The sequence below is a fragment of the Ictalurus furcatus genome, chromosome 21, assembly GCF_023375685.1.
Source record: "Ictalurus furcatus strain D&B chromosome 21, Billie_1.0, whole genome shotgun sequence".
NCBI lineage: Eukaryota > Metazoa > Chordata > Actinopteri > Siluriformes > Ictaluridae > Ictalurus > Ictalurus furcatus.
In genome coordinates this window covers 5619586-5763764 of record NC_071275.1, presented here as the reverse complement: position 1 = coordinate 5763764, position 144179 = coordinate 5619586, and the positions used below count along the sequence as shown (strand labels likewise).

The 144179-nt window shown below is 37.8% G+C and overlaps 3 protein-coding genes across 9 annotated transcripts in view; all 3 read right to left on the bottom strand.

The window, feature by feature from the left end:
* The window catches only part of dock3 (dedicator of cytokinesis 3), a 235807-nt gene extending 189457 nt beyond the window's left edge, over nt 1–46350 (bottom strand). For all 4 annotated transcript variants that reach the window (XM_053652788.1, XM_053652791.1, XM_053652790.1 and 1 more), the window contains exon 1: nt 44826–46350. In XM_053652788.1, coding sequence (XP_053508763.1) covers nt 44826–44862 — 37 coding nt within the window. In that variant the 5' untranslated portion in view covers nt 44863–46350. The remainder of the gene's footprint in view (nt 1–44825) is intronic.
* Nucleotides 46351–58528: 12178 nt separating this feature from the next.
* Nucleotides 58529–121741, bottom strand: si:dkey-49n23.1 (semaphorin-3D). 3 transcript variants are annotated; one of them, XM_053652793.1, is made up of 18 exons: nt 121613–121741; nt 97326–97520; nt 81112–81278; nt 79039–79101; nt 78562–78681; nt 78154–78247; nt 75934–76062; nt 74540–74682; nt 72647–72761; nt 72075–72144; nt 70988–71132; nt 69027–69249; nt 67151–67239; nt 65557–65592; nt 64343–64500; nt 63390–63454; nt 63124–63257; nt 58529–62568 (listed from the first exon to the last, which is right to left on the bottom strand). In XM_053652793.1, exons 2-18 carry the CDS (start codon nt 97459–97461, stop codon nt 62161–62163), a joined length of 2295 nt encoding a protein of 764 aa, XP_053508768.1. In that variant the 5' UTR covers nt 97462–97520; nt 121613–121741; the 3' UTR covers nt 58529–62160. The 3 variants fall into 3 exon arrangements, with proteins under 3 accessions (XP_053508768.1, XP_053508769.1, XP_053508770.1); XM_053652794.1 differs by having other exon boundaries at nt 97326–97517; XM_053652795.1 differs by lacking the exon at nt 121613–121741 and adding an exon at nt 118402–118644.
* A 2096-nt stretch (nt 121742–123837) lies between these two features.
* ssuh2.1 (ssu-2 homolog, tandem duplicate 1) lies at nt 123838–142003 on the bottom strand. 2 transcript variants are annotated; one of them, XM_053653295.1, is made up of 12 exons: nt 141736–142001; nt 135587–135682; nt 135008–135092; nt 133384–133513; nt 133189–133249; nt 130856–130980; nt 129960–130022; nt 129256–129335; nt 128495–128587; nt 126704–126809; nt 126272–126379; nt 123840–124514 (listed from the first exon to the last, which is right to left on the bottom strand). In XM_053653295.1, the coding sequence occupies exons 1-12, from the start codon at nt 141758–141760 to the stop codon at nt 124380–124382; spliced, it is 1107 nt and encodes a 368-aa protein (XP_053509270.1). In that variant the 5' UTR covers nt 141761–142001; the 3' UTR covers nt 123840–124379. The 2 variants fall into 2 exon arrangements, with proteins under 2 accessions (XP_053509271.1, XP_053509270.1); XM_053653296.1 differs by lacking the exon at nt 128495–128587 and having other exon boundaries at nt 123838–124514; nt 141736–142003.
* Between the last annotated feature and the right edge of the window lie 2176 nt (nt 142004–144179).

Here is a 144179-nt window from a genome sequence, read left to right as displayed (position 1 = left end):
ACAGAAACATCACAGCAGGTGAGGTATTTTGCTAATACTTTTGAAGAGCAAAGGAAAAAGCTAATGTAAGCTGACAGATACTAAACATAGACTTAATGAATCCACTGCCATAAATAGAGACCAACGCTCCACAATTACCCCTGCTTACAAGCCGGCTTAACTGACTACTAGTCACAAGAAAACATCCTTGATGCTTACCACTCTACAACATTGCCAAAATTCACCATTATTTGAGTCATTATGGATGGTGGTCTGTGATGGATGGAAGAGCTAGAACGATTAGCAACGTGCGCCGATGTAGTTTCTCCAAGGAACCAGAGGTTTCTATAAGGAAACTCAAACATGAAAGGGCTATAATCTCTGAACCTGTATTTATCTGGATTGCCTGCTTTCAGAAACCTGTATTCAGAAAGATACCCATGTAGCTGCCCGTAGCTGAAAGCATTGCACCAGAGCAAAGTGATAATATCTGTCTAGTCATGGGCCAAATGCCAACCTCTGGCCTAAGCAAGACTGTCATGACTGAGGGATTTTAAAGTGTATTCGTGGCTTGTTGTTGGTTGATTTTGAAAAAAAAAAAGAAAAAGAAACTTGTTTCAGCTATATTCTGTTTGATCTCTTCACAGAAGCCTATAATCAAAAGGTCATGTTGACCCTGACCACAGCATGGACAGTAAGTTAGACAAGGTAAAGTAGGTTATCCAAGGCAATTCAAAAGGGTAGACACTTCGAGTTAAGCCTAGGTGTTCTGTCCAGTGCCCCTGGGAATTTTCACTCCTGAAAAGAAGTCTACATCAATCATTAGCAGCCATACTTTAATCCAGCTGACATGTTCGTTATGTGTTCTTTTTTTTTAGGCACGATTAACTTAATAACCATCAGACATCGATATTCTTCTAATTCAATACTAAAAAATAGCTGCAAGTGGCAATCGACCGGGTCCAAGCACTCCTAGCAAGTAGTGCCCACCTTGTTGATGTTCCACAACATTAAATGTAACTATAAATTAAGTTTAAAAGCATGACATCTTTCATAAATTCATTAAAATTTGGGATGGTAACCCCATCAGGGGAAATATCCAGCTAAAATGGGGGTCTACTTATCTGCTTATTACAGCATTAAGGAAAGCACATTTCTGTATGCTTCAGCACTTCACAAAATTGACCCATTCTCAGGCTGAGCTGGTGCTAATACTATTTCCAGTGACTTATCCGGGTCTGGATAAGTTATAACTATTCAAGTTCATCGGGCCTCATTTATCAGTCTTTAAGTAAAGTTGTGTGTAAATGCATGCATAAGTCAAACCAAACTTACATTTTCAGCCAGATTTATTTACAAAAGTGTCAGAAACGCTGACTTTCTTCGTACTCGCATGCGTACGTTGATCACCCATAAAATGCAAAGCACATTCCAAACAGCTCCCTTGCATTTAGTGACGCCCACAAAACTCCATAAAAGGTCAAGCACACAGAAGGCTGGGAGCATGAAATGACTACTAAACAGTGAAAGAAAAGGCCAAAAGGCAGACATGGAAGTTATTCTGACTCACTTCTATGCCAACAAAAACATTTAGCCGTGTAACAGCACCTTAGAAAGTCAAAATCTTGAGACCCATAAAGGTGAATTAGGTGTAAATTAAGTGAGGTGAACTAAACAAGTCAGTCCCGATTATCAACTACTTGCATTGTCATCATAATAGCAATTTGACAATTTCATATCAGGTCATACCCCAAGACCACAACTGTGTGAGATAGTTGTGGTCTGTATAGGTGAGATAGAAAATGCAAAAAAAAAATGTTTTTTGAATGATTGCATCAGACCTGGCAACCTTTACATAGTTTGTGTAGGTGCTCTGTATTTTTACATTAGAGTATACAAGAATGAGTTACAGTAACACTCAATAATATGACAGAAATGAGCGATAAGCAGATGAGCTAATTGGCATATTGTATATATCTGGAATGATTGACAGTCCTGGCCCCTTCTCCACATCTACCGTAAAGTTTCAGCTGGTACTCTCGTCTCCGCTGATTTTTCTGCATGAAAAGAAGCGCTGATGTGGCATTCTTGATTTTTATCACGGTAATTGGAGAATCTTTTGTGCTCATTAATGTGAATCAAAATCTACAAAGTTCATAAAAAATTTTTTTTAAAAACTGGGTAGTGGGCCGCATGGGGAAAAGGTCTGCATATGTCTGCCTAAGTATAAGTTGTCAACCTTGTGGTCAAGACCCCATATCTGAGGTGCAGGAGAATTTTATGAGCCATTTATATAATGTAGTTCTCTGGATATAAACTTGAATTATGTAATATTTAATACTAATGAACACTGACAGGATTATCCACTCATCTTCCAAACCACTTATCCTACACTGGTTTGTGCGGGAACTCGGGGCACAAGGAGGGGGACACCCATGACGGGGTGCCATCCCATCGCAGGGCACGATCACACACACATTCACACACTACGGACAGTTTGTTAATGCCAAACAGCCTACAGTGCATGTCTGAGGGAGGAAACTCTACCAGTAACAGGGCAGGAATTAGGAACTAGAGTCCACGATGTACCTCATCAAGTTATCAGGGCATTGGGAAAATGAATTTAACACTCAAAATCTCAGCTGTATGCCAGGCTTGTATTCTGTTTGGATATTTGGATAAAGAAAGATATCTAATTGGATTCAGGAAACTGTCTAATTGTATTACAAGTTGTTTTAGTTTAGAAATTATCTTAAAATCTCCTTAATATGTTAACACTTCAAAAAAAAAAAAAAAATTCATGGTGACTTCTCTATTCAGGTCAGTGAGAAAAAACAATACAACAACACACAGGCCATGATAGTTATTGGTAGGCTGTGTTTTCCTGGGCTTTCCTTTTTTGTCTTAGAGAAGAAACATCAAGCATTTACAGAACTTTAGCAAGCAACAACATGGCACTTTATCAGTACTGTTATAATCTGACTCCCCAGGAAGCAGCAGAATTTCCTTTGTAAAAGCATTGCACAGGGATGATAAGCTCCTCTAGATATTTCACTGCTAGCTGTAGACGACTGTCTTTATCACCAAAAATCTGTCTCAGTATGGAAAGTACATGGGACCAGCATTATATTTTTTCACAACTGTGATTGCTAAAGTGTGATCACTTCCCCAGTTTACTTCAATCGTATCTGCTTGGAAAAAGTCACTGAAGAAAATAACTAACACCAGATTCAATCATGAAAATATCCAACGTCATTCCAGCAACGTTCTGAAAACTAATTTGGTGGAAAAAGCTGAAAGCTTAATTCAAGTGAAAGGCAGTGTCTTGTTGGATGTGAGAATAGGGACACAAGTATTAATGGGGGATTATGTGGGATTAGATTAGGGAAAGAGGAATTTCTAATGGACAGACATGGCAAAGCTTCTGTCTCTCATATGCTAGTGTGTTACTGAATGATCTACAAAGGCAATATATTCGACTCATACGCTTTATCAGTAACTATACCAAATGTATAGTGGGTTTCAAAACTCTGCAAATCTGGGATTTCTTTTTATTATTTCAAACGGAAATAAACAAAATGTTTTAGAATTCAGAAACAAAAAAAGATAATATCTTGAATACGCTATATTCAAGATTTTGTTCTATTTCTTGATCACAATTTATCAAAACCAATCTTGATATTCAACATATTAACTCATTTGCAAATAATAATAATAACAATAATAATAACAACAACAACAATAATCATCATCATAATAATTAATAAATACATAAATAAATAAGAAGATTTTCGTTAAGTCTTATCCCTTCCAGGGAAACGTGATCAGACAACAAATTAAGTTAAAAAACTAAACAAAATATTAAATAAAGAAAAGAATGCAAAATAGAAGCATCTTCACTAGTCATCTCAGACTTTTGGACCCCTCTGCATATACACAGTTATACTATCTATTTGCTATGAATTTATAGCACATTAACAGGAAACCTTCCATCGTTTGGAGTGTACCAGGTGGTATGGCAGACAATCGCAGGACACCACGCGCACACACACAGGTTTGAGTTAGATAAGGACAAGCATGATTTAGCTACATTCCTACACAATGGAATGGTAATAAACAATCGAAGATGCTCTCACAAACAGTTAAAGCCATGTGTGTATGCAGCTGTGGGAGGCATTTCACTGCAGGGTCCTGCTGCAGTCAGTTAATCAGATCAACTTACTGACCTGAATAAATTGTGCTAAGCTGTTTCAGAAATAAAAGCTGCACTGAAACATGTCAGCCAGTGTCATGCAGTACACAGTCATTTATCTTCTTCTCAGACACTAATTCTTTTGAGCCTTTGGAACCCAAGCATCAATGTGACTCCATCAGACACTTCTTCTTCAGTTACAGATGTCTCGCTCCCATTTATCACTGTCACACACTGTGTGAATGTAGCTATGTTTCCAGTTTGCTTCCACCAAATAACCATTTTAAACTAAAAAACTACTTTAAATAAAGGCAAGATGCAAATTTGTAAACTAGGTGAATCCAAGTCTATAGCAGGGGTCAAAACACAGAAGTCAAATAGGGATCATCCATAATCAGAAAATGTGATCTCAAAAATTCATTCAAATTAGAAAACCAAGGCTTTTTAATAAGACCAACAGTATAAGTAGGCAGCCTAAATATAATTAAACATAGAATAGGTGACCACGATAAGGCAAAACTAATGACTGGACAAGGAGGAGACAGAACTAGAACAGAAACAAATGCAAACATGAGCACAGGGTGTTTATCGCCATGGGAACTGTGACATAAAGGAGGAAATGGTGACAGACATCACTTCCTATAGTAACTCTGCTTTGTCTGTAAAAAAAATTTTAAAAATGAAAAAAATATATAATGATTGATATATATATATATTATTTAATATGTTATTTAATTATATAATTTAATATAGTTTCCTAATTTTTTTTCTTCTTCTTCCGCTATTGAGTCTACGGCAGCCCATAGAAACGCATACGGGAAAGTTATGAAATTTGGCACACAGATAAAGGACAGTCTGATCTGTCAATACAGCAAATTTGGAGTCTCTAACTCATTCCCTCTAGCACCACCAACTGTCCAAATTTGCGTTCACGTTTATGTTAATAACTTTTGAACCGTGAGTCCTAGTAACAAAATTCTTTTTTCCTCTGATTCCTGGGCTGCCTATGATGTCATTTTCTGTCATAAAAAAATTCCTCCATTTTGAATTTTCTGAAAAACCTACTTTTCCGAACTTGTCATAGGCCATTTGTACGACTTACAGGAAAATTTGTCTGCATAATCTAGAGACACTTATAACAAAAAAGTTATTCACAGAATTTTGATAAACCATACAGTTTTCAAATGGCGCTTCAACGAATTCGATAAAAAGCCTGTCAAAATGGATGCTTTAGTGTATTCACACCAAACTTATTATTTGTCATAGGCATCATGACTTGGGGGTGCTTGCTCAGTATCAGAACAGTGCGACCTAGTGGTCACGAGATATGAAAAAAAGCACATTTTTGTTATAACTTCTGAACAGTTTGTCATTAACTCATCAAATTGGTCTCAATAGATTCAGTGGGGCATACCAAGTCGAATGCTATGAAAAACTCCATGTCGGCCATTTTGGATGTTGGCCATTTTGAATTTTGTCATAAAGTGTTGTATTTTTACGAACAATGACATAAGGTTGTGGGACAGTGCCACCTTATGGTCAAAAATTATAATGCTATTTCTAAAGATGCTAATAGCTATTGACTCCCTTTGCCTACTGTCATGAGACTGGTCTTGATAGATTCTATGGTTCATGCAAAGAACAATGATTCCAATTATGTCATGATTGATCAAACTTTCTGTCCGCCATTTTTAAATATACTGAAAACCTACTTTTTCAAACTCCTCCTACACTGTTTGTCCAATTTTCACGCAAATTGTCCTGCATCATCTTGAGGCACTCACAAACAGAATTCACCGAATTTTGATATACCATACGGTTTTTGAATGGTGCTTCCATTAATTTGACAAAGAGCGCACAAAATTAAACTTGAGGCGGTATCTCCACAATGCTTTGATGGATTGTGACAAAACTTGGTAAATGTCACTACCATTAGGCCCTGAGGTCATCTGCAGCGTTTTTGGCACACTGCTCCCTACTGGTCAGGAGATAGAAATATTGCTATTTTGGCGTATAACTCATGAACACTTTCCTGCATGATAACCATCATGCCCAGATAGTACCTGAGTGGTTTCAGAACAGCACCACATACTGGACAAATTCTAAGTAGCAGCTATTTTTTGTTATTTGAATAAATGTTGTTTTCATGATTGAAAGTTTACTTTTTCTTTGTAAAACTCATACATTGTCCATCCGACTCTAACTAAAAAATGTCACAAAGCTTCTTTTGCTGCTTATGGTGCCAATAACTGGCTTGACCCTGGTATTGCTGCTTGCAGCTATATTTATTATTATGATGATGATTATTATTATTATTTTAAATGTTTCAAGTATACCACACACTTTCCTGACTTTTTCCCCTCAAAAGCAAAACAGAAAGAATATATAGACCACTGATCTACAGTGCACTGATTATTTGCCAGTTTTTCTTCTACAATTCTTCTGTCTCAGCAAATCTCTCCAGTGAACAACACACATAAGATGAGAATATCTCGGCACATGAAATTGCAAGACATTGTCCATTTTCTGTGCTATGGTTTACCATGAAATAAAGAAGTCACGTAATTTTATACAATAAAAGATTCCCATCTTCTCTTTAAGCCATCTTATATGATTTGAGGATCATGAATTTTACTAAGATCTTGTTTAAAGCAGAATGTGTGTATTTAACCTAAGTAAGTAAATTTTATTTATATAGCACGTTTCACACAGCAAAGCTACCCAAAGTGCTGAACAGAGTAAGGAAGGTAAAAATAGAAAACAGAATAAAGCCAAATAAAAACAGACAATAGACAATAGTAAAAATTAGATTAAAACGTCTGGGAGAAGAGATATGATTTAAGCCTCTTTTTAAAAGTGGTAATAGATGGTGCAATCCGGATGTCCAGTGGCAACTGATTCCATAGATGAGGAGCAGCAACTGAATAAGCTCTATCTCCCTTTGTTTTTAACCAGGAACGAGGGACTTGCAAAAGAAACCTATCAGAAGATCTTAGAAGTCTGTTCGATGAATATGGTGTAAGAAGATCTTTGAGATAGGAAGGAGCTTGATCATTAAGAGTTTTAAAAACAAACATCAGAATCTTAAACTGAATCCTAAAACGGACTGGGAGCCAATGGAGCGATGCTAAAATTGGGGTGACGCGATCAAATTTCTTTGCCCTAGTCAACAGCCTTGCAGCTGCATTCCGAACCACCTGGAGACGAGCCAGAGATGACTGAAGAAGACCCAATTATAATGAATTACAATGATCTAAGCGCGAAGTAATAAAAGCATGAATAACCTTCTCCAAATCTTGGAAAGACAAAAATGTTTTAAGTTTAGAAATAATCCGTAGTTGATAAAAAAACTATTCTTAACGACCGAATTTACTTGCTTAGTTAAGCATAATTCTGAATCCAGAATGATGCCAAGGTTCTTAACCTGGGAAGTAATTGAGGGGAAATGGTTACGAAGCTCATTAATGAGACCATCTCTCAATCTCAGGGGGCCAAAAACAATTATTTCGGTTTTGTCTTCATTAAGTTGGAGGAAATTATTTGTTAACCATTTTTTAATGTCGTCCAGACAGTCCAACAATGGCTGAATGGAGTCACCAGCTTTCAATGGAATGTACAACTAGCTGAATTTAAAAACAGGAAAAATTGTGACTGTACTACTTTCTCTAACAGCTTTGACAGAAATAAGAGACGGGCCGATAATTATTAAAGCAACCTTCATCCAAACCCGGTTTCTTAAGCAAAGGTTGAACAATAGCATGCTTAAAACAATTTGGGACCACCCCAGCATCCAAAAATGAATGTATCATACCATTTATATATCTCATATATATATATATCATCGTTATTAACCTCTCCCATTCTCCATAGCAATTCAGACTGATATTGTTCAGTTATATTATATTATATCATAGATAATACATTTAAGCCTACATAATTGCAAAATCTTCCTAGCCATATACATTTAATATTAAGAAGGTAAATTTTTTCACCTTAGAAACAGGAGTTATTTTGGCAGCAGAACAAAACGATTTCAGCACATCATCATTGTCATGTTTTTTGGTTTTCTTGTAGCAGAGGCACATCGTGATAAATGATGCTGCATGACACAAAACTTGTGTGTAATTGCAGAGTTTTTCCTGTCAAACATGTTCCATTTCCACGCTTGATGGTTTGGGGATGCCCCTTGGCGGAAACGGTGTCTGAATACATGTGATATCACGCAAATTTGATGGGCCTGCCTCAGTCAGGTGACGAAGTAGAAACGCATCATGAAGACTTTATAAGGCACTCAAATGTCTGTGTATCATGTGTGATTGTTTGTCCTATTGTCTGTCCTTTTTTTTGTTAAAAAAAAGTTGTAACTATGAGCGATAGAGGTTTCAGATGTTGTGTCCTGCGATGCTCCTGTTTTCTCATGGAGGATGACAGGCACAATTTCTGTGTTAAATGTTTGGGGGAAGAGCACGTTAGGCAAGTCCTTGAGGGGGCTGTCTGCGTGCACTGTGAAGTTCTCCGTAAAAAAACTCCGGGATCAGCTGGTTCCCTCTTGAGGGAAGGGAGCTGGCTGCTGTTGAGGCAGACTGCCAGCTCAAATCATGGGGGTCCCAGATGGATCTGGAGGAAGAGCAAGAGACAGGCGAGGACACGCCGTGCAGGGTGTCCTCACAGTTAGTGGGCAAGGCTTATGTGGCAGCAGATCAGGTTGATGGTGTTTTGCATACTATGGCTGTGCTTCAAGCTTATCAGGCTGACCTGCTAAAAGAGCTCAATATTGGTGAGGGTATTGGTCCTAAGGTGATTGCAGAGCTCTGCCGAGCCACAGATTTGTCTCTTGGTGCCATGAAGCAGACAGCTGGTGCCATCGAACATTCTATGGCTGCTTTGGTGGTCGCAGAGAGGCATCTGTGGCTTAATTTGTTGCGAATAAAGGAGAGAGACAGAGTTTTATTTGAATGCCCCGTTTCTCCTGCTGGGTTGTTCAACGATGCAGTAAATACTGTCATAGACAGGTTTCAGGAAGTGAAAAAACAGTCGGAGGCATTCAATGAATTCCTCCCTTGCCACTTCAAGCTCCCGGGGGCTTTGAGTATTGGTCTGCACTTATGGTAAATGGTTTGCACTTACATAGCGCGTTTTTAAACTTAGCGGTTCTACAAAACGCTTTGCGCTGATTCTCATTCACCAATTCACACACACACACACACACACACACACACACACACACACACACACACACACACACACCCCAATGGTAGCAGAGCTGCCATGCAAGGCGCTAACTTGCCATCGAGAGCAACTTGGGGTTCAGTGTCTTGCCCAAGGACACTTTGGCATGTAGAGTCACGTGGGCCGGGAATCAAACAATTAGTGGACAACCCGCTCTACCACCTGAGCCACAGCCGCCCTTGGCCTGGGACTAGCACTGATAGGGAGGAACAGAAAACTAGTGTGACTGCACTAGGATCCATGTAATCGCGATCCCAGTTCTCCAGAGGCGCGAGAATGGATGTGAGGACCATATTAAGCGCTAGAAGGAAGAAGTAGTCCTGAGGGGTTGACAAACGTGGGGTATCAGGGACTTTGAGGTTGTGCTTGCCCCCAGTATTTCTGTAGGACATCATCTATTCAATGATCTCCGATGTTCTTATATCCCTGTTCAGTGAGCTGATCAGGATAACCAACTTATGATACTTTCACTTTTTTTAAAAAAATCTCTCCCTCCCTTGAGTCTGCCAGGGTGCGGGAATGCATATTTTCCCGCATCAACATTCCCCCCCACTCCTCAGTCGAGGCTGTTGGGGCGTTTATGAGTCTATAACAGTTCTGAGGGAACATTTTTCTCACATTTAGGGGGAAAGTCCCTACCACAGGAAGCCGTATTTTAGGTCACCTGAGGGGTCCTAAAAGTAAAGGGCGGGATTGATCTTGACAGGTTATCCAGCCCAAGGCTTCTGGGTGGGCCTTTTGCAGTGATTGAGGCCACGCCTCTTTCCCAATAGCTCTGTTTTCAGAGCAGGGGGTTCGTCAAAACCAGTAAAGTCTGCGGCTGGTAGCTCCACTTTGACCCACTCCTAGTATGGTTTTCAGACATCATAGCTCTGTCGAGGCAGTGTAGGCTATAAGTCTGGCCCCTGAGGGGGTACCAACTCCTAGGTGTCTCTCAACCAAGGATGGAAGAACGTTTTCAATACTAGAGCTTTATCCACAAGGAAGTGTACGGTCTATTATGTGTCTATTCTGTTGTGGAATAAATATGGCCAGTAGAACCAGTAACTGAGGTGCTGGTATTCTACAGGGGCCTCTTCAAGAAGAGGTGGTTAGACTCGATGGTGTGGCTTCCTCTAAGCCATTATCTGAGGGTATGCTATAAGATATTCTATGTTTGTTCAAGAAGTGTTTTTGTGCATATATAGTTCACAGACTTTTTTTGGCAGACATGTTTCAGTATGGCAGAGTGGGTATTCTCGTGCCCAAAGCGTAAAGAGTGACGCAACCTGGAGTTCCCTTGGAAAGGGAACGTCTGGGTTACATACTGCCCATGTTGAGGACTGGCAGAGGATTTAAACTTCTTCTATGCACACTTTGAGGCCAAGAGCACTAGCATTAGTGATTGCACAAGCACTAGCCACCACGTTAAAGCAGTGGAATAGAGTTCGTCCACTGAAAATGTTGCTGCTGCCAGAGGAGAAAGCACAGTAAGAGTCACAGAACATGATGTCAGGTGAGCCTTCAGGATGGTCACTATTCTGAAACCCCAAGGAGGTGTCTTCAAGACCTGCGCCGACCAGCTAGCCCCTGTATTCAACACCATCCTTAACCTGTCACTGGCACAAGCCATTGTACCCACATGCCTCAAGAAAGAAATCCACCACAGCATGAGAACCAACATGGAGCATTTCAGGAGGAACTACTTTCCACAGGTGATTAGGGCTCTGAATGGGACCCTGACCAGGCATAATCTACTTCATCTGTCTTTTATGCACACACTCACATACCCATTTGCATCTATGGACTGCTCTAAATTATCATTCATTCCAGCAGCAGCACACACACACACACACACACACACACACACATTATACACATTATGTACATGAATGTGCTGATTTGGTGTGCGTGATATCAGATGCATTTGCATATTGCAATGTGAATTTTGTACAAAGATATTTATTATCATTTTCCAGTCCCTCCAGGATTGCATGATCACAAAAACTAATGCAAAAAATCAAGCAAACCTGCAAATTTTTAAATTACCACAGATGCTCAGGTCAAGGGTGCATCTTGTGACATCTTCACAACATGCATTCAGCCAAAGCCCGCTTCGATTCACGTGTGTTGAACATGGGTACAGCTAAAAGGTATCATTTACCAACAAACATCCCTGCGAAAGACTGTGCAAAACTATTTTGTGCAAATGCAATTTTGCCAATTTCAAGAATTTTTATGTAAAAAAAAAAAAAAGGGCACCAAAAAAACGCCGCAAATCGCATCAGAAATTTTGACCACAACAATCACAAACAAACTCTGCAAAATCCTGTATGTCTCTGCACTGTATAGTCCTGCACTGTTGTGTGTTTACGTGTTTTATATGCTTTAATGCCTTTGCTCTTCATGATTTTTCACAGCTCGAAAAGCTGCAATTAAGAACTTCACTGCAAGAATTATACACTGTATATGTGACAAATAAAGGCTTGAACTTGAACTTTAAGTGCTCAGCACAGCCAAATACTTGTACTGTGAGCAAAAAAGAAAACATGCTGTGCTTCCAGAAAATATAATGCCAAAAATGTAGTAAAACTAAAATAAACCTTGTTAGTCCTTGCCAAGATAGAGACATTTTGTTTACATGGCTGAGAATGGGAGGGGTGGATTCAAGAATTTGAAGAAAAAAAAATCATTCTAATGTTGAACTTCACCTACTTAACCACTAGAGCTCCAATCTTCAATAATCTTGATAACCTTGCCTAATGTACCATTAAGTCACTTGGATGGAAACCTGGCTTGTGAGTGCTTCATTAATGCAACTGCTGTAATATAACACACACACACACACACACACACACATCCCCTATTCATGCAATAGACAGACACACAAGACTGCAGTGTTATCTTTCATCTTGACATTGGCCCAAAGGAAGCTCTTCTTCCTCCCTCTGTCAGTCTACAGTAACTTTTTTCAAAGGACTACACTGGGCTTTCAGCCATCCTGTCACTGGTGATGTGTGGGTGTAGTATTACAAATGTAGAAAACAGGCTCACTTTCCCCTGTAGGGCACAGGGGCTGAGTTAGCATAGCAGTTAGTGTGTACCGTATACAACACAACGCAACACAACGCCAGGATCCGAGTTAAGGTGGAATTTGCCATGTAAGCATTCCTGACTGAACAACATTCTGCTTCTCCTTTGTGTCACCAATTTCCCAGCTGGAGGGGGGTGATGAAGGACAAAGAGTCAGAGAGATGCTGTTTTTTCGGCGTAACGGGAGCTATTGATTTACCTGCAAGCGTCTTCTTTGACGTGCCGGTATGAGTGCAGATATATGGGGGTCTGGGGGTATGTCTATATATAGACTCCAGGTAGTAACTGCAGCGTACATAAGTAATTTTTGTAGATGTGGTCATTTCTGACCAATGTTCATCAAGCCGAGGATATACTGTATTATTATTTATTTAGCAGATAATTTTATCCAAACTACTCAGATGAGATGTCATATATATTTTTTTTTAATATTATATAATTTTTCTCAAAATGTGTGAATAAATATATATATATATATATATATATATATATATATATATATATATATATATATATATATATATATATATATATATATATACACACACACACACACACACAGACATGTATATAAGGGAGATGTATACTCTTTGGCTACTAAGAAAGATGTCAGCACAACACAGTTTTAGATCACTATTAATGTATGTTCTAATTATTCTACCTTTTATAGCAAGTTGGAATATTCAGTCACTGTAGTCAGTCATGAAGTAGCAGCTTGAAGACATCCCAAAAAAGTCGTTTAGGTTGATTAATGACTGTGGAAAGTTGTCAGATGGGAGCGGGAACTGCTTATCCCGTGATGAGAGTGTGGAAGGGACCAAGAAGGGATGCTCACTTATAACACAGATGGGTTTAAATCAAACATTATAATCAAGCTAAATTAAACATATGGTCAGAAGATCTACATTGTGATCTACAAGATCCTAACAAGATTGTTGAGACGTAAATGGCGCAAGTCATGCTGTTATATATTTGTGCTATCTGAGTTTGAAGTATTGAAGTATGGTAGTGGTCCAACAATACTGTCTGATGTAACTGCCATGTCTAACCTGGCACTGGACAAAGCCATGTTTTGTGCCAATCTGTCACTTGGCACAGAGAATGGGAGCGAGTGTAAAACAAGCCAGTGTGCCTGTATAATATGTCATTCTCACACTCATGCTTCTACAGCTCACAGGATTACCAGCTAGCATTGTGATGAACTAAAATCCTCTGATTCATGTCTTGCCTTTGTGTTAAAAGGTGGAGTGTCAGAAAGCTCTGTGTGCACGACACAATTCAACAGAATGATGAGGGACGAATGTGTGATTTTGTGATTAACACAACAAGTGGTGATTAATTTGTCTTGTAACTTTGTTCATTTAGAGGTACTTACCCAGCAGGTAGTGCACAAATATAGTCATTTGTAAATACCACTAATGAAATCGACAGTCAGAATGTCAAAATGTAATGATGTCAAACTGATTAAATTAATGTTGCATTACTCGTATACTTCAAATTAATCAAACATGCGCTATGTGAATAATTAGTAAATCATGTAACTGCCATGGATCTTTAATTAGTCCCTTGGATTACAGCTTTCTCCCATAAAAGTCCCAATAAAATGGTACAATTGTATTAATATGTAAAACATCCAGTTGGGTTAGGCCTCAGGATATGCAAAACAAAGCCACAATAAATGCTAGGTCATGTGAGAGTGAAAGTGCATGAACAATAGCATGGATTTTTATTAAACTGGGACAGAGAACCAATGTTCTCTGCTATGCTTTAAATGAAACTGTGGCATCTCCTAAACACGCACCGTTCCCTCCATTCTTGCCACATTAGAAACATATCAGCACTGCTGTTGGCAGTTTGAACCAACAAAACAGAAATATTAGGTCAGTGCTAAGAGTCCTGCAGCCACCATTATATGTTCTAGAACAAATAATAGAGACAAATAAGGACAACGGGGCTCTGATTTGAAATGCCACATGTAATAATGTCCAGGAGGAGCCAAGCAGTACAATGGAATACAAAAGGAAACCTATTAAGCTCAGGAATAAACTGGTGAGTTACCAACAGAACTGTCCAACCCTGGAGAGGTGGTGTTTCTCATTACTGGTCCCTTCCCAATTTTAGTGTTTCCCCTCCTTGAAAACACAAGATCTTCTTAAATACCATGCTTGAATTAGGTGTGTTAGGACAGAGAAAATAGGTCAATCATACAGAGTCACGGGTGAGAGACACTCACTTGTACATTTGTTCTTCCAAAAAGTACAAGAGGCATTTTATTCAAGCCCTTGTTAAACTAAAATGCTTTTATTAGAAGATCCTCCTGGCATCAAGTTAACTAATCCATGTTACATAAGGCATAACAGCTTTGTTAATATAGTGAAACGTTGCCTCTTGCATACTTATGGGTACAGGGGAAATTGTTTTATTAAGTTAACTCAATGAGAGAGAGAAAAGAAAACAGACATAACAAACAAAGATATTATGTAGTATCTATCTTGCTTCATTTCTCTTTTTGAGACAGTCTCTCGTGAGACGTTCCAATCAAGCTTTGCTCATGACCCCTTAATTTAGTTTAATATAATTTAACAGTAGAACTCATGTCTATTCAGTAGCTTACACCATACAAGTTGTACTTGTGTAGGTAGTACATGGATTTTAGTCGGGTAGTAAGATCTCAAGTTAAACCTTTGCAATAAACAGAAATGACAAATTACCATGCAGTATCTCCCGTCACTGAACCACAAGGACAGCCTGCCTAAACATTTTGCTGTGGTGTTCCTACTTGGTGTGAAAATTTCTAACTGCTGTGGTCCTCAATGGCTCCGCTGCACGGTTCTAATACATTTTACAAGTATTAACAGTACACTATGATAAGGTTTTTTAAGGGTACTTTGGATGCTTAATGGCTCAAGCTTTCTAAAACAATTCTACCTTTTTGAAAAGGAAAACCCTCTGTTGTAAGGTTCTACATTAAATATCTGAATTTTCTCATGAGGGACAAATTGAAGAAGACTCTGTGGTGCTAGACTTGACTCGTTGGCTTTCCCAGTATGACCACAGTACTTGCACTGAAATTAGATAAACTCACCCATTTAAGATACAGCTAGACATTTTTTTAGATATTCATCACCAAAATCTATTCATACAGCACATTCAAAAACAACAAAGGTTTACCAAAATGCTGTACAAAAGTAAGCAACATATAATAAATAGTAGGAAAAATTTAAATGAATACAAACAACACCAGAGAATGATACTGCACAATACATTACAATGGCACATAAGCAAGAGAAAACAGGTGGGTCTTTAGTTGAGATTTAAAAAGCGTCGGACAAGACCTAATATTTAATCATCATATAGTATAGTACCAATGTAATAGGCAAGAACTTCCCATAATGCACAGCAACTGTACATCGGTTTTAACACTAACAATGGACCAGTGATAAAGGCAGTGGGACAAAAAATGAACATCATCTGTAACATACAGCTAGAGACTATATTTGTTTATTGTCACTTGGCTTTCTGGCTTGTATAGACCACTAATTAGGTGATTAGCAGAGATGAGTAGCAAGCAGCTAGCTACTGTACAGTAGCTGTGCTACAATAGTGGGAAGCTAGAATCTCCTGTAACTGCTTTCTCCTGGTTAGGATTGCGATGTACAACAGCACCACTAATCTTTTTAAGAAAAACATACAAAATGGAATGAAGTGAGTTCTGTCTTGCGCCATCTGTAGATTCCTGCAGCCTATCAGTGACATCAGATGTTTACACAGTGAAACACCCCCTAGATATTAATCTCCATTTGGGCTGATATTTTTTATACATATGTAGCAATGTATTAGCAGTGACTGGGAAGGCATAAGCAAAATATAGTCTCAGATGTAATGAACACATACAAGTGATAATTTATTCTTAAATAATCACACACACCCCCCACTCCACCCAACCCAACCCAAATGCCTTGCAAGCCCTTCACACATCAATGTTCAATCAACATACAAATTACACAAAAAGACAAATGACAGAACTGTAAGTTTAGTCTTTGAAGGAAAGGGGAACTTTTGTTTGGTATTCTGAGGAAATGCAGCAATAAACCCAGTAGCGCATTACAGACTTTAAAAAAAAAAAAAAAAAACCCTACAAATCTCTAATGCAGCTGCCTATCAGTCATTAAGTGTGTTTATTAGTTTGCCCCACATCATTCTTATTATGTAATCAATGAGACACCATGATATAATGCATTGCTCAAATCTAAAAGTTTCTTTGTCAAACTGTTGATAGATAGCCTCCAATCTAATATCATTAATACCAGCCATCAGAATGGATCCAAAGACTGTCAAGACAGATCCAAAGGCAGGAAACAGAATGTTCTTTTAAATTGTCTTGAAGACTATGACTTTTTGTTCCTGTGGTTGTCCTGTATCTTGGAGAAATTTTTCATCTGCTATAATTCTGAGCCTTTCTGTTTTTGGTGGGTTTTCACCTTGAATTATGGTACACTCACTGTTCTACCCAATCCAACTTGTCTCAAGGCTGTTCCTTTTGTTTTTGTTTTATGATTCAGTCTTCTTCTCCTCTGTGTTTGTTCCAGCCTCTGTCTCTTTCTGTTTCTCTCTATCTGAGTGGGTTTTTGGCTCACTGTGGCATTTTCCAGTCAGCCATGAATGGGAAGCTGAAGCTCCGTTGCACATTCAGGGGGCCGTCTGCTCGCAATCTGTCAGCCTGATCGCCCGCTATGCCAGGGCAGTGTTTACTAATGAGGCCAGTGCCACTTATCCACACCAACCAGGGTTTCACGGTTCTGGCCAGGTAAACCATTTTCATTCTCTTTATTTCATGAGAGTCAGATGTCAAAAGTTATACCTATAGAGTGTAAAAACAAATGCATCAAAGGCTCATGGGCTACGCATCAAGTGTTTGGTAAAGGGTGCTGAATGGTAGCTTGATTAAATCTTAAGTGTTGCTATAATTCTGGGTTGGAAATTTCTAGGAGTGTTAGAATCACCATACAGAGGACAATGTGAAAAGCTCACACCAGTTAAATATGGCCATTTAATTCAGAGAAGATTTTTAATCTTTAAAAAAAATAAATAATTATTGTATTGATTGCTTAACTGAAGTTTGACTAATACATAGACTTTTTGTTATAGTTTCTCTAAATCCATATACCACTTTTCATTTGACAGCAGAGTGAAGAAGAGCCAATATGGCAGTCAATCACCTCACAGAAAGTACAGAATGACATAATCGATTATTGAGGTCTATAATATGGGTAACTATACAGTAGCATGTGACACAATTCTGTGTGCAGTCAAAGCTGTTTGTTTTGACGTGTCCAGATTTGTTTTGGTTCTGGTCCGATCTCTGCCCCATCATTCTTATTGGCCTGTTACCCATGGTGTTGTTTATTGTTAGGCCTTAATTACAACTCTTCTGCTTGTGTATTACTGTGCATTTGTGTCATTAAGTCTGCCCCTTGTTTTTTAGTTTCCGTGTTATGTTTCCTGGTTTTGACCTTCGCCTTTTTCCTGGATATTCCTTGTTTGATTCCGCCTGTCTGATCTCTGATCTTCACTAAGGACCCTGACCATGATTATTGTATTCATCCAAATAAAACCCATGCTGAGTTTACACACTCGAGTCCTGCCCTTAGTCACTTCAAGTTACACTTACAGGATTTTTTTAACCTCACCTGCAGTCATAAGAGAAGACACTCGCACTCAAATTTGTACAAATTGGATAAACAAATTTCGGTCTAAATCATACCTTGCACATTTTGTATATTGATGATATATTGTAACGAATGATAAACAGTGTTTTAATTTTTTACTATTCTTAACTTTTTACTAGTCTTAATTTTTAACTATAATGTTTCTTTTGTTTACTGTAATATATGTATCTCACCAAAAATTGGCATTATTTCTTTAATAATAATATTAATAATAATTGATAGTAGTAGTAGTAGTACACGTAGTAGAAGTAATATTAGTGTTATTATTCTAATTACTTTTAGACTACTTTCAGCTTTGACCATTCATCCATCCATTTTCCGTACTGCTTATCCTACACAGGTTCATGGGGGAGCCTGGAGCCTAACCCACGGAACTCAGGGCACAAGGCAGGGTGCCAACCCATAACAGGGCACAATCGCACACACACTCACACGCTACAAACAATGTAGAAATACCCATCAGCTTACAATGCATGTTTTTGGACTGGAGGAGGAAACTGGAGTACACAAGGAGAACATACAAGCTCCACGCACAGGGCAGAGGTGGGAATTGAACCCCCAACCCGGAGGTGCGTGGCAAATGTGCTAATAACTAAACCACCATGCCCCCCAATATAGTAGTATACACCAGAACACCAGTATAGTATTAATATATTTTTGTGAAAGTCTTTATTGTAAATACCCGAGTTCATATCATTTTTAAAGGATGATGAAATTGTTTTTTGAGTACATAATCTCCACCAGAATTACGAAAGCATTTATGCTGCCATGTACTGAAAGCTTTTCATCAGTAGCTTCCATAGAAGATAAGAAGGTGGATCAGTTTAATTTGAACAGGAAATCCTGATTTGGCTTCAAGCTGCCCTGTTTATAATGTCAGAACATAAAGTAATTCATTTAAGAGCTGAGGTAACCATGATTATATTATATATATATATATATATATATATATATATATATATATATATATATATATATATATATATATATATATATATATAAACTGCTCTGATTCATAGTCAATTATAAATAAAAGTATATGTGAAGCATGAATGTGAATGTGATTTCACTGTATGTACAACATCACTAGCATTGCTCCATATTTTCCTCTCATCACTCTCTTGAAATCTCACATTAAAAAAGATGTATATTTCTTCTTCTCAGAGCTTTTCTATATGTCTCATTCTGACCAATCAAAATTTAAGTGTGCACTTGATTATAAGTGACAGAGCTCCGCTTTACTAGTATTTTCTCTCTCTCTCTCTCTATCTCTCTCCGTGTGTGTGTGTGTGTGTGTGTGTATTTTCACATAATTTCTCCCTCAGGCAGAGGGAAAACAAAATAGATGGACACACAGGATTACAGTCCAGATGGCGGCTCTTTCAATAACTGGACCAGTAGGTTAAGCCTCCATTACACAGGCTTAAGGCACAGTAACTGTTTATCACCCAAGGTCTGTGGATAATGTTAAAGGCAAGAAATCAGTTGTGTACTGAATGATAAAAATAAATAAATAAATAATAGCCACATTGGGAGCCATAAAAATCACTGATTACACTTATGTTTCAGAAACCAGAGATTAAGCTAGCACTAGTGAGCACACTATTTGTTTCTGGGGGAAATCTGAAACACAGAGTAAATCTGCTGCCTCTGAAGACTGGCGGATTCTCTGTGAGCCAGAATTCATTTGATATTATCGTGCCCAGTTAATGGATTAATTAAAGAGCCTGCGAGTGTGTACAAAACGGCACTGCCAGGAAACCATCCTGTCCTACTGTGCTGTAGCTGGTGAGGCCAAAGCGCAAATCGCTAGCCAATTCTGCCACCCAGTAAGAAAAGCTGACAGGAAATCCTGAAGCGTTAACACTGGGCACTGGCCGAGGAAAAGTAGAGCAATCAACTAGAGTTCTCATGAAAACAAACCCAGCGGAATCACCCCATGCGCACAATAGAAAGTGACTCGCGACCGGTGACCACTCATTTCCTAAGTAAGTGCACGACGCAGAGCCGTGCTTCCAGACTTCAGCAAGTCGCATGGAAACTGACCGACAACCTAGATTTTGACAACTGAGACTCTCTCAATTCTATGCAAATATGCCATGACGCAATATAGTAACAAATCCAAACACTGGTCCGAGTAAATTCCTTAGCATAATTCTGTCTGCTGTCCACCTCAACTCTCCAATTTTTAATTAAGCCCCTATTTACCTCCAGTGTCACATCAAAATTTCCTGGGTTTTAGAAACACTAATATGTTTTAAACAAAGGTAACATGGTGAGCTTTTAACAGTACTGATTTTAATCAGAGACCAATAAATGGAATTTCCACCTGTTTCAAGGGTGCCTATGTACAGTATTGAATTTATTTGTGATGTCACACTACACAATAGTGGTTAATTGCTAATATGAAAGTAGATACTTTTTTGGGCTTTTCTTTTTTTTAATCTTTTTTTTTTTAACCTAGCCTACTAGGTTTAAAAGTTATAATTTTATTGAGGACGTTGTACGTGGTGTTTTACTGTCAGATGCTTTAGTTGTGCTGTTTGTTTTTTGCCTTTGTACCAATATTATTGTGGAGAGGTGCGAATTGTTTGCCCAACAAGGGGCTCACACCCCTCCCTTTTCGTATCGACCTGCTCACCAGCAGCTCAACAGAGTCACAATACTCTACACACAGAAACCCAACAGTGTCCTGACTAATCTTATAACAGACTTTGTTTATACTGATTGAAAATGTCTGATAAGTCACTTTCCATTCCGCCAGCCGAAACAAACACCAGTGTGAGAAACTCCAGTGCACAGCACAAGCAACAAACTAAGTAACATGAGTGACTGATTGCCTGCTAGTGTGAACCCATGTTCAGAATCACACAGGGACAGTTTCTGCAGTTTCTGAAATGCTCAAACCAGCCCATCTGGTCATGGTCAAAGTCACTGAGATTGCATGTTCCTCCATTCTGTATCTGCATGATTTTATGCATTGCACTGCTGCCACATTGTCTGATTGGATAAAAGCGGGGGTACAAGTGTTCCTATTAAAGGGGTCAGTGAGAGGACGATACAGCCAAAATGGCAGAGGATTCATCAAACCTGTAAGTATAAAGAAGGGAAGTATTGTCTCATAAACCCACCAACTGACAAAAAGCCATAGGCAAAATGGTATCCAGGAAATCTGCTTCAAGAAAGAGCGTAACGTTTGCAATTCAGGGTCGTTTTTATATAAGAACAGTTTCCTCAGCAAGGAAGATGTGATGTGAAATCACCTTTGAGCCAGCCTCTTTACACTCAAAGCCCAGTGAGTCCTCAATTGATGCCCAGTTAAAAATAAACGCTTTCACATTGGACTCCTTCTTACGCTTAGCTGTGCTTTTGTGTAAAGTAACTTGGTAATGGCAGAAGCCCAAAATAACCACCATTGAAAAACAGTGGGACAGTCAAGGAAAACCAAAAGGGAGAGACAGGACAAGAACTCAAAGGCTATTCATGTGAAAGAATAAAGACAGATAGAACAAAAAACAAATACAGAGACAGAGGAGGTTCTAGAGAAGACATTAAAGAAAAAAATTGTGAAAGAATAATGGAGGAACTGAAAGAAAGAATGAGAAAGCAGAAACAAAAAAAAAAAAAAAAAGCAAGCTGCAGGACAAATCGAAGGAAACAGAATGAAGCTGTGTGACACAGGGATGAGAGTTGAGCTGCTGGACAGCGTTAGAGATAAAACCCTACGACCAGATGGTGTTCACACACTCACGGATTAGTAGCAGACATAAAACTCTCAGCTGGACATGCATGCAAAATTCACCTACACTCGTATAAGAGCATGGCGTACCTTACAGGTAGGAGACACGTGCCCAAAAATCAACACTGGACCATTTGGCATTAATGGCCACAGGGCTCTGATGTCCCTCCCACTGATTTGTCATCTGTCATTTATTGAGTAAAATGTTTGCATTTATGTGCTGATACAGTGCAATGGAGAATGACTACCTAGCCAACCTGTACATGTCTACCCATATTCACAAATATTACACATTTGGATCTGTATGTGCCTTCATGAGCCCTTTCTATTCCATAACACTGCTACAGTAAACGCTGGAAATGTCTCAGAGATCTAAAGCTGTTAAACTGAATATTTCAGATGTCTTTGACATCATTAACCAAATTACTGATACATCTTCAGTTTTTCGTATGGGTTAATGTCACGCGCTGCACTGAAGAAGTTTTCCCAACCCCTATGGTAAAGGGAAAGGAGCCATCTCGTGCCCTGTCTATGTCACGATATTAGACTGTATTCATTAGACATTAGGCTGTATTTGGTTTTGGTCACATCCCCACCCTGCCTTTAATCCTGAAAAAAACTCCGGGATAGAGAATGCAGACCGAAGTTGCAGACAAATGTTTTTTATGTTTATTTGTGTGTACGTTTTTGCTGTCAAATTTAATACAGTGTAACATAAAGGCACAAGACAATTTAAAATGAAAAATAAAAAAGACTACATATGAATAAGAAGATGGCATTGAAATAACCATCTAGTCAAGTATACTGCCAATATATTACCGCAAGAACTATCCTAGTTGTAATTATTACATCAGTCACAGCAAACTGAGTTTCATTTAACAATATGCAATATCATTATACAGCAGCTTATAAAACAGCACTTGATCCAGCACCTCCTATTATTTATTTATTTTTTTTGCATGCACAATTTGAATAAAGCCATGAGATACTATATTGAGGTCATGAAACTAATGAATGTGTGGCATACAATCTGTTTTAGCACTCTTTTCCGACCCTTTCGATCATTGATATTAATGCAAAATCAACCAATCTTCTGAATATTTGAAGGAGCTTGCAATTTTTCAAAATTACCACAGATTTTCTACAGATTTGGGCCAAGAGACATCATGTGATGTCATTACAACATGCATTCAGCCAAAGCCTTCTTTGATTCATGTGCATTGAATAGGAGTATAGCTAAAAGTTCTCATTTACCAACAAATATCACTGCAAAAGACCATGCAAAACAATTTTGTGCAATTGCAATTTCACTAATTCACAAACTTTGAAAAAAGCTGCAGCAAAAAAAAGAAAAGAAAAAAGAAAGCCTTTTTGGACACAACAAACACAAAAAAAAAACCCTCTGGGAAATCCCGTACGGAATGCTTTTTAATGATCTTTCTGAGTTGTCAAATGAATCAAATACTGCCTAGGTTTGTGTTTATTTCATGCGTTCTCCTTTAAAGAAAACGTGAACACGAGCACTCATCTGTTATGCTTACAGCTCGTTTGAAGGTATTAAATTGCTGCCTCCTCCAACAAACAAACACGTTTTGTGGACTTTGAAGGTGCAAGACTATTAGTTAATAAATAATGTCATATTTAAATTTGGCATTCCTTAGTTTTTGGAGTGTATTTACGTCCCAAAATATGCACTTCAGTTCGACATATTGTGGTTACATCAAACTGTCAGACAGCGGCACTGGACATAATACTGTTCCTCCCTTTTAGCCCACAAGAAAAATGGGCTAAAATCCAAGGTCAGTATTGCATGTAACTGAGACTCGCCTCTAAGGTAAACAGCACCCCAAATACATAACTCTGTGACTCATGTAACTACTGAACAGTGAGGTATGAATACTCATGTGAGCAATTTCAGTATTAAATCCTCGCTACACGTGAAGAACTCAACTCTGAATACGGCCTGCTGATTTCAAGTCCAAAGATGTATGTTGCATGTTGCTTCAGTCTTTAATTATTTATTACCTTTTTATTAATTGCTCTATGAATAAAAAAGCTAATAAACAATTTCAAGCCCAATTTTGTCCCAGGTTGTATTATGTTACTCATGTCTTGGCCAGAGAAGCTTGCAGAGTCGACTAATCACTGTGAAGATGTCAGTACGGGATCAGTATCATCATAGTCACAGCAAGGTACTGTGAGGATTGGTGGGATTGGTTCATTACAGTATTTACTTTTCTTGCTCTCTCTCTCTCTCTCACTGCATTCCCTTCACATTAAATCACTGCTGTGTCATGCGAGGGCTCTCCAGAGGGTGTTCACTCATTTGCTCATCTTCCAGTGATTTGTGTTTGGTCACGGTTGGAACTCGTTTTTGACGTCGCTTCCCACCCACAATTCTGGAGTCACGCTCTCTATTCCTGTCATTGCATTACACAAGATGGCAAACAGACAAACGACGCTGTTTCACACCTCATTAACATTTCATTTTTTTTCCCTTTTCTGCATCTGTGAATCACTCAACAGAACAATTACAATATCTATTTTCACTGAGCAAAAACATATTGAATGTAAATGTAAAACTTTGAGTACACTCCCTTGAACAACGTAGCACGCCTCCGAGCTAACACGAACAATTTGCATTCAGGTTACCGTTCCTTATTGCCAATTAAAGCTAGTAAACATGTTAAAGAATGTGTAATACATTAATAACCTTTTATCCTTCCTCCTTTGAAAAGAGAGAAGCTTGTTTCCTTCAGGTAGCTACGTGGCTAAGCCAGGATTCACAAAGTAAACAACGGTAGCAAAACATTTGCAAATGTTACAACAACCTTTTATAACCGAGTTTATAATGTGGGATTTATCATAAAACCGACATGAATGCCTGTGAGATTCATACTAATGCCATTTGATGTTGGCTACTTATGCTAAAGTTTAACACCTGTGTCTTGAACTCATGCTAGCCCCTTGCTAAATCCAATTCCAACTACTCTGTATAGTAGAAAAGAACCCGGAAGGTGTTATAAGTGGTATCGGTGTAAGGAAACTTAATAGACAGTTCATTCTTAGGGAGGTTTATTAGCAAGGACAGGAAGAGACACTTTCCTCTACAGTAATTCATACACTTACTGATGATTTTATAATTAAAAAATCTAATTAATTGTTTTACGGTAGGCACATGGGTCATTGTTAAGGTAGAATCTTTAATTTTAATGAAGTCCAAAATACATTATCCTAATAATATTTTAAACTGTATTAGAAGTTTAAGTGCATGTCTAGTGCACCGATCAAAGTCCTGGCTATAAAGCTACCGTTGTCTCATGCTAAAACCCAATCCTTATCTTATACAGCATATTTATTTGATTTACTTGTCAAAGAAATACACAGTCCCCTCTGAAACTACTGGAACATCAAGGCCAATTCATTTGTTTTTGCTGTAGACTGTATTTGGGTTTGAGATCAAAAGCTGAATATGAGTAGAGAGTTTATCATTTCAGCCTTTATTTCCTGGTATTTATATGGAGATGCCTTCGGTTTCACCGGTGAAGACTGCATTTGTTATTAAAAGTGATAAGCCAACATGAAGATCAGAGAGCTGTCTATGGGAGAAAAGCAAGCCAGTTTGAAGCTGAGAAAAAAGGGAATATCAATAAGAGGCATTGTACAAACGTTTGGCATGGCCAACACAACAATTTGGAATGTCCTGAAGAAGAAAGAAACCACTGGTGTTCTGAGCAACAGACACTGAATGGGTCGTCCAAGGAAAACAAACACCACCTGATGACAGAAACATTGTGAGAGCTGTGAATAATTTAAAAAAAAAAAAAAAAAACCAACAACCTCTACAGGGCAGGAGTGAGGGTATCACAATACACTGTGCAAAGACGATTTTGTGAGCAGAAATATAGAGGCTATACCATAAAATGCAAACCACTCATCAGCAGTAAGAATCAGAAAGCCAGATTGGAATTAGCAAAGAAATACAAAGATGAGCTACAAAAACTCTGGAACCAAGATTAACCTCTAAGTGATAGAAAAGCCAAAGTGTGGAGAAAGAAAGCATCTTCTCATGATCCAAAACATACAAGATCATCTGATAAAGAACTTTATCAGGGAGAAAAAGTGGAAGGTTTAAGACTGGCCAAATCAATCACCAGACCTTAACCCAATTGAGCATTTCATTTCATACCGGTAGTAGCTAGCTAGCAACTGGAGGTGTGCACTGGACCATTCTTAATCACATTCCCACCCTCTACTGAAGAAATTCTGACCATTCCCATCTGCTGCCACAGTTTGTGTACCTGCATGTGACACCTGCCAGCAAAGTGAGGTGGTTTTGTTTCCTAAATTATAACAATTTAGTCATTTAAACAACAGTGATGCTAACCAGGACAAAGCAGTTACTGAAGATGAAAGAACAAATGTATTAAGCGTTGCACAGCTCCATGCAAGCACCCGGTGTGCTCGCATGTTAATGAACATGGCCTTTTTTATCCTTTGAGCTTTATATCTGACCACTCGCTCTCGCCTACATGAAAGAAAAAACACCCGCTCTCACGACTCGAACACTTCTACTAGCAACAGAATGCACTCAATGGCACGGCTTGTTTCTATGCAGCTTTGATGAATAAAGGGCAATGCGCTTTTGCTTAGAATAATCATAGTAGCACAATTTAGCCAATTAAAATTATTATTTTGATATTAAAACTATGTGACCCGCAAACTCACGTGTGTTCCCTCCTGTCTCCAGCACTACGGTTGTAAACTATGAGACAGCATCTTATTTTTCACCCCAGTCTCTTTAATCCTTAAACACATACCTTGGGTTAGCGACCCGGGACGTCATCCAGTACCTTCCCCCTCATTCATTTGTTCACATTAGATCACCACCTTCTTAGCAGTTCTCAATCTATTTATTATCAACAATATGACAATAAAAAAATATAACACCGTCAAATGATATCTGTTTTATAATTAATTTATAGATTCGCTACTGACCCGAGGTATGTCATAGTGTAAGTATATTTTTTCTGCACAACAATATTGAATCTCTCACGGCTCAATAAGTGCAATTCATATTTATTCCTCAAGGTGGGAATGTTTGGTAAACAATGATGATGTAATGTGTCAATCATAATGATCCCAGACGTAAAAGAAACGTTACAAAACTTGACATGGCTCAGCGATTTACTGCCGAACAAGTTTCTAATCAAATATTAGCGTCGTCTGATGGTGGATCTGATGATGAAGCTGTCCGCAAACAAAATATTGATTTTGATGATTATGAACATGATGATAACCTACTGAGAGTAACGTATCGAATGATCCAGATCCCGAATATGAGCCAGATGCTGAATTTACCGGGCGAAGCACAGAAGGTGCCACAATCATAATATTACTTGATAATATTGTTTTTAGCCATGAAAATTATGCATGATAAAATGTTACGATGATTTTAATTATGTTATGGTGACTGAAATGACAATGAAAATGCTACAATACTTTCACTAATTTCCGCGTTACATATATACTCCGAGTTGCTAATGACCCTTACATGTAATAATGATTAGTGAAACATGTATGGATTTAAGGGTTAACCCAAAAATGTCTTTGACTTTTACTTACTTTATTTACTTCCATCTTCTTCTTTTTTTTTCTAATAAATTGTAAAAATAAACTGTCTATGATAGGTTGCATTAATCTACAGTCTGGGCTAGAAAGAAATCAGCGCAAGCCTCTACTTCACACATTGTCATCTGGTGGTTCCACCAAAGTAAAAAATAACCACTCTAATCCATTTGTTAACAGTAAATAAGATGACATGGATGTCAAAATCTTGTCTTGAAAGAGAGGGAGGGCTTTGACCCTGTAGATCATTTACACCAGCCTGTCCTCTATACACTACTACCCTTAGCACTACTGCATTACCTAACAGCTAAAATAAATGCTACAGAGTATTAACTAGGCCATATCTCATTCACAGTTCACAGTACACTCATTATTAAGGCACTGTAAGCACATGTGCAAGAAAAGTGATTGATGAAAAAAATGTCGCCGTGGCTTGATGGAGGACGTGACCCAGGATGAATTCCCACACACACAGTCTAAGTGGTTAACCTGTACCATGCTTTTCAGCTCAGCGGGAAACACAATTGAGCCCTGCAATAATCAATCACTAACACACAACCAGAACGGCTCATATCGTGCAGGTAAATTTGAAATCACCCTGTGCCTCGATGGGGCCATGGCCACACAGCTAACAGCTGCCCTTGTCAGTAGTAACAGTAAATTAAGCACACACTCGCAAAGTACACACGCAATCCAGCAGGCACAGGAGTGTGAGGAGATCCCTGCAGCAATGCCTCATGAGGCCGACACTCATGCTCTGAATACCAGTGAATACCCGGCTCTTGAGAGGTATAATGCAGATAATAATAAAAAGATATACCACATTTTTCTGTAACGTCCAATTTACATTTTGCAGAAAGAATCTATTTTTAAAATTGAGATTTTATTGCTTTACTGAATATAAATAAATAATCTATCAATATGATATACATATTGCCCAGCATTTCTCGAAGTAGCTTTAGTTAAATTAGGTACCTAGCTAATACAACTAGTTCATTTCTCTGCAAAATTATAGACAAGTCATATATATATAATAATACTATTATATATAGTGTCCTCCACTAATAATGGCACCCTTGGTAAATATGAGCAAAGAAGGCTGTGAAAATTTGTCTATTGTTTCTCCTTCTGATCTTCTGTTTAAAAGAAATCACAAAAATACACTGCTCTCATGGATATCAAACAATTGCAAACAAAATACAGGTTTATCAAAAAAAATACCTTTGTTAAATATAGGTGTGCAACAATTATTGGCACCCTTTTAGTCAGTACTTTGTGCTACCTCCCTTTGCCAAGATAACAGTTCTGAATCTTCTCCTATAATGCCTGATGAGGTTGGAGAATACATGGCAAGAGTTCTGATACCGGTCCTCCATACAGAATCTCTACAGATCCTTCAAATTTCGAGGTCCACGCTGGTGGACTCTCCTCTTCAGTTCCGCCCACAGGTTTTCTATGGGTTTCAAGTCAGGGGACTGGGATGGCCATGACAGGACCTTGATTTTATGGTCAGTAAACCATTTTTATGTTTCATTGACCTGCTGGAAGATCCAACAACGGCCCATTTTAAGCTTTCTGGCAGAGGCAGTCAGGTTTTCATTCAATATATGTTGATACTTGATAGAGTCCATGATGCCATGTATCCTAACAAAATGTCCAGGTCCTCTGGCAGAAAAACAGCCCTAAAACATTAAAGAGCCACCACCATATTTACAGGGAGACAGGAGGGACACCTTGCAGTGGCACCTCATCCCTTGGCATCTCACACCAAGAACTGACAAATCTGGTGCAGTCCATGAGGATGAGATGCACTGTAGTACTTAAAGCAGCTGGAGGAGACACCAGATACTGACTGTTACTTTTAATATTAGAAGATATTAGAAGAATATTATAAGATTATGTTCTCTAGCTTCAGGATATACTAAGGTAGTGCTTTTCCAATTAAAGAATTTCCCAATATGAAGAACTTTCACTAATGCAAATGATTATTGTCCTTTTCATTGATTTAGTCATCTTTAGTAAGTGCCTTATCCTAGTCAGGATCTCAGTGGATTCTCACACTTGTTCACTCCTAGGGGCAAGTTACTGTAGCAGCGCCAATCCGCCTACCAGCATGGCTTTGGGACGTAGGAGGAAATCGGAGACCCCAAAGGAAATCTACACAGACAACTCCACACACGATGTCACGAATCGCTGGTGGAGGCAGATGCAAGTAATGTAATTTATTGTGGCAAGTACAAACAAAACAAACAAAAGTGTGAACACAAGAACCATCAACACTATGTAACTATGGAGACAAGGAAAGAACCATCCAGACTATAAGCGATAACGGTGCACATGACGACAACAAAAGCTTGATAAATGGACACTGAAAAACTGAAACTTAAATAGTGGTGTTAGTGAGACCTAACAAGACACAGGTGAGTGTGATTAGTAAGGCATGTGACTTGTACTGCATCTCAATTCACCTACTTACACTGTGCACTAAAAGTATGTACTCTTTTTTTTGAAGAAAAAAGTACATACATTTGAGTGTCTAGTAAAAGGGTATGCAAGTACTGAGACATACTAAGACGTCATATAACGGAAGAGAACGTTGTTGCCTAGCTACACACACTCTCACCATAAACAAGGACAACGTAAACGAACTAGTAAATAAACTCCTCATTGCGGTTCAGCTTTTCTTCATTCATTATTCCTTATATTATTTATACTACATAATTTAATTTACCATCCCCTTGACTTGTTTTTCCACATTTCATTTACACCTCTCTAAAGGCATTACACTCGTCCGGCATGTTTGTATTCTCCAAAGCAAACCATCACAGAACTCTTCCTCCCTCACGCAAGGAGTTAGGGACAATATTAGCTGAAAAAGTGCCCACGGATCCACACTTACTCGCTTTTCGCTTCAACATACTACGATTTGGGACACACATTCTCATCTCGGATGCTAATAAGGATGGATAGTAGGCGGATTGGGACGCAGCATTGGTCAGCTCATGTGCTGGAGCTGATGGGTAGTGTAGTTCTGTGCCATTCAGCGCTACCATGACAACGGAGAGTAGTCTGAGCTCAGGATTCATAATGTTTCCTGTAAAATGTAATTGTGTTATGCTTGCAAGAGCTATATATCTAGCTAAGTATGAACTGCAATAGTAAATGTTCATGAACAGAACTGGACTTCACATGTAGGAAATTTCTCTGAGCATATTCCATATAAAGCACATTACAGTATATTGGTAATATTTTAAAATATGGACAGAGCTATCTATTTTACCCCAAAACTCAAGGATTGATAAGTGATAACATGTTCACCTACAATATGTTCTACTTTTGCTCAGAAATCATTGAATTCACAGGCTTAGAGTACAGCAGCCCTCGTTAATAAATACTTAATGAAGTCTGTGATCATTTTTGAGACCTTTAGAACCCTAAAAAACCACCATCAACACTTCTTTTGAAGATTTCTTCATGGTAATATGAATCAACAAAAGCAACAGATAATATGAGAAGCCAAACAACCTCCCACTCCCCAAATGTGTTATGGAGGAATCTGCACAGGCGAATACTGAGTTATAAAACGTTACCCATATGGGGTGCAGCATAACAATTCCCCATGGCTCTCTGGCCTCATTAACTTGCAGTGACCACAAAACAATCTGCCATGTCTTGTTTAGCACATTTTCCCTGAATATACCTGTGGGATCCTGTACATATTCACCCAATTTCAGGTAAAATTTGTAAGAATTCAGTTAAGCGAGAGGAATTTCATAAGACTTCATGCTAAGATATAGGAACACTCATGACTATTAACTTTTCCCTAGTCTTAACCATCGTCCTTTCTCGCAGTACACTGGTGTTCCATTTCGCCAGCGGAAGGAAAATCAACCTTTCGGACATTTTCAATCAGTATAAACAAACAAATAATTTTATCGCCACAAGTCTGTTACAAGAATAATCAGGACTAGGGATGTCACGAGATCCGATACTTCGGTACCAACATTCTTAAAACGTGACGGTACTTGTGTTTCTGCACTAGCATTGGAACCGGTTCTAATGGAGGTACCGAGGTTGCAATTCTTCCGGACCTGATGGGGGCAGCAAATACGTGCAACTTTCAGTACCATTTTTTAGTTTATTTAAAATAAATAAATGACAAATATAAACACTGATAATACATATAGTAGATAGTAATTCCAGACTTACTTCTTGTGCAAACCTACAGAGGTTTGTAACAAAAAAAAAAAAAAACCCACCTCTGGTCTACATTGGCTGCTCACTTACAGCGGTAGACCAATCACAACAGACTGGGACATCTGACCAATCAGAGCAGAGTATGCTCTCTGAAAGGAGGAGTTTAGAATGAATCCTTTAGAACAGTTCATTGAACGAGTCGTTTGTGACACCTTGGGGGGGGGGCCGGGGGTTAGGTAATGCTGCAGTTCAAATTATGAGCAAATGAAAGCGTTTTTTGACCGTGGATGCATGTAAATCTATTGTATGAGAACTTTAAAACAAAATTAGGCACGTTTCAAAACCATAATAGGTGTGCTTTAAGCAACACGCACCAGTTTCCTCAAGCCCTTGACAGTGGACATTTTGGATATAAATATGTTTGTGCTTGTGCATCACTGTCGTGCTTTCGTGCTACACAAGTTCCACTTTGTAAAGTTTACAGGTTACAGTCTTCTCTGCGACATTTAATATAAAGTGCTCTCCTGCCTTACGCCGCCTTCTGATGGTGACTGAGGTCATGTTGGGTATAAAAGGTAACGCTGACAAACAGTAAACAAGAAATTTATTTTCGTTGATGCTTGGTATTCTGCTAAAGCTAGCGGCATAGCATTACATGCGTTTGATGTCATGCGCCAATGACTGGGAAACGGTTCATACTCCTGGTTAGTAAAAAAAAACGCTAGTGTTCCATTTGAGATGATATTACCTTTCTAAAATTCACACACTAGATGGTAGAGTACATAGTGCATAGTGTAAGTGTATAGTACGTCATTTGGGACACAACTTTAGTATTTACTCTCCAATGCGTGTTTTCAGAACAGAAGTAACGTAATGAGTAAACGCACCCCCGTGCCGCGCAGACCAACTAATCGATAATGAGATTCCTCGACAATGATTTTCATAATCGATTATTATCGATTTTAATCTATGCAGCTCTTCATATATTAAGTAATCCAGAAAAGCTCTCATATTTCTCCTCTGCTCCTTTGGTATTGCAATTTCTGAAACATTTGATCACCTAAAAGTTATGGTGTACAGTTGTTATACAGCTGTGATTTTACCTGAGATTTGCAAGCATTTCAGTTAATATGGGTAAAGAAGAAGAAGAAGAAGGGTGAGTGGCTGGCTGGGTCAGTAATGTTAGCTAATTGGCTTAATGTATTTTTATTTTTTTTTTACAAAATCTAACACAGTAAAATCTCCTTTTTTTTTAGATTCATGAATATTTCATTTCTGAAATAAATATTTCATTCTTGTGTGTGATGAAATAAGTAGAAAAAAATAGTTTATATATAGCTTTTATAGAGTTTTATTTTATGACTTATACATTATCCAGTCAGTACAAAAAGCATTTTAGATTCAAAAGCATTAGTTTTCCACACAAATGAAATTTTACAGAAACATATTTGTACGTCAGTAAAGAAAGCAGCATATTACGTAAGAGGCCACTTTTCAGACGAAAAAACACAATGAAGGCTGCTGGGTTTTGCTGCAAAAATAAGAAGCAAGTGTGACAGTCAAAGTCTCCAGAAGAACTGTGTCTAGTTCTGCAAGATGCTCGATAAAACTTACAGCTCATTTCCTTATAAAGATGTTGAAAGTGTACCAGAGACTACTCTTTTTTTTTTCTTTTTTTTTTTAAAGCAAAGGGTCGTCAAACTAAATAGTGACTTTGTTTAATTTATTACTGTTTATGACTGCAATTGATAGTATTTTTTTTATGTAGAAACATTTAATTTATTTATTTTTGAAGGCATCTTTGCTCTATAGCATTTCTTTGCATGTGCTTTTGACTTTTGCATGGTACTGTATATTTGATGTATTTTTTAATTAAATGTCAATAAAATACATTAAAAAAGGTGTATCAGCGTTTCCCCATTTTCAGTTTGAAATGGAAAATAGATGAATGCAACATAGATGGCCCGCTGTGCAGGTAACTATAATTGACTTAACACAATCATTATTGCAGAGGTGCGTCGGTGTGTTCACAGAATCCTGGGTAACCCTTACGATAACAGCGTATTATCATTGTGCATGGCAAATCAGGCTTAAATATTTATACTCTTTAATGTCCCCGCAGAGTTCCATTAGAGCAGGGAAGGAAATCAGGCCACTGTAATTGCTCATCAGCAGAAATACAAGAAAAGAGAGAGAGAGAGAGAGAGAGAGAGAGAGAGAGAGAGAGAGGAATCAGAAATAATGACAGAACAGGGGATGCTGTGGATGGAAGGAAGGATGACACACAGGGGTAACTGAAGAATATGATATAAGAGAAGGGTGAAATGTATCAGAAGCGGAAGCACACGAGCTGTTTATTCATAATTTATACTAATTTTCTTTTTCATGTTCACTGACCTTTTACACATTCCCACACATTTCCTCTCCACTCCTAAGGTTGTTTTCATTAATGAGCCTAGCAAGTTTTGTCATAAATAATCAGATATTATTCTGTGCCAAACTGAAGAACACTCAGGATCATAGTAGCACCTAGAAATCTACTGTAGATAGCTCTACGCGCTGATCATCAGAATTATACCACAGCGCTGTTAAATTCTCAAATCTGATTGGTCAGAAGGTGTTGATTAATTTAATGACCTTATTCTAATATCTTATCATTCCTACAGTAAAAACATATTCAGGGACTTGCATGGACACTCCATTTAAATGGGAGTAATTGTTGATATTATTTAGTATTCATGGAAAGAGACTTCAGTGTCACCACTTCTTCTGGACAGAGGGCTTTAAAGCTCTCATTAGCATGACAAACTTCAGAAGAGAGAGAAAAAGAGAGGCTGGTGAGGAAATGACTGCTAAAACGTAAGTGATTACAGGGACTTACTTTTGGACGTTCCACAACGTTAAACGTCATTCTTTAATAAACAAAAATTTTTGACGTGGACAAATTGATGTGGTATAACAGGAATAAAACACTTCACTGTTATAAGAAACTTTAAAGACATCATAAGAAAATAATGAACTTGCTAACAAAGGGGGCTAACAATAACTTGTAGCTTCACATAAGGCCACATGACACCATCCTATAACAGACTATTTTTGAATAACAGAACTCCCTCTGTTAGAGCCATTCAAGGCCATGCTCTCTCTGGAGGAATTTACCACTGTCACCTGGAGTGAGGCCTGGCAATGGAATAGTTAGGTGAAACTGTTAATGATGGTTATTAAAGGAGCTATTTCAATTTAATTTGGAGTCTGTAGTTAAAGGAAATCACTACACTGAGCTACAAGATAAACTCTCTTTTCTGACACAAAGCCATGGTAACAGAAAACCCAGGCCAAATAGACTGCAACAGGACACACACATTAACAACACACAAGGGAGCATTAACACTGACTCATGCAGTGAAATCTCAAGCATGTGCTCTCAAACAAGACTGTTTCAAGCAGTGAAAAGAAAATCTGAAAATCCCAAACTGTCTCATACACTGCGTATTTTTAATATCTAATGGCATCGTATTGGTGATTTAGAACCCAGGGTTCAGTAGTTACCCTCAGCACAATCAAATCAAGTACTTTCTCCATACTTTCTACAAGACTTTCATTACATTTTTCATTCCCCCCTAGTAGACATAATCACATTATGTGAAAGTATGAAGGCAGTCACCTATGAGACCTCCAGCACACGACACACTCACCAGTTCACAAAAACGTCTAAGGTATGAAAGCCTCTAAATATAAGTTCAGGTTTATTTGAATAAAAATAAATAAATAAATAAATAAATAAATAAAAATAGTACACACCCTGCGTGACTTGTCAAAAATTTGAAATGTCAAATATACTTTGCCTGTAATGTCCGCTTTTGGTTTTGACCTTACTTGCCTGCCTCTTTATTTTTTTATACTAATTAACCATTGCAGGTAGTTTTGAAAGCACTGAGATCACACTGAGTCGAGGTTCTTTAAGCTTTCAAAACCATTAACAGTTGTACTTCCCATAGTCAAAGCTCAAACCCTGAAATGCTAATTATCCTGTTTAAAAAAACTAAAGGCCCTACTGGGTTATTCTTTTGTAAAACTGTACCGAGCACCACTCAGACTAAAGTATGTCATTATTAAGAGCAAAAACCCAAGCACAGAATGTATTAAAAAGCCTGAATACACTGCCTTGCAGGTGGACATCGACATGGAAACACACCACTAATTATGGACCAAAATACAGCAGACCTGTACATGGTCATTAGACCACACGGCTAATCTGACCTGTTCTAACACACATCATTACATGATCACATGTGACACACAAACACACCAAAGCCAGGCACAACACAGCCATTAACAAAGTCACTTGGTCCTAATCAATAGGCAGGGAGGCCAGTGTCACATTTCAACAGACAAAAGTGCCTCTCTGTAAAAGCTGACTCTGGACTTCTATTCTCGGAGCGCAGAACAAGGCAAACCGGGGATTTTTTTTTTTTAGGGAGGCGAGAAAGCAAGAAATGAATCCTTGCTACCAGCATGTCACTCAGACCCTTTGGGAAAATTGCTAAATTAAAGCTGCACTACTTTACTAAGCACTGTCACTCAGTGGGGTTCTTCAAACAACCGCTATCCCAAAGGACCTTTTAGATCAGCGTTATTAAAAAATAAACCCACCATGCCAGATCTGGAAAGACATGCAGGAGTAGTCCGTTTCTACAGGTTTGTGTGTATGTGTGTGTTTATTATTACTCTACAATTTATTGAAATTAGCTAAGGAGGGATTTTGCTAATTGGTGACTTGATTAAGGTGGATCGAATGTTAAAAAAACAACAACAGTGAACTAATGAGTACTATGTTTTTCACAGATTGAACCCCAGCAAACCCTAACAGTGTACATTATTAACTGCATGTACACAGTGCTAATGAGGTTAAAGTGCAGAATGTCAGCCTTAATTCATGGGTACTTAACAGTGGCTTAGCCAGGAATTAATTTCAGAGGAGATGAGGAATATACTAAAAAAAACTGTGCCATTTAATTATTTGCCATCAAGTGAACTTACCATATTACTAAAATAGCCAAACTGATTAGAAAACTAAGATAAAATAAGATTTTTACTCCAGTACATCGTCGCCTGTCAACTTGATATCCCTATACTCAAGAGTGTAGCTAGCTGGGAAAAATTCTTAATAATAGTTTATCCTGGTTCTCACCATAGTAGCTGGTATGCAATAAAATGTGATTAAACAAATGTAAAGGGGTAATGTTCATTTGACATTTGGGATGGTTAAATATGGATTCATAATGGTGACTCCATTGACCTTAAAAAAATAAATAAATAAATAAATAAATAAAACAGTATACCACAATTATTATGAGTAATTGCAGCTACACATACAGGTATATGTTCAGCCTGGAATCTGGAGTTCTTCTTATAATAACACCCTACTGTAGGGAAGCAAGAGTAATGGAACATAATCTTAACACAGGGGTGTCCAATCTTATCCGAAATAGGCCGGTGTGGGTGCAGTATTTCATTACAGCTAAGTAGGAGCCACACTTGATTCCACCAGGTTTAATCAGCTGATCTTGGATTTCAATGGATTATCATGTGTGGGCCCTGCTTGATTGGAAAGACATACGTCGGCCCTTTGAAGATAAGACTGGACATAGCAGAGCATTTTAAAGAATAATATTTGGTTGTAAATATTGAATCAATTCTGAATTCTTCAGTGGCGATTTTACCTAAAGGGGCATAATGTATCCATTTTGCCTTCAGATTTTCTTTTAGGTAGCAAAATGCAACTATTATCCCTCATTAGGCTCAGTAGTTTTACTTGTATGTTTGATGCAGTGTTCTACTGCATGAGGAAAGACAGCGACTGAGATTGGAGGAATTTGCCTGGATCTGAACAGTTAAGGTGTTTCTGTAAGATCCTTCAGAACACTCCCTACTGCTGTTATTGGTTATCATGCCAAAACAGTGCACCAGTTCCACTGGAGCCCACTTGTAGCCATGCTACCATGTTTTACAGAAGAAAAGTACTGTTTTCATAATCTCATGCCACCATCACTCTCTCATCAAAACAAATAACCACTAGTACACTACAGTTCTAGGTATGTGTGGTTGCTATTTAGCATGTTTGCATTGTATTAAATTAGGCTTGCTTACTAAACAGCACCAATCTAGCTGCATTTTTTACTCCATCAACAGGGTTGTTATGGCAATGCTGGAATCCCTGAGCCAGAAGTCCACAGGGCTGGCCTCTCTTTCTTATTTGTTACCATAACAACAGCGGAACTCTCAGGCAGAATCCCACAAAGCTTTGGGCCCTTTAGCCAGGACAGGACTGTATGTAAGATAACTTGTCCCTGAAACCTTGGAAATTGTCTTTCATTGAACTGAAAGACTAAAACCGATGCTGGTACAGGCACGACTGCTTTTCCCTTTTATAATTTTCACCCGTCATCCCTAGAGTGCCCATTATAGTGTAATATTCACTACCCTAGTCCTTAAACATGTCACATCTGACATTTGCTATTCAAGTAGCTCTAGAAATTCTCTTCTCTAAACATGTTTTATAGATGGAATCCTCCTTTATGATCTTCTTCCCTAATCAAAGCCTGGGTTAAATATCACATTCCAGCAACTTTCAATGTTGAACACTATTTGCAGAGCAACACAGCCTCAAGGCATCAAACTTCAGTCAAGCCAACCAGATCAAAGGCCTGGCATGTGCCTTTCTTTTCAAATATTCCAGTGAAATAGCTTACTGATTACTATTTGCTTTATTATCTGCCAGCTCAGAACTAATTGTGATTTTTCCCTGAAAACAGTTATCAACCAATCACTGCAGAGAGCAAACAATGTGACGTGAGCTAACAAACTGGAAGGTTAGACTATATTACCTTGAGCCTCAGAGTAAATCAGGTTCTCCAGCTGTAGATGTGGTGAATGGTAGGTCTAAAGTGGCACTTTGGTGGCTTTCTACTAAGGTTCAGGTGGACCTGACCCGGACCTGGGGGTTTTGTTGCAACTTTCGCCAATGTGTCTACAACTGAGGAGCACTTTGGGGAGCAACTTTGGGGTCTGAGCTTTCTCAAAGCTTAGGTGGCTGTCAAAAACTAAGTAATATATTTGCATTGTCTAATAGTTTAATAGCAAGTGAAGGTGACTGGATGTGCAGTACCTCCCAGCCTCCCAAGAAAACCTGTGTGACCAAAACAAAATGTATGAGTCACCAGGAGACATTCAAAATCTATGATAATTGAACTGTTTGAATAGAGAAAGGTCTTCACATATTTCTAATTGTTTTTGATCTGACCAAAAACATTCCAACGGTTTTTATGTTTCTCTTAGAATCACAAGCCAGACATAGCTTTCCCTAGAGAATCCTATTCATCACTAATATGGCAAAGAACTGCCTACATTCTCAAAAAGAAGCCTTTGGCATTGTAGATGACCAACCACAGACCTTTCCTAGATCCAGTCAGACTATATCTGAGCAAAAAGCTCACTTCTATCATGGTTTTACAAAGTTTGGTTTTACTGCTGGAAACTGGTGCACATATGTTTGTGTATATACACTGAAGTCCAGCGAGACGATCAGATAAGATTGCATCTCTCAAGATCCTGAAGCTTGTGGCCAGAAAAGTCTACAAAAATATCAGAACATGGCACATAGGTGGAGCACCTGAGGCTAAAACTATCAGTCTTCCATTTTAACTATTAATTTCCTTCACACCAACTTCAAGCAAGTTGTGTGCATCAACATATAAGCCTATCTCTCCTGGTCAATATGTTCTTACGTTGAGTCTATTCGTTGTACACTTGTGTGCATTAGTGAAGTGTATTCATAGACAACCATTAATACTACATAAATCTTAAAACAGGCTACATAATATGCAAATAGCAAATATGCTGTTTGCTTACTGTCCTACCCTCTCATGTTGCCTTGTCAAGTAAAGTGGAATTGCACAATTAATTATCTCTGGCTCATCTCCAAGTTCCTACCATGTTGTACACATGGCCATTATATTTCACGATAAAACACAAAATGTGGTGTGGCTCCATTCCTGTCTGTAAAATTTACATTTAAATGTCATGTCCATTGTAAGATCTAGGTTAATATTGAACAACTAAAGGACCTGATTGCCTGAAACTCCTAAGAGACACATATCAAAGTGGAAGATGCCATAAATAAGACACATTCAGGACCCTGGACAGTACCCTTACAACTCTGTGCCCTCCAATGGCCGGTTTACTACTGATATCTCACTGATTCCCTCTTGAATTAAAATAGTGTCCCTCTGATTACGTGCAGACAGAACACTACTGTCAAATTTCCAAATGAATTATAAATTTAGTGTCTTGCATATAAAGCCCACGGATGCTAGCAAGCATCCATTCAGTTCTCAGATATGTTCTTAGTTTGTCATGAACAGGAAGTCATTTTGACCCAAAGGAGTAATAGTAGATGTTTAACTCTGTAAAAGGTTAGATAGAAAACTGATAGGATGGTATTTTTTGCCCTTATCCAGTATCCCCAACACATCAATATTTCTCATTGATATTTCTTCATCAGCATTTTTTGGTCTAAGCAATTCTGTGGCACTGAGGCCAAAAAGTACACATCGAATACATTCTGTCCACTCCTTTGTCAATCAGTACACATAAACAGAACACCTCTCTCTTTCTCTCTCTCGCTCGCTCTCTCTCTTTCAGTCAGTATTAGGGGCAGTATATAAGGTGTATAGGCGGTATATAAGGGCGGCTGTGACTCAGTTGGTAGTTCGGGTTTGCCACTAATCGTAGGATTGGTGGTTCAATTCACGGCCCGCATGATTCCACATGCCAAAGTGTCCTTGGGCAAGACATAGAACCTCAAGTTGCTCCCGATGGCAAGTTAGGATTAGGGTTAGGCAGCTTGCATGGCAGCTCTGCTAACACTGGTGTGTGTGTGTGTGTGTGTGTGTGTGTGTGTGTGAATGAGACACAGTGTAAAGCACTTTGGATAAAAGTGCTATATAAGTGCAGACCATTTACCATTTATTACATGAAGAGTTTGGGTGGTTCAACACCCAGAATTCCAAAATTCAAAGATCTGATTAATTAGTTACACTTGGCTAGACACTTAATCAATTTTGCATTTTCAGCTGAAACTATTGGACCGCTTCTATTTGTGCTTGTATCTAGAAAATATTTAAATACTTTCAGTCATTTCAGAATTGTGGATGCTTTGAAAAAGTCTCAAACATTTTAATTGCCATTGGTCCTGTCTTTACCATACCGTCTATACTGAGAGTTCATTAGAAAGAAAAAGCAAATCAATCAAAACAAAGTGTGATCCTGCAAGATGATTAAATTTGGCTATTACAATGACAGCTACAGCAGGTATGAACTCTCACTACATTTGCATATTCTACAATATTATGAATTTCTACAAATTAAGTCTAATAAAGACAACCATTGATGTCCAATTAAGGATTATTTCAGTATGTGTAATGAAAAGAAAATTGAATCCTGAAACAAATGTTTACATTGAAATAAAGTATATTGATTCTGGTGCTAATTTGTTGGTTGGTGTTATATGTTCATTATTCCCATGAGATGGTAGCGGTTGCCAGTGGTGTTTAAAAGGAGAAAAAAAAATGTAAACAATCTTAAACATAATGGACAACTTTCAGATTTCACTGTTAGCTCCTGAAAACAAAAGAACAAGAGCTTGATGAAGAATCTTTGTACCTAATGCACTGCAGAATTCATACAAAGATTTACCGTAATGTAATCGAATTCAAATCCATAAGTAATCATGAAATATATATGCTAAAATTAACAGAATCACTCAGATAACCAAAAGCCTGAAATAATCAAGAAGCTCAAACAGACCAAATCCAAAGCCAATTACATGCCTTGTGATACTAAGGTGAACATTAGAGACTATGAATAGCTCCAAATGAATTTAATGATCTAGTGAGCAACAATAGCCAATTCCTCGTGGCTTTCCTCAACAGTACCATATCCCCGCTGGCCATTTCTGTAATACGCTAATTGAGCTCAGCCTCTTCATTAAGCAAAGATGAATATTCATAATGTGAATATTGAAAAAGAGCCCACAGTCTGCGTGTGCCAGCTATGATAGCCTTCCAACCAATACAGATTCAATTAGGGGCCATAATAGCTGCTGCTATCTGCCTGTTAACTCGTTTGTTTCTGTTAAGCTTGCAGAGAGAACAGATAGTACGTTATTTCCAAGAAGGACATTCCAGAAACCCAGGCTCATCAAGCTTGTTCGATTTTACTTCAAATTGCACCATTCTGTGGTAAACAAACCAAAGGCATGCTACTCTACACAATCACACAGGAATCTCATTAGCAAATATAACTTTCAGTATAAGCAGTTATTAGGGTTTGCTTCATATCACTAAAGTAGATTAGTGACTTCGACTTAGTGCTAACAACTTGCAGCATCTTCATTAAGTATTCATTAAGATTTTCTGACCTCCAGGTACAACATCTAACACATGTCACGTCACATTAACATTCTCACAACACTCAGCAGCATCAACACGGCTTTCAGGGGCAAAATAAATCTTTTTTTTTAAAACCTGGTGGGGAAAAACAGCTTCGGTGGTGGGAACTCTGTGCTACATTCGAAGTCCTGAGGCTTACACTGCTTTCTTCCTTACAAAGGAGCCATTCAGGAGCAGTGTAGTGAGAATGGCTGTTTTTCTATGGTGAGCCAGAAACTTGGGAGACCTTTTGGAGAGCAGCCATGACTTTCCTCCTATCAGCTTGAGAGGCGAACCCTCCGTTGTTATGAAAGATGGACTTGTTGGTAGCAATGCTCTGCCTTATTGTGCCCTAATTCTCTGTGCATATTCTTGTGTTAAATGGCTGGAAAAGACTACGCAGTTTAAAATATCTTTTTTGTGTACATACAGTGCCTTGCATAAGTAATGACTCCCTTAATTCTTTTTACCAGAGGCCCAAAAAGAGGTCTGTTTTGGGGGTGCCTGTGTTCAGCATTGAATTTATTTGTGATGTCACACTCCACAGTAGTGGTTAATGCCTCATATAAAAGTAGACAATCAGGGCTTTTTTTTTTTTTTAATACCTAGGTTTGTTATAATTTTTTGTCGCAGTTGTATACAGTGTTTTACTTTCAAAAAAGCTTTAGTAAAAAGCTGTCCATTTGCCCAGCAGGGAGCTCACACCCCTCGTCTTTCCCATCGTCACGATACTCTACACACAGAAACCCAACAGTGTACTGACTATTCTACAACAACAGACTTATGGTGCTAAAATAATTCATTTTTTTATATTGATTGAAATACGATAAGTTGATTTCCATTCCGCGGTGGAATGGAATGCCAGTGTACTGCGAGAAAGGGTTCAACTTGAGTAGCAACCTGGAACTGTATGTAAGTTCTGAGCATAAATCACATTAGGTAACAGAATTGTGGCGACAAAAAAATTCTATGTGTTATAATCGTGTCTCCCCTGAGCAGGATATTGCAAATGAGAGGACGGCTTGTTTTTGGTGACTTAGGTTGGACATTTGAAGAATGGAATTCTATACAATTACTATTTTTAATTTAATTAATTATTAACTAAGTAAACTACTGATGGGCCATATGACCATACAACATTGATATCAATAATATACATCACAATACTTTTCTGAGGGCATCTAGTCCATGATGAGTTTCCAAACTATCATTTTAATCACATTAACAAGTTAATAAATGGGCGTGAACATCTATTGTTCCGTAAACTTTTTCTATGTTAAATAATTTTATTGGTTAAAAATGCTATTTGTTTTTTTTTTTTTTTTTTTACACATCGGTTGGCAATATGATCCAAATATGACCACAACACTTAAACATTTCTACGAGATATAAAATGTACCACGATATAGACGCTTGATGCATTTGTTGTTTATTTATGATCAGATTCTTTTTGTTTCTGATGATATTTTCCATCATTGATGCATAAGCCAACACAAAGGTCAGTTTACTATGTTTTGTACTTCGATGTAGAATTGTTCGAGACAGAACTGTCACTGCACATCGTATTAGGTTCGTCACTTGTAATAAATACTTGCTAAGATATACTTACAGATGTGCACACTACCATTTTGTCTTATGACTCAGCAGAGCACGACACCAACGGCTGAGTAAAACTTCAAAGCATATCCCAAAACAGACATAGCGCTCTATTATTTTCTTAGTAATGATGTTATTGTAGATTCTCAGGGGCTGGTGTGGCTCATTAATTAGACTGTTGTATTAATACAGTGTACAAATTGAGTGAAAATGTATCCTAAAAAACATGGTTATACCTGTTAAGTGATATTTAACAGGGTTTTTTTTTCCTGTTTTGGAATTAAGTGGAATAAAGTGTTCCTATTCTCTTTTTAACAATAGTTATTATTGTGTTATTATTATAGCTCACGACATAGATGATAGATTCATTCATTAATATTCTGCTGCTGGTGCAGGTCAAAATTGCGGATTGGTAGATTACAGCAATTATATAATTATATAGCATTAGATATAAATATACCAAGCTATCTATTCTATTACATATCTCGAAATAAAACAGAATATTTGCTGAGTTAAGTTGCTGCATTTTCATTGCTGTGCACCTGTTGGAAAGGTGGCTGAGCGCTCTGGGCGCCCTCTAGCGGTCAGAAATCATCATGACATTCAAAGACCACGACGCACTCCAAATCCGTGTAGAATTGATTAACAGAGCGTGTTTAATAATAAAATATGAAATAAATATAGCAGTCAACATTCTCCTTCTTCTCGGAATGGTCGGAAACAAAATATTACTCGGCTTTATAAGCACAAATTCCGCAGAGAACGCGCGCGCAGTGCTCGCCAGGCATTTGTTTAGTTTTGCTGTCACTGCAGCAGTGTTCGGTGTGCATCCTTATTCCGGTGCTGTCCCTTCAGTTTGTGCTGCATGCTGACAAATGCATTGAGTGTGTGTTTGCGAGTGTGTTGCGGCACATTCGAGACACCCAAAACACACACACACACACACACACACACACCACGGGATCAGCACTCACCCACTCCGAGCTTTTCGTCCTCCGTCGGCGTCCACATGATCTCCGGTTCACGAGCTAAGCATGAAAGTTCCGCTCCAATCACAGCATCTATTCAGCAAGGCTTTAGAGAACATACTCCGCGCTCCAAACGCAACATGACAAATCAAAGTGCTTTCTCTCTTCTCTTTCCACGGTTTCCGGTCTCGCGCGGAATCCCGAAGCCTCCTAAAGATCAGCGCAGCAGCATCGCGCGGCAGACGAGCCTTTATCTATTTATTTATTTATTTGCTTACTTGTTTGTTTGTTTATTTATTTAATGAATTCATTCCTGCTCCTCCGTCAGTCAGTCTTCCGTCTGTGTCGCGAGATTACGATGCTACACAGCTGAGATTAGAGGAGCTCGAGAGCTTTACCCACGTGCGCGTGCTGTGCGTTTTGGGGTTGTTGTTTTTTCCCCCCCGTAACCCCCGACATTGAGCCGTCCCGCTGTTTACCGGTGTTGTGAACTGTATGCTCTTTACAGCGCACGCTGCGCCATCTCTCTCCTCTTTTTCTCCCCCCCACCCCCCGGTTTCCGCCGTCACATGATGTGAACTGGCTGTCACACAATGCCGGCTCGAGCTCGAACTCCAGAGAAACGCGCGCGCTGCAAGCTGGACTCCGGAGGCGCGCGCTCTTTGCTCTTCAACTGAACGCTGTCCTAAAGCGACTCTGCACTCGACTCTCACTTGTACATCTTTTATTACTGCTGTGTGAACTTGAATCGAATCCCAAATGACTCCCTGCAATCTATATAAACTGTTTACATATGGGCTTTTAGGCTATGTTTCACGCTTGTTTTCACGTGATATTTATTTTATTTTTTTTACATGATTCATTTATTTTCACACGAGATTTTTTTTTTCATATGATTCATTTGTATTCACAAGTGATTTTTTTTTCTTCGATTCTTGATTCGGTATTGAATCATTTAAGTGATTTTTTTACTTGATTCATTTATTTGCACATTATTTTTTTTACAATATTCATTTTTCACATGTGGAAAATAAAAGAATCATGTAAAAAACATAACATGAATATAAGTCGTAAAAAAAAAATCACAAAAAAATAACGTGATAAAATCTCATTAAAATAAATGTGAACAAACGTGAAAAATCACAGAATCAAGTAAAAAAAAATCACTTGTGGAAAAAAAAGTCACAAATGAATCATATGAAAAAAATCATGTGAAAATAAATGAATCATGTAAAAATCACTTGTGATTCATTTCCATGATTCATTTATTTTTACATTAGGAAAAAAAATACATAAAAACCCCAGGACACTTATCGTAAAAGAGTAGGGGTCTAACCCCAGTGTCCTGCAGAAATTCCCCCATTGGCCCTTCTCCATCATGGTCACCGAATAATCCCCATCTCTGAATTGGCGACATCACTCTCCTCTCCTCTTCACTAATAGCTGGTGTGTGATGGGCGTCCTGGTGCACTATGGCTGCCATCATCTAGTTGGTTGCTACGCACTAGTGGTGGTTGAGGAGACCCCCCCACCCCCCACCCCAATACTATGTAAAGCACTTTGAGTGTCTAGAAAAACGCTATATAAATGTAAACTGTAAAATATACACTGTAAAACCCTTACACATTCACTTTTCCAGGTGGGGTTTGTTGTACAGTTAGTAACAGGCTGGGAAGGTCAACCAAGAGTTTCAATATCCCCAGCCACAGATTCCAGAGAATCGTCAAATGTACAGTGTCTGATACAGCTCAGCTAACAAGGGGGCACCATTATTTTGAAGACTGCATGTTCTCCACGTGCTTCGGGGGTTTCCTATGGATTTCCTCCCCCAGTCCAAAGATATGTTCTGTAGGCTAAATGGCATTTCCAAATTGTCTGTCATGTGTGAATGCGTGTGTGATTGTGCTCTGCGATGGGTTGGCACCCCATCCAGGGTGTCCCCCGCCTCGTGGCCCGAGTTACCGGGGATAGGCTCCAGGCTCCACTGCGACCATGTGTAGGATGAGTGGTGCAGAAAATGGATAGATGGATAATTTACATAGTACCATCCCAGTGATGAGGAAAAGTACAGTTTGGTGCCTTTATTTCTGCGAGCATATAATTTCAGTACTACATGGTTTCTTTACAAACCAACAGAATTGAGTGCATTCCAACTTATGAGACTTGATCTGGCAACCCTGTTAATAGAACTTTCAATAAGGTCTCTTAACAACATAATTTGGAAGTTTGTTTTTTTTTGTTTTGCATGAGCTGTAATTTAATGTGGCGTTCACGCTTGCTGAGCAGAGACCACCTACGGACAACACGCCACATTCTGAATGTGGGTTCAGCAGCCATCTGTCCAAAAAGCAATAATTCCTCATCCACACAGTAATTATTTGGACATAAGTGTAGCAAGTGTGAAGTAGAAGTGCACATGGATACAAGTATGTTGGCGTTTGTTTTCCTTATTGCGGAGTGACGATCAGTGATAATAATGTGAGAATGTCAATGTCACCTAATACCGTATACCACTAATACTTTTGCAAGTGTGTTCCTATAATTTATGATCAGAATGTATCCTCCACGTATTAATATGCTTTGGATTTGTATAGGAAGATTACAATGGAAAGGTGTGTTTAAACATCAATCAAAGATCAGGATGTCCTACGCCAATCAATCAGCCATGTCTCATCTGATGAGTAATTCCTGTGTAATAGGTTCTGCATGCAGATCTATTCATAATCGGAGTTAAATCAATCTATGATTATGCAGAGCCATAGCCACCCACACACACGCACACACACACAGAGAGAGAGAGATGCACACGGGGATATGTGTTTTCAGCCATATTCATACAGCCACGCAAGATCACAAGCACATGAACAGAAGAGGTCACGTCGCTGTGCAGGGACTGTAAATTGATTTTTCCAACTCGTGCTGTGTTTCTGGAAATTGATTTTTTTTATTATTCTGTGATAAACAACAGGCTTTCAGTAGATGATGGCAGTGTTTTGTCCTCTGTTCTGCATTGTTGCTTGTGTCATGTTCATAAACACAGCTTGAAAGATATATGAATTCTGAATATTCTGTTTAAATGTCTCGTTATGTTGGGGTAAATATCTACACCGAGTTGTCAGTTTATTCTCTAATAGATTAGTATACCTAATAAACTAGCAACTCTAGGTGTATTCTTGTGCATTAAACCTGTGGTATTGTGTTGTCTCTTTACATTTGGGATGATGGGAGTTCATCAGTTTCATATTACTGAAAGACAAAACTCATTTTCCTCTCTTTTGTTTATCTGCAGTTCTAAAAATTATCATGCTTTGGATGTTTTAATTAGAGTAAAATCCCGAATGGTATTTTGATGCAGGGAAAGAAAAAAAAGCAAAGTTGTTTAAAATACGTACATACACACACATTTTAATTGCAAAAGTTTGTACCATCCTTTGTTTCTCAGTGGAGAAAAAGTATCTCTCTGTCTCTCACAGGAAATGTATACTAACATAGATATACTGTAGTTTATGTAATGACCACAGCAGTTTGAATGCTCGATTCTGATGGGTCAGAAGTTGTTGACTAATATTACACAAATACCCTAGACTTAAATATAACACAAATATCCTACATTAGGACATTTCACACACACACACACACACACTCCAACAAACACACACTTCATCTCTTACTGTTCAATAATTTGATCGATAATAGAACTAAAGAAAATGTATACTGTATGTATACACAGTGCCTAAAAAGTTGATATACTTGAACAAAACCACAAGGAAAATAGCTTTTATTTATTTCATTTATTCTATAGAAATGTCAAAAGATGTGATATTCTTCTGTTGAAAAAGAAAGTACACCCTTGGCCTCAGAAGCTAGTACTGCCCCCTTTTGCAGAAATAACTTCTTGTAGGCGTTTTTCATAATTGTCTACCAGTCTCTGACCGCTCGAATATGCAATATTCTTTCAGTTGCAAGATGTTTAATGGTTTTCTTGCATGTACTGCCCATTTCAAATCCCCCCCACGACATTTCAATGGGATTCAAATCCGGGCTTTGACTAGGCCATTCCATAACTGAGCCGTTCCTTGGTGGATTTGTGAGTGTTAGGATCATTATCCTGTTGAAAGGTCCACTTTTGGTTCAACTTAAACCTTTGGACAGATAGCCTCACATTATCATCAAGCACTCTTTCAAATGATGCAGACACAAACAGTTGCAAGACTTACTAGTGGATCCTGTGATAAAATTTGGGGGTTCTTGGAGACTTTTTGCATCAGACGGTCTGCTCTTGGGCTGAATTTGCTGGGACAGCGAGTCCTGGACTAATTGGCAGTCATTTGAAATCTGAGCCACTTGTAGATTATTTTCCTTACAGTGAAATGATGCATTTCAAATAATTTGGAGATCTTTTTATAGCCCTTGACAGACTCACAGGTTTAATTAATACATGTTCTACCTGCACTCCCTAAGTAGGTACTAATCACTGGCACCCAATCTTGAACACCTGATTAAAGTTGCATGGATTTGAAGGTGCGATAAATGTAGGGGTGTACATTATATATTGTGAAGCATGTGGTTTGGGTCACAAATGATTTTAAGGCTCTGCTTCCTCAGAGTCTCCTCTTCTGAAGAGAAGATGAGGGCAGATGAGAAGATGAGGGCAGATGAGGGCAGAAGAGAAGATGAGGGCAAGATGATGGCAATAATTTATTCCAGCCCTTCTAATCAGGTTTTGGAGTTGTGATCTGAGTTTAACGGACAGGTTAACAAACCATGTTGTGATACCATAACAAATAATGGATTCAGTGGCTGCCCTGTAAAACAGTAGAATAGTGCCTTTATCCATTCCATGGACCCTAAGCCTTTCCAACAAAATTCAAATGCAGAATGAAAGATGCTTTTCTGAGGAGAGGTTTAACATTTTTAGAAGTCTCCAATCTCTCAGATAATTTTACGTTTCCAGACACAGGAAAGTCTTCAGAATGGAAAGCTTTAAAATTTCTCGATAAAATGATGAGGCATATTTTCTTCTTATTAACTGACAGAGGGGAAAAAAGAGAGGCCGTGAGGGAACATCAGTTTATAACCAGAGTTGGGTATAACACATTAGAAAGTAACACATTACTGTATTCTGATTACTTTTTCTGATAACCCAGTAACGCATTACATTTTAAATGTATGTAATTTGATTACAGTTACTGATGTCAATGAAATTACGTTACTTGCGGTACAAATTTATTGTTAAGAAAACAATATTAAGTAAAATGCATTTTTAAAATAAATTATGTTTTCCACGGCTGCCAGGGGTGTAACCTGGCCTGGGCATTCAGGTCTGAAGCCCCGAAGATTTTTTCTTCAGCCCCAAATCCACTTGATGCGATTTGTCACTACGTAACTGAACATCAGTTATGGCGGTGTTGTAATTTTATATCTACACTGAATGGAGGCGAGACCAATCAGATAGGGTTTACAGGAAAATACATAAAAACACTTGTGTCTTATTGGCTGACAGTCTCTCTGCCAAACACTAGCTCACAGTCAGTGTGAGGGGAAAATGGATATACACCGATTTCTTTTTTTTTTTAAACAGTAAAGGGGTTGAAACTAAAGCAGTAATATCCTCTCATGCTGAGCAGGAAAACAAGGTGTATAAATGTTTATACGAGTTCCAGTTTACGTGAACATGATGTGAGCAGAGCATAAGGAAAAATAATGTACTTTGCATTGCACTGTAGCAGCTAAACCCATAGTTTAGCTGGGCCTCCCCTTGGTGTTGACTAGCGACACCAAACTATCCTAGTCAGAAAAGAGTTTTATTGTATTGGTCTGGTAGTCCTACAAACAGTGACAACACCCGAGGCAAGTTTTATGACAAATCCAACTTTTTTCTGATCATGACATACATTGACGCACACTAAAATTACTTAAAGAAAGGTCAGGGGGCATGCTGGACAGGGTGCCAACCGATTGCAGGGCACAACTGCACACACTCACACACCCATTCACACACTACAGACAATTTGGAGATTCCAATCAGCCTACAACACACATCTTTGGACTTGGGTAGAAAACCAGAGGAAACCCCCGAAGCACGTGGAGAACATGCAAACTGCACGCATGCAGGGCAGAGGCAAGAATCAAACCCGCAGCCCAGAGGTGCACGGCAAATGTGCTAAATACTAATCCCCCATGCTCCCCTTAGCACCTTTTAATTAGACACAACACCAAACTGTGGAGAGACATATGGAGTTAGTTTAGATCTATAGAATAACTACCAAAACATCCCAGCACAAGGAAACCACAAGAATATGGCATACCATTTGTCATGTTTGCATCATAATTCTATGTGCTAGGGAGAACTTCATACCAGTCCTTCTTGAACAGGTTGTGACTTCTAAAGGCGGTGCCCTCCTGAATAAGCTACGAAACCAGATTCTATATGAAATGCGTATTTCTTTCCAGAGCATATAGCATATTCTGTTTGAAGCCTGAACACATACTCCAACTCCATTGCCATGGTGTTCATTCGATTTATATACGCAGCATCAACAGATGGGTAAACTCCATCTGTGTGCTTATTTTTAGGGTGTAAAGGTGAATGTCTTGTAATAAGCATATCCTGGGAAAAAAAACTCTAACAAACATCCAGAACATGAGGTAACCATGGTGATGCAAAGAGACACCTGCCGAACCTCCTGTGTGTGTGTGTGTGTGTGTGTGTGTGTCTATGAAGTGGCTTTCATATGCCCTTGCATTTTTTAAATTATGGGCTTGTGCCTTCATAATCAGCTCTATTCAGTGTAAACTCATCTAATTGGAAAGTAGGAAGGCCCCCCAGAATCAGTATTAATGACCATCGGAGAGTCTTGTAGTTTTTTGGGTCACACTGAATGAAATCAAAGTCTATTCATGTTTGATTGATAGTGAGGTTGTGTAGAGTGATAAACGTGCTGTTTTTGGTACTTTACTGAATACGTGTTATGGGTGATCCTATGATTGGGTGCCATTTGTGTCCCATTGATATTATATTTAATTATGTAGGGAAAGTAAACAGATTTTAAACATACTGTAGGTACATAGGCAAGTGTTCTTCACAACACCCTGGGTGCATGATTCAGATAAATAACTGAAAACTTTAATACAACTTATGTATACACTTAGAAAAGAGCATTTTTGCCTGCCTCAGTTGACTATAACTTCATTTTTACCTTGAAATATAATCATTAAAATACTTCATTAAATCCATATTAATTTGTCATTGCTGGGTGTATCCTTTTAACATTTCATGCTAACGCTAAGGCTGAACCTCTACACTTTAGGTTCTGAAAAATGTACATTTTAGTGTCCCAAAACATTCACTCAATCCTGCTGCATGAATGTGCATTTGGAATATTCCATAAGTTCCACATGTTCAGCAGGAATTCGCATCATCTGAATTTCCTGAAGATTGTGAAGAAAAGTAAGTTCTCATGCTTTTTTGCTCTTTATTTTAAGTAATATAGCGGTATAAGCTACCAGGGTTGCTTAGACAGTACAACACTGTTCAGAAAATTGTCCATCCCTCCATCCACCTTCTATACCGCTTATCCTTTTCAGGGTCACGGGGAACCTGGAGACTATCCCAGGAAGCATCGGGCACAAGACGGGGTACACCCTGGACAGGGTGCCAATCCATCGAAGGGCACAATCACATACACACTCACAAACCCATTCATACACTACGGACACTTTGGACATGCCAATCAGCCTATCATGCATGTCTTTGGACTGGGGGAGGAAACCGGAGTACCTGGAGGAAACCCCCGAAGCACAGGGAGAACATGCAAACTCCGCACACACAGGGCCACAGTGGGAATCGAACCCCCGACCCTGGAGGTGTGAGGCGAACATGCTAACCACTAAGCCACCATGCGTCCCTTCAGCAAATTGTCTCAAAAATTGTCTCTTTTTAATTGTCTCATTAAAAAGTAAAGTAAATCATAAGAATATGTTTAATATCATGTCATTAGCATGGATGCCATTTTGTGTATTTGCAAATTCGATGCTAAATAACTCAAACCTGTTCATTCAAACTTGTTACCCATATAACAGGAAAATACACAAATTGTTAGCGAGGGTGTGTGTGGGTGGGGGGGGGGGTGTCAGATTATCTTGACAATAATGGAAAAGATGCAAAAAAAAATGTAAATAATACAAAATAGAAAAAATGCCTTATTCAGTTTGATGAATAACAGCATTCAGAACAACTGGCACTTAACCTTCTTGACCTATAGGTCCAGTCTTTAACATTTGTTTTATAATGAATTGAATCAAAAGTTGGGAAGTTAATAAGAAAAAAAACACATGAAGCAGGATCTATTTGCTAAAGGCATGCCTTTGGATGTAATCAGAGCTAGCTTTGGCATTGAACAAAGATCTCAGTGAAGAGGAGTTGAAAAGTGTCTGTAACAGTCTGTACTCAGTTCACTGATGTATTTATCTCAAGGACAGTAATGAACTACAGAAGCTTCTGCCCTTAAAAGAAGCAAAATAAGGCTTTGAATTAAACATTTAGACTTTGGACAGGATTTCGCTTTAGGGAAGCTCAGGGCAGCAAAGTATTTGTTATGTTTGGTTGTTTGTATTATACTGTGAGCAGGATGTATTAATATGCATGCATGCAGATGTAGTCTTAAAAGCAATGGCCAAATGTATAGTTTTTGGAGGATCTCTACCTTAGGTAGTACGGGTAGTATTTATTTGTTGACTTTTAAGACAAGGAGTATTTCAATAACTCAACAAAATTGAATTATCGTCGTATTCACTTGTTTACCACGAAGAGGCTGGTTATATAATTGTAGATGTTTGTATTGCATAAGGGGTTCATGACCCTTGATCAGCCGTTTGAAATGACAAAAGTTGGCTGCTACTGACATCTAGTGGCCATTCAAATAATAACAAAACGTAAAATAATAAATTCATGAAGGTTCTATTGTGCAGGGGTAGGGAGAAGGGTCTGTGGGACTCCTGCAAAACTACAAACCACACCCATTACAAGGAACACCCATATCAAGGAACACCTACTAGCAAATCACATTACACAACAGTCGAAGACAGGCACACGACAAGCTCTAACTTTTTATTTGTGGGTGTAACTTGTAGTAGTGGGTGTGCTTTCCGTGCTAAAAAATAAAACCCCACAACAATAGAAACCCTCAGAATTTGTAACCATTTTAATAGTTATAATGGGAATTCTATTGTTTTAATGGGAACTGTAATGGTGTATGTGGGTCTCTACTGGTAATGTGCTGCCTTTTATTGGTAGCATCTTGGTAATGGGTAGCTGGTGGTTTGTAATGGTATTTGTAGAGGAAACCATTAGAATTTCTGTGACATGGCTTATTTTTTATTCAGCATGGTTTCTAATCCTGCACGATGCAAATGGATACACTTTGTGGTAGAAGCCTAAATATTTCTAAAGATGTTTGGGGTTTCCTGACATACTTTTCAAATAGATCTAATCCATCGGTTCTCTGTTAAAATTGGTGTTTCTCTCTAGTTATTGTTCTTGATATATATCACAATCACAGAAATTTGAATGGTTTCCATTGCAAATACCATTACAAACCATCAAGTAACCATCAAAACCATTACCATTATTGGTCCTTAATGATATCCACTAGAAAGATCATGCCATCAATAGAAAGCAACAAATTACCAGTAGAGACCCACAGGGACAGTTTCCATTCAAATCAATACAATTCCCATTATAACCATTTAAACCATTACAAATTCTATAAGGGTTTCTGTTTTTTTTGTTTTGTTTGTTTTTTACAGCAGGAATATTAGAGAACTTTTTAATGAAACAAATGATGAATTGTAATGCACTTTGATGAACCGATTCTTCTGAACTGAAATGTGTCTTTGTTAAACTCACTCAGAAACACTGAGCACCCTATAATATAAACCACTCTAGAAGCTTAAATACATTTGGTTTATCTTATTGGACTTTTCTTATTTTAATGTGTTGTGAGGGTGGGGTTGGGGTGTCGGATTCATTTTAGAGTCGTTCAATAAACAAAATCGATAACATCACTATTTATGAATATAACGTTGCCATAGAGACAATAGTTCACATTCATCCACACCATTTTTGGTTTAAGGAAACAGAAATTGCACCAACGCAGGCTGTTTATTTTTCAGTCTCATTTCATGGTAAATTGCTCAGATAGGCTATGAATCTTATTACTTATTGCTGCCATGAAGAAAGACATCAAAATAGTAAATGCAGATTTTCTCATGCTCAACTGATTCATGAGTAAATGGTGTTTAACAGCATAATTTCATAGTCTATTTGCAGTTTAATAAATGAATTTAGAGTTTACATGGATAAGCTTAATGAACACTGACGTCAACTGTAAATCTTGACTAAATAGCCTTGGTATGTATAATCAGAGAAAAAGAATTACACTAACAGCAATGCTGCACATAATCAAAGGCTTGGGGTAAGGAATTTCACCTGCATTTTACTTTAATGCAGAATTTGTGGACTTTCCACCACTGGTTAATATTATTATTAAGAATCTCTGATAAAGTTGATAACTGTCACAATTATAAAATCCACTGCAGATGACCATTCTCATAATGGAAAAAATATATATATTTCAATTGCTTGAGGTTTACCTGCAAATTTTAAGGTATAAAAGTGGTTCATATGTACTAATTTTCAAAGTAACTTTAAACCCTACAGTTATTTTGTGAGGTAAAGAATACATGCTAGTTAGTTAGTTAGTTATACCTGACAGTTTTGTCATCAGAGGCAACGGTTGGAGGTGTAACCGTGAAACAGCAGGGGGCAATGTTCAGTTAGGATGAATATGGTTAGACGGCCATTTTTCATTTAAAAAAAAAAAAGGGATCATTTAAACCAATTGTGCCAGGACATTTCATTTCTAACTGCTTCCCCCAGTTTGAATACTGTGTGTCAGTGACATGTGGTGAGGTTTGTGGCTGGGGAGGCACTGACTCTTTCAAAGTCAGATTTACAAATATATGAATTCAACAGAGAAGCATAAATTCACCATTCAACTGGCGGCTTGCACATTGACTACTGGTTGTTTCATATCCCATATCAGCATTCTTTACACACACACACACACAGGTAAGGTACATATTTGGCCAAAGAAGAAGGTAAAATTGCTCTGCACCCTCCGTGTGTTCTTAATTTGCCATCACAATTCCACAATTCATACTCATTCAATACAAATGAAAGTATATGCAGTCCACAACAAAAAGACAAATGTAGTTTTATTCTTTAAAATACCTTCATTTTTTTCTTATCTTGTTTTATATAATTTTTTTTTTTTTTAAAGGGCTGGTCTTTTAATTTTTGTCGGCGACTGTATAGATAGCAGTGTATGCATGGTCTTACCTTTACTGTCTGTCAAATCCCAAAAACAACTCTCTCACTGCACAGGCCTCCTCCTCACTGCACACCACAGGCCTCCTCCTCACTGCACACCACAGGCCTCCTCCTCACTGCACACCACAGGCCTCCTCCTCACTGCACAGGCCTCCTCCTCACTGCACACCACAGGCCTCCTCACTTCACACCACAGAACGCAAAATGACAAATCTGGGCTTTGTTTGTGACATCCGTTGTCTCGTCGTCTTCTACAGCAACAAATAGGACTGCATTAATCTCCTTTTTATATCATTTCTAATCACATCACTTACTGCTTCAATTAAATCTCATTTGTAAGTCGCTTTGGATAAAAGCGTCTGCTAAGTGAATAAATGTAAATGTAAATGTAATGTAAATCGTTCTGAAGTCTGTTTGATAATCCAGAAAACACAGTGGATGTCTCCAAATGTCTAGCTAACCCATCATCTTTCTCAGCAAAAGCATGTAATAGTTCTACAGAGCTGCTACCATTAGAAGGTCGTACTCTCATCGTTAGCATGAAATGCTAATTGCTGTTTGGCTAGGAAGCAAGTTGCATTAATGAGGTCTTTTAAAATCTCTCGGTTTTCCTTTACCTTATAATTGTGGACGCTAATATTTAGTCTCCGCTGTTCGTTCCAAGCCAAATCTATCCTCGCGCTTCCAAAAGTTTTTAAAGCAGTTTGGCTTTGAAGGTGAGTAGTTGAAGTTCATGTCTGCTGAGCCGTCTTGGTATATTTCTCAAGTCACAAAATCCCGTTGTAGTCCAGACATTGTCACTCGTTTTTACTTATATATATATTTATAAAATCTTCCATTTTTGCAGTCAGGGCAAAAAATACAAGTAAACAGACTGATGCGGTGCACTTGACTGTTTTCAGGTAGCATATTACCCACAATGCAATTTGTCTGTAATACGCGAAGAAGAATAATAGCAGAACAAGCCCGTATGCTCACACGCGCCCCCTTCAGTGAGGCAGAGGTATTGGCTGCCTCCCTCCTGCTTTTTCACTGCGGCGTTATGTCAGATCAGCAAGACTAATAAGTTATGCACATTCGTGAAATACATGACCTAGACCAGGGGTTCCCAAACTTTTCCAGGGCAAGGCCCCCCAAATGGCATTAACATTTGACCGAGGCCCCCCTTTTGCAAGATGTCTTTAAAACATGTTAAAAATACATACTTCTGAATATATCCCCCTTTTTTTTTTATTAATAATTACATCTTATATCTTTACATTACATTACATTAGGAATTGATTGTGTGTGTGTGTCGCAGCTTACCATGAAGCTTGTGTGGTTGATAAAAACTGTATTGTTGGTTGGTCACATTAGCTTGGTTGCCCTCCGTTTGTGGGTGCACTGCAACAGTGGTATTAAGGTAGAATAGAAGAAGTTTTTTGTTAATGGATTTTGCTGTGAAATCAAATGAACTGTGACGTTTGCGAATCTTTCAAAATTCAGCCGATGAAGTGCTGTGAAGCAACAAGTGACGGGACAAGAGCACTTCAGAGGCTGATCAGATTTCATCTGGAGTCAGTGCTCCTGTGGCCCTGAGTTCTGATTCTCTGGAGTGCCACAAAAATCAGTTTGCTTGTTAAAAGGAGGGTGAGAGACCATTTTGTAATATTTGGCAAAGCACTCATCATATTATGGCAGCTTCAAAAATATATGAATCAATCTGGACCACCAACATTCAACCAATCAGGATAGAGTCAGGATAATCAATCATGCTGACTGTCAGATCAGAAAGCTCCACCTCTTGCAGTAGTTTTTAGTTGTTTTAGGTAGAGATTTCACTAACATGGACACTTAAGTCTTATATTTGTCTTATTCAAGAACATCTTTTCTTATTTGTTTTGCCCTTCTGACCACAAAAACATCTTTTCAAATCAACTCAAAGTGGATATATCTGCAAACAGAGATATACATTACAATAAGTTTAGCCATTTTGGAATTGGGAAGAACGTATGACCTGTGATCATCATGTGATCTTCACAATTCCAAAACGGCAAATCTGACTGTAATACATTTCTCTAACTGCTTAGTATAAAATACAAACTATGCTGGAACATACAATAAAGTGTGTTTTATGTCCATATTGTCAAAACAAATGAAAATGGCAGAAATGATGTAAAGGTTGGGTCGGAAACTCAGTGTGCATGTCCGGCATGATATTTTCTTAAATTTTTCTAACATTTTGCTTTATTGGGAAATGTCAGCGCAATGGATTGAAAACACAAGTGTGGCCAAAAAGAATGGAGATAAATATGCAAACAAACATGTATAATAAATTTGGGAAATATTTTAATTGATTTCGCACAAATATTAGTTTATACAGAAAGATTTAGAAAACAAAATCTGTACACAATGAGATAAATGTGTAATTTTAGGTGATGACAGAAAAATGAACATTTAATTTCATCAAAAAGATACATCTGATCAAAGCATAGTGACTTATAAAGTGAAACATAAACCATAAATTATATTGTTCATGAAATGAAGTAGCTTAGATGCAATAATGACGGCACACATTTAGCTTTCTCGAGAGGTCGCTGGTTGAAATTGTGAGCTAATGAAATACATCAAGAACGTTTTTGTTGGAATGATTATATTAGTGATTAGCACACCAGAGTAAAAATGAATACCAGATGGAAATGAACAACCACACTGTTACAGTTGCTCAAAACATCCTGAGTCTGTATCAGCTTAGTGTTATGACACGCAAAGGTATTGTTCAATACCACACACTGGGTGAATTTTTAACTTAGAAGCACAATGTACAAATAAAATGAACATAACGATGCATATTTTGCCAGCAGAAAAAAAAGTACAATTGAGTAAATTTGTTATTAAATATAAAAGTCTTTATGTAATACCTGTAATTGTGGACACACTAAAAACATTGGAATGCAAAATGCAGAAATCTGATTAAAGATTAAATAATGTTTATAAGATGCACCAATTTCTATGATCTATCACATATTTGCTGAAGCCATCCATGTCATTTTGCTTATCTGCCAAACATCAGGCCAGTTTGGACGTTCCTATTATCCTGTCAAGATAAGAAGAAAGAAATCCCTTTTACTGTGGTCCAGTCAACCTGGAAGCCATTTTCCTGACTAGTGACGAAACTCAGATTTTTTTTTTTATTCTGTCCACTGTTCTTCGTACTCATTTCTCCCAGATGCTTCCATACTTTGATGTTCCTTCCGCGCAAACGTGTGGCCCAAAGTGGAACAATGAGCCTCTTCCAGCACACCACATTATAATAAATGATCATTACAGTATGAGAGGCTTAGAGCACTACTTAACCATAAAAAGGATCATTTTGAATATTGCTAGTGGAGATAAAATAAGACCATGCTAACCACATCCATATTAGCATTTGAGTTACAGTTTCTTATGGTTTGTCATTTCTGTTCAATGTATCCACAAACACAATAGTGACATATTTAAGATTGTTCATGGGAAAGACGGTGTTTCTGGCAAGAGAAGAACATCCTGGTGTGCTTATGAGGTATGCAGAGCTTCCTCCAGAGTCACCTACGATGGTCAGATCAGACCATCTGTATTTCAAAAGTTCATAACACACTTTCGGGCAGCCAGAGTGTGTTAATTTATTATAGAATTAGCTGATTAGCAATGTCACTACGCCTTAGGAACCAGAGCTGTGGCCTTTTTTTCCTTTTTTTAAACTTCACAGGTTTTGCCAGGAAGTGACAACCCTGGGAACACTGGGTGTGAGGCAGGAACACACCCTTTGAGATGCCAGTCCATCAGAGGCACCATGTACACACACATTCACACATTCATTCACATCTTGGGGCAATTTAGAGTCACCAATCCACTGCATGTTTTGGGGAAAAGGGAAGCAACTGGAGAACCTGGAGAACATTTCAATGTGAAACTCCACACAGACAGCAACCTGAGCTCAGAATACAACTTGGAAACTTGGACTTGTGAGGCAGCAACGCTACTCTGTAATTTGTGAACCGCATTCTTCTGGATTTCATTAAGTACAATTAAATAACATTCTGAAAAATCCTGTCCGAATAGTGCACTGCAACATGTTTCAGTGATTCTCACGACCATCACTACGGCCCAAAACATACTCTAGTAGAAATGCTCCACTGAGAGTTCAGTGATTGCTGTAACCATTCACTACAAAATAAAACAAATCAAACGATGCTTATAGGAAAAAATTTATACCGTAGGTGTGTCAGGACTATCATTCTTGTTGTACTCATAATTGCTTGATAGACAAGCAATACGTTCAAGGATGTCTTCTAGCTTTTAATATGAACTACAAGGTGTCCCAAAACTCTCCATACAGATTAGAAAATAACACTTTAGCAAAATGTCTTCCAAAAGATAGTTTGCTTCCAATGTGTGTGTTTTTTAGATAGCCTTTAAGAATGCATTTGGCAAAAGAACAACGTCTTGAAATCATTCTCATGGCTGGATCGGGAGGCTGTCGCAAAGTTGCTATGGATTTTAGCAGGAAACATGGCGAGCACATCACACATGACACTTATTAACAATTTCAAAAAGACTGGGAGTGTTGCGGACCAACCGGGAACTGAGAACATCCACTGACGAAGGCACAATCGACATGGTGCTGGCAAACATACTACCCTGTTTATGGAGACTTTTGGCACACCCTGTATTTGTATTAGTAATTTATAGTAACCCTTCAGTATTACTAAACTAACTAGCTCCTAATATATATGAGATGGTCTCGTGGTGGTTTTTTAACTTCAGTATGCACATACTCTGATGTCAAATCAAGAAATATTTTTCTTCAAAATGATTTGGATTTTTTTTTAAGCTTGCCTAGGCTAGCTTCCTTCACAGATCATGTTGGGTAAGGAGTCAGTTTAATGAATGCGGTGACAAAAACAGTTCTCTCACACAGTGAATGTCAGGCTTTGATCAAGTTGTTAAATAAGCCTGCACTTTTCACAAACATGTGCAGTGGAAAACATTAAAGTGTCATCATGTTAAGGGTTTTCCCAGGCTGCAACGCATATTTGCGTTTTAAAAAAGCTTTGTTTCCTTGCTTCCTTGCTCTTAAGATATCGATTCAGGATAACATCTGACCTTTTTTCTTCAGTGCATGACTTTATACTATACACTACTGGTCAAAAGTTTAGACACACTCATTCTTTATTTGTATTTTTCCCCCACATTTTAGAACAACACAAATGGAATTATGGGAATTATGTTGTGATAAAAAAAAAAGTTAGTTTTCTAATGAAAGAAACGAATATGTCGGCACAGTTATATTTTTGTCTACAGCACCGATTTCAAACACTTAATCATACATCTTCAGATCAAAAGACTTTTAAGATCATGAGAAACATTTCAGTCAAGTGTCTCCAAAACTTTTAACCGGTAGTGTATCTTCAAAATTTAACTGTGATATCAAGTGCATGTTGATGCATTCCCTTACCCAGAGGGCTTGCTAATAAATTTATGATTTGTCCAACCCTGATACTGATTGAAGCATCACTTAGGGCACAGCAACAGAACAGATCTCTGGCCAAAGATGTGTTTATGTTCACTCATAATGAAATCTTTCATCTAACCATGTAAAGGTTATGTAAAAAAGGTTTTTTTCCTTTCTCAACCTTCTCTCTCTCTCTCTCTCTCTCAGTTGTCCTTAATTATTTCCTCATATACCCATTTATAATGCTGTGCATTTTTGTGATGCCAAAAGTTCAGGTTTGCTAAAAAAAGAATGCTGTTTAGAATGATAAACAATAAGTCACCAACATGTATTTCTGTGGGGAGGTTATGTAACCTGGAATCCTTTAGTAATCAACAGCAACAAGGCTAATGTGGCTAATTCCAGAACAGTATGTTGTTCTTCCAAGACAAACTCAAATGTCCTTTAGTTTTACTCTAATGTCTGTTCCTCTGGTTTCACTGGAGTGGCTCGTTGGGTGGATTTTGCCGCCGAACTCGAGCCTTGCGGTTCTCTGCCGTTTGCTTCCACTTTAGTGAGCGCAGTTTCTGTTGTCTCCGCTTCTCGCGGTACCACAGCTGCTCGCAGTAGTCATCGGCTGTCAGACCGCTAACGCTGATCAGATGTAGATCCTTGTAGCTCAGTGAGGATGCTGCATAGTTGCCACCCATTTTGGGGTCAGAGTGATGAGTGCTACGTGTATTTGTTACGTGCTGCTCGGAGATGACTTGCAGCTCGTAGCGAGCTAGCGTGCGGGAAAATGAGTGCTCGTGAGCGGTGCACAGGTAGAGGCCAGCGTTTGAAGAAGTTATCCGCTGCAGGAGGAGACCTCGTTTTGTGAGGATGATGTCTTCATCGGGGAGCAGCTGAGAAAGAAAATTATGTTTTCTGTAATCTAGCTGTTATAACTTGTACAATGTTATAATAAGATCATTTAAAAAAAAAAAAAAAAAAAAAAAGACAACTTAGGGTTGAATTTACAATTTACCAGGCAGTAGAACTGTAGAACTTTAAATGGTTTTGACACTCTTGTGTCTGTGTAAAGAACTGACATGGAAATGTTTTTCTATACATTTTTTCAAAAAACCTTTCCTAGACTATTTCTTCCTGCAGAGATTATGTCAGTTAAGGAGCCAGGTTAACAAACACTGTGTCTAAGACTTGAAACAGTGAATTTCACACTTCTGGTTGAGATACATGCAAAAGAGTAACGTATTTTAGGTCTGTAGTCTTCAGATTATTTTGTAGAAATGTCAAATTTCACCATGTGAAGGGTTTTCCCAGGCAACCCTGCTGTGAATTATTTATTTTTAAATGTGTAGTAGATCTAAAAGTATGCACAGCGGTAAAACACTAGCTGAAAGGTAGGTTGTCATCATTTCTATCCCACTGTACATTAAGATTACGTCTAAAATCCTGACCTCTTTAGTGCTCTGGCTGTGTTTTTGTTGCATGATCCATTTGACTCTCGCTTGTGGTGAAGCAGGTGTGCATTCCAGGAAGGTTGAGTTGTTTTCTACTCCATAAACCACCTTCAGCTCAATTTCCTCAGAGCCTGCAAAGAATTTCAGGTACATTATATTAGTATACAAAACAAATATCATCAAAAGCCTATAAATGACCAGCTATCGGGAATGTCTACTTTTGCTCAGTTTTGTATACTAGGAACATTTCAGGACATATTTACCATCTCCCAGATACTGACACTGGCTCCATGGGTCGCCGTATCTCACATCCTGTCGACGGGAACGTCTGCAAAGGGCGAGTGTGAAGCTGTTAGATATGGCTATGGAGGATTTCAGTCACCAAGGTCGTTTGCAATGCATAGTGCTCTGCATAGAGTGTGAAGCCTTGTTTTAAGCGTAAAAGCCAGAGGTAACAAAAACAAGGCATGGTCCAAAAATGTCTGACATTAAAAAAAGGCAAATAAATAATAATAAACTGACTGCATAAATAAAACAAAATTCACAGAGATTCACTTCTTTCACTAGCATCAGCATTGTCTATACATCTTTTCATTCCTCATGCTTTATCTTATAAATCGCACATTATAATGTACTTCACGTACAGTCCATGTCGGTGAAATTAACTTGTGTGGCTTCAAACTGATTGCTATGTTTTGACTTTTTAATGGAATAGATACCACTCTAGAAAGAAACACAACTCTTTATCAATCCCTGTACAAATAGGAACATAAGGATTTACTAACAGATCGCAATGGAAAGTAGTGTAACTCTCAATTTAGCACATAACTAGGCCCACACTAACACTCCCGGCATCGAAGTTGTTTTATTGGGTGCGCAAACTTCATTACAGCTTCATTACTCGTGAATCCAGCTGCGCCTGGAGCATCATATATCCGTATAAAACAGCAGCATGCCAAATTCTTACATCCCTCATAACAAATCTGGCTGCTTTCCGTCCTTGCCGTGGAGTAAACAGTTGCACATAAACAACAGATATTCGACTGAGCACAGCACAGCTATATATCTGCCTCGGGCACAGTTTCACTATGTGAGTTCGAAGAGTTCATGTTCAGAATTAAAAATATAAAAGGTAAACATCATGGCAGCATACAATACACTGCATTATGTCAGTGGGCATAAAGAGATTCCATATGGGTGTCAAAGAGAAAGATACCTCTTGTTAGTGGGGAAATAATTGGTGCAGGTGGTGCCATCCCAGGCGCAATAAGGATCCCGGGCCAGGCAGCAGTCAACACAGGCTTTCCCATAGAGCTCACACCGCTGCAGGGGCAACCGAGCCACCGCATCTGCACTGCTCACAAATAGAGCTTGCTAAAAAAAAAAATTTAAAAAAGGGTGGAAAATGTTTAACAAGTCAACAACATCCCTTCTGGCATCTCAAATGAATTCATGAATATTCAAAGCTGGTAGAATTCCATCTTTTACAGAGGGTCCTTAAATTGTACATATCATCCAGATCCCTGAGAGGGTTGCTCCCCATAAATAATGTACTTCAATAAACTGAAATGTGTTCTACTAATCTTAGTTGTGTCTGAATAGACATTCGTGATTGTACTACGGGATGTTGTGTCTTGCGTTGGAAAACATTACTGACCACCGTGACGAGCTCTAGTCGGACGTATCGATAAAAATTTTAAATCCTTTAGAATCACAAAACGACAATCATGGATCACAAAATAATGGATGAGGATGTATCACTTTATATCCATACTGTCTTCCCATTAGAAAGAATGGCAATGACATTAGTGTTATCTCGCAGACTTATTCAATTTGTTATTCTCACTTTGCAAATTTATTTAAAATAATAAACAAAAAAAGCACATTAGTGTTATCTATGACATTATGTCATAGCACTATGACATTAGTGTTAATGTCATAACACTATGACATTAGTGTTATCTCGCAGACTTATTCAATTTGTTATTCTCACTTTGCAAATTTATTTAAAATAATAAACAAAAAAAGCACATTTTGCAAAGATTTCAAATAAACTTCTTTCATGTTGTCATTATGGGGTATTATTTGTAGAATTTTGAGGAAAATAATGAATTTAATCCATTTTGGAATAAGGCTGTAACATAACAAAATGTGGGAAAAGTGAAGCGCTGTCAATACTTTCCGGATGCACTGTAAATATAAACCTGTCCAAATAAAGACTACATTCCACAAGAAGTCAAAACAATGGTGATAAATCGAGCAAATCTACAAAAAGGAGCTAAATTATAGCTTTAAAAAGGACCGTTTTCACTGCATGAGCATGCGCTTCTGGCTTGAAGATTCTTCTTCTGTTAGTAATCTCACAGAAGGGAAGTCATTAAACACTATTAAATGCTACTTCTAAACCACCCACAAAATAGCTTTACATACCCTCTTGGTGGAGAGCTCCATGCTTAAGATAGGACTCTAGGAGATAAAAAGGAAGAAAACAAATTGTCAGTACGCATTAAACGATGACATGAACCACCTCCCGATTTATGGAGTAGGTGAAGGAGGACACGCAAGGTTGGCGCCGAACAAGAGGCTCATCTCAGGCTGTTGTGCAAGTTGCAGGCTTTTCTGGCTCATTGCTTCATATGGAATCCTCCATATGCTGCCAGCAAATGGTCCTTGACTTTTAAAACAACTCTCCCTTTTACAAATGTCTTTGTGAAGATGGTACCTGATAGAGTACTATCCTGTGTCTGCTGAATGTAATAAAGAATAATGTTTATTGTTCTCCCTGTAAAATGCAGAATCATTCTTTATATTAGTAATTGGGAAGATGGTTAAAAATGTCATTTTGTAGCCAGCTGCATTGAACAGACAGGCATTCAAATGTGTCCGTCAGGGATTCTCTAACTCAGGACCCAGCAAAGTATTTCTGCAGACCAGAACAAGCACTGAAAAATATACTGTGGCAGAGCCAATTAATGTAAGGGGGAAAAAACCTATATTTTTCAAAACATGAAAAAGCACGGCTTCTGAAGCATATCCTCTGTTTCAGTTCAGCCAATCTTATGCATTTATGTAAATTATGCAGCTGAAGGTAGCCCGTCAGACCAGAGACACTCTACAAAGAGAGCTAGAAACGTCAAAAAAGGACTTTTAAATTATTACTATTATTTTATTTACCTTTTCTAGCCTGATTAGTGAAGTGACCAGAAGTGGAAACACCTCTATTTCAGAGACTGTAGTGATACTCAAAAGTGGTAATGTGAAGCACCATGGCGAAGCAAAACATAACCACTTTACGTTGTCTTATTTATAGTCATAAACTAATCACTAATCGTTAGTTGCTTATCCAGAAATATGTAAGCAATTAATTTTATGCACTGTAACAGCTACTTTATTTCAGTTCAGCTGGAATTAAATGACAAAATCAGACCAAAGCCACTACGACTCCTCTAAAACCCTTTCGTTTTGCGTGACATCATTTTCAACACAATTTCTGAGCTATACAATGATCTGTGTGTTACAGTGCTTTCTGGGAACCTCAACCTGGGTCTTGTGAAAAGTCTAACTCATCCATTTTAATCTCACATTTCCTTGGCATCTCTTATTAACCCAAGAACCCAAGGTTATAGAAGAACCTCATTTGTCTCCGTTTACTTCCCCCTGTTTGTCCCTCGGGGAAACCAACATGTTCCTAGCTGTCTACAGCCTCGAATAAATGATCTCCGCTTTTCATTTGCTGAGTAAACAATGATGATCCTCTTTAGTGATTTGTTGTTTCTGCCTACTTGTTCACTCTTTTCTCCCATTGCCTGGATTTGGTCAGTAGGCCCGAAGGGCCCTGGGAAACATGCAGGTTTGTTTTTCCTTAAAAAAGGTCATTTCTGTTGGGGAAGCTGAGCTCTCGCAGGGAGACTGACCAGACAGAGCCTGGAGCTAAAGATCATGTGGCAGGTCAACAGATATCATGAAGACACTGGAGGAAAAGTATAAGATTGAGTGTAAAGAGTATGGCAAAAAATTTAATTACCTGAAACACACTCAGCTCTTCCAGTATGATTTCCTCAGTTTCCCAATTCTCCTTGGGAATGGATACCACCTTCAGAACCTTGCCATCATCTGAAAACAGATACCGACTATAAGGTAATATCTCTGGGGCTTTAAAAATGCTGAAACTATAAACATTATCATAAAATATGTACTGTATATATCGCACCGAAACAGTTAGCCATTAATACTGTTAAAATAGTACATTTATAAAGGTGAAGCAATAGTCAAAATAATGATTTTCCAACATTTTAAATTCCATGTTGTTAGAATGATTAGAGAGATTATAAGCAGGTCATTCTGACCGGAGAGTAACAATGTTAAATGGAAAAAACAAGTTTTCTTAATTACAAACACATTTTGTCGTATATGCCTTATTACTGGTGTTTCTAAATCTGAACCAAAAAAGTAATTTTAGTCAACCACATCTCCCAGGAGAAGAAAATACAAGCGAGGAAACTTACTCCCATAAATGCTGTTTTGTTTAATAAAATAAAAGGGATAAAGTTGGGTATTTTGCAACAGATGTTAGAACCGCATTATAAAAGCAAACATCAAATTCAAATCAAAACAAATGGTCTTGATTTTTTCCCCCACTGCATTTACCAGGATTAAAAAAGTTAGATTATTTCATATAGAATATTGCTTTCTATATACATCATGTAAGTCAATAGCGGATACACCTGCAGTCATATTAGCATTCAGTTTGACCTTAATTTTCAGTATTAATCTTGTCCTCTTCTCCCTACACTGATTTTGGTGTTTTTACATGCATCCCACACTGTGCGATTACTTTACCACCCCTTGACTGAGCAGAGGAAAATATAAAAGTGTGACACAGAGCTTAAATGAGGATTAATGTGGCTCCCGGATGGCTAACAGCTGTTACTCTGCTCTCTTTACAAGTTGTGGGGAGACTCGGGTAGATTTAGCGTAGAAGAATGCTCTCTGTACACAGACGCTCCCAGAGTCTGTATTTATCTTAAATGATTCACAGATACATGGCAGAGTTTACTGACTCAGCACACACAGCAATAGCATCTTGCGTAATCTCAGTATCAGGACTATGTAAAGAGAAAATGTCAGACATTGTTTTGGTAAATTGTTGTGCATGGGGGAACTGGTGTGTATTCAGCAGTACAAACCAGTTATTTACACCAGAGAGAGTTTATATTAGTGCAATCAATCTGTTTACTGGCCCAAGAGTGGTCTTGCTTGCTTGCAGGATCTCGGTCATAGCATTTTTTATTTTTTTTTTACTTCTATATTATATATATTATATTTATTAACATACTTAGCCCGAGCTTATTATTCAGTCATTCATCTTAGAGCGTATGAAGGAGCATCAGTTACTAAGTGAATTATTTAGAAGCTACAGTAGAAAAAAATACAGAGTTACAGAAATAGTTTGGTGAATAATAAGATTTACTCAAAATGAAGCAACCAAGACTGAAGCAGAGGTGAGGTAGGCCTCCATTACTCATTAACTACATTACTCTAGTTATTTCAATCCATAGCTAAAAAAGCACCAAATTTCTCTTGGATGACTGACAACATTTGGGGTAGTTGGAAATTTGTGGAAATGTTCTTTGAACTCATGGGCAAAGAAGGATTATCAAAGAAGATCCCAATCAAAATCTACAAAGACAATCAAGAGACTGTAGGTTGGTCTGTAAACCTCAAGTAAAGGATGAATGAAATGTCAGCACTGGGCTTGGTTTACAATCTACTATCCGGTCTTCTTGCCGATCCCTAAGTAAATTACAAAATTAATGTGTCTAGTATTTTTATTAATAAAGTTATAAGGGATTGAAGTCTCAAGGGCTCTAATTGGATCACTCAGCCACATCACAACATACCTGTACCCAAATGTAGAACATTGTATTGGCCATCTTCTGCATCCACTCTATCCACTACCAACTTCTTCAGCCTGTAGGGGGTGTTGATGTGAGTAAACAGTGGTCGTCTGTGAATTGGCACGACTGGCTCCCACATCAGTTGGTGGGCTCTCATGAAGCTCATAACCTCGTCAGGAAAGTCGCGGGTAGACTTGTGCAAGGGGTCGTACGTCTCACTTGGGCACTGAAGGAACATGAAGGGAATGTTACTTGTGTTCCTGGGGAGATCTAATATTTACAACCAGGATCAAACTAGCTTTTTAATTGAACCCAAAGTTCAATTTCAGCGGACAAATCCTTTTTGCGATCTTGAAATTTATACCAGTTACCTTCATATAGTCAAAACTGTTTTCAGTCATTTTCCTATATTTGAAAGCTGTGATTTGGTAGTACCACCTCCCATAACTGGAAGATATTATACAAGTTAGCCAGCTAATTAGTCTACTTTTTAGTGCTTTGAGAACATCACAAAAGTCATTTCTATCTAGGTCAAGATAAAGAGACGAACATTATATTATGTTAAAAGACATAATATAGCCAACTCTACATTACCTGCTGATTATTCAGTACTGTGTCATTAATAACTAGTTAACACTAAACTTCTCCATGGCCATCATATGTTATTAGTGAGTAATGTCACAATACGGCAGCTTAAAATTGAACTACTATTAAGTGATTCGTTGTTTTAGCCAGCTAAGTTTGTAGCTGTAGCTAGTTACTGCAACTAGCAAGCTGATATAACCATTACAAGTAGTCTAAATAAATGTAAAGGGGTTTGCATTTTACCAGCATGAACCAACTGTCCTCATATTTATACATTCCCACATAACCTCACACATTTATATAATAACTAAGTGAGAATATAATGTGTGTGTTGTATACCAAAATCTGGAAGGGTATGGGCAAAACCAAAGTTCTCTGAGGTCAGGTGACAATCATTACTGGTGATTGGCCAGTCTTACAGCACACGTTTTTACACATAGTAGGCTACATTCTGCTGCTACATTGTTAGAATGTAACTTTTTCCATATCGAATTTGATAGTGTAAGAGATTACCTCTGTGTCCTCATAGCTAGTTATGGCCATGTTTACTCGTAACTCATACAATCATTGCTAGCTCGATATTAAGCATGGAAAACTGAAATCATGGACTACAATGGACACACATAACAAAGCACTGGAAAGTGTCAGCATCTAAATGCCTGGGAAATAACTTTAAATGACCTCCAACCAGTTTATGCAGAACCATGAAAACATCTATTTTAAAAGGCTTTCACTGTTTCTTTATGATGTTGGTTCTCATAATTAATCAAGCATATTCAAAGAGCTAACACCCTTGCCAATGTTTTTCCCTGTAGGGAAGCATATGCGCTAACAGCACACCCCTCTAGCACTTTAACAAATGCGCTAAAGCATGACCCTGAAAGCACCTACTACCATTTTTATAATCCCCACATGCAAGCAAACTCCAAGTTAGGAATGATGGACAGCAGGAATGTGACTGCAACATATGTAATCATAAGGACTATATATGTATGTATGTATGTATGTTATTCATGCAGGGAAAACGTGCTTTTCATTATATATTACTGAGAACAACTGAACCTAAGCGTTGGTGTAAGTTACATTACCATGAATTGTGGTTTCATGCAAGGGTTAAGGGTTTGATTAGTGTATGAAGCTCAACTCAACTGGGGCTTTATAGGATTTAAATTGAGTACGTCATGAATGTCAAGAATGTAGAGTCAATATTACTCATTCATCCCATATTGTTATTTACTTTAGCTCTGTTCGTGCTTAGACATCAAGTGTCAACCAAAAACCCACAGCTGTTTTCAAGTTATGCCTTCATTTCACCTCCCACCGCTCTTTCCAAAATCCCCCATTCACACTCATACAGATTCTCCCTGTAGTGGACTCACCGTCCCTGGACGTGGATACGGGATCCTGCCTTTGTACTCCACCCAGCGGTAGTCAGGGCCTTCTTTGTGCGCAAAGGGCCCATTGAAAGCGGCTCGGATGGACGCCATTGAATAGACGCATACAGCAGAGCCTCGGAAGACAGAACTATTGAAAGAAGAGAAGAAGGAGAAGTGAGTGTTGGCCTACTGCTGAGTTAAAATAACACAAGCCCTTGAGTCTGGTCACCTCTGACCCTTCCTGAATGGCCTGTGGACTTCCCTCTCTTCTGAGGAACCCAGGCAGATTGTTTTGGAAGAGTCAGGAGGAGACTGTTGAACTCAAACTGTTGTCTTTGAGGGCGTAGGAGTGCTGATGTCAGGTGGCAGGATAAAGAGATTTCATCAAATTACATGACATGGCCGTCATAAATGTAGTAGATGCTGAGAGGGAATTATTCCAGATCCGCTTTCCTAAAAGTGTCATGACACGGAGATATTTTTTCCCCATTTCCAAGCAACAGCATTTCCAGCAGTGTATGATTTGTCATCTAAATCTTTCTAAGCAGTTATAATGAACACCACCAGCACCACCTGGAAATACCACAACGTGGCTGGAATTAAGTATACAAAGCATTGGTTGTTCTTAAGATGACCTTTAAGCTACCACAATTTTATTGATCATGCCACAAGCCGGTATTAAATTCAAAGGGATCAAGATTGATACTTGGCCTTCAATTATCATTCATTTTAATATGGCTAACAATGCAGGACATTTAATATTTTTAATAATAGATATATTCATATCTCTAAACATATGACAAAATATATATATTTTAAATTAATTGCCTACTTGGGTACATATTAATGTTTCTGATTTATTTTAAATTCCTATTTATTTATTTAATGCAGTGGTTAAATGGTTCAAGAACTGACCATCTCCCATTCATGAACCAGTAATGCAAAATGGCACATGAATAACACCAGACTTCTCCCAGTACTGTATACTTTACCTTACTTTTTTAATCTCCAAAACCAATCTGAAGTCACATCTTTAATGCTGATAAACTGCTATATGTCTGTATAGCAGTATTCTTCATTAGAGTCTTACCTTGAAGTTGAGAAGACTCCATATATAACCGGATTTTGTGGATCTTTGGTCTCCAACAGAAATATATCCTCTAGAAATACAAAAACGATATATATTTTAAATAATAATAATAATAACAACAACAACAATAATAATAACAATAATAATAAGCTATATTTGTGTATTTTTTCTATATTTTAGAAATATATTAAAGTGAATAAATATAAGTTAACACAGCTTGCCCTAAAACTGTGAAAAGTTTCCATGATTTCACACCCATTCTGTGATCCCTGACCCATCTTTTTCTGTACGCGTTTATTTGTAACTCCATTCTCTTCAATTTGCCAACATTTATCACTTATTACTGCCTATAATTCTGTCACTTATGCTCAAAGTAGCTCGTGTTTATTCTGACCTGGAATAAGCACAAACCTCCATTTTCGATATTGAATCATGAACACAAAGTAGCTGTGTTTGCATAGAAATCGACTGTATACATGTTTGAATGGAAGTAAATATAATATAGAATTAATATTTTATATTTATGTTTTTATTGCACCACTGAATATCTCATTTCCTAAGAGTGTGCATACCAAGCTCATCAAAGTATGTGTCCATGCCTCCTGGCGCTGACACTGAGCAGACCAGCCTGGCCTTTAGGAAGGTACTCCAACGATTGATCAGACTCCGCTTCCCACCGATGTCATTCTGATAAACAGATGCACAATACCATCATGTCATTTGATGTATTATACAAACAGTAACATGAACAGATGTTAAATATAATAATCAAACTGGATTTCAGAGTCTCATAAATAATATTTATATGCTTTGGATGCTTGCTCCTTGAGTGATTCATCAAACTGGTTGAGAAGGTCTTAAGCCAGAGACTGTATTCAACAATCTCTCAAAGTAAGAGGTTTTAAAGAGCTTATAATGATTTTGCAATAAAATGCTTTTAAAATGCTATAACTCAGTGCTGGCTTTAAAATACCATATTAAAACAGATGGGTCTATAAAACAGCATTAAAATTTCATTAGGGATGTAAAAGTGGACCTGTTTGAATTGGTGTATTGGTCTCAATATTTATGGCACAACTACACAGATTAAAAACGGCTCATATCAGAAATGTTTTGACACAGTGTGGTCTGAACTCACTTAATACCACACATGCAGCTCCTTTTTATTACTACTATACTATTATGAAATGAAATATTATCAAATGAATTTCTTTTTGTAATATCTGTTTCTCTCTCACTCACTCTCTGCTGTGCTTCTCAGTCCCAGTGAAGGAAGTGTGGCCTAACACTACTCAAAGCCAGCAAAAGCCCCCCCATTAAAATCTGTGTTGCATGGAAACAGCTCTAAATTCTGTTATATTGAATTAGTGGATGTATCTTTCACATGTTGCTTGTTCATGGTATCAATGTAGGACCATCCATGTGCATCATATTCTCTTGGAAGGAGAAATAAAAACACATAAGACTATATTAGATTATGGATTTTTATTTCATTGTACTACTGCCTTATAATTGTGCTTCAGCCTGAACACCTTGATAAGAGTCCATTATAGGAATCTAACTGAATACGAATATATTATTCGGATTGAATGAATAATGTGTTCTAAACGAATACAAACACGGATATAGGAGGTACACTATTCGTTCTACTGCAATTCTACTGTATTAAGGATCAGAGCACTACCTGTTCTATTTCATACAGCTTTATAGTTTAGCAGAGTGAGGCCAAAATCTTGAGTGAAAGTTCAAAGTGTGGGTGGAAAAAGCTTTCACAGCAGGACTTGAAGTTACTGATATGATGGCACTCCCAGAACATACGCAGAACAACTGGATCATCTGCTCCAGTGTTAAGTACAAAGGAGTGAGGGGTTACACGGAATTTCACCTGATATGGCTTTAAACGCTTGGCATATGTCCTAAAACATTATTTGAATAATTTGCTGCATTTATAACTGAAATTGGTTTACCAAGCTGGAATACCTACAAAGTAGCATTTTTTTCCTTTCTCAAAGCAAAGCCAGGCATATTAAGTGTTTGTGAATAATATCTTATGTTATTTACCATAACAGCCATTATTTCTGAATTTCAGTGAGATGGAAATAAAGGGAAGCATTAAATACTAGCACAAGGCAACTCAGTGATAAAGTGAACATAAATTACAGCCTACACTGCTGAAGTGCTAGTATGGCCAAAATATACTGAGGTGCCAGTTTATTACAGACACTAGATATGTGTACTTAATAAACTGGCAACTCTGTGTAGGTCTATTCCTTGCAAACAAACAACTTATTCATTCCTCCTAAGATAAATAACACCACTAATACTCTGGGCATGATATTACACAGGCTTATACATAATTTCCGCGCCCAGTTTATATTGACGTGCACAAAAGGCACATTCATTCAGCCCTTCTGGATCGCATTTCATTTTCATTAGCCAATTATAGTCAGTGCCAGTCAGCTCACCTTGCACACTCTAGCCACTCGGCTATAGATGCGCTTATCCAGCTGGTTGGACTCCACAGCCATTTCCTTGAAGAAGAAATAGACCTTATCATCACCTTGGCTGTGTGTGTCTGGGATGGAGAACGAACCCACAAACTCTGGCTCTACAGAGAAAAATACATTTAAAAAAAAAAAAAAAAAATCAAGTGTTTGTGATGCGGCCTTTAAATCATTGGATTAAAGGTGCACTTGACCAATTTCATGCATATGACTACGTCACTAATTTTACCATTAACATTATTGTTATCAAACCTTATTTGCTGAATCCCAAATGATTCATGTGCTTACAGTACCCTACATAGCCTTATATAGGGCTAGTACCTACATAATACACTATATGCCCAACATAGTGACAAAATAAGCATAAATTCAAATGTAGTTTTTGTGCATTTTTTTATTTAAAGGGCTATTCAGATGGGACTAGCTTAATGGGGGGGGGGGGGGGGGGGTTGATGTAATAATTACCAGAGCTTCTCTGTGATTTTACCTTTTACCTTCTATAAAAGAGCCTGTAAAAAAAAAACCCAGGTTAAACTAGGTACTCGATTTGTTCTCGAAATTTAGTCATTTCAGCCAAACACCACTTTGAGGTAAACTTCCTGAAAAATCTCAAAAATCCCAAAAATCCCAAACGGAATGCTTACATACCGCTTATTCAAACAGCATTTGATAACGTTGTTCTCCCCAAACTGAAACTAAATATAAAGTTTCAGCTCTCGCCCAGTTGAAACTTTTCTTTTGCTTCGTCAGTGCACACTGAGGTGCTGCACCATGTTACATATGCCGCACGGGGCTGCTGTGATGGTTCATCGGCACATAAACGGCAAAGACACGCCCATCTCTGCAATTTCTAGAGAAGTCGCTTATCCCGTGCGAATTGATGATGAATATCACAGATGTCCATAGTAACAATTACTTTACAGCCATATGTCCTGAAAACTAATCCTGTCCGAATAGGGATTTAGCTGCTTCAACAACTACTTAAATGACTTTCAGTTCAAAGTATGTGCATTGGGTGTAACAATCACTTTGTAGTGTTTATGTAGTATACTATAGACCCAATAATACGTTATTTGAGATTCAGTCTGATTGGATTTGGTGCACCTGTTGAAAAATGCTACATTTCTTAGTAAACACTGAAATTTTATATTTAATTTGAAAACATATACTGTACATAAGTGTGACAATAAAGTGTACATAAATTAAAAACACAAAGGCCATTTGGCCAAGTTTAGGAAACATTTTAATAGGCGATAATTACTTTATGAATGTAAATAGTACTCAGACATTCCGTTTGTTCTGATGGCTCTGATATGCTGAAATGCATTTTAAAATAAAAAATGTTGGAATCTCACCATTGAGCCAGTGGTCATTATGAGCCTCGGTGCGAATGTAGTGCTGACTGGTTGTGTGCACAGAGCTACGAAATATGGCTGCATTGTTTCCCATGAAGTCCACTGACGTTCCTGCATACAAGTCTCCATCTAAAGTAAAGACATAGACATGTGAAACCTAAAGCATATGATACATGAACTCGGATGTTCATTTGAATTCTGGATCCTTCTAGAATCAAACCAATTCATGTTTATAGGATCTTATATAATTAGGAAGTTGAGTTTATTCCAGACTCTCCATCAATGAATGATTTAATGATAACAGAAGTCTGTAGCCTAGGCAGCAGTCTTTAATTAAACAGTATATGGTTCAGTGATGACTGAATGATAATAATAGAAGTCCATAGTCCAGGCAGCAGTCTTTAATTAAGCAGCATATGGTTTATGTACCCTTTTCCCAATGGAGCATGGGGTTGTGTAGTTTTTAAAAAATGGCAAAAAATTATAAATCAAGTGGTTAACTTTCATTTCCTGACTGTGGAACAACATGAGAAGTTTTCATCCCACCAATTAGCCATGAAATTATAGGCCATGACAGAATCTGCCAAGGACAGTGCTGATTATTTCTAACAGTGTTGAGAGCTTCCCACACTAGTCATACATCTGCGCACGAATTATAAACTATGGTTCCTTAAGTCAAATATATCATACGTGGGAGGAAACATTCTCTGGATATATGAATGTGTGTTCATAAATATATTAGCGTAGGATATAATGAAAGGTTTACCGATCCTTTTATTCTTTCTTTCAGCATAAAGCTCAAGTTATATTTTTAAATATCAAATAAATATTGTGCCATGTATCTCTTGCATTGCTGTATGTCTATATGTATGATTAATATACATTTAAATCTAATCTGCATTGCAGTATACATAACCAACCTATATAGCTTCAGTTAATGTTCACATCAAACATCAGAATAGGGGAAATGTGATCTCAGTGACTCCGGCTGTGACATGGTTGCTGGTGCCAGTCGGGCTGGTGTGATTATTTTAGAAACTATTGTTCTCATGGGATTTTCAGTCTCTAGCGTTTATACTATAATAAAAAAAAAGAAAAAATATCCAGTGAGCAGAAAAGGAGAATGGCTGTCTTATGCTTACAGGAAGGCTACAGTAACTCAAATAACCACTCTTTACAACCAAGGTATGCAGAAAAGCATCACAAACCATGTCAGACTAATCAAACCATGAGGCACATGGGCTACAACAGCAGAAGATCACATCAGGTTCCACTTCTGTCAACCAAGAACAGGAATCTGAGGCTACAGTAAACAAAGTCTCACTGAAATGACACAGCTGAAGATTGCAAAAAGACCAGATGTTGTTTTTTCCCGTTTTCAAATTGTCCAGTTTTTCTGCGCTTATGCCCTGTATCCGCATGATTTTATGCATTGTGCTGCTGCCACATGATTGGCTGACTGGATAGTCTTATGACTGTGCAGGCGTACGGGTAATAAAGTGGACTGTAAGTGTACACAGTCCACTCCGAAACTACTGGAACAGCAAGGCCACTTAATTTGTTTTGTGCTATACACCAAAGACGTTTGGGTTTGAGATCAAAAGATGGATGAGAGTTTAGGATTTCAGCTTTTATTTCCTGGTATTTACATCTAGATGTCTTAAACAACATAAAACATGGCACTTTTGAATCAGACCACCCAAATTTTAGGCGAGAAAAAAAATGTGACTCAACATTTGACATGTTACTGACAGATGTTTCTTGTTACTCAGGTCCTGTTAGATTAAATGTTTAAACAATAAATAGCTTTGAACATCTACTCTCAGTTTTAGCCTTCAGTTTCACATATGAAGACTGCATTCGTTGTTAAAAAGGATAAGCCAACATGAAGATCAGAGTGCTGTCTTTGGGAGAAAAGCAAGACATTTTTAAGCTGAGAAAAGAGGGGAAAACTCAATTCTCATATTCGTCCTTTGATCTCAAACCCACATGTCTTTAGTCTAAAGCAAAAACAAATAAATTGGCCTTGCTGTTCCAATAGTTTCAGAGAGGACTGTACATGCAATAAATACATATAACTGCTTTTCATTTTATATTGTTCTATTTTAAACTGTATTAGTGTGCTTTTCTGTTTCTATAACGAACACAAACAAATACAAGCTTATTAGAAATACTGATTTTAAAAAATCAGTTGCAATCTCAGTTACAACGTATGCTTACCAGTGAGTCGAGCAGAGAACGGCTCATGTGGACTAAAGGGACATTTCCCTCTCCCGGATTCAACAGCATTGCTCAGCAGTCTAAGCGAAGGTTCCTAGGCGACAAAGACAACCATGTCACCCTCTTAACCCTTTCTATATAATGTCTTCATTGTTAGCTGAAACCTTTGGTCAATACTTCTCAGTAGGTGACCGAGGGTGTTATTCATCCCTGTTGGTGTTCATATTGAAAGCCAGTATGCTTAAATTTAGCCCTTAAATGTCCTGTTGTCTGATTGATGCCACCCGTGGCTCTGTCACAAGCCATAAAAGGCAAAATGATACATGACAGTCAGTAAATATAAAAAGGCAGAATAAAGAGACAGCTGGAAAATGTCAGATTGTACCTTGTGAAGGGTGACTTTCTCACCTCGACATTGTGGCCCAGGTCAATGTATGTACACACAGGGTGGTACGCCCCGGTTCCACATGCATACACATGTGTTTTGTTGAATGGTTGAAGGAGCCTCACAAAATTGGCACAGTCAGTCTGGGGAGATAAAACAGTATCTCAGATTAAAGCCTGAGCAATTGCAGAATGAGGTGGATATAAACCACTGTTGACAGCTTTAAATCACTGCACAATACTCTCTTTGATGTTTCTGATGCTGTAAAAGAGAAATGTCAAACGCAAGGAGAGTAAACTTACCTCCCTACATGGTTTTTAATTAGCGTCATCCCTTCTAAAGTTAATGAAGAATACTTTATTACTCTTTGTGTATATCAGAGAGTAGGAGAATATGGCACTAAACTATATATGGCACTAAAAATAAAAGATGGGTTTTTTTTGGATGGGGGGGGGGGGCGGGGGGTGTTGAACTTTCTTAACCTTTTGAAGTTTACTTACCAACAGATTCTTTCCTGCATGTTTGCAGCGTTCAGTATGTTCTCTTCCAGCTGGCCAGTGAATCTAAAAATGGATAGGAAAGACACTGTTTTCCCAAGGCTTTATGAAAAACACAGTTTTTACAGAGCAATGTATGGTAATAAATTTGCCTTCATTTGTTATACAACAATCTACTTATATAATGTATAATTAGAATAACTAATAATTAAATTTAAATGTGTGCTTTCGGTCAAAGTTACCCATTTTAAATGTTTTATTTTTTATTTTTAATTGTTCAAAGTGGAAACAGACTGAAAATAATTTTTCCAACATGAAACTTTATGTGCTAGACTCAGTATTTCTAAAACTTCAGATTTACATTACATCGTTTATTCTTACCTTCAGGTCATTTTGAAAGTAACAGTGTGAAAGTGTTAAGAGTGACTGCTCTGTATAAATATACAACAAAAAGGCGATTTTAGAGGCAGTCCGAGTTCCCCCATGTCTTATTTAATTCTCACCTACACACACAGCTGCCATTAGGAGGATCTCCCAATATAACTTATTTAAAATTAGTTTTAAAAAAATGTTTTCTTTAAAATTAGTTTAATTTAAGAACTGTAGTAACTGCATTTGTATAAAATCCAAAGAAATTACTAATAGCGCTAATTGGTTGACCCTTAAAATAGCTTAGCAGTGACTGACAATGGAACATTGGTCACTCAAATGGTATTTTTCCTTCCTAATGGGAAAGTTAAATACTTTCATAAATTACATTTACATTTTACATTTATTCATTTAGCAGATGCTTTTCTCCAAAGCGACTTACAAATGAAGGAATACAAGCAAAATACATACCGAAATGCCAAAAATAAATACATATGCAATAAAAAAAAAAAATGCAATTTCCCATTACCATGAATGTAGTCAATTCTAGAATATGCAGGGCAGTGGGTCCATGTTAAGATCTTCCGAGCTAAAGAAAGTCTATCAAACTGCATTCAGTTTAGTAATGTCACAGTAAACAGTGTGACTTCCTGTAATCTATAAACATGAACACAACTTGAGAGTGTAGCTGACTGCTGTAACATTATGGAGCCAAGGAGCATCCAGATTTATTTATTTATTTATTTATTTATTTTTTAGGGGAACTTGATATTGTTTCACACCATAAGTCCTGCCTCCTAAAGTTTGCTGTTGGAATTTGACTGCAAATGAAACTATAAGTTCACTTTGAACTTATATTGGCAAATACAGATGCATGAAATTGCACAGCTTAATGATGTTTGAAAAAATGATGTGAAGATTTGGGTAAGACACTATATTAAGCATGTAGCTCCAGTGCAAAAACGAAAGAAACAAACAGCAAATTGTCTTGGCTGATCAAAAAAGTGTCAAATTGATCAACTGTTCCTTTAATCAAACCTCAAACCAGTAAAAGAAAAAGTTTTTTTTAAAAAAAAGCAAATATTAAACATTTTGAATGAGTGTATACTACTGAAGTAAATAATTGATACCATATTGATTCTTGAGTTCTGGTCTGTACTGCAGCATGTCTAGGTATGACACATACCTCACAAATCATGTAATTTTTGTGCAGCAAATTGTTACCAGGTAGTGACCCATAGAACTGCTGCCAGTTTGAAGGCTGTATCTTGTACATGGTACCAGAAAGTCACACATGGTACTCACTATCGCAGTTTCTACCTTCATACCACTTCATCAGTCATGAGAAATGTTAACTTCATTTGTTACATGCATGAAAGCCATTTCAGCCTCATGAGACGTCATGACAAACTGATCATGACAAATTGGGAAAATTTCAGCACAATTAAATGAGAAAACAAATAAGCACATAGTGCTCAGAGTTACCGTGTAAGAAATCTATAGGCGAGTATCAACAGGATTACACACTTTGACCTGTTGATATTACATGCATAATGGAATGCAATACCATCAAGCAACTCTAACCAACCGTTTCTTCCATCTTCTCGGTACATGTCTAATGAAGTATGCGCAATGATGATGTAAACATGATGCTCTGGTGAAAGGTGTTGGAGTGAAATGGAGGTGGTGGGTGAAGAGTTTTATAACCTTGTGTATAGTCTGGGTCAGACTCTCAGAGTCGAGCATGTAGACGTGGTCTCTTCCTCCAACCAGTAGCCAACCACGATCCTCATCCAACAGCAGAACTTCATAATACCCATTAACCACGGCACCACTGTGCCAGAACATGGCTGAACTGTTCCTTGTTCGCAGCTCTGAGGAATGAAATGAGATCAATTGAATGAATTGTAATATGTAAAGACAAGTGACCAAGCAAAATTAACAAGACAGATGTGTACTTATGTGACACCTATTCTTGAGACATTTAAAGCCTCGATCATAGGTCTGTAAAGTTAAATCAATTGAAATTGAATTTGCAGCATACCAAGAAAGCTATTTTCACACTTCCTGATTCTACGCAAAACAAATCAATGTCATAGTTGCCATGGATTCCCCGTTTGTGGTACACGTGCTGTCCTGCGTGTTACTAAGCCCTGTTTTCCTAGTTTCCAATTTTATATACCATGTTCATTGTTGAGATCCTCGTCTGTGTTACTGTTTATGAATTTTTCTATGATGACCCTGATTGCTAATGTGTTGTCACCCACTATGATGATTTCTGGATTTGCCTAAATAATACCCATGCTGAGTTTACACACTTCCATCCTGCCTCATCAACTCTCACGTTGTTACAATAATAGTAGTAGTAGTAGTATAAATTATAGCAATGGTTCAATGGATTGGCACCCCAACCAGGGTGTCCTCCACGTTGTGCCCCAGGTTGTGCCCCTGTGTGTGCGCAGAGTTTGCTTGTTCTCTCCTTGCCTTGGGGGTTTCCTCTAGGTGCTCCAGTTTCCTCCCCCAGTCCTACAAAACATGTGTTGTAGGCTGACTGGCATTTCCGAATTGTCTGTAGTGTATGAACGTGTGCGCCATTGTGCCCTGCAGTGGGTTGGCACCCCGTCCAGGGTGTCCCACGCCTTGTGTCCCGAGTTCCCTGGGATAGGCTCCAGGTTCCCCTGTAACCTTGTGTAGGATAAGCGGGATGGATGGATGTTTACAGGTCACTTTATCACACATGGCTTCCTCCCAAAGAATGAATTGCCATTACCTTTACCAGCAGAGATGCACTGATAATTTGATATTGAGAGAGCAGACTGTGTGCTTTGTACTGAGTGGTGTGACAAAAGCTATTTTTGTCTGATTAACCCTTATTCAAAATACTCATCGCAAGTGGGCACACTAAAGAGCAACGATGCTACATTTCTGTTTATGTTTGTTTCACAAAGTTACAAAGCAAAAAAGATCACAGAGTGCATTTGATCTTGTGAAGCTTTGTCAGCAAAACTCCAAAGAGATAAGAGTAGTGGACAAATCACTGGATGGTCAAGCAGATTATGTGTCCAGGGTGTCAGTATTTCATGTGTAGGCAGACAAGCTCAGGAAGCTGCTGATTTAGTGGTCACCAGCTCTTTTTTTTGTCACTCTGCCAACAACCAGGGAAAGAAAAAAAACCCCTACTCCCTATTAGCTTTCACAAAACATAACCTTGCATTTAATATGTTTGTTTAAATGTAACATGTTTTATGGATCATATATTTCTCTGTGGTACAAAGCAACCCTTCTGTGCTACACAAACCAAGGATGGGGTTTGGTACAGTGCACTTAAAAACTGTTAAAGTCTTAGTGTCACCCCTATCAGGGATTTCAATGCTCGCATATTATCCACAGTCTGCATTAATAGACATAATTAACTTGTCATTCTTGTGAGGTAAATTACATTAGTTGTCAGTTTTTAGTTTGGTTAGTTAGACATCCTGCCTTGACAACTAATTACATTTGGCTGGGCAAACAGTTTGGGAGCATTCACTTACCTGGTGGAATATTATTATTTGCCTAACTCTGGATAATGAGATATTTATAAGAGCTGAATTACCATCTTCATTCTTCGGTAGCACTATAATCTAGAAGTGTGTCATTTTTTACAGTGTACTGATGGAAAACTTGTATTGCAACCTAATTGCTACATTGATCTGTATAAACATGTCAGATTGTAGGCTCACAGTTATTACATTTAGGTAATAACATTAAGTACTTTTTAAATATTAATCCTTTACAAATACAAGTACACAAGTATCACTTTCCAGAAACAATGCAGATCATTGGTGCATTTTGACTCCGTGTCAATCAAATGTCTCACTGTTAGGGTCAATGAAAGGGTATCATTAATTTGAAAGACACCTAAAATAAATATGTCAATCATATGTCCTAACACTACCTTTTAGGACCACTTTCACAAATTAGGCCTTCCGATACTCATGTGGAGATATGTGCATGTTGTCCCAGCTGGGAACTGTGGAAGCAGTTACTTGGACTGGTGCAGGTTACGCAAACAGAACACACACACGTGCACACTCTCTCTCATAGCTTAAGCATGCCTCGCTGCATCCTCTCCCTCCCCCTGGGGAGAAGGAGTTTAACAAGGCAGAAAATGACCCTGGCCAATCAGTGCCAATTAACCCTGTACACCATCGGCTGACATGTGCACCATGTCCAACAGACAGCCGGAGAACACTGGGGGAAACCTCTATGCTTCCATGCTGAAATGGTGTTTTGTCTAAAAGCAGTCTCTGTATCTTCTGTGGATGCTTGAAGCATATCGGAGTTTGATTTTAAAACAATTTCTATCTACTTTGGCAGGTGGTGATAGGTTGCATAAAAAAATGAAACGAGTTCTGAGTGTTGTTGACTCTCTGATTTTTATGGTGAAATGACACAGGTTATACAAATTATGTAAAGTATGAATGTAAAAATGTACTTAACAGATCAAATGATATGTGCAGGGATATTGCACATAACCACGAAAAAAAGTCCCCACTTAAACCCCACTTCCAACTGACATGCAAAACAAGTTTAATTTGTCATGTATGTTTAAATAAATGCACCTCCATGCTGTAACTATAACACATGATTTGAAATCCCACCTCCTGCTGCACTACACACATCGGCTGAATCATGATCTGGCTGACAGTAGAATGATTTGTACCATTCAGATTAATAGGCATGTATGATAACCGATATTTCCCGAATCACAAACATGCAGGTATCTGAAAATACTCACAAAATCAGGCAAAGGCATCACATATTTATATCGTTAAAAAAGTACATAGGAAATAAATATGCTATCCAGACTCAAATAATATGCAGCAAACGCTGTAGCTCAAATGTTCACCAATGACTTTGTGAAAAACTTCATCAGCAAAAGATAGGAATTCATATATTGGCTCATTGCCCTTCGTCTGCATTAATGCATTTAACTAGCTACCTAACTAGCCGTATGTTATTATATTACATTAGCTACCACTTTTTAACATAGTTGATTAGGATTCTAGGCAGGCCGAAACAGAGGACTGGGCAAGCACACTGAAGCTTCCACTTGCCTGGTGGTCTAGCTAATAAATTTGTCATTTACTCCTTCAGTCCTTTCTGTCTCTGACTTTGACAAACTACAGTTTTTGTAATTTGTATTGGGGGTTGATGTTAACTTGACAGCTTGAACAATAAAAAATCCAATCTTGCTTAATGATTTCTACAACTATTTTTCATTATTTCTTTCCACTGAGCCAGTGATTTTCACATTGATTAATCCCTTCCTTAATAAAAGTCCAATTCAACAGTCTACTTTATCCCTCGACCGATTTTTTTTTGTTGTTTTTTTTTCTCTTTCATTTATTAGAAAGAAAACCCCTCTTCACATCTCAGGGCCTTTGAAAACAGCACGACTTGTCACCATGGCTCGCTACTTGCTGATGGAGATTAATTGGCTGAGGGAGAAGTGCAGAGTGCCAGTGATGAAGTATCCTCTTCAGGGGCTACTAGAGGCTTCATGATGGACATTTTGCATTCCAGCCCCATACAGAGGGAATTTCCAAGCCAGCTAGAGGAATCACATAAATACATAGAACATGCAGTGGAATCTAAGTAATTGGAAAGCTTACTACCATGTTAAGAGACACGACCGCACTGGGGAACTTAATAACAAACAGCCATGAAAAGGCCACAGTAGTGGACCACTAATGACTATTCATCTATTTAAAACATTAGGTTTTAACCCAGCTAGGTTTTACATTACATTTATGGCTTTTGGCAGACACCCTTATCCAGAGCAACTTACATTTATCTCATTTATAAAACTGAGCAATTGAGGGTTAAGGGCCTTGCCCAAGGGCCCAACAGTGGTAGCTTGGCAGTGCTGGGGCTTGAAATCCTGACCTTCTGATCAGTAACCCAGAGCCTTTAACCAGTGAGCCACCACTGCCCCAATGCCCCCACTAGCACTGCCTAGCTTTAACCTCCAGTTTAATCTTACCATGCTTCACTAAAATAAGCTATGCTTTTTTAATATTTTATTAAAACATGAAATGCAAAACAATGGAAGACATGAAAAATGGAAAAATTACCCAGGTTCATTCACCCAGATGTATGTTTTACTGTTTCACTACAATATAGCCACATCAATATTAGTGTAGCTATACAATAAGAGCCTATGACACACCACAATATGCAAGTATTTTAAATATGTTCCTAGAACAACACAGTACCAAACTGTAAAACACATCTGAAGTAACATACTGTTTTAAACACAGTCCTGTTCTTCACAGTGTGGTCTTTTGGGCCATTTTGGGCCCCAACATTATGACTCTTTAATGGAACTTTAATAGTTCCTTAAGTATGACACGGTAATTGCTCACTGACAAGTACAAATAAATATTCTAATTGGGAATTGTCAAGCCCATCCATTACAACACTTATTTAGCAAAAAAGAGCTATGTAGCCAACAGCACCTGCTGGATTCATTTCCGCCTTGCCTATGTCATCACCAAGAAACCTTTAACCACAAATGTTTACCAAGAACCCAACAGAGACCCTGGGTTTCACTGTGTGCTTCTTGCAGGTCTCCATGTTGTAGATTCAGGGGTTTTTTTTTTTCTTTTTTCAAACTGTAGATTCAACACACCCACACATAGGAAGTTTTATTTATTTATTATTATTATTTATTTTTTAATTCACCAATCCACCCTACTACTTTAAACTGACATTTTTGTTTCAGAGAAAAAAAAATCATAAATAGGCTTTTTTAATGTCATAAATCAAAAGCATTTAACTAATTAGTAGCAAACTTGTGACTGTATAAACGTTTGGTATTACATTACATATGCTGTATATTTTCTCACTTTTAATACAAAGTCCCCAAACCTGGGCAAATCTCCATAGCCACATTCCAATGGAAAGCCTTCCCAGAAGAGTGGAGGTTATTATAACAGCAAAGGAGGACTAAATCTGTAGTGGGAAGTTATAATGTTATGGTCACTTTTCCACAAACGTTGGGTAATATAGTGTATGTCTACATTTTGCTAATATAGATTTTATGACATCATGCACTGAATCGGACCAAGCATCGCAGATCACATAAAAAATGTAAAAAAAAAAATAAAAATAAAAAAAACCATCACATTCTGTGTACATTCCACAAATCAAAGGTCATCAAATGTGAATATTTCCCATATTTTGATACTTTCCTCACTCACTTGGATCACTTCCTAACCTTTTTCACATTTTCCCATTACCAAATCTGTCCTATAAACACTGAAAATTTCCTTGTTTCCCCTGTGCACACACATCTGCTTCCACATAGCCACATGTATCATGTTATCAAAACAATGGGCAGCTCATCACTCCTGATCACAGGAGGTGAATTTTAACATGCCAACCTATCATGCAAACGTCTTATACCAAGCAGGGTTTTCTAATCGCTTTAGGAGGAGGTATGGATTTATTTTTTTATTTTTTTATTTTACAATTTATGCTTTTTTGACCTTAGACACAGTATTTCACCAACAACTCCAGTCAAAAGGAAAGCGCTAGAACCAGGTGGTTGAGGTCATCTTCAGTTTGAAAGAAGGAAGATATGGCTTGGTTCCATTTGGCACGGACTTGCAGGAGCCTATCGACTTCATCAAGCTTATATTTACGTTCAAGCTTTCAAGGGAAAACTGAAAATGCAAACGTGACAACTGTGAATGAGCAAATGGAAAAACAATAGCTAAAATCTGCTGAGGAATTGATCGATTCGACCCTTTCTGATTAGCTGACGATTGTGTGACATGATGGTGTGTTTATAAAAGTAACATCGAAGTAACTGTGTTTTTCCTTTAAACTGATAGGGGGTCAGGCTCTCATATTGTTCCACTTCAGTGCTACAGTCTGCTGCATAAGACAGCATTAATCATGCAGACATGATGCAGATGGTCAACTAACCATCTGCGATAAGTCATACCAACCTTGAAAGCTATGTTCCAAAGGGATGTGTGTTAACTAAGTGTTTACTAATACGGTCTATCTTTGAAGTATATAGCTGTTTTTGTTGCACAGTGTTGGCATCAAGCTGGTTTATGAACATCTACAACTGTGACACATTTCATTTGTCAGAATGGTAATTAAATAAAATGCTCTAAACATTTATTACACTGCTTAATGCCTGGAATTTCACCAATATTCTCCAGTGATGCTTTCCTTTGCTTTATTTATGCGTCATAGGTCATACTCAGAGTGGGAGACTTAAGTAAGTGACTTAAGTCCAACAGCTTAACAGTATTTATGAGGGGAAAGTTGTGTGTTTTCAGAGATGGGTGACACATTTTTACACATATTTACAACATGCATAACTCTGGCACAGCTTATGAATTGAGCTTAAGTTTGAAGTTATATCTGAGGTCTGAATGCCCGTGTGCACAATGAAATTACATCCTCTGTGAGCATGCTTAACTCGACTCTGAATATAGCCCCCTATTAGCAAAGCAATGCTTCCTGAATGTTACTCATTAAAATAACTGTTTCCAACAGAATGTCGGTTAAGGCTAGTTGGCATTTGAGGTTTTGATACTAGTATTATCTTCAAAGTTCAGTTTGATGTCACCTTCTTCTAACACTGATTAATTTTGATAGGTCAGTGCCCATGGGCATGACTGTCTTGAGCTCTAAGCTTCATGAGCCAGGCTTTAACAGTTCATAGGTGGGGTATGATTACCATTCTCTTTATAGAGTAAGACCCAGGATTAGGACTTGCCTTGGGTTAAGCCATCCAGAAACACTATTCGCCCTGAGCTTTTACGTCTCCAACGTCTACAACAGTATTATTGGAGATATTCCAAATTCCAAACCCATTAAATCTACGGTTACTCCAGGTCTGGCTCTCTTTTCCCTTCCCCTGTAGGCATGGAAGAAGGTTCTGTTGAGTTCACAAGCTTAAGTGATTATGCATGGGAGCACTGGTGAAACACAAACCATATACAAAACATTTGTTAGAAATTGTTTGCAATCTAAAGCAGAAATGCGCTGGTCCTGTGCCCAACACCTGCAGCAATCTCATAGACAGATTGATATCAAAGTTTGCAGACTGAGCTGTGATGAGGAACGTGACCATTTAAAAAAATGTGACTATGGGAAATCAGTGATTACTGAATGAATTTGTACTCAGACACAACTTGTATGTTGTAATGCTTAAAAAAAAGGGTGGTTTTAGTCAACCTTTACTGGAAGTGGTGTTAAAAAAGGTCCCAAACATCATGTGTATCTCATCAACCTGATGGGAACCAAGCATGTGCAGTATTATATCTGAATTTCCGTCTCCGCTCCTTTGCACTCAGGCTATTTGATTGACCGTAAAGCTCGAGTGGCAGAAAAAACACAAAGATGCCAAAAGTCCGGAAGCACGCAGGAAAGGCAAACATCCCAGCTGCTAGTGAAGAAGGGAGAGTGCATATGTGGAAATATCTCCTTGCAAACTGCATCTGCTCCGTTACAGTTGTGTAAGCAAAGCATTGTACAGTATAAGAGTCAACATGGACTTAAGGCTGTCAGCCAAGGTGTCTAACATCTGCAATGGCCACGGATGCATATCTGGAAAAACTGACTTTAATCTCTCACTGAGAGGGGCAATAAGTTACCTCATTTGACGTTATAACGTAGAGGAAGAAAATAACAGGGTTTAACAGACTCATTGTGTTTGGTGTTTATACTAAATCAGGCCCATGGGTTTTTTTTTCATGCCAATTACTGAAACAAGTTGTGTTTCTGCTCTTAGCTATTCTCTTTAGGGTCAATTTGTACCCAGTCATTCACGCAAAGACATACAAATTTGTAATTTTGTATATAGAATTCTTCCTTGCAAGCATATTATCTTTGGCAGGTACTTCAGCCTTGCCATAAAGGTGGAGTCTACTGCTTCAAACACACTACATCATGTTGTTTTTGGTTCTCTTAACCGTGTTGCTCCAATCCTTTCATGGTCACAGTTGCCATGTGTCGTTAGCATGTAATGATGTCATTCCAGTTATTTTATAGTCCACTGCAAAAGTTCTGTATCTTACTTAAATCATCTCCAACTTGCAAAACAAAGCATCCAAACTTGCAAATCAGAGGAAGTGTCCTTTATGTGCCAAAGTCTGACATCTGGATTTTGATGGAACTTGCCTGACAGAATCACTCCAGGAACTCGTCAAAAATTATTAGGATTAGACTAGACATACCTAAACGCTTAACATTAAATTTTACACTAAGGGTCCAAAAAACACAGCCATTTTCATTGTATCAGATTTCTTGATACGAGTGTCTACAATTTTCAATCCACTGCCTCTATGAGCTTTTGGGTTCAAAAAATATTTAATGAAAATGCACTAGGAGACATCAGACATAAGATTTTGCGATACCACTATCTTTTTCATTTTATAAGTTGAGAGTCTGGTCAAGAAATAAATTGTGTGCAATTTTAATATAGTTTGCATTACATGACAAAGTGTTTTGTCATTCTATTCCAGCTGCATCCATTGACCAACGAAAAAGAGTAAGAGAGAGATTTAATGACAGAGCACCGTCACAATATTTTCACTGCCATGGAATACATTTGCAGTATAAACAGAGGAAACTATTTCTGCACCAACTGTGGAGAATGCAGGACCTTTACTAATGTTACATACTCCAGTTGCCATGCCTTACGCCGCATAGTATAGCATGACAGTGCTTAGCACAGCTGGAATATAAAGAAAACAGTCACGTGGCAATAAAAGCAGGCGACTAAGAGATATGGGGGCATGCTGATGGAGAGATTACTATCGCCTCGTGAGAGTTTAAACAACGGTAACGGATTGGTGCAATAGTCAGTGGTAGTTCATTCATTAAGATTTCACAACAGTAACAAATGTATACTGACACCACAGGCTATTCCCTAATTCTCAGAAAGCTAATATCATCTTGATGGAATCAGGTAATGATTTGTGAATGGTCTATAAATGACGGTTATGAAGATGTGTATCTTTGGTCACAAACATGTTGAATGGCAGGGTATTGGTAACCGAAAAAATCTGTTCTTGGTTTTTCCTGTGTTTCAAGTTGTCTTTCTTTCAATGGTTATGGGCACCAGGCTATAACTTCTGAGATAATTTCCAGTTGTTTCTCCAGGGAGGCTAAGAGGGAGAGCACTGAGACAAAAATATGGCTCTCCTCAGGTTTCCTCCAGTCTTTAATAGGTCTGGGGGGAATTTGTGCTATCGATGATATGAAAGCTTGATGTATTCCCCAGCAAAAATGATTGGGCCCATAAACATAAATGAGGTGAAGCAACGGCACACAATAAGTGGACAATTTGGTGGTTCTATTGGCATTCTTTGTAAGGTTATATAATGGCTGATACTATTATATGTATTAAAATATATGAATTAGTATAAAGCTAAGTCACATTAATATAAATCCTTTAGTTTCAGAATCTGAAGATTTTTAAAAATAAAATTAATTAATTAATTTTTTTTAAAAAAAAGATTTGTTTCACTTTAAAATAATTTTACATATATTTTTTTTTTTTAAAAGGAATGTTTGCTTTAAAAGAATGACAGGAACCCAAGCAGCCAATCTGGAGCGAAGGAGAAATTTCCTTTGATTTCACAGCATATAGAGTCACAAAAAATAGTTCCATTGTTCATTGGAGCTCAGCAGAAAATAGTTAATTCAACAGAGTAGGAATCAGTTCAAGAATGGTGGCTGTTAAGAAGGGTGAGGCCTTTCTGGAAGAGAGGAAAGCAGGGTAACTTCAATTTCCTGTCTTCTTCATCTTCTCGTTCTCAAAATTGCAATATCCAGATATCCAGTTTGAAGCTGGCGGATATAGAGAGACTCCACTGGGACTCAGTTCTTTAGCCTGGGTCAGTGGCAACCAGTGACCATAATTACTCATAAGGCCCCACTCTGCAGGAGGTGTTGAGGGTCAGCCTCATTAGTCTGATGAGGGAGAAAAGGGAAAACGAGGCGGAATGACGAGAACTAAAGAAATCCCCACCCCTTCCTCCCTCTACTTTGCACTTGGTGGTCTCAATAGCAAAGAATGGAGACTAGTTGTGCTACATGACTGAGCTCTGCTCCATTAAACCAGAGTGTAAGGGAATCTCACATGGTTAAGGAAGATTAAATGAAACAATTAATGAATTAGTACATCGTGGCAAATAATCATTTTACTCTCGTTAAGGAATTTAATGAGCATCCAAACAAGTGAAAAGGAGCAAAGGTGGGAAAGAGGATCTTGTTGAATAAATCAAGATGCTTATGGAGAACCAGGTTGAAACAGAAGACAGAAGAGAGTGAGAGAATTTTTAATTTTTTTAAAACCATATGAACAAGCTATGGTTTGAGGAAATTATGTCTAAGTGTATCTGTCATTGCTGAGGCTATAAATTCCCAGCCCTTAATCGGCCATTGCTTATACTGAATCCCTGCCATGGAACTTTTTCCACTTTCCACTATCAGATTAGTTCATTTCTTAGTACCATGGGCTTAAGTAACAAATAAAAAAAAAAATAATAAGTGGCTTCCAGCAACTATGATGTGTCGCCAAACCTTAAAGCCTAGTTTGTTATTCTTTCCATGTGACTAAAGTTTGCAATAAGATTGCTATAAGCTTTTAACTGAGATCAGCTGACAGTTGTATTATAAATACTTCTTACTGAGGATATATACTTTATAAAATGGAATGCTGACAACAAGTCAGAGACATTAAGAATTGTATAAACAGTACAGCCAAACCAAATGCTTGTACATTTTCACCTAAGTGGCTCACCTACTGTCTGCTAGATAGTTTAGGACACAAGAAATGGTGCCATCCTGTACAGCTCCTCTGCAGTGGTGCATTTTCCTCACAAAGTCCCTATAATTCCATCCTCCTTTATCTACCTATGGTTTGATACTTTGTGCTTTCAAATTCTCAAATATGATAGGTCAGAAAGTGTTGATTATTCATCTATAACAGCATAGATCTGACAATAGAGGTTTATATTAATACTGATAAATGATTGTTTCTATAGTAAAGGCTAATTCACTGGGTCTTTTATGGTAGACACTCAATATTATTTAAGTCCAATAGTAAACCATGATGCTTTTTAACAACAAAAAATAAATATACTATGTGATATTTTGAAGATTTATATAAGGAGATGTTCATGTAACATTTATGGAAGTAGTCTCCAGTATCAGCAGTCAAATGTAAACGTTCAGTTTTCTGCCAAGTCAAACTCCAACGATGGAGGATATTCGAACAGTTTTTTTTTTCTAACACGCTGTTTTTCCTATTAACTTCAAGAGAAAGTGACTTGATCACCTATTTATAGTAGCTATAACATACGTGATAACAGGAACTAATATGTTTCATGGATGTCTTGAAAAGAATCAACCTATAACATTACCTATAACATCATGCCCAGTTGTGGTTTACTACTTTATTTTTATATGTGTGGTTTATTGCTTATCTTTCAAAATAAAACAAAACAAGGTTTTAGACTTAAACAGAAGAAATTTCCTAGATAAATGTGGATCTAAGATAAATAATATTCAGTTAATGCAATATTAAAGTGCATTGTGAGCCAAAAGTGGCCTAAATGCAACTAATCATATCTGACGGATTCAGATAAGTGCTTCAGAGTTACTCCACGGTATGAGAGCCAGATCAAACTGGTAAGCATAGACTGTCAATGGGTCATCACTCATTTGCAATCGGGGGAGGCCAGTAAATAGGACATTAAGCTCACTAATTTGTGGGAACTGGGAGAAAGCCTTAGGATTTCAAGAGAAACACAGAGGGTTAAGGCCAGGACAACTTTCATTGCTTAATTGAAGTCAGAGCTAACATGATCACACTCATTTGTTCCTTTATGAGATCAGGATGTTCTTGTACATGATACATCCATTTATATAAAACATCTGCCCACGAGCTCATTCATTTGTGTGTGTGTGGATATGTTGGGAGGATGTGCATGTGAGTACATGTCTCTCTGTCATTTCTTTTAAATCTACTGTAACACTATCCACTCCCTTTCTCCCTAAATCCCTATATAAAGCTAACTTTATTTTATTTTATTTTTTTTAGCATTAGGCTTCCTACGTAATGACCAATAAATGTAACTGCGTTCCTAAGAAAACGGCACCCGTCAGCTCCATGGTGTCAATTCATTCATGAATAATAACATCTCAGTGGGGAAAACTGTCCATTTGAATTCAATTATCTGACAGAAACTTCTTAATTGCTATGAAATCAAGAACGTAGCTAAATTGGTAAATTTCGTTTTGCTAGAGGTTTAGATGATGATTTTACCCCTCAATCTCCTACAATCTATGGTTTCTCTTGTAGATATTAGTTTCTGTGTTGTTAATGAAGAATTTCCAGTAGTTACTGAATAAAATTCTTTAAGTTGCATTGCTGAATAGCATGCTGAGGCTTGTTATGGTTAATGCCCCATTCATGATGGACTCTTCTGCATCTGGAGACATTAATATGTATTTGTTCCCCATTTCAGGCCCCTTTAACTCTCATTCTAGGGCAGGCAGGTCCACTCTGAGTCTTCCCCTTTCTCACTTGTGTAAAGTCTTCTTGAATTTGTTTTCTCAGTGGCCTCCCAGTGCTTTGCCCTCATGAGGTTCACCGCACTTCTTCATTAAGCAATTGGCTAATGTCACAAAAAAAAAAAAAACACAGCTTGGTGAAACTATCCATGTAAGTGCTATATTACTTTCAGCTTACACCAAAACACAGAAAAATCCCGAAGTGGTTTCAAGAAGCATTCTGTTCTTTTCTCATATTACAGTGAGTGTTAAAATGGCTTGCCACAGCTATCTTCTACAGTATATCTCTGAGTCACTTAAAAATACACACTTAGTAAATTAGTCACTGAATTAGAGGTCAGGCTGTGTGGGATGAGTTCTGGACTCCTTGGGGTGTCGGGGGTAATGGAGCTGCACAGACAAACAGCAGTGACAAGAACACTTTCGCCTATTTGTGCTGTTCACTGCATTAAGTCCCACAATGTTCTGTAACACATCAAGTCCCTTGAGATACTATGGTATACATTGGTGCAAAGAATGTGTTGCAACACATTCACACACTCAATGTGAGAGATACTTCAGGCAAGTGAAGCACTCCAGATCCTGCTCCTTTTTTCCAAGTAACTAGAAACTAGACCACATGCTGTTTGGCCTAGTGATACCCAACCACTTACAATCCAACAGAACATCTCTAGAAATCCAAAAGGCTTTGATCTAATTTAATCACCAGTAGTCAAGAAGCTGAACTGATCTAGTGTGAGTGTAAGTTTAAGTGATCTCACTGAACGTGTCTTATGATTTATCAGAAGGATATGGTTGTATTACTTCAGTGGAACTTAAGTTAGCAATCAGGTTTAAGGATAGATTAGGTTATCTATCATCGGACAAGTGTGTTTAACTTCAAAAAATGACCATCGTATTAAGATATCTGCTCTGGACTTCTGGATAAAGCAGCTTTCTTTCCTGAGCTAATCATTTATCTACTTGTGCTGGTGTAGATGATACCCTCATGCCCTCATGCACAGTGGTCCACTGTTTCCCTGTGTACTTCCCCTAATTAAAAGCATTCTTCAGCAAGGCTTGTGCCCTGTTCAGTGTTCGTGACTTGACAGCTTCATTAGGTCAAAGCTTAAAGTGTGGAGCCATCCGACATGTACACAGATGTCACACAGTCACCATCGCCATGACACCACATGGCACCAGCAGCCTTGCTATCAGGAATGGGTTACATTCCAAGAACAGACATAAATGCAACGTGTAAAGGTGGACTTAAAGTGGGATATTCCAATCCCTTTATCAAGAATGACATTATGAAAATGAATACTACTGAAATAAATCATTCCACATGAATACTGTATTATAAGAGATGAAAATCCAACAATGGAACTTTCTGACTTTCTGCAGCTCTTGCCCTTGGGGGGAAATGAATCCCTCAAAATCTCAGGTTTTTTTTTTTTCGGTAACCATATAAGATTCAAAGAAGTGCCGCTGCCAGAATGTTAATTGTCATTATGAAGCTCACTCCTGCTAGGAAGAAACAGAGACGTGATGTCATTCTCAACCAGGAGGCCGGTTTACTTTGGTTGTAATCCAATTTGCTGTCCGCATCTTCTGTCAGGGGAAAAATATCTGTGAGAATTACACTGGTAAGAACCAGACATATACTGTAATTGCGTCACTGGAATTGCGTCTATTTTACGTCAATCTGTCAGCAGGGCTCTGTTTTAAAAGGATTAATCTTGTAGCAAAAGTGGGGCATCAAATCCATTCAAGCGCAATAAAACCATTAGGTCAAATCATTTCATGTTAAATGTAAAGTTGATACTACCTGACAGGTTTTCTTCAGGCAAGTGCAGAAGTTATTCAGAGTAACTCCGTATTATTTTGTGAAAGTTCTGAGTCCCAAGGCTCCAGTCTGACTTTCTTTTTCCAAGAGGATTTACCAAAAATCTACAAGAAATACTACAGCCAACACATCTAATTGATGGCTCACTAAAACAGGAAACTTTGACAGCTAACCTTTGTGCATAAGCATTGTGTGCAAATTTTGTTTTTCTTCCTATTATTTCCTCCCTAAGTGAGGCAACTGACCTCCTTACAGATACCTTTCCTTGTTAATGACTAACGTCTGGGTTAGAGATTCTCTGCCAAGCCTTGGAGGTGTGCTGCTCTTGTGTCATAAATAACCGGCGCCTCAGAGATGATGTGTATGTTTGAGACCCAGTATTAACATGCTTAGAGATAATGGGAAGCACATTGGCAGTAAAGAGGATAGGACACTGTACAACTCCTCCCTGTGAGGTTCTTTCCTGTCAGGAAGTCGCAGAGTGCTGGCCGGTTCCAGAAAGATCTGGAGGTCAGTTCTGAGGGCGGACTGGGATGAGCTGATAAGAGGCGAGGGCTCTGGGGATGAGCGCCTTTGTGAAGAGAACGATCAGACAGACACCCCACGGGATGCCAAGTGAAATATCCCAGGGGCACAACCTTATCTTTGGGACTGTTGTTTTTCTTTGGATACTGTAAATGTCCACATTCATCGTAGTGATAACATTGTGAAAAACAAAGGGTTAAGACTTTAAATGAAATAGGAAAAAAAGATAAAAGGTCATAATTACCAAAGCATGAAAGGAAAAGTGGACCTATAGTCCTGTTCACTGCTTTTCCTTTGCAATGAACAGGACTATAGGATTATAATTCAAATACTAAACTTCCTAGTTAACTCAGGATGAAAATTTGGTATTATGTCTTTAATAGCATTATATGATATACTAACTATTGGCCCCATTAAAAAATACAAGATATAGTTGTAGATATTATTAATCTGAAGTTAGCGGCTAAGCAGATGTAAGCCAAGATAGTTACCACCATTACTAAAAGCTCGCACCTTGTTAAAACCACAACACTGACAGTGGTATGGCACACTAACATAAGTTGATAAGAATCTGATAAGGATTTCAGAAGTTACTTTATGGACACCAATTGAGGAAAACAAAATTTTCCTTAAAAATGGCTCTGCTTTGCCAGTAGGATTGATTGTATTGATTAACAGTGGTAGTATGGAAGGTTACAGTAACGGCTGCATTTTTTAAAGGCAATAATGGCAAGTTATAATAATTGTAATGTCGAATTCCTGTAAGAAATTTCATATTCCCTCAGTACTAAAATTTCAAAAGGACTCCATTAATCCAAATATTCCATAATTCCAGGACCATGATTCCTCTAAACCAATTTGCAATAATGCAGCTTTTTATTTTCTGCACTTACAAAAAATCATGGTAACTAAATAAAATGTGGAAACTAAATTGTCAATTTAAAAACAACTGAAGCTGGATTTATTGGTTTCTAACCTGTATGTGAGAGCTGCAGTCGTGGTATGTACTGGTTCCAGGCCCTATCGGCTCTAACGGCAGGCAGAAGCAACTGAAACAGCATTGCCAGCAGCGGACAGATGTGCCCCGTCCTCCAGAATCCTGCACACCTCATCTCCAGTTTCTTCTCGTAAGAATGCAGGAAGCAATCTCTTTCACATTACTGATTTGCTGCTGTGAAAAACACAAGGACACAGAAAAAAATATCTTTACTGATGAAATTTTGCATCTACCAGAAAATTTTGCATCTACCACCTATGATTAGAAGCATGTGTGTATATATTAGGATTTCACTATATATGATTACTGGATGCTGTCAACCGGTAATGGGACGAATTCAAGCTAATCACAGACCAATCAGTCCGATTCATTCAGTTTGTTTTAATTATAATCAAGACATGAACATGCTACAAGCATTTTTTTAAATATATGTGCCACATGTCAAGGACAACCTTTGCTCCCATTGGTCCAGATTGGTACACACAGGCAAACGATTTGCCCAATAAGTTTGAACTAGATTTTCCTTAAAACAGTGGATGTCATGTTTTGTGGTGAAAAAAATGAAATCAAGATAAATCATGTCAAAACTTTTTCCACCATCAGTGTGAAATTTCAACAGTGAAAAACAATAAGACACATTTTAGGGAAAAATAGGAAAAAATCTAAAAGTTACAATCAAAACCTGGTTGAATAAGTGTACACACACTTTTATAATTGGGGATGTGGCTGTGTTCAGAATGAACCACATTCAATCTCATCTTCAAAAAAGTCATTATCATATAGCTCTCATCAATGAAATTATTCTGATTAACCCCCCAAAAAGGCCAGCTATTTCTGTAGCATTTTCTTCACAACTTCTTGCTTTCCTCTGACAGCCGAAGTGGTCCATGGTCCGCAAAACGCTTACAAAGCATGTACAGTACTGTATCTCACTTGTCTAAATATATCGGTCAGGACAGGTATAAAAGAATTTCCAAAACATTAGATTTACCATGGAACACTGAACAACAAGTTCAGAAAACGGAGCACCACAGTAACTTTACCCTGAACAGGACATCCCTCCAAAATTTACAAAAGGATAAGGCAAAAACTTACCAGGGAGGCTGCCAAGAGACCTGAGGCAACATTAAAGGAGTTGCAGGAACATCTGACTAGTACTGATTGCTCTCTGCATGTGACAACAATCTCTCATATTCATCACATGTCTGAGCTATGGGGTAGGGTGGCTAGACGGAAGCCCTTTCTCACAAAAAAACGTCCAACCCTAACTACATAACCCCAAACCATGTGGCAAAATGTGTTATGGTCTGATGAGCCCAAGTCCATATGGTATAATTCCATAATTCCAAAATGTATGTTTGGCACAAAAAAAGCACCACCAAAAGAACACCATACTCATTGTGAAGCATGGTGGCAGCAGCATCATGCTTTAGGGCTGCTTTTCTTCAGCCAGAACCGAGGCTTTTATCAAGGTGGGGGGAATCATGAATAGCTACAAATACCAGTGATGCAAAACCTTCAGGTGTCTGCTAGTAAGCTGAAGATGAAAAGGAAATTCACCTTTCAGCATGACAATGTCCCAAAGCATACATACAAATCAACAAAGGAATGGTTTATCCAAAAGTAGATCAATGTTTCTGAATGGCCTAGCCAGAGCCCAGGCCTGAATCCAACTAAAAATCTGTGGGATGACCTGAAGCATGCTGTGCACAGGAGATCACCTCATCATTTGACAGATCTAGAATGTTTTTGCCAGAAAGAGTGGGAAAATATTATAAATATAAATAAGTCAAGTGCCATGCTGACAGACTCTTAGCCAAAAAGACTGAATTGTGCAATAAAATTATAAGGTACTTCAACAAAGTATTAGTTTAGGGGTGTGCACACTTACGCAACTAGTATATTGGTGGTTGTTTTTTTTTTTATCTTTGTGTCATTGTTTTACCTTTTAAAACAATGTACACCTTTTAACAGAGGTGTGTGCACTTTTTTTTGTCCTCTGTACATGTCTTCTTGTTGACAACTACTTAAGAGTCCTCAGAATTGACAAATGACCAAACAAGATGGAAAATAGGCTGTTTTTCTCTTCAACTTAAGGATGCCTCAATAAGGCTATAGAAGACTCCAGATAACATTCCTGCACTATGACATTCCTGTCCTGTTGACGTCTGTCTTGTTTTCTGAAAAAAAGTGAACCACTCCAGCTGCACATCCTCGTTTGTAGTGCCACACTCTGAGGATGACGCAATCCTGAAGCCTGGAGCACTTGGGGAAGTGCTTCAGCATTTAAAGTGGTGACAGTACCTAAGAGAAACAGACCCTTAAATGACAAACATGATTACTCAGAAAGCCGCTACCTGATTCTGATGTGCGTGTGTGCCAGCATGTGACCTCTGCTGGACAAGGTTGACCCTGAGGGAAAAACTGATGCATTGTTTAGACAAACGTTCCCATGGCTAATCAGCCTCCTGCAATCTTTATTCTATTTCCTTACAGAGGTCACACTATGTAAACAAATTGCTCATGTAACCTCAAAACACTTCAATGGACACTATAAGTACACCATAAACACAATAAATAGATGTTGCAATGGCACAACTAAAACATTCTGGAGATCCTAAGAAGACCAATGTGTAGAACATCTTTTAAACCTATTAACACTTTTCTTGCTTGCTAATTAGCTGGCTGAGAAACCAAAAAATAGGAATAGTTGAATAGTTAGTCTTCTTTGTGTTGCTTTCCATGGTGGGTCTTTTCCCATGCTGGGGTTTATTGTAGACAGAGCCATAGAGACCCACTTATACTACTGCAAATACCCCTGTGGAGAGTTTCAAACACAGGCAAATTGAGCTTAGGGCTAAGCATATGCAAAATGGAGATAGGGCACATTTTTCCATCCATTCACAACCTCAAAAGCTACGCCAATTAAGCTGCTACTCCAACACAGAAACTTTCAGCAAGATTTTCAGCAGAGAGAAACCATTGAGACAAACCTTTGAAGCACATGAAGTCTAATTCAACACCTAATTTAATTCCAGAATAAAAAGCCCAGCATGAGTCACCCGTTAGCACTCCATCTCCACAAGTCCTGGGCATCTGCTTAAGCTTCTCAGAGGCAGATGGAGATGATTGGAGACCATCAGAAGGTTTGGAGGAGGCGACAGCTTTACGGCAGTAGTTCGGTAAGATGCTAAGTCTGATTTACACCCCAAGCCCATTTAGAGTCCGTAAGATCTGGACCCATGCCTGACCGCTGGATTTACAACAGCAACCAAAGTGCAGGTGCTCGACTCAAGAAACGATCAAATGGCCTTACTGCCTCCCTCCAAATCACTGCAAAGTTATTAATCTTTCTGTTGAAGGAAATTAACTCACACTGTTGAATCAGAGACAATATACTAAATGTAAGCTCTGAAAGGTGGAAGTCCATCTGGTATTAATAAAATGAATTTTGCTAAATTGTCCTTCAGGGGATTTTATGTCTGTGTTAAATGTGACAGAATCCAGTTGGTGGAAAAGAAAATAACCGAATTACACCTCATCATTCCCCATTAAAACTGGGATTCTTCATTACAGCGACTTATAAGGATCTCCTAACTTTGATTTATGAGGCATAAAGAACATGGTTTCCATCATAATTACTGACTCTAAAGAGACTTTTTGTTGGCTGTATCACTATGTGCTTTCTACTCAGTAAAGGAAGCAGTGCATTTCGGAAACTAATCTAGTGGTGATTAAATGCACTCAGGTGATCATGCATTCTAATTAACAAGCAAACGCTTTCCAATTGAATAGGTTAATTTGTTAGCATCTGACTTTTTGGGTGTGTGGGATTAGATGGAAAATTGATGTCTTGCCCAAGGACACTTCGGTATGTGGAATCATGTGGGCCGGGAATCGAACCGCCAACCGTACGATTAGTGGACAGCCTGCTCTGAGCTTGAGCCATAGCTGCCCACGCTGTTTGCATCCAATTTAAGACATTCTAAATATGCTTATTTGGAGAAAATTTGTAATCTGAAAATCTGCATTTGTAAATCGAGTCAAATCAAGTTCCGTTTCCTATGACCCAGACAAAAGTCACTCATTAGCTTTTTCAATACAAGGAAAGAAAACAAACACAAAAGTGTGGGAAAAGCATCACACATCAGGAAGAGGAAGTAGCTGATACTTAGGCACTTCCATGAGACAAGACTGTTGAGAACTCTGGTCTTTGGCTGCTTCCCCCACTATGACTTTGTTTCTTTTCTATATGGCTTCCCAATCAGAAAAGACAGACCACAGCATTCTGGGATAGAACCTAACAAATAACCTAAGCCATTAAAATGGGTGACAGAGAAGCAAAATTATTATCCATGCATTATCTCATCAATCTTCCAGCCAAAAGCCATGAATGCCTGTTTGCATGACTTTGAAGTAAAGAATTTGACCATTGAGAATGAGTTAAAAGGAATTCAAATAGCAGGTGGTGGAATACCGTGACATTTCCTGTTAAACGTAGACCTTATAACAAGAGCCAACCCACACTGAGCTCTTCCCAGTAAAGAATACTGTGATGAAAAGGCGGGACATCCATGCAGAGGCTCAGACAGGGACCTGATGGAGGCTGTTGAGCTGAATGCAGTGTTGGAGCTGTCAGTGTAATGGATGAGTGCCTTTACTTCCCTTAGTGGCCTTGGTGGACCTGTGATTGGTCGGACTGGAGGGAACAGCAAGACATTGACTTTGGCTGTATTTCGTTGATTGCTCACTATGTAACATCCCACCCTTTAGATTTTCCATGAAGTGGGTCAATTAATCAGAAATGTAAAACCTAATGATAAAATGAATATTCCTGAATGAACTATATTTCAGAATTTCAGGGGGGAAAATTGTGCATAAGATGACATGAATATTACAAAATCAATTTGCACTCAATTACTATTAAGGAGGTCAGAAATGAATGGGTCTGCCCTGACATGTACAATTCCCAATGGAAGTATAAGCAATTAAGCATCACATTCATTTCTGCATTGAGTGACCTAGTAGAACTCGAAATCGAAATCTCTGTAGTAACATAATATCATACCTTTGAGTGCTTCCATTGGTTTTTCCTACAATGCAGGATTTGGACTTTTAGCTTTCAAAATAATATCCATGCTTGCGACCCCACCACTACTAGGCTGGACAAACTACTAGCCCAGGCGTCCAAGCCAAGCAGATTCCGCACATGTGCTATAAGTGTTTTTGTTTGAAATTGCCAAGCAGTCCAAGAACCAAAGAAAGTATAAAATATAAACCCTACTTCTTATTGACTTTCCCAAAACAAGTTTTCATAACATCTGTGCTTCTAAATCTCAGCAGCTGCCACACTACACACATTATCCAAGGTACAATCTGGCTGGCAGTAGAACAGTATTTACTAGTCTGATTAATTAGTGCGCACAGATAACAGAAATGTTTTCAGAATGAGGAACGTGTGAAAACACTGACGAAACCAATCATAGCTGCTAGCCCAATGCACAGTGAGGAGAAACTAAAAATGTCATACTCAAATAATATTTTTTACATGCAGTATGAAACACTACAGTTCATAGCCAAAACATTCGCTAACGACTTAGTGACTTTTTGTCGAGGACATAAATGTGATTTTAAAAAGTTACAATATAGCATAAACACTATGGTTACACAGTCATCCTCTTCCTGAGAATTCATATTGTTTGTTCCCCTTAGTCTATATTAACACATTGAACTGGCTTGCTCTTGCTGTATATTACATTGCATTATGTTATATTAAGTTTTTTGGCCTAGTCATTTAGGTTTCTTTTCAACCAAAACAAGGGAGTGGGCAAATACACTGGCCCACTTACCCGGTGGCCTAGCTAATTAATTAATCATTTTTCCACCCTATAACATCACAAACAAATGACTTAGTTTTGCGCCAGCATTAAGTTAATAAAATTAGTCGCTTTTCTCTTGTCAAAGTATAATACGCTCTAAAGTTTATCGTAAAAAGTTCACGATCCTGTTAAAAAAGCTTCAGAAGACAAAAGCACAACATATTCAATTATCTGTTATACTTTGAGGGGAAAATGTGTGATCTTTAGTGAGCTGTGAAAAGGCTTGCCACCCTGAGAGCACACAACAGTGGACTCAACCAGCCGAAAAACAAGCAGCCCGGTCCCCATGTACATAGACAACAGCTTAATGAACGCCAGACTTGTATCCAGGAGGGCTTTGAAGGCAAACATTTTCTAATTCAAACCAGTTCTTTTTATTCCAAAGCTCAAGCACAAGCATTTGGATGGTAAACTGTTTCCATCGATGATCTCATACTGATCTGGCCAGCTTTATCACTATTCACTTAGCTATAACAATTAAACAAACTATGTAGGCTGATTGGTCAGGACAGTTGACAGATCTGTTTCCTGTTTCAGGAATCATCTTGAGAAAAAAATATAGGGAAGAGAGATTTAAATGCCTCTAATCGCTCTCATGGGCATGAATTGGCAAAGCAATTAAGATTCCAAGTGTGATACCTCCTGCGCTACTGTAGATAGCCAAAGTTAAGATGGTAAGAAAGGAAGAATGCCTGTTATTATCTTGTATCTGTATAAATATATCCTTAAAGATATATCCATTCATCTACATCGTTTAATAATAACCAAGATATATTTTGTAGGAACGTTTGTAAAAACAGCGAATTCTGAGACATCTGTTAGTCATATACTTGTGTTTTTAGGACTGAGGAAACACAGCACTACGTCCAAATGTGTCCCTAGCCACAGGGCAAGCAGGTTATCTGATGAGAACAAGGTGTGAACATTTGAAACGGTGCCGTGTCGTTGAAGGATAGAGACCGATGTTTCTGTCAAAGAACCTCCACCCTTTAGATGCCTGCACACAAGGATACAGAAATATTTCAGCTCTGATATGATGATAAATCTGTCTATCTTCCCTAGCTGTCGACATCCACACTAATATTCCCATCTTCAGTGCATACTCTGGCATCTTAGTTTAGTGGGAGAACATGCTAGTATATACTAGCATGTTGGGTGTACTTGAAAATCATTAGGAAAATTGCAAATCTTTATGCGTCAGATATGCGCTAGGGCAGTTCAGTCCTGTGGACAACACTCCCAAAGATCTTGTGAGCTAACCTCCTACAATAACAAACAGCACCTCTGCTCCAGGTCTGTTCTGGACTGTGTGAGCGCTGAGCCAGAGAAAGCTCCACTCCTTCACATACCAGGCCACAAGACCAATTGGTGCATCAGATTCCTCACCTCTGCATACCAACATCTGGCCACGTGGAACAGCCAGGAAGGCAAACATATGGACTGTCCACTTTAAATGTTTTGACTTCGAGAACATCCAGGAGTTGCTCTTAGGCCTAATGTGTGGACACGGGGCATTTCTGCCTTGTGGTGACTTGTCCTGAATGAGTAAAAAAGCATCAGGTTGAGCCAGTGCTTGAGTTTAATTTGATTACTTATATTAAGGAGGACTTGTTCACAACAACTAATCAAATACAGTTTTATACAGATATAGTTTAAGTTAATTCCTGGGGGTTCTTTTAAAGTGAAGAGCACAGTTAAAACGTATCAGCACAAGCACTTTGCCCTGGTGTCTTTACTGTGAATTTAATATGAAGTTGAGCAACAAATGGCAAGAATTCATTGCATCCCGCAAACCTTAGTCACCAGCCTAATAAAATTGAGGAGCATTGACATGTCATTTTCACGAGGGGTCTTTGTCTGAGACACACCTTTTCAAGTTTATGACGAAATTCCAGCAATTCTGAGTAAACCTTTGTTCATGCGAGACATTTAGCAGTAAGAAACAATAAGACAAAGACGCGTGAGAAGTTTCTCAGGAAGCATGTGTTTTTAGGGATGTGTGAGGGACAAAGAGAGGCAAAGCGATACGATGAACAATTCTGAAGACATGTGTTCACAAGTTTGAGTTCACAAAGTACTAAATGTGTATATAGCCAATAATATACTAGATAATTATCTAACTAAATGGTCAATTAAAATAACTAACATTGCTTTGCCAGATGCAACATATCTTCCCAAAACCACTGTTGGGATAAATTTACTGCAGCTTTTCAGGGTTTGTTTAAAGAAATAGGCACCCTATGAACTTCATGACCAGTCATCTTTACATCACATTCATGTACTAAGAACTTTCCTCAGAAGTCTTTTTTTTCCTTCTCTTAATAACCTGCCAATTGAGATGCATTAACGATCAGACAATGTTTTATATTACGACTGTAAATTGCTGCCATGGAGCTGTTGAATAGTTTATTCTGATTGGTCAGAAGGTGTTGATTAATTTTCCGTAACAGCACAGTTCGGACAGTAGTTCTGGCTCCAAGGTTTATATTAACATGCGCATTTTAATACATTATCGTTTCTATAGTAACATACCAGGGACTTGTATAGCAAATGCTCCACATAAACAGATCGAAAAACTTAATTGTTGATAAGGTACATTTTTCTGTAAGGAGGTGTTTATTTAACATTTTTGGAAGGGGACTGCAATATCACTGCTTTGTCACAGTCAGTGGTAAAGAAGTTCCAATAAGTCTTCATAATAATGGAATTTGTGCTGTTTCTTGGGAACAATCATATTACCCTGTTGTTGATTAGTTTCGTATTAGATTACGCCCGGTTATGTTTTGTCCTTACAAAATAAAGCGCAAATTGTATGTAATATTTCCGAATACTCTTCTAATAATATTGCATGACATACGGATATTAATAAACGTCCACGAAAAACTCTATTTCAAGCAACAGTCTATTACTTCATACTGTATTCCAGATCAAAAATGGAAATAAAAACCAAATCTTCAAATCTTTGGCAGCAGTGTACAGCTCGGCACATATACAAACAAAACTGTATCAATCTTAGAGATCTGTGTATCAACGGTAGAGCTCAGCAGTATATTAGTTTTCCACTGTACACACAAATGGACAACAAAGTCCAGATGATTTCTGGTTTAGATTAATCTTCTGGAATATAGGTGATGAAAATACGTTACCCAGACACCACTAACACCTACAAACTGTGATGCAATTGCAAAATATCAAAAACACCATCTGGGCCAAAAAAAACGCATTTCTGACTGATAAACTCCTGCATCATAAGTCATCAAGCGTAGATCTATGCATAGTGTCAGTGTAGATTCTCAAACTGGCTGCCTGACAGTTCTCACATGTCTGCTCAATCTCACTCTTAATCCCCAATGCAACCCAAGAATCATACTTGCTTTACACAAGCCGGTAATTGTGCACAACATGGAACAATTTCAGCACTTTCCTAAATTTGATAGAAGGCATCCATAGTGATTCATTTGGTATTCCAAGGCACCCGATTCCCATTCGACCCTTACCGAATGACAATTACGTCTCATGTCACCACAAAGCCTTAGAAGGAAAGAAAGACCCTTTCTTCCACTCTATCACCCTTACCCCTGCTGCTGTCCATATGAAAGCACTCTTGGTGTGATCTGGGAATCCTAAAACATCACCAGCTGGGGAAAAGTCACAGAGATGACTAATCTGTCAAATTTACTCACACCTTTTTAGGAGATTGACTATCTACCTACTGCAGTAGATGGAGGTTTGAGGCTGATTTCTACTGACTGCATTAAAATAAACAGACACTGTGGACTGTAGTGGATTTTAAATTGGTGGTTGATGTGAGAATTGGAATAAAGAGACGTCAGAGTCAACGAATAAAATGAATATGATTAGAATAATGCATCCATCAAGCTATGCAAAGAACTGTCTGGACATGACACAGATTTTGCAAGGACGTGTTGGAGCTCTAGCTAACCAGATGTACTATAACTGTACAATCTGATTGCAAGGTAACAGGAAGGCCAAGGAGCACAATGTACTCAAATCTTCCAGGTCAACAAATCTAATTTGGGTTTGAGAGAGAACCAACACAATTCAGCTTGTGGTGTTGTATCAACCTGAAAGAGACACCAACATGTGTTTTGAATTACTTGGATTGTGTTCAAAACACAAAATGTCCAAACTAATAAAGATCGCGACAATTTGCCAATTAGATGCTTGGAGAAGATCCAGACAGGAGACCTCCTTTCAGTGGTTTTCTCTGCTTAGACTTTACTCTGTTTAGACAGCAGGCAAGCAGTTGAATCAAACGCTTTGGTGTAAAAATGGTAATCTAGGATCTGTTTTGTCTATGGATGCAGAAAAGGAAGTTGATTCCAGATCAGAGCTCAGGCTTTAAGACTCTTAATAAATATTGACTTTGCTCTTGCCTTTCCCTGTGGGATGTTTTACAAGTGAAAGGCAGCTTTTCAGGACACAATGTGTTTCTTTGGTTGTTTAGTCTGCTTTGACTGAAGAAGACACAACACCTGCTGCACATCAGACCAATTAGCTTCAGTATGAAGTCAAATAATAAAAGTGTGGCCTTGCCAAAATCCATATCAAAAGGACACAGCCCTGTTATCAAAGGGTATTAGTGTAGTTTATACACAACAATGTCCGAACAATACACAGAAGAGCTATCAAAGCAGATGACCTAAATATAGTGCTTAAAAGGTAAAGTTTGCTGTAGAAACATTGGGCCTCATTTTCCAATTTATTCAGAACTCTTTACGCATTTACAAAAGTTGGTTTGGAAACCAGATGGTTTGGAAACATGTTCGTATCCTGTAAGAGCTCTGGAGTTGGTGTAAATGTACGTACGGTATAAAGAGACTCACTAATGCAAACATTAAATGATCGGTGCTCTTTCACCATTTAGTCATTACTTTGTCATTTTCATCTCTCTGCAAACTTTGCCTTTTTTTTATAGAGTTTTCTGGGCATCACTAAAAAGCAAATCAGCTGAGCTAAGTACTTGAAAATTTAAAGGCAATTAACATTCATCAACATATGATTGTGAGTACAAAAAAATTCAGTGCTACTGAAACCTTTTTAAATCTGGTTGGACTTTTTAGTTTGGTCTGGCCCTGGAAAACATTTACACACAACTTTGCCATTGAACATTGATAAATTAGCCACATTGTACATATAAAACACAGTTTATATAAAATCGCGTCAGAATTAATCTGCAAAAACTCAAAGGATACAACAGAAACATTCTTTCTGATAAAAAAAAGCACAGTCTTGACTATTAGATCATTTACTTTGTGTGTTTTAAACATTTTAATCAAGTTTTTATGAACTGTTGCTTTAGGCTTTCCATCAAGTCTCCGAGTACTGACAGCATAAATGTATTAGGGCTTAACAGATGAAATAGGGTGAGCTATTGTAGACTTCATTACTGGTGGTCTAAGTGACCTCATTTCTGTTTGGATATCGCACCACCCATAAAACACACATTCATAATTCCCCATAGCGGAAGCTCAAGATGTCTGCCGACGTTCAAACAATAGATCAGCCCACACTAATTCAGACTGACAGTGGAGCCAGTTTGTTTAAAACAGTGTCACTGTCCACTTTCCTGTCTGTCAGAGCTCTATTTGGACACTTCTTTAATTGGTGCAAGACAACAAGAACATCCAACTTCTCTTTAAGGAGTTCTCTCTGTATGCGTCTTCATGCAAGGCTAATTGTAATATGAAGTGCATATATTAGCATGTTTGTTTTTAATGGAAATGCCTGTTGGGCTAGGGAAGCATAATTATAAGACAAGGTCCCTTGCGACAATTAAGAAAACTACTTCCAGAGAACTCCATTTATCTCTAACCGGGTCCCTAAGGCATTGGTGGGGACATTTATATATAGACAAGACTGACCACAGTTGCAGGGGGTGTTATGGCATCATCAGTATATGCTGCTTGGTTGGAGAGTCTGTAAAATATTTAGGCTCTGTTTATATGTAGGATGACATAAGAGGACATATAGGAATGGAAGGAAGCAATTAGAGTTACCTGTGGCTTCCTTGACTGAGGTTTCAGAGAGCAATTTACTGATCTCTGCGTTATTTCAGTCTTGTCAGGAGAGATGGAACTTAACTGATGCTACACTGAGGCCAATTCCCTGATGTTACTTGAGGTCATCAATGCAAAGATATGTAATTTGTGTAATGGATAATTACTAGTATAAAACAGACAGGCATAATCCTTTGCCTAAAATCTGTTTGGCTTTGTTGCCCCTCACCACGTGGCAAACTCATGAGAGAAGTCCTGTAGGATGATACCACAAGGGAAGTAAATCAGAGCCAAAAAGCAAGAGCCCGACAATAGGTTTTTATCTCTGCTCATGAGCCTGTCTGATGCATACTTCCCCATAATCTCCAGCTGATTTATCTTGGCCCTTTTGGCCTGAGAAATTCCAGTGTTGGTTGTTATAGAGAGAGAGAAAAAACACAGTGAGATCTCTGCACTAGGAGGCAAGGTTCCCTGGAGAGTTAAGGGGTCATCGTGGCACTCCCATCCAGTCCAAATGGGAGCTATCTCTGTCTTTGCACCAGGTGTAGCCGCCCCCCCACCATTCCCCTGCCTATCCGTTACTACTGTCTGAAAAGGAATCAATGATTTCAGCAGCACAGATGCTAGAATTATCACTTAATAGAATCTGATCCCTGTGCTCCAGATAAGTGGCTTTAGATTTTGTAGCAAGAGCTTTGCAGCTAAAGGCTACATGTTCATGCACCTTATCGAAAGCCTTGACACTCATTTTCGTTATCAAATTGTTTCTGTTTTTATTTCAAGCACAAGTCTGAACACTGTAATCACAGCTTCAGGAACCTTGAACTCATCCATCCTGAATCGACGAGCAAACAACATCTTCCTATTTTAAAGAAATCGTAGAGAAGATCAGTGGATCTTAGAAGTAACAAGTGCTACTCCATTACAACCTGTAATTAATGTACTCCAAGAACTAACAGCTGTGCAATACACTCCTTACAGTAGAGCTGCTCGAAACCAAGAACAATGGGTAGCAAAAATAGCCTTTTTTTTACGTCAAGCGTATTTCCGCATTGCTTCACCAATAAGTTTTTTTTGTTTTTTTTTGCAAAGGAAATACTGTCTTGGAGCTCTCTGAATCACAATGTCGTATAATTTTTGGAGACAACTACTACAGCTTCTCTCTGTCATGTCTATTGCTGTCCTTCAGATCTCCAACTGGTTGGGTGTGTATAGAGGAAACCTGCCTCTGTCTGCCCCACATGGACTCACTTCCAGCCAGTTATCCTGAGGTTGGCGCCAGCCGGCACATTTGCTCATATGCACGCTGGGAAGGAAGTGTGCTGCTGCATAAAGCACTGTTATTGTTGACTTGATGAAGATAAAGGGCAATTAATTAAGATAATAGAGGAGCAATACAATAGTCTATTGAGGTGTTTGCCAGGAAAGACGTTGCTGTCTTGCCAATTCCTGGCCCAAGACACGCAAATGGTCGCTCGAAACAGTGATAGAATGAGTGCAGTTTTATACAATTGGCCAGTATGTTTAACTGGTGCTATGATTAAAGAGCCCACCTATTCAGATCTGCAGTTGTAAAAGCCCTTACAGAAAGGCCAGCGTGAGATAAAGAGTAACAAATTTCAATGTCATAGTTGATATAGTTATGAATTAAACAAGAAGTCAACTGTCTAGACCCTTACTGCGTGTGAGAACTTCGCTCTACCTACTAAGAATCATAAACTAAACATCTGATGTTTCCATGTGTTGGTTCAAGTGCAAGCACTGTGGAGAGCACATAAATACATCTTTAACAACAGCTTCCTTTAAAAGTCTTGTGAAACAACACTATGTTTGTTAAAGACATGGCAACTGGGATATTTGATAATCATTTCAATGCATGAATTTGAGCCTAGAGCATCAGAATTGATGCCAAATGTAAAAAAATTAAACAGGGTATCTTGTATGAGGGTATGTTTGGTTGAAATGGCAGAAGGAGCATATTTCTCACAAATATGAAATTGCCTCATCTACTTCTCCAGAGCAAAAAAAAAAGAATGCTCTCTTTCTGTCATCACTCATCGTAAGTAAAACAGAGAGAACTAATCAAAGTCAGGCGTTCGTTCTCACACATCCCAGCAACAAAGAAGAACCTTCAACGCTGGCTCGAGCTTTCTCACCTTATATGTGTTCTAACACACCTCTCTTAAGCCTGAGTGTGAGAGACAAGTTGGCAGTTTGTTAACACATTCTTTTCACACTATCCTCAACCTAAATCTATATTTAAACTCAATATACAGTCAATTCTGGATCTTCTTTTATGTACGTCTATGCCAAATCCACACAAATGTCAACCTTAGCTGGAAAAAAAAAATAAAGTTCTAAGCAATTAAAGAAATGGAGAAAAAAAACCCCATTGTTGTTGTTTTTTTAAACTCATCACAATTGTTTTCATTCAATGCAATGACTTTTACCTACCTCTAAATGTATTCTTTTTTGTCTTTTTTTTTTTTTTTTTACTATGCCTCCAAGCATGCACAGGCAGCCAGAAATAATATAAACAAAGTACATCAAGTTATGTTTCATCCTGTCATCCTGATAAGGAGAAAATGAGTTAAGATATGCATTTAATTTTTTCATTCTAAAATCATATTTCATACAGGTATAACAAAATGCTGTACGGTATGGTTCGATGCAAGGCTCTCGATTCAGTGGGTCTGCGCATCAAATGATACATAGTAGGCTATTTATCACAAAATACTGCTTATATTACGTAAGGTGTATTAAACATGTGAAAATGAATCAAGCCTACATTCCCATTTAAAAATAAAGTAGCTTCTTATCTTGCGCTCTGTCTTTGTTAGTCAGATTTTAGAAAATCACGGCAGCAACCGGGAAGTTCAAAGGTGCAAATATGATACCACTCAATATAGTGGAGAACGCAGGACTTAAAAACAAGCTCGAACTCCAGAGAACTGAGTGACTTCAGACACGCCCCCTTGAGACACCAGTACACCAGCATGGTTGTCAGGGTTTTTTGTGGATTTTTTTTTTTTTGTGTGTTGTTGGTTTGTTTTGTTTCATGGGAAATTGAGCTAGATTTGAGCCACTCAGCTAAGGTGTAAAGACTAAAAAATTTATAATAAATAAAAAATTGTGTCTCCCTTTTTCAACAGCTAAACTTTTAGGCTACTATCAGGTCTTTTTGTGCGGTTTTTGAGATGTAGTTGGGGTGGAAATTTTGCTGAGACCTGGCACATCTGTGAAAGCTTGGCCAGAGAATGAATGCCTAATTAGTCACGTTTCCTTTTGTTTCATTTTAAATCACAGGTTTTTGTTTCATTATATGCTGCTAAAAGTCTAAATGGATCACAAACTTTGGTCATTATAAAGTTAACATTTTTAGAATGTTGAATGGTTTAATCAATTGAAAGTGGAAAGACACTTCTGGAAATGCTTGTTTTTAGTGCATCAAAAATGTACCATAGTGAGATATCACCATATCATATTGTATCCTATTTGAATTTTGTGAATGTTACACCAACACTATTTAATGTGGTTTCCAGGGTCTGAATTATTCAGATATGCAATGCCCATAGCACAGTAATGTCACATCTATGTTACCTCTGTAATATATTCACCAAAAACAAAAAAGTAGGTTTAGAAAATCTTGTAATATGTACATTATATCTACTGACTATTCCTATGCATAGGTCTGCATCCCTGGAAGATTAAAAGAGCACATATGCCTGGTCTTGTTGATGCTAAGTTTATGCAGGTGAGATCATGCCACATCTGCAACACTGGAACTGCCTGCAACTGTCAGAGTTACAACAAACTGAGTGTAATTCAGCTGTCAGGTTACTTCTAGAAACTTCATGACTACTATGAATTAGTGCAGATGTCTATCAAGCCAATGATTAATTCCATGCACTTTGCCAAGTTAAACAAAAAAAATATCCTCAATTTTTCTTTGGGAAAAACAATTTTAAATGAACTATTCAGAATTTTCCACACTCACATTTTCAAAGCAGAGTGCAAAAGATGATGTGCAAGAGATGTGACATTCTTTTTGGGTGGTCTGTGCCCTCCTCTTTCTTTCTCTTTTTCTATCCTTCATCCACTCCTCCACATACAGGAAACAGCAGGCGAGGAAGGAACAAAAAATACTTTGGAGACAACTAACCCACAATAACTACAATAGCCCCTTCACAATGGTTCTGCACATATAGAGTGCACTAGCTAATGTTGTTTCACCTTACAGTGCTGGCTTTGTTTCCCACAGCCTGTAGTTAATAGCTTCCGTAGTCCTGGGCCGGCAAACAGAATGATTATGGACCAACACCCTGACTATGAGCACCCTGAAGGGAAAAAAATCTCTGGGTGGGTGTTTGATAAAGTGAAATAATTGACTCATGGACTCTGATTAATATCTTCATTGCACGCAGCTTGTGTGAAAAGGAAAATGAGAAATACAACTGAGATGAGAAATCAAAATAGAAATAGAGAAATAGATCTGTGAGGGTAAACAAAATATCATGATTAGAAAATATGACATAGCTATACACTGACATAGTCAGCAATATAAAAACCAAGATCAGCAAGATCAGTATGAACCAATAAAATAACAACTTATACAGTATGTGTATACAGTACAGATACCCTGACCTCGCCATATTTCAGTATACTGACTTATATGGTTCTAAGGTTTTTCATGCAGTTCCATGGCTAACCAGAAACAGGTTTTTGTTTAATAACTTATTGGATAAAAGGAGAGGAATTTCTAGGAAATAAAATAGATAAGGGCAATTTTAGTGTTATGGACGGCACAGCTTAACTCATTTTGCCTTACAAAGCGCCCCATTGCTTGAACGAGCTTAAAAGTTACAGTCAAAAGTTTGGAAACTAATCTGAATATACTGTATATTTTTCAGCATCTTATGGTTGAAATTTGTTTCTAAGACACTGAAGTTAATGTATACATCTATTGCTGAGTCAAATGTACTTTGGTAAAGAATTTTTGCTTAAAATATGTAGATTTTACATAAAATTAAGATTTATTTGTTTCCGCATACAAGTCCTTTCTGTTTAGAAATTAGAAGAACCAGTGAGGAGCTTGGGTATAGCTTCCTCATAAAGCTGGTTGAGAAGATGCCAAGAATGTGCAAAGAAATGTGTCTTTCTTCAGGAATACTATTAAAATGTTGATTTAAATGGTCATTATACCTGTGGTAGATATTTTGACAAAAATCTCATGATTATTAGGTCCTACAGAGTAATTAGGAAGCCTATATATAATTAGGTCACCATTCTTTTTACACCAAGGAACAAATAAGTTAGAAATGTAAAGGCAATTGCCCAGGAGGCAAGTAGGTAAGTACAATGTCATTCACGTCACCTCACAGGAAATGAAGATGAATTGAACATCTCTGAAAGAAGAAATTCACACCTCTCCACTCATTAACAAACAGAATCCAAGCGTGCTGATGACCCTGCGCCTCGCATTCTCACCTGCTCAATAAAAGCAGCCATGACAATGTGACGTTACATGCCCGCCTGCTCTGTTTGTCCAGGAACAATCTGCAGAACCAAAGAGCAATAAAAATTCCTTGTGAAAATTCTTTACAGCTCCTGCATTGCCAGACCCACAAGTCACACCATGGTGCTAGAGGAGGAAGTTTTTATCTCATTATGAATTATGTAGCATTGCGTGGTAACCCAACTCTTTAGTATAAAAAACACAAGAGAAAAACAAACTCTGAGAGCCACATCCTGCAACTTGACCTCGAGTCACAGTGGACCCTCATTGTCGAACTGGACAATGACCCTCTTCCTCGTCTACAATGGAAACAGCTTTGCCGATCTCAGGCTTGGCTGACGAAAAACAGAGCAGTCTCCAAGGCGTGAGGCCTAAAGAGACAGCCAGAGGGCTGATATAATTAGGAGTGAACCTGCCACAAACACACCTGACTTAAAGAAGTCAACTCATGAGCTTGATATGTATTCCCTCAGGTAAATTATGATTATTAGAAATAATATACCACACCTGCTAGCAGAAGCACCACTGGGCCTCATGCACTGGGGAACTGTTTCAAACATATCAATGAATCATAACAAAACCAGCAAGGGAAGTTTTTTTTTTTTTTTTACAAAATTTTCTCCCAATTTAGTCTTAGCCAATTCCCACAGACAGGTTAGGTCTTCCCTATTACACAACTGTTCCCAGTCTGGAAGGGTGAAGGCTAACACATGCTTCCTCTGCCACCACAACTGGCAAATGTCAGTCTTATCAATATGGGAGAGAAGAAGAGCATTCTTCCCACCCAGAAAGCCAGGCCAGATATGTTCTATTGAATTCCTTGCCACAGATGGCTATGGTTTTATCCAGGTTCAATGAACTGTTGGCCACTTGCATCATTCTCAAGCACGACCAACTGGAGTTTAGTTACCAGTTCCTCAACTGACCAAGAAAGACATTATTACTGAATACATTCAATACACCACAAACGCTGACAATATGATTATTAGTGTTGTGTACTAATAACTTATACATATACTTATAATGTTTTTCCTATAGATATTCACTGTGGGGTCTGTTACTGTATATTGCTATTAGAGCAGTCAGAGCCCATTTTACTGTTTAAAACTGTCTGAAATGTTCAGAATATTTATGTATATTGTTTCTCACTTTGTATCAATTTAGAGCTAGTTCTAGTGAGAATGCTAAGATGTGAGTTGTACATTAATCTATGTGTGACTGAGGCAGCATGTAGGTCGCAATGTTTGCGTTGTGTTTCTAAACATATATGTGGCACCTTGCTGTTTTTACATTTATTTAAATAGATTTTATAACAAATGCGGTGCAAAGTATAGTGTTATATTTATTAATCAGAATTTAAGTGATCCATAGACAAAGACCAGGGGGCATGGTGGCTTAGTGGATAACAAGTTTGCCTTGCATCTCTGGGGTTGGGGGTTCAAAAACACCTAAACTCTGTGTGCGTGGAGTTTGCTAGTTCTCTCCCTGCTTCAGGGGTTTCCTCCGGGTACTCCGCTTTCCTCCAGTCCAAAGACATGCATTGTAGACTGATTGGCATTTCCAAGTTGTCCGAATTGTGTGAATTCATGTGTGCCCCCTGCCTTGTGCCCCGAGTTACCTGGGATAGGCTCCAGGCTCCCCCGAGACCCTGTGTAGGATAAGCGGTACGGAAAATAAGTGGAAGTATGGATAGATCCATACTGATTTTTGGAAGTTGGATGACTTCCAGGTTCGCTGCAACATGACAAGCTGCATTTTTTCCACCTTGGAAACTTCATGAGAGAGAAAAAAAAAAGAGGCTGGTGAGTGAACATTTATTTAATAGGTGTTATAATGTAAGTGATAACAGGACCTAACCTGTTTTGCAGGCATTCCATTACATTAAATGTAACTATCAAATGAATAAAAAGTATGATGCTTCTTTCATTAATAAATTAAAAAATTGTTAATGTTGCCGCATCACTGTGGTATAAGAGGAATAAAACACGAATCAACTCTACAGCATACGCCATCATGTTTGATTCCTTAGTTGTATATAGCAAACCCATATCCACACCAATTTCCATTTCTGTTGGCTAAATATTCCATCACCATAACATTTACAACTTCCACAGCTTATTTGTTCAAAAGAACACTGATCAGAACTGCTAATAAAAAATATGAAAAAAAAATACATTTGAAAGAATATTAAAAACTTTCGTACCATTGAGGGGGGAAAAAGATAATCAATTTAACCCATGTAAAAGAGCACCGTGACCCCTTCCGTGCATTAGAGATAAGAGCATCAAACAGCTAATAAACCAACAGATGCACAGATAAGCAGAACCAGATCTGAACTTGTATAAATCAGAGGCGCTCCAGCACGAGACAGGGATGTGTGGCGAGTACAAAGCGTAGTCACGATATCAGATGGTCAGGGAGTCAAAGTTGAAAAGATTTACTCAAGAAACGTAATTGAAGTCCCTTTAATCTTCTCCATAAAACATAATGGGATGATCTGAACTTTGAGTAAGAGGACAGCTGAGAGCTCTTGTCTATTCAGCCCTGCATTTAGGACCCATGACTCTAAATCCACAGAGTAAGAAAAAGAAGGGAAAAAAACCAGCAGAACCAAGCTGGAAATCGGATCCATCTGACAAATGGCATATTTTGCTCTTCTTTTTTTTTTAACCAGCCAAAGGGCTCAGTGTTCAAGAAGGACTGAAATACCGAAGAGCTTACTCACTTCACATACAGTACTCTACTGGATTGACTGACCTGGTTCTAGTAACACTTATGCAGCACAATTACACAACATTGTCTAATTAGTTTGATCTCCTGTTTAACTATCTGAGGACAATTAACATTCTCCATAATATATACACTGTACACGACACACAAATGTTTCAACACAGTAGACAATACATATTTTTCATTGACATTCTGATAAAGGCTTTCTGAAGTAAAATGTATTTGAAAAGTAAGTTTTGATGTAATATTAAGTAGTTTTCATTTAGAAGTTACAAGAAGCAGCCAACATGAGCTTGGCCTATAACTTATGTCTCGCTCATGAGGAATAATCTGGAATACTGTTAAAAATGTTAAATATAAAACAGATTAACAGTTTTCCTTAACACTGAATAATTCCATATGGGTTATTTTATAGTGTTAACATTTTCATGACTACTTTAAAATAATAGAAAATAGTACAAATTAGGTATGTGCAAACTTTTGATTGGTAGTGTATATATTCATTAACAATGTTATCATGTTATATAAAGTTATATAAAGTTATGTTTTGCTAATTTGAATGCAATCCCTGACATGTATGCAGAATTTTATTATTTAGGCAGACAACTAAATAAATAATCAGTTGGTCCTTTTCACATATTGTACACAAATATGAGTGCAAACTAACAAGTAATGCTCATTATGTAATTTATATAATTAACCAAGCCATGCTTGTTTTATTTTGATGTTGTTTTTTCTATCTTCGCTCCTGTGAACTTTTCTTTTTGGCAGCCGTTGCCCCAGACTTTCTTGTTCGATTGCGTATCATACGGCAGCGGAGCAATGCATAACAGCATGCAGATACAGGTCAAGAGCTTCAGTCAATGTTCGCATGAAACATCAGAATGGGGAAAAAATTTGATCTTACTGACTTTGACCGCAGCATGGATGTTTGTGTCAGACATGGTGGTTTGAGTATTTCAGAAACTGCTGATCTCCTGGGATTTTCACACATAACAATATCTAGAGTTTGCACAGAATGGTGCAGAAAACAAACAAACAAAAAAAACATCAGTAAACAGCAGTTCTGTGGGCGGAAACATCTTGTTGATGAGAGAGGTCAGAGGAGAATGGCCAGACTGGTTTGAGCTGACAGGAAGGCTACCATAACTCAAATAACCACTCTCTACAACTATGCTGAGCAGAAATGCATCTCAGAACACATTACCCATCAAACCCTGAGGCAGATGGGCTACAACAGTAGAAGACCACATTGGGTTCTACACCTGTCAGCCAAGAACAGGAATCTGAAGCTACAGTGGGCACACAAAAACTGGACAGTTGAAGACTGGAAAAAGACCAGGTTAAGTTTTTTTTTGTTGTTTTGTTTTGTTTTTTCCAGTTTTCAGCTTTTCAAACCATACTTAAGGACATCCTCAGTCTTAGAACAAGGAGCACACTAAATATGAAAATAAGTTCTGCACTAGTGATTGGAAGGTTGTGAGTTCAAATCTCAAGATCTCCACACAGCCATTATTGGGTTGTTGTTCTATAACTACTCATTTCAATTAAAAACATCTGCTAACTGTATATTGTGTGTTCCTAGTATGATGGATACAGATGGGTTTCATCAGCAAAGTTCAAATAAAAAACAAATGGTCCTACACTTACTGGACATATAATTATGGCTATCATGGAGAAAAATCTACCAAGCTGCCAAAAGGGACACTTCCCAAAAACAAGAATTCAAATGTGTCAGTTAAACACTCCATTTCACCAATCTCTAGTTTCAGTCCTGGAGAGAGAGAGTCCAGAGTCAGAGTGCAGGAATTTTTTCTTTCCTTATCTATCATGGCCCCCTAATAATCCCCATCTCTGAATTGGCTACATCACTCTCTTCTCCTCTCCACTAATAGCTGGTGTGTGATGGGTGTTCTGGTGCACTATGGCAGCCATTACATCATCCAGGTGGATGCTACACACTGGTGGTGGGTGAGGAGATTCCCCCCCCCCCCCCCATACTATGTAAAGCGCTCTGAGTGCCTAGAAGAGCGCTATATAAAAGTCTGACTATCTGATCAGGATCATCAATGTGAAAACCTGAGCTGTACAAAGCCTATGTTTTAATTATATATTTATATATACATACAGTTGCAATCAAAATTATTCCACCCCTACTACAAATCAGGCTTATTTACAGACTTTTTATTTACACAATCAAACAAAAACAAATGAAACAGTTCAACACAACAAATGCTTCAAGTGGTTTCCCCAAATTCAACTGAAAATGCAGCTTATAATGACTTATAATCAAAATTATTCAATGCCCTGAAGAGAATCCCTCACAACAGCACAACTATGCAAAACAGGTGTTGTCTCAAGCATACCTGATGCTACTAATAAAGGGCTTCATTAGTTGCACCAGGTGTGCTTGAGCTGGAACACATGAAATACCTGAACTGGATAGGGGCAGAAAAGGCGTGAAATACATGGACGGGGCAGAAAAAGGACGCTTTCAACAGCTGCAAAAAGATTTATGAGAAGGCAGGTTGTGAAAAACCTATGTACACACACACACACATACATATCTATCTATCTATCTATCTATCTATCTATATATATATATATATATATATATATATATATATATATATATATCTATCTATCTCATATATATATATATATATATATATATATATATATATATATATATATATATATATATATATATATATATACACATATATACACGTGTGTGTGTGTGTGTATGTATATATATAAAACAGTCAGTTCTCAAAGTTGATGTGTTGTAAGCACAAGTCCAAATTGTGATGGCTGCACTGGGTCAAACAGCAGGTCTTGTGGGGTGTTCCCAGTATGTAGTGGTTAGTACCTACCAAAAGTGCTCCAAGGGAGGACAACCGTACTTATGAAGACTTATGAAGATGTAAGAAAAAAAAAGTTGTTGAAGAGTCAAGAGAAATGGTATGAGATTATATTCATTCATCTTCAGCCGCTGTATCCTGGTCAGGGTAACTGTGCATCTGGATCTTATCTGGGGAACACTGTACGCGAGAACGTACAAAAAACTCCTCACAGAAACGAACTGAGCTTGGTTTGAACCAGGGATTCTGGAGCTCTGGAGCTGTGAGGCAACCCCACTACCCACCATGCTGCCTGTGAGATCAATTCATTGTGATGTACTGTTCAATATTTGGTCAATTACTTAAAGGTATTAATCAGAATAATCAAGCCTCGTTTTTTTCCTAGAAACATTGTGCTTCAAGAGACAACAGCACCGGTCTAATCTATGTTAATCTTATGATAATAAGGCAAAGAAATGAATTATCCTTACAGTCTGCACTGACGGAGAACGTACTTTCAGAGACACAACAGCAGTCCTTAAGGTCAGTTATACAATATAAATTAGTTTTAAGAGTATACTACAGGCTCTAAAAGTAAATACAGACAATAATTTGCACGTTAAAGAGTCACCGAGTCTAAGCTAACTTATATAATTTGTTGTTGTTTACAAATGTGTATAGGTGAAGGTTGGAAAAAACATTTGTAAACAACATATATACATATAAAATTTGTTGTTGTTTACAAATGTTTTTTCCAACCTTCACCTATACAGATGCAGACAAACAAGTCATGAGCAAGTTTCATGGATGGAAGTAAAACTACATAACAGGAAAAGAACACAATTAGAGGACATTACTCACCACAAACAAACACCATTTATTGTCTGACTTATTGGGCAACATTTAATATTCACTTAGGCTGCGAGTATGATTTTTATTTTACAGTAAAAACTTTTTTATGTATAAAAAAAATCTAATTAACATTAATTTTTCTGTCAAGAATATCATCAGGTATATTATCATGAGAAAAATGGCAATATTATCATTCTGAATTTGTACTCCATTAAATCAGGTTCAGTTTAAGAACTTATTTTGTTAAATAAGTACTTGTCCATATTTCTGTGGACACACACAATATTAAAAAACAAATTAAACAGTCTTTTCTCAAACTTTTCCTAATTTCGTTAAACTGAATAATTAAAACCAGCTAACTCAAAGAAAATAAATCAGTGTCATATTTGTTTATTTTGTAATATATGTATATTTATATATAACTTACCAAACTGTGGGTTTCTTCTTATTTCTTGAATTAATGAATGAATTATTCCGCTTTCTGAGACGCCGGTTAGCATCGATATTGAAGCGCGTGTCTCTTTTCCAAGTCTCGCTCTAGCCAGAAGCTATAAACAACTGGCACGTGCGGGTTGAGTCGAGATTACCCAATATGGAACGCAAAAGGGGTCAAAAACTAGGAGAATGTTATATGCTGTGTTTTCACTGTAGCCTTTCATATTCTAAAGGAAGTGGGCACGTTTGAGTATGGTGTAAACAAATCAAAATGACAATTTCATAAAGTTTTTTTTTTTGTTTTTAAAGAGTTCAGTACGATAGAAGCTAAAATATTGTAACTTTTTAAGCAATCACAGTGTTTTTAGATTTGTTATTTTTGTCATTTTTTTTAGTTAGAATGATATTATTTAAGAAAATACTTCGAAAGTGGACAGAAAATAATCCCACAATACCGAAAACAATTCTTTGTCTGTCCACCTGTTAGCAACACCCCTCGCCGTTCAACAAAAGATGGATTCACTAAGACTGAATTACATACGAAATTGAACTCAACCACCTTGTTGCTATTATGTGGGAAGGATTTTGGATTATTATTTAATCCAGTTTTAAGGAACCCCTGTGTAAGGCAAATGTTAATTCTGTCTGTGACGGAGGAGTAACGCTCATAAAGTATGCATTGCGAGAGCCATTTTTATTATTATTCAGAAGTGACCTCATCATAGAAAATTGCATGTGCTAAGGATGGTCCTAAGCACCCTAATTCTTAAAAATAGAAATTTTTGTCTTAAATGTTGCTTTTGTGACTTCTGCATTATTGAGTCAATAATAATAACAAAATTGTTAGCAAATTTATTCCAAACATTACTTTTCCAACAAAAAAAAATTCAATGTAACAGGAAAATGTTTGTATGGCAGTAAAGAAAGCAATGTATTACATTTTACACAACTTTTCAGACAAAAATGATAATGTAGTCTGTCCGGTTTTATCTGCAAAAACAGAAATAGGTTTAACAGTCAGGGTCTCCAGAAGAACTGTAACAGATTCTCCAAGATGCTCATGAAAAACTTACCAGCTAATTTCCTTATAAAACAGTGACGAACTGTGACCTCTGATGAATGATGCATTTTTAAAAAGCAAAGGTTTGTTACACTTAATATCAGCTTTCATTTATTACTGTTTACTGCTTTTAATAGTGGATTTTTTAATGAATTTTTGAAGGCATCTTTGCTTTATAGCATTTCTTTGCAGGTGTCTAAGACTTTTGCACAGTACTGTATGTCATTTGGGTTAGAAATTAGATTAGACAGTATGTCATTTGGGACACAGCCTGTGTCTCATTTGTGTCATATGTTAATTGGCTGCAATGGGCAAAACACAATAAGTTATGCAAATGAACCTCTGAATCTCTTGTAGCTAGTTCTAATAACTTGTAGTATAAACTCACTACAGTGCTATGTAAGTTAACAAGAAAATATTAATGAATAATGTAGATCAGTCATTTGCACTGCATATTAATTATGTGCTAATCACAGTGGGTTATTCAAATGCATCCCATGAGATTTTGAACACTGTGTAGAGTTTGGATCATAGCTGTACTGATGAGTGACAAACTTGAAACACCAGACATTAGTGGTGTCAAAAAAAAAAAAACCCCAGTGTCTCAGAACATGACAAATACAAAACAGAATGCAATAATACTGAAACCAGCTATTGATATTTCTGAACCATATGGCCTTCCATATCTTCCCCTTCCCGCATCGCCAGCTGTTACATCCTTCCACTTAGTTCATGACGCAGATTTTGATGCAATTCTCTGGTTATGCAGGTGTAATTTTGACGAAGAACTATGTTCCCATTCTTGTTTGTGATGTCCGTGATATGCAGGATGAGATATGGGGGTTATTATCCTGCTTGGTTGGTTTATCTATCACTTATTTCTCCTTTTAAAGCTGTTTCCCATTGTTGATATCTGGGATTCATTCAGACTTGACGTTCATTTGGGATAAATTGGATAAAATGGTCTAAAGACCATGGACTACCTGTGAAAACATGTTTGATACCCGAAACTCTTAAGCTCTTGTCCGATACTAGTCAGAACCAAAATTTGGACGGGTATCAAATATTTAAATTATTTGTTAAATAAGTACTTGTCCATATTTCTGTGGAGACACACAATATTAAAAGACAAATTAAGCAGTCTTACACTGCATAGTTTAGTGTTTAACATTATTAAGTAGCTTCAAATGAGATCTACAGAGGCTATAGCAAGAGACTTTGAAGTGATCAGAAGACACGTCCAATAAAGTTCAATTTCATACATGTGCAATTTATTTCAATTCAGAGCCCTGTTACAAATGGGTATATAAATATTTAGTACATATTGTTCAAAATTGAAAACAGTTGGGAAAAAAAAGTATACCGTGTGTATATAAAGTGATCCAACTTGGCATAAGACTGAATTTCTGATTTACGGATTATAAATACAGATCCTTAACACTTACATATTGTGTAATATAGACCTACACTATACAATCAGAAATGTTTAATCATTTGTTCATATGTTAATTATAAGAATCCTTGTAACTGACAAATCACTGGCACATATTCTGCGTAGGATAATATGCCGATGTATAACAAAGGAGCTTCAGAAGCATTATATTATAATCTCTGTAATGCACTGCTCAGCAAGCAGTATTTAACAATAATAAAATAACCATCATTTCACATTTTATTGATAGGATCGTAAGATGAGATGCTACAGGACAGTGCAAGAAGTCGGATATTTAGTGGTATGAACCTTCTTTTCAGTCCCGTATACGAAATAGTCGTAGTGTTTTCCATTGTAGGTGTAGAAGGCTTGAGTAAGAGGCACCAGCTCTACTGACTGTCGCTGTGGATAGACAGACATACAGAGAGAAATACCCTGAGAGAAGAGATCATTTTGAGTGTATTTCAGCAGCACTGTAGCAATTGTTAGCCCACTTTTAAATAGTACTTAGGCATAAAACAGCTGGCATACTCACCACCCACTTTAATATGAACACCTGTACACCTCCTCATTTATGCAGTAGTCCAATCAGCCAATCATGTGGTGGCAGCACAATGCATAAAATCGTGCAGATACAGGTCAAGAGCTTCAGTTAAACTTCACATCAAACATCAGAATGAGGAAAAGCATCTCCAGCATGCACAATACATCAAACCTTTTTTCAGTCGTCAACTGTCCAGTTTGGGTGAGTCTGTGCCCATGATGGTCTCAGAGTCCTGTTCTTGGCTGAAAGTAGTAGAACCCATTTTGGCCTTCTGCCGGTGCAGCCCATCCACCTCAGGGTCTGATATATTGTGCATTCCAAGATGCTTTTCTGCTCACCATGGTTGTAATGAGTGCTTAGTTGAGTTACTATAGACTGCATGTCAGCTCAAACCAGTCTGGCCATATTTCTCTGATCTCTCTCATCAACAAGGTGTTTCCACCCACAGAACTGTCGCTCACTCAATGTTTTTGTTTTTCACACAATTCTGTGTTAACTCTGGAGACTGTTGTGTGAAATTCCCAGGAGATCAGCAGTTTCTGAAATACTCGAACCAGCCCATCTGGCACCAGCATCCATGCCACGATTATAGTCACAGAGATCACATTTTCCCCATTCTGATGTTTGATGTCACTATTAACTGAAGCTCTTGATCTGTATCTGCATGATTTTATGCATTGTGCTGCTGCCACATGAGGGGCTTATTGGATAACTGCATAAATGTGCAGGTGTTCCTATTAAAGTGGACATTGAGTGTATATTCAGGGGCATGTAAATAACACATAACTCATTTTGCATACAAAAGCAGAATTCCAACGTCTCAAAATTGAAAAACACTAAGGCCGCATCACAAAATAATCTCAAAACCATGCAGTCTATATCCACAAGAGCACTACTTCACCAAATAGTATGCACACCTGCCACAGCTGATGCCACCTGTTCAATCAGTTGATCTTGTCTTTCAGTAGACTCAGGTGTGGCTTCTGCTTGGTTAGAATGAAAACCTGCACCCACACCGGCCCTTTGCGTATAAGACTGGACAGCCCCGCGCTAGATGGAATTTTGAAATGGTTGCATTTGCCGCCCCCTAGTGGATACTTCACAAACTGCAATTGCTAGTACTAATAAATAAATATAAATAAGTAATAACCAGTCAATGGCTACGTTCACATGCACGACAATATTCAAATATTAGTCAGAATTTGGCAGTATTCTTATTAGTATTGAGTCATGTAAACACCGCAATCCGATTGCCCGATTCAAATTAAGACAATATTCTGATTCCCCAAATTCTGATTCCCACCCCTGGAATATGCCCATTTGTATCGTAAATTTGTTGCATGTAAACACCTTATTCACAAAATCGACTGAAATTAGATATATGCACATGCTCAGTTCACAAGGAATTGTGGGTGCTAACAGACGCTTAGCTGTAGGCTAGGTATTTATGAATGGCAACTCAGGCATACTTACAACAACCATATATCAGGAAAATTCTGATGCCTGTACGCATATAAACACGTATTCGGAATATGGCTGCAACCAGAATATAGACCTTCAATGGAATTTGATGTGCATGCAAACATAGCCATGGTTTTGGAGTATTCTTGCTCACCTGTTGCAAGATGCGACTGACAGCAGAGTATTTATTCAGGTGCTCGTGGATGGCTTCTTCAGAAGCGTTGCAGATTTCCTTGTCAGGGAAGCCTACAATTGGATAGACCTGCAAGAAAAGCGTCTGGGTTACCCCTGTTCTCTGCGCAGGGAACGAGACGTTGCATTAGCTGAACACTGAGGGCGCTTCCCAGGGCGTTCAGCTGATACAACGTGGAGTTCCCTTTGAAAGGGAAGTCAACATTACATACTGATTCTTTTTTGAACATACCAGATCATATCATATTTTAGTGTTAGTGCTGTATAAAAACAACCAGCAACCTCCCTAGACCATTTGTAATGCTACTGTGGACTTTGGATGAGTTAACATCATTTTAATGTTATTATAAGTGAAGAGAAAAAAAATGAACCAAATTTTTAAAAAAATGAATACCAGAAGACTTTCATCAATAAAGAATGCTTCCCCAGACACCTTCTCAAACTTCTTTATGGGGAACTCAGGCAGCCGGTCAGGTATGAACTCATACACTTGGTTCTTCCTAAGAAACATCATATACAACATCAAATCCAAATATCTGAGACCATACTAAAAATCTGGGATTTTTAACATTTTTTATTTAAAACTGGAAATAAACAGAAAGTTGGACTATTCAATATTCATGAATATTTCTAGGTCACTACTTAAATTTAAACTAATTTTTAAATTTAAACTAATTTTTCATATTGACCATGTTAACTCCTGTACAAAAGGTCAGATTTTCTGTGAATCTCATCCCTTCTACTGAAGCACATGTTCAGATGACACGCCAGTGGATTTGATCCAACATGGATAAACTGGTTTCACATGAACTTGTGGAGTCTGTGTCGGGTCAAGAATGAAGAAATGAAGAAAGAATGAAGAAATTCATTTACAGTGCTGTGAAAAAGTATTTACCCCATTCTGATTTCTTCTGGTTTTGTGTCTCATACTAAAATAGTTTTAGATCTTCAAATGAAATAAAACTAAATACAGGTTATTTATTTATTTTTAATTGAAGCAACAACAAAAAAACACCCAACACCAATCATTAGTGAAAAACTAGTAGCCCCCTTAAACTTAAAATCTGGTTGTGCCATCTTTGGCAGGAATAACTGCAACCAAACATTTCAGATAACTGGAGATCAGTCTTTCACTTACTTTTAGGACTAGGACTTACTCCTGTGCTTTGGATTATTGTCTTGCTACATAATCCAGTTACACTTGAGTTTCTACATTCGGACTGAAGACCAGACATTCTCCTTTAGGATTTTCTGATAGAGAACGGAATTCATGTTTCAATTACTGCAAGTTGCCCAGGCCCTGAAGCAGCGAAACATCCCAACAACATCACACTTCCACCACCATGCTTGACCATATGATATAATGATATGATGTTCTTTGTTTGGTTTACATCAGATGTACTGTGTCGGACCCCTGTCTTCCGAACTGTCCCACTTTCAACTCATCAGTCCACAGAACATACTCCCAAAAGGTTTGTGGATCATCAAGGTGTGTTTTGACAAAATTCAGATGAGGCTTAATGTTCTTCTGTGTTAGCAGTGGTTTTCAGCTCGCCACTCTTCCTTGGATGCCATTTTTGCCCAGAGTCTTTCTGATAGTGGAGTCATGAACACTGACCTTTATTGATGTAATTATTGTCCTTGCCTCTTTTGTGACTTGCTAGATGAGCCGTTGCTGTTCTCTTGGAGGAATTTTGGAAGGTCTGCCACTTCTGGCAAGGTTCACTACTGTGCCAAGTTTTTCCATTTGGAGATAACGGTTCTCACTCTGGTTCTTTGGAGTCCCAGAGCCTTTGAAATAGCTTTGTAACCCTTCCCAGACTGATGTATTTCAATCACCTTCTTCTTCATCATTTCTGGAATTTCATTCAACTTTGGCATAGTGTGTTACTGGGTAAGACCTTTTAACCAACTTCATGTGGTTGAAAAAGTTCTATTTAAGTGTTGATTTGATTGAACAGGGTTTGCAGTAATCAGGCCTGGCTGAGTCTTGTCCAGCTGAACCCCATTATGAATACAGTTTCATAGATTTGGGGAATTAGTAACTAAACAATAAAGACAATTTTTCACAGCCTTCTTTGCTCATATTTACCAAGGGTGCCAATATTATTGGCGGACGCTGTATATTAAGTTTGCCTCAGCTGTTAATCCTAAATCAGAACATCACTAGGGAAATTACACTTACCACGTGACAGTGAGCTGAATGAAATGCAAAAGCTTTTTACGGCCATTACACTTGCGGCATGTTTTATGACCGCTACCATGGCACCATGTACATCTAAATGAGAAAACACTTATTAATTATTGATGTACTTGTAATATTATCTAATGTATAATTTTATGTAGAAAAAAATACTAATTTATAACTGCAGCTCTGACAGTAATGCTGGCTATAATTTGTGGATACTTCATATAACCTAAGTTTAATAATATATGGATTTGAAAAATTATGCTCTTGTTACTACAAATAATTTGTGTCTTTGATATGGTGAAGCTTTCTGTAAGGTGACATTTAACAGTCACGGGTGTCAGCATTTATAATATACATAATATATACATATATACATAACAATCAGTAAGTTTTGCCCTAAAGGAGAATGTTCAGGACTTTTCGGTTTCTCTTTACCTCAAGACAAAGAAAAAAAATTGACACTAATGAGGGAAGAACTGTTTATAGCTGCTATAACATAAGTGATAACAGGAAATAACTTGCTTCAAAGGACATGACTTGTGACATCATTTTACTTATTGGAAATTTGCTGTGGTATAAAAGAAATAAAACATTTCACGACATGCTGTTATAGTAAAATAATCAAGTTCAGGGTGCTAATGCTCACACCAACCCATTGTTGTTTAATATCTTATAAGAGCACGACCAAAAATGTTTTATTCTTTACTTAGTACACCTGATGTGTGCAGTATGAACTTATACTGTTTGATACTTACACTTTTCTTCCCCTTCCATGGCAGCCAACACATTTTCTGTTCCGGCCGTGTATTGCACCATGACAGGACATACAGCTGATCTAAAGGTAAAGGAACAAAGAAAGTCAAATTGGGTGTCAACTTGGTTGTAAACTTAATAATAAAACAGCAATTTGTGATTACAGTTGCAATGAAAATATTGGTGCGTCTTCCTCTAACAAAGGCCACCCTCTATGTTAAAACTATGCCCTTTGAATTGACTTATATAGCACCGGGGTGGGGCTAAATTGCAGAAAATTGAAAAAGGAAGAAACTAAGCCATACCCAGCATTACGACAGTGAGAATCACAGCTTTGCTGAGGTATGTTTCAATTTAAGATCTTATTAAAGGTTTGAGAAATAACGTACAAATTACAAATTGCACCTTTAAATATGTGATCTCTGTTTTTTGTTATTACCGTCAACAAATATAAACAATATTAATAGGAATAGGCAGCCAAAAGCCCTTCCCAACCTTGAGGATCCTCCTAATAGCACGTGTATTTGTACACGTGTGATTTTTTTTTTTTTTGCGTACATTTTACCATGGCTTGGACATGGCTTAAATTTTAATACTTTAAAATGTACTTTTTTTACTTTCTTATACTTTAAATGTTTTTTTCCAACATAATTTTTAAAAAAAAATCTGCTCAGCTTAATTTCTCTAAATAGAAACATCTACTCACCCATCCTCTGCTATGACAGTGGATACAGCGCACACGTCCTGTCCCCTGGCACTGATGACAAGACTGAGAAACAACAAGAATTACAGAGAAATAAAATGAGAAAAAAAAAACAAAGCATCAGGCACCTAACATGTAAACATGTAGTGGTTTCCAAACCTGTTCTCAAGTGACAACATTTCTACAGCAAAATGACGACAGATTTGAAGTCCAGCGTTCCAGTAAACACAATATATAAAATGACATTCACTCTTTTGGAGGCTGTAGCCTACTATAGTATACTGGGGATGAAATAATTACACTTTCAACTTAAATTTGCTGTGCTGCTACTACAGCTGTTTTACACAGTCATTACTTACTAATGAGATTATGTAGAATATCAGAGAAACATTTTGGTCAGAAAATACGTTAGCTACATTAGCTTTGTTTCTTGAGTATAAAATAAAAGAAGCAAATACTGGACATGTCTCAGCTGATCAATTACATTTGGCGAAAGTGTACTATTAGATGGTTGCATCTTAAGTAAGAAATGTAACCAAGACTCGAGTTAAATATCTGTATGAAAGGGTTGTAAATTTTGACCTACATATCAACCTTGTGGTGCATAGTTTCATCTTTCATCACATAGCTTCACTTTCAACCACATTTCCTAGTTCTGCATTTTCCTTGTAATAGTGATAGTCTGTCATTTTCTGTGAGAATATCCAGTTACAAAATATATACAGGAAGCATCCAGAAATGTCAGTGAACTTTGAGATTTCACCTCTTCTCCTCCTTACGTGCAATACAGAAGAGATCTGTGGGAGCTGATAATGACTAAATTGCACAGACAAATAAGGAATGGTTAAGAAAAAGAAACAGAAACCATAATACTGGATCAAGATTCTTAGAGGTAATACCTTTACAGACGAGGTGTGAGGCACACGCACTTTCTGGACCGTGTCAGTGAATTTGGGTGGATATTGCACTTCTACCTGCCACGGAGGAGGGATGCTGCCATACTGTGGCCCGTCCACATACTGACCTGATCATGAAATCATTCGAATAAGTGTATAGTCATGGTGTAAACTTGTGTTTTTAAATGTTTTTTTTTTTTCAATCACTATTACTTATCTATCAATTGTATTATGAATATACAGGAACTAATAAGCTGCCATTCAAGAGCACAAACTATATAGTACAATATTTTGCTGTATATGTGCTGTATGAGTTCAGCGATTGATATTGATATCACCATTAACTGTATTACACTATAAAAACATAAGTGTAATACTAGATATCGTATTATACAAATTTCAGACTCAAATTGACAATATGACTGTCAAGGCCGGGACTTGAATTCGGGTTGGTGGTGTGAGAGTCAGAGGCTCTGTCTGTCAGCCAAACAAGATGCAAAGATTATCCACAAAGTTCAGTCAGTGAATTCAAAGAAATCATCCGATATGTAAAGCCACAATGCACCCTGATCCAAAATTTGTAGGTGCAATTGTAGGTTAGAAGGACAATATAGTTTCAATTTCATTTGATCATTTAAAAAAAGAAAAAAATACAGGCATACTCCACCACTAAGCTCAAGTGCAAAACTGAAGAAGAAAACTCCAGACATCAGATGCCTTAGCTGATCAATTACATTCAGACTTGTAATATCCAGTCAAAAATATCTGAAAATACTTAACCCAAATACACTAACACTGATAATGTGCAAAAGTTGGTAATGGCCAGTTAGCATCACAAAAGAATCATCAGGAATATCCACACTCTAATTTTTATTCTATTTAGTCTTGACTACACTAGTCTGTAGTGAATGCAGGCAGAGGAAATCTATGCCGTGGTTATGTAATTTATGAGAGGTTATGCCTTGCTTATCTCTGGGAGCTTCCTGAGTATGACGACAGAGACATTGTTTATGGGCCAGGAATAGAGCTGGGACCTTGGTGTAAAATAGAGAGTGAGGTGGAGAGGACAAGTTCAAACTTTATGGTGTAAAATCGGTTTGGGGGGATCTGCAAAAAACAATTGTGTGAAAGACATCAGCATAGAAAGTATGGAAGCAAACAATATTTTATTAAGGGTTTGCATGTGCTGTTTATTCTTTTTAAACGCAGTGATTTGAGATTTTTTTAATGGGTCAAAATACAATACAGATGTAAAAAAAATTTTAAAAAGAGTGTGGATACGAGTGGATATTTGTTACCGACATAAATGTGGCTCTGTTTAAATGCTGTTGGGATCAGCATAATGGAGCTGCAAATGTGCGGCAAATATCTAACGTCAAACCTACTTTACTGTGACAGTAATTTGAGAAAATGTAAATGGTAAATGGCATCATTTTGCCTTTCCTTTGTACTAATTTACTAATAATGGACAAGATGTATTATTTTTCTGACGTAAAAAACACAATCCTCTGTAGACCGCATGTGTTTAATCTCACACAAACATTTAGTAATAAGGGGCCTTTGTGTATCCATAAATAACTGAAATTTCAATAAAAGACCATCTTTTCCTCAATTGATGCACCTTTTTGCAAAAGAAAAAAACACATACACACAAAAAGAAAACCATATGCTCTAACAAATTGTATGGGCTCCACTAAACTTTTACTCATCGTTAGCCAAATCGGCAATTTCGAATGTCTTGCTTCTTTCACTGAGACATATAAAATAACCTGAACATTAAAAAGTGTATGTTTTAGAAGCATGTGCCAATATTAAAATTTCTTATCAAAACAACTTTCTTAAATTTTAGTACGATCTAACCCCTTAACCTCTCAGCTTACTCATCTGATACTCATGATTATTCATCTTAAAGTATATTATTCTGTAACAGTAATCATTTTTCAGTAACTACAGAGAAACTAATAGGAAAGACTCATAAGTACAAGAGTGAGGAATGTAAGTTTGGACCTGGTGACAGTCCTACAATTTCAAGTATTTCAATTATTGCTCAATCTGAGTGAGCTATGTTTTTTGAACTTTCACATGTACTCTTGTATGGAAAACAAAATTATGGACGTGACTTCTCAGAAAAGGACACGCATTTGTCTAAGATAGGGAACCTTAAAAGACAGATGTGCTTATGCTGCATTCCAAATAGGACAGACCTTATCCTAGAAGCGTAAACACAGCCCAAAAATGGCTTGATGATATATGTTTCATATATATATATATAAACAGATATATATATATATCTGTTATCAGCACATGCCTTATGTGTTGTATGTGATATACAATACCAGTATATAGTTCATGCTCCCAGGCACTTGATCTGGACTCTGTAAATGTTTCCAAGCGATACTAAAGCAGAGAGAAAATAATGGTTATTGTCAGATTAACTGAATGTAATTAAACAGAAAAGAATTGTTATGGAACACACAAGAATAATGTCAGTACACCATCAGAATGACGTAATACAGAAGGAGTTGATTTACACGATACACTGTAAAAGGCCTCAAATCCTTGAAGACCAGGTTCTGGGCGGGTTTTCTGCTGTACGTCCATTTTTTCCCCACAAACTTGATCAAAGCCTCCCTGGCCACATCTTCCGACACCTGAGGCATCCTGTAAGACCAATACCATTACAATTACAGTGTGCTCCACTAATATTGGCACCCTTGGTAAATATGAGCAAAGAAGGCTTGAAAAATAGGTTTTATTGTTTAACCTTTTGATCTTTTGTTAAAAAATTCACAAAAATACTCTGCTCTCATGAATATCAAACAATTGCAAACACAACAGTTTATATATATATATATATATATATATATATATATATATATATATATATATATATATATATATAAAATGGTTAAATATAGGTGTGCAAGAATTATTGGCACCCCAAAATATATATGAGAAAAATATATTTGAAGTATATTTCCATTGATGAAACCAAAATAGAGCTTTTTGGCAATACACACCAGAGGTGGTTTTGGCACACACAGAGAGGTAGCCATATGGAAAACAAGAAAGTTCCTGTTATCACTCATGTTAGAAGAGCTATAAACAGTCACTTCCTTACCAGCTTATCTTCTCTCTCTCGCTCTCTCACATAAAGTTAATAAGACAAAAATGCAGCTTTTCACGTAACTAATAAAATACAAAGTGCAATGTTCTCTGCCCTGAAGACTTCCGCGGAATGGAACAACTTTATTGCTGTTACAAAAAACTGACACTTGACTTTCCTTCCTTAACATTAAATTAACGTCTCATTACAGAAAACTTCATCATATCAATGGGTATATGTTTAAAAGTTTTTTTAACAGACCACAAAAATGGAATTTCCACCTGTTTTGGGGTGCCCGTGTTTATTTGTGATGTCACATTCCACTGTAATCGTTAATGGCTCATATGAAAGTAGACACTCAGGGTTTTAAGTATTTGCAGTTTTTCATTTCTTTTTTTAATCTAGCCTACTAGGGTTAAATGTTATACAATTGTGGCAGTCGTATAAAGTGTTTTACTATCAAAACAAGTGCTGTCTGTTTTATTTCTGTACCCATGCTATTGTTGAGAGATGTGAATTGTTTGTCCAGCAGGGGGCTCACATCTCTCCTCACTGCCTCACCAGCAGCTAAACACAGAGTCACGATACTCTACACACAGAAACCCAACAGTGTCCGGACTAATCGCAATAAAATTATTCATTCGTTTATACTGATTGAAAATGTCTGATAAATCCATTTTTATTCCGCTGGCGGAATGGAACACCAGCGTACTGCAAGAAAGGGTTAAAAAACCATTTTTAAAAATCTGTATATTGTTGGGACTAAATTTAAGTTGTTACTATAGAAACCATAAGGTATTACAACAAGAGTATTAATATAAACATGTTTTGACCAGTCGGAATCAAGAGTTGAACAATGTTGTGGTATAAAAATACATAATTTCACCTAACTTGAAACACACGCTGTAACACACAGCAATATTGATATTAACGAACACAATTTTTGCCTTATATCAGGGAAGAATAATGGAGTAGGGTTTAAGAAATATAACTAGAATTTGCAATACAGTAAACTGTACATTATACAACATATATAAAACTTTGCATACATCACATTGGGGATGGAGGCGTTCCTGTCATTCTCAGGCTCAGGAATAAAATCAGGTGGAGGAGGGTAGATCTGATCTGTGCAATCTGATTACAAAATATAGTCAAATCAGAAGCGCGTCAAACATCTAATGCAACACATAATGAACTGCATGTCCTTCAATTTATCAGCATTTTTTACCATAATATCTATATTTGAAAAGTCTGTACTGTAGAAAGTGGTGTTGCTGTGACTGTTATCCTTCATTTCCCTACATCCCCAGACATTACAGTAATGTCTACAAACTAAAGCCTAATGTTTAACATAAATTCCAAGAGGCTGTCTATGCTTCATTAAACTTTGTTATACACCATCTGTTAAATTAATGCCCACGAACAGAACTTTTTATATTACTTTAGTACAAATAACCCGCTGTATGAGTCTGCTTTAGGATGCCTTGGATTAAGCATGAGCAAAAAAAAAAAAAAAACCTTGACATTTGCAATTTTGGCATAGTTCCTACTTCCCAACCCAGAAGAACAGGAGTCAGGCCAGACCTTGTCAATGACATTCCATCATTGCTATGACAGAAAGTGCGTACCTCCACCTTTATGGTCTTCATAGCCTGTCACACTGTCCAACCAGCCTGCAGGTGGCACTGAAGGACCCTCCTCAGGAATGCTTGGATCAAAGGGTCCTATAAAAAGAGAGAGAGAGAGAGCATGTACTAGACACTGACTGTCCCAAACACTTCTCTGTCTCAAAATGATTAAATCTACAACTGTTAAAGATTTTAAGTAGAACCCTACAACAGAGTGTTTCCCATTCAGAAAGATTTCCAACTACAACACTTTTAGGAAACTGAAAACCTCTATCTATACCAAGAAGGGTACTTATTCTGAGTGTGGAATTCATATGTAATTAGTAATCACTTACTATTTTTTATTTACTTATTTTTAAGAAATATACAAAATACTAGAATGTATAGATATTTTTCAATTCTGGGAATATTTTTTACATTAATTTGCTACTTCCTGTTCTTTGCATTAATTGCATCTTGGCTAAAGAGCTGTTTTCATGTTGCCTTCACATGCTCCTAGAATACTGCCAGTTGAGAATGTAGGTACAAATGCAAATGCAAAGCCTTTGCATTCAACTGCAGAAGTAACAATAGGCAGTTAAATATTTGTTTTATATCATGCATAGCTGCAAGCAAAATTGTCAAACCACTGACTACTAAAGCTATTTAGAAAAATAACATATCACTGAATCATCATTTATACCAGTAATGATGAAAATGTAACAGTAACAAGTCAGAAACTGGGGAATCAAATATGTTTCCAAAACTCCCATTAGTAAGTATGATTTGAACAGAACTTTAGATCGGGGTCTCCTATTCAGAATATATTTGATGAAGGCAGTATCCGTCCAGCTTTTTTAAAATTCTGATCTGTGTCCCAGTTCATCTGAGTAGGTCCCATCTACAATGCCGCACCTGATTATCAGGTCTGAACTTTGTTCATAAAGCAAAAATGTGGAACTGAAGAGATTGAGATAATCTGCAATTAATCTGCAATTAATTTAAGTATATAGGTTAAGTATATGTTCCTTCTGTATTCCTCTTCTAGGCGATTAAATTCTGGCTTGTTTTGTTATTTTTAATACCAAAATGGCTTACAAACTGCATAATATGAAATACTAAAAAGCTTGGAAACACGTTCATGGAATTATTTCATTTTTACTATTTTAACAGTAGGAAATAACACATATGGGATTATTCAGTGCCCAAGAAAATTGTTATACAGGTCAAAACTGCTTTATATTCAATATTTTCAGTATTACTGATTAAGGTCTCATGGTAGCACTTCCACCCAAGAAACTCACAAATAAGCCAAGTTCTTCACTGTCGGTTTAAGTTAATAATTAAGAGGTAACCAATACATCACAACTTGGACCATACAATGTATACAGGATGTCTTGTATGTGTGTGGGTCTTACACAATCCCTGACACTCCACCTTTTTTCACACCACTTTGTAGAAATTTACAGATGTGAATGCAAGACAAGAAATGTTTTTTTTCAAGAAGCGAGTATTTGCAGTAGCAAACTATCAGCACAGCCTGACAGCTTCTAGATAAACAAGTGTTTAAAAAAACAGAAATTGAGCAAACATTGTTGTTTTGGATGAAAGGCGAAGCATTTACTACATACATTCTTCCAGTGGCCTATTCATAAGGTCGTTGCCTGTCTGGGAGCTCCAGCATACAGAGTTATAAATACAGCATTTCTCACATTTAGTTAAGTGAACAATACAATTATGACGGTGATATAAATATCAGCGTGAATGCACTTCCTCCAGCTGAGATCATACTTAAGATTGGTATTCGAACGCAAGCACAAGAAAGGTGAAGGAATGGTGGCTAAAGAAACAATGCACTGAAAATACAGCACCATATCACATCAATACGACAGCTGGCAAGGAGAGGGATATTAAATGGGGAAGGCTTTACTGTAGTTTCTGTAATACAGAATATATGTTTGCCCTAGAGGAGGTTCTGTGGCAACATAGCTTAAAAAAAAAGAACCCAAATGTAATTAATTAGCCAAGATTTGCAATGGATTTGCAATGGAACTATACGGTTAATAACTCAAACAAATAAAGGAAACCATGTAGCTACAAGTTTGCAAAATCTCCATTAATAGTGGTCAGATTTAGGTGCTATTTGCAGCTAAAATAGTACAACCCCAATTCCGAAAAAGTTGGGACAGTATGGAAAATGCAAGAAAACAAACAAAAAGAGTAATTTGAAAATTCAATTCACCCTGTACTATATTGAATACACATTATTAACACATTGTCTGATGTTTTCCTTTGTGAATGTAATTTGATTTTTTTAAATATACACTCATTTTAAATCTGATGACTGCAACACACTCCAAAAAAGTTGGGACAGTCGACTGTTTACCACTGTGCAACATCACCTTTTATTTTAATAACACTTATTAAGTGTTTGGCGCTGAGTGAAGACATCAGTTGGTTAAGTTTAGCAAGCGGAATTTTCCCCATTCATCCATTATGCATTTCTTCAGCTGCACAACTATACAGGCTCTCCGTTGCCTTATTGTTGGCTTATCATAATGTGCCACAGGTCAGGACTGGAGGCAGGCCATGCTAGCAACCACACGCTGCTTATGAAACCATGTGTAAGTTGTATAACTTTACGTTTTCTGATCCAGGAAGGTCCGTAGAATGGAGGGTTTGTCTGTAACATGACAAGCTACAGTATATTATCTTCAAGATAGAAAAAAATAGAAGCTGGTAATGAAATGTATAGTTGTTTATAGCTGTAATAACATAAGTGATAGCATGAACAAAATAATTTGAAGGATGTTCCACAGCATTAAATGTAATTATAAATTGATTTAAAAAAAACATGACCTGTCTTTCTTTAATAAATTTTTAAAAATATATTTTTATATTTATATATGTACAAGAAGAATAAAACACTTCTGGACGTGCTGTTATTGGAAAATAATGAACTATGTGGCCACGTTGCATCAAGCCACAACACATAGCCTACTGTTGATTATTTTCCTACAACAGCACAAGCCCAATCATGTTTAATTCTATACATAACAGACAGAGTCTGACAAATATCAAGAGTCAAGATCTTTGGTGTATAAAAGCAAGAGAAACCCCACCCAAATCACTAACACAAAGCATTTAAGTAGTGCATTGTTGGACTTGATTACTCACGTATAGTTAGTGTAAACTGCTCTGATAAGAAAATCTGCTGCACAGGGAGCAATTCATGTCGGGTAGGTTTATTTGTGCAGACTGTATGGCACTGTAACTTAACAATGGACAAATTAACACAAATATAATCCCCTGAGAGCAAGTGCAATAATGAAGTGCTAAGAAACAACCATGATAAAAAGTCTAGCAGCTGTAGATATAACCCCAGGTTTAAGTATAAAATGTACAATGTTCTGGATTTTGAGAATGTACAGGGCCTTCCACTAATATTGGCACCCTTGGTAAATATGAGTAAAGAAGACTGCAAAAAATTGTAAGCGGTATAGAAGATGCATGGATGGATATTCCGACTGATATTTAAATACTCGGTGGGGAAGACAGCCATGCATCTCGACCCTGATGGCCGGCGACCATGCGGCAGAAACAAGAAACAACGGATGGATCGAATCAAGGAGGACATGCAAGCCACCCCGGAAGATGCCTTGGATCGAGAAAAATGGAGACGGATGTGCGGATCCTGCTATAGCATGGGAGTAACGCTAGGAAGAAGAAGAAGAAGAAGAAGAGGAGAAGATTCCCATTGATATTTTAATGTTTTAACACCTGGGTGACTTGGAATAGGCAGTTGTTCAACCATGACTTCCTGTTTCACAGGGGTATAAATATGAGGTAACACAGGCCAAATTCCCTTAGTCATTCATAACAATGGATAAGATCAAGGAATATACCTGTGATGCAAAAGGTTGTTGAGCTTCACAAAATGGGAAGTGGCTATAAGAAAATAGCACAAACATTGAAATTGCCCATTTCCACCGTCTGGGCAATCATTAGGATGTTCCAGTCAACTGGAAATGTTATGAATCAACCTGAAATTGGAATTCAAAAACCTAATTTTGTTTCTTTTGAGCCATTAGGTGGACTTGCTGTATAACCCAACTGCATCTGAGCTTCACATAATGGACTGATGACCGGACATCCTCCTTCAGGATTTTCTGGTACAGAGCAGATTTCATGTTTCTGTCAATTATAGCATGTTGCCCAAGCCTTGAAGCAGCAAAGCATCCCCACAACATTACATACCACAACCATTTTCTTACTGTGGAATGCTGTGTTTGCTTTACACTAGATATAATGGGACCCGTGTCTTGCAAAAAGTTCCATTTTCAACTCCTCAGTCTACTGGACATTATCCCAGAAGGCTTGGCGGCCATTACGTTGTTTTTGGCAAATGTGAGATGAGTCTTTATGTTCTTCTTGGTTAGCACTGGTTTTTGCCTTGCAACTCTCTCATGGACAGCCCTCTTCATCTCCCTCTACTGGCTTCCTGTAACCGTTCGCATCAAATTCAAGGCCTTGGTGCTCACATACAAGACTTTGTATGGAACAGCACCCCCCTACCTCAACACTCTCCTTGAGGTTTATGTTCCCTCCCGCAACCTGCAGTCAGTTAACCACCAATGCTTGGTAGTGCCTACTCAGCAAGAAAAGAGGTCCCTTTCCAAAACCTTCAAACTGACTGTCCCTCAGTGGTGGAATGAACTTTCAACTTCCAACCAGTCGCTAATTTACCGGGGGCAGTAGTGGCTTGGCAGTTAAGGCTTTGGGTTACTGATTCAAGCCCCAGCACTGCCACTGTTGAGCCCTTGAGCAAGGCTCTTAACCCTCTTTGCTCCAGGGGCGCTGTATCATGGCTAACCCTGCACTCTGACCCCAGCTTCCCGACATACTGGGGTATGTGAAGAAAAGAATTTCAACGTATATGTGATTAATAAAGACACTATCATAATCATCTTCAAAAAGTGGCTAAAGACCCACCTAACTAACTAACCCTTCACTTGTCCCCACTCAAAATATTAAAAAATAAAAATAAATCTGCACTTGCACTTGCTCTTAGACCTCTACACTGTGAACTTTGTTCCTCTAGCACTCAATTAAAAATCTTGTATGGTAGCACTACTTGCACTGTTCTCTGCTTGATATATTACTTTGCTTGTATTTCCTCATTTGTAAGTCCATCCATCCATCCATCTTCTATACCGTTTATCCTTTTCAGGGTCACGGGGAACCTGGACCCTATCCCAGGGAGCATCGGGCACAAGGCCATTTGTAAGTCAGTTTGGACAAATTAATTAAATGTTAAAAGTAAAATGATACCAATTTTGCTCAAATTCTTCCTAATGGTGGAATCATGAACACTGACCTTGTCTGAGATGACCGAGGTCTGCAGTTCCATAGATGTTTGGCTGGGTTCTTTTGTGATACCGGATGAGTCACTGATGCTCTCTTGGTGGAATTTTGGGAGGCCGGTCATTTCTGGGAAGATTCACAACTGTTCCAAGTTTTGTGTTTTTTTTTTTTCATTTCAAGATAATGGCTCGTACTGTGGTTCACTGGAGTCCCAGAGCCTTAGAAATGGCTTTGTAACCCTTTTCAGATATATTTTAATAGTTCTTTCTCAATTTCTTTTGATCACAACATAGTGTGCGACATCTTGAGACCTTTTATCCTACTTTACATTAATGTAAAGCTTCTATTTAAGTGATGTTTAGATTCAACAGAGATGGCAGTAACCGATTCTGGGTGTATTGTGTCTAGTCTAACCGAACCAAATTATCAATAAAATTTGGTTCATGGTTGATGAGTAGCTATAACTTAAAAAAAAAAAAAACAACAAAAAAACTAGTTTGTTTGTTTGTTTGGGGGTCATATTAAATTTAGTTTGAAGATTTTGCTCTTCCTGTAGTAATGTCAGTTTTTTTTTTTAATTGTAAATAAGTATGCAAGACAGGCATGCATGATTACAGAAAACTGTCACAATATATGTGTTCGTCTGAATACAACTACGATTCATCAATCAGTAATCATTAACCTGAGCGGGGGATTACATTTTAATTTCTATATATTCTGCCTATGTACATTTCTTCTCCCACTGTCTCACAGCCTGCTGCGTAGCTTTCAGTAGGTTTAATAAATCCAAATGTACAGTAACTTACCGACATCTTGGTCTTTCTCATCCATAATCCTGAAGGAAAAGAGCACAGGTTTATATCTAATAAAAATTTAACAAACTCCGGATGATGAATCTGGTGGCGCAATGTTTCTGATCTGAGATCAAATTTCGTGCGTGCCTGGTGAAGTACGATAAAGCCACGCCCACCTCACTGTTTTGGATAATACGGCGTTCACTTTGTGATGGAGTTGCCGTGATAGAGAGTTTCCGGCTCGTAAAAACAGGTCACATTGAGACTTCCCACCTCGGACTGGGAGTTAGGAAACTTTCTACCAAACACGAAAGAGCTGTAATAATAACTGTCAGTAAGTAACTTGTGTCGCAACATGTTAATTGCAAGATATGACAAGGGGGCGGGGAGGGGAAATGTTGGAAAGTTCAACGTTGGAAAAAATACAACTGTAAAATGTTTTTTTGTAAAAAAAAAAATAAAATAAAAGGATATATATGTACCCGGTATTACCAGAGGTAGAAGGCTCACCAGCAGGTGGCGCTACAGCCTTACTTTTAAGAAAACGTTAGTCATCATTATTATTATTATTATTATTATTATTATTATTATTATTATTATTGTTATTATTATTATTATCCATCCATCCATCCATCTTCTACTGCTTACTCCTATTATTATTATTATTATTATTATTATTATTATTATTATTATTATTATTAATGTTTTAATGAACAGTTGAGGAAAGTATACCTTTTAAATATGGTAGATATAGAAAATAAGTAAAATTATACACACACACACACACACACACACACACACACACACATATATATATATACATTATATATAGACACAATGACCTACAGTGGTGCCTGAAAGTTTGTGAACCGTTCAGGAATGTTCTATATTTCTGCATAAATATGACCTAAAACATCATCAGATTTTCACACAAGTCCTAAACGTAAACAATGAGACCCAACTAAACAAATGAGACAAAATATACTTGGTCATTTATTTATTAAGGAAAATTATACAATATTAAATATCTGTGAGTGCCAAAAGTATGTGAACTAGAGATGCACCAATAGTAAATTTCTCAGCCGATACCGATATCCGATTATTCAGAGTGATATCGGCCGATACCGATAACCGAAAGTTCTGCCTTTTATGCATTCTTATAAATTAGTAATAATTAATTCCACAATTCTGAAGGAAATGCAATAAAAAATTAATTCTCTCATTAGCACGTTCGCCTCACACCTCCAGGGTCCGGGGTTCGAGTCCCGCTGGGGCCATGTGTGTGCGGAGTTTGCATGTTCTCCCCGTGCTGCGGGGGTTTCCTCCGGGTACTCCGGTTTCCTCCCCCAGTCCAAAGACATGCATGGTAGGCTGATTGGCATGTCTAAAGTGTCCGTAGTGTATGAATGGGTGTATGAGTGTGTATGTGATTGTGCCCTGTGATGGACTGGCACCCTGTCCAGGGTGTACCCCGCCTTGTGCCCGATGCTGCCTGGGATAAGCTCCAGGTTCCCCGTGACCCTGAAAAGGAGTAAGCGGTAGAAGATGGATGGATGGATGGAATTCATTCTCTCCATTTCAACAAGTTGTTTCACAGTAACTGGTCTCATAAACAGAAAACACATTGCTCTAATTAACATGAACACATTACCTAAATTCTGAAGATTAGTCTTATTAATTCATATTAACAGACTTAACTGACTGAATTCTAAAAAACCACCTGTTAGGCTTTGTCACGTTAAGCATGTAATGGAGGTTAAGATGGATGTAAATGCAGATAAGAGCTTTATTAGAGTAGAGACAGGCACACAAATCCAAAACGTGAGACAATAGCGTGGTCAAAAGCAGGTAATGAGTCAGGGGATCGGTAAACGGGCAAAAACAAGGCTAAATAGAATTGAAGAACGAGGGCGAGAACAAGGTCAAAATTATAACACATGAAATGAGGAACAAATGCTTGGTATACTGAAAACTCAGGCAATACTTTGCGAAGTACAAAGAGACACGAGGGGTTTAAATGACAAACGTAATCAAGGGTGAAACAAAACAGTTGAGACTAATGAGACATACATGAAAGGTCAGAAATCACAAAACACACATGTCAGAAGTCAGTGTCACTGAAACCCAAAAGCACGTGCTTGCTCTTCCTGTTCCAGCACGCTAGGGGAAATCATACAAACACTCACTACAAACAAAAGCATTTCTACTTCATCAATGAACATCAAACTGGTCATATATAATATAAACTTTTTTATATATTAACATTAACTGGATATTAAATATACTACTCTACAAATATCATTTTCAGTATGAGCAGCTCGGCAAAATAAATAAATAAATAAATTAGACTCTATGCCGAAACTCCCACTATACTTCTGCTCACTTCTGGTGTAAAACATTAGCAGTGCAGAGCTTACAAACTGCAGTTTTACTGTCATTCCACACAAGAGACCTCA

Coding starts and splice junctions, on each gene's coding strand:
- ssuh2.1 (XM_053653295.1), bottom strand. CDS start 141,760: ATGGATGAGAAAGACCAAGATGTCG. Junction 133,514..135,007: donor GCCTCCATCCCCAATGTGAT/GTATGCAAAGTT, acceptor TTGGTCTTACAG/GATGCCTCAGGTGTCGGAAG. Junction 124,515..126,271: donor TCAGTCGCATCTTGCAACAG/GTGAGCAAGAAT, acceptor GTCTATCCACAG/CGACAGTCAGTAGAGCTGGT.
- si:dkey-49n23.1 (XM_053652793.1), bottom strand. CDS start 97,461: ATGAGGTGTGCAGGATTCTGGAGGACGGGGCACATCTGTCCGCTGCTG. Junction 78,682..79,038: donor ATGCAGGAAAGAATCTGTTG/GTAAGTAAACTT, acceptor TTATCTCCCCAG/ACTGACTGTGCCAATTTTGT. Junction 78,248..78,561: donor ACCTGGGCCACAATGTCGAG/GTGAGAAAGTCA, acceptor TTTGTCGCCTAG/GAACCTTCGCTTAGACTGCT.